This window comes from Podarcis vaucheri, assembly GCF_965113315.1.
Source record: "Podarcis vaucheri genome assembly, chromosome: 8".
Taxonomy (NCBI): domain Eukaryota; kingdom Metazoa; phylum Chordata; class Lepidosauria; order Squamata; family Lacertidae; genus Podarcis; species Podarcis vaucheri.
In genome coordinates, this window is record NC_138766.1 from 58,137,517 (window position 1) to 58,281,695 (window position 144,179).

Genomic DNA, 144,179 nt, shown 5'->3' on the forward strand with positions numbered 1-144,179 from the left:
CAGTCTATACATTTTAAAAGTACTGAATCGCTGTCTTTGTCCATCCATCCCTTACAACAGACATAAGCCTATATTATGATTCACTAGCATTGCCAATAGATGGGTTCACAACCATTTGCAGTGTTTATCAGCACCTTCTAAGGTTCTCTATGCCTAGAATTTTATGCATGGTGCTACTGCCCATCTTTATGTTCTCTCCAGCAACAGCCAATTTAAGCTCAGTCAAATTTCATCGTTACCTTTTTGCGCAGCTTCTCTGCAGCATCAAGTTCAGCTTTAATCTGTTTATCAAATTTATTGAGCAATTTTGGTTTCTTTTTCTTCACTAGAAAAAAAAGAGATTAAAAAGAACTGCAGAATTCTTCCCAGAATTCAGAATTGACTATTTGTGAACTTCTTTAACACCTTAATGCATGCTGAAGGATATCTAACAATATGGAGCAAAACTAGTGTTTTTGTATTTACACAGTTACAATAATACTATGACCAGTACAAACTGGTGTGTGTGTGTGTGTAATTGAATTTCCAAAAATAAAGGCGGGGGGGGGGGAGAGAGAAAAGAATGAAAAGAAGAAAAGAACACAAGAGAAAGATAAACTTACATCAAAAAATCTTACAATTCCACATATTGAGATTACCCTCTTGACTTCCCCCCCATCCCAACCATGAGTCCTCTTAATTCTATTTTAACTGCATATTGACATTTCTCCAATTATTCCATCTTCCTAAGTTATCCATACTCTCTATTTCATTTAGTGTATTTAGAATCCTGCTAATGTTTTGATCTGTTTGCATTACTTTTGTATATACATTATAAACATTTCCTTTTCTTTTTAAAATTTCTTGTCTTCCAGTCCAAATTGTTAAGAATGCAAGAACATAGAGTCTACTGACTCAGGACAATGGTCCATGTAGTCGGCATTCTGCTTTCTTAGTGGCCAACCAGATGCTGGTGGGAAACCAGCAAACAAGATCTGGGCACCAGAGCCATCTCCCCTCCTGTGGTTTTTGGTAACTGGTATTACTGCCTCCAACTGTGGAAGCAGAATATAGCCAACATGGCTAGTAGTCATTGATAGCCTTCTCCTCCATGAATTTGCCTAAAGTCATCTAAGATGGTGGCTATCCCTGCTTCCTGCAGGTTGCAGTAGCATCTGGCCAGCACCCGAAAAGGCAACGGTGCCCTCATCGCAGCCCAGAGTAGTTACAAACTATCTGAAAGATCACAACTCTCTCTGAAGCCATTGCTAGTCACTGAGCTATTCAAAGTCATTCAGCCACTGGGTTTGCCAGCAACTCCATTTCCCTGTATCGGAGGGAGGGGTAACAGGATAGTACGATTAAGGATCAAATAACAAAGAACCTCTATGCCTGATTTTAAAGCAGGAATTGGGAACCTTGGGAACCCACCCTCACAGATGCTGTTAGATTCCAACTCTCACCACCTTCATCCAGCATGGCCAATGGTCAGGAATGACAGGAGTTGCAGTTCAACAACATCTGGAGCACAATAGGTTCCTTATCCCTGTTTTAAAGGATTTGGCTAAATATATGAACATCATAGTCTTATGGTTATTACCACAATATGACAAATGATCAGCATAAGGAACAAATGTGCAGAACAGGCCATTAGAATCATTTGATCTTATTTTCCAAGACCTGGAAGGCATGCTTTCATGGACTCTTTCCAAGAACACCCATATGCTTCAGGACACTGCGTCGGCAATCCACCATATGGTATCATGTTCCTGAACTATCCAAGTAAATGAAAGGCCCCTGCTTCTGCTAGTGCTGTATAATAGGGACACAAAATGTAGCAAGGTGTATAATGTGAGTGGTCATTATGATGTTGGAAGGTGTTCAGTAGGGCCAGTTCTGGCATGACTTCTAATACTTGTTTAGTTATTTTGCATATCTCTTGTAGGACTGCTGTCCAGAAGGTTGGATTTTAAGGCATTCCCACCACATGTGGAGGCATGTGCCTGTGGAGGTGCAACCTCTCCAACATCTTGGTGAGGTTCCTGGGCGGATCAGCACCAGTTTCCATGGTGTTAAGTACCACCTGGAGGTGAGTTTCAGAGTGAAACTTTCTTTGGGCTGATATGGACTTAAAGGGAGGTTTAGACCACATTCTAGTCCAATGTGTGGGGTTAATTTTATAGCCTATGTCATCCTCCCATTGTTCTTTGATTGCATCAAGGGGATTTGTGGGATTTTGGAGCAGTATTTTGTATATTGCGGATTCCATCTCTTTGCTGTGTCCCTCACCTGTCAGGAGAAGGTTTTTGAAGGTGGTCAAGGGCCTAGTGGCTGCTGATTTGAATTAAACTCAATGCTTTGGGTCCTAACTTAAGGAAAATGGTGAATATGTCACTTGCTACTCAAAGGTCTCCAAGCAAACAGTCTCCAAAAGGAACTTCCAAAACTTGTGCAACAGAATAATTGAACATTTTCTCTGTTCCATGCACCAAGGCAAAAACTAAACATTCACATTATCTTACCTTTTTCTTTTTGCTGAGTTTCTTTTTCACTTTGTCCTGGAATATGTAAAAAAAAGAAAAAAAGTTTTGTATCATCACCGCAGTACTATTTTTAAAATGCATACAACTGGAATAATACCCACAAAATAATGGGTATATCTTCATTTTGCAACATTGTCAGGTTTTTAAATCTATCAATGTCCAAATACAATACAATAATAATATAATATAATATAATATAATATAATATAATATAATATAATATAATATAATATAATATAATATAATATAATATAATATAATATAATATAATATAATATAATATGCAGAGAGTTAAGAATAATTGTTTCGGTTGTGGTGGGAAAGGTAAGGACTAAAGATCGTATCTATTCATTCTCAATCCACTTCATTCAAATGAATGGAAGTTTTTGCCCTGTCTAATGGAAGTTAGACTCTTAACTTAATAAACCAATTATATTTTTCATCTTCCTGCATTTCAGATTAACATAACTAGTTCTCTCTTGAATATACTGGTAATTTATGTATAGAACTTTCAGACTTCTATATATAGACAACAGTGTGGTGGTGGTTTAATTCAGTTTACCCAACATTTCAGCTCCCTTTACACTATGCCTTACACCTGGTTTATGCCATGCCAACCTTCTCTAGCCTTATACCTTCCCAGGTGTCTTGAACTACAATTAACCAGTATGGCCAATGGTCCAAGATGGAAGTGGTACTACCAACATGGAAGGCGGACATCAGGTTGGGGAAGACTAATAGGTGCCAGTCCCCTCCACCCCAGTGTGATTGCTTCTGGTAGAATGTTGGGCAATTGATGTGCGCAATACTTGGTCAAGTTCATGTGCAGTCTCCAACTGTATGAACTGCCATGATCTGAGCTATCATATGTGATTTGAGCACCAGTGGGAACGCCCTTCCTGATGCTAATAATAGCTTCTATGGAGTGATTTTCTTCAGGATCATAGTGAGGATTAAACTCCAGCACCGTATCCATTGCAGTTCAAATCCTGTGCAAGTGGTCCAAAAAGTTGTTATTTAGAGTTTTTTAAATATATATGCAAAATTAAGGTCAGGTGTAACTTAGAGTATTCCAACCCTGTTAGGACTCAATAACCTTTTTATGTTCAAGACAAATATGTAATGTGTTATTTCCCAACTACCTTTAGCCTATTAATTAATTTGCATTATATGGCATGTGTGACAAAAGAATCTTAGTCCCACCCCCCACCCCCATACATTTTGGGACTTTGCCTCTTTTTTGCTTTGAGTTTTGGTGCTAACCGCTTTTCAGTTCCATTGTAACATCTAGCATCCTGTGAAGCAAATTCAGCAGGTTAGTCACATTCATTTGCTACAATAAAAACAGGGAGCCTTGTGGTACCTTAAAAACTAACATATTTACTATGTCATAATATAGATTTTAGTCTTTAAGATGCCAAAAGACTCTGTTTTGCTCATGTGAAGTAAATTCCTCTGGTTATGTTAAATTATCTGTTTCAGTTCTATCCATAGTATAACAGAGGGATGTGGTGGAAGTAATATAACCAGCACCATGGTGCCTTAAAAGATTTCATGATGGCTCATGAATCAGATCTAGTTTTCCTCTTCTCCTGGCTCACTACAGTGGTACCTCGGGTTAAGTACTTAATTCGTTCCGGAGGGCCGTTCTTAACCTGAAACTGTTCTTAACCTGAAGCATCACTTTAGCTAATGGGGCCTCCTGCTGCTGCCATGCTGCCGGAGCGCAATTTCTGTTCTCATCCTGAAGCAAAGTTCTTAACCTGAGGTACTATTTCTGGGTTAGCAGAGTCTGCAACCTGAAACGTATGTAACCTGAAGCGCATGTAACCCGAGGTACCACTTTATAAACCTCCCAATCACTAAAGCATTTAGGAACATCTAGGAACAGTTATTGGTACAAGCTGCTGTATTGAAACAAAATCCACCATCAGCTCCAGATATTGCCTTAGCACATACATTGTGAACCTACAGACTAAGGAGGATACTAGCCCGCTTCTGTTTCATAGTGAAAGGGTAAGAAGTTATGATAAAACTGGTGAACACTTCAGAATAAAAAAAGATTGCAAGCATATAAACTGTAGAAGTTTATATGCAGATATAGGACGTACATGAATTCACATTAAGCTGGTTTTAACCACCAGTTCTGCATAATAAAATAACTAGTGATTTCAAATGGTATAAAGAAGACACAAAAGTGTTATTGAAGAGAGATGTTTTGTCAGCGTTTTGGAAAATAATGACTGCACCAGTGAAAAGGTTCTTTTGTACTTTATTGCAACCAATCATTACACAGAAGAAAAAGTTCATCTTTTAAAAGTCCCCATTACCTTGCCCCCATGGCACACTTGTGTAAACATGAAAATTATGTAATTATAAGCATTTTAAGAACTTGATCACAGCATAATAATTTTCTCACTCCAGCAGTCTAAAAATATATTGTCGCTATTGTACAAAAACACAATCCTATTTTTCTTGTCCTTAAAAATATGGCTTTATAAAAAATTATTGCTCTTCCACTTAGAAATATGCAATTTTTCATTCAATGAAGAATAACACTTTCATTTTATTTATTACTTAAATTTATATACCACCCTTCCTCCCCAAGGAGTCCAGGGTGGCAAACACATCAATGATAAAACAATACTTTGCCTCAATCGGTATTAACAGAACTAGAGGACTATTGCTTCCTGAAAAGTATGAATGGCATGATCCTTCCTGTACAGTCTCCCATTCCCTGCATTGGCCTGGTGTAATGCCTGTGGGTGCAGCGCTTGTGGTGGTGAGAACAAGGCTCTGTTATATTTTATGGGAATCATTCATGCACAGATGCAGTACCCATGTGGGAAGGGAATATGCTCACAGAAATCTAGGATATATGCTACATACAAACTATGTAGACCTCTCAATATATTGGATTCCAACCCAAGAAAAATGCATCACATTTCTCCTTACTCATGTTTCTACATTAAAAAAAAATAAATCTAATTATTTCCAAGTGCTGGCTACAGTTCACAAGTCAAAGATTCCACAATAATCCTAGTGAATTCCTATTGACTTCAATGCTACTTAGTGTTTCCTACTGATATCTCAGATTAAACTGAGATTATCTTTCTCAGAGCATTAAAATGAGAACTATTCCTGAGCCAAAAAAGGATAAAATAATTAAAGTAATGTGGATCTATTGTAATGCAACAGCACCATGCAATAGTTATCTATAGCCCTAACTTTTTAAAAAAAGTTTACCTTCATTTGTGAGCAAAATAAGGATTTTATTAATAAATACTGATTTATATTTATAATAAGTAATTTTTGGTAAAGAATATTTGTTGAAATCAATCATATTCTGACTCATTAGATAGACTCATCAGATAACTACAACCCTTGCCTCACAATAATCCCATTTATTTCAGAGGGGCTACTGTTGATTAAGCAGTTGTGGGAATACAGTTTAGGTACTTATGCCAATATAACTGCTGACAAACAGTGCATTACAATGGCAGGTCTAAGGGCAAATGAAAAAAAAAAAAATACAATAAAGCCCAAGTGGATTTTCAATGTAAGCTCTGCAAACTTTCAGACTGCTATGGAATTCTTCAGTGTTCATCAGAAGTGGTGGTTACAACAAGAATGTTTGTGTGTAGTGTAATTATTTAAGTAATTCTGTAGATATGTCCATCATTAAGGTGTTTGCTACAGCTGAACATAGATTAAAGTGAGCTGAGCTCAGCTAGAATAATTACTAACCAACAAGTATACGTCCAAGCCAAAATTTCACAGCTCTATTTTAGTAGTGTTTGCCATAAAAGAATGTAAATATATCACAATGCTATTTGATCACATTTTAAAACTTTGCTAACTAAGATTGCTTCCAAATTTTAATGTATCCACAGATATATATATATTAAAATCTTAAATCATTTGTTGCTACATTATAAATAGCATATTACAATTATGTGAACGACACATGTAAAATTCAGATACTACAACCTCTTGGTCACTAATACGGGAGAAAATAAAAACATGTATATTAAAAGCTACAAAATGTTAAAAATGTATATTGGGGTTCTAAATATATGCTAAAGCTATACTAAAATGTGAACTGAGTGCTACACATTTTCAGAGAGTCTCACAAGTGATGCGTAAATAGGTGTGTTTTTTTGCATCTACAAATTGAATGAAAAGTCTGCATTGACCAGAATATATATTCAGTTTAAAAATAGTGTTCTATTTCTGGCTAATACCATATTAACAACATCTACATGAGATGCAACTCAAATGGGAAAGTCTCCTAGCATCACTTGTGAGACACCTTTAGTGTTTCTCCCTCCACCACAAGTTTCTCAACTGCTTAGTTAATTATCGCATAAAGTCTATAACAAACATCTGTTCCCATTGTGTAGAGAATGGTTTAGGCTGGTCCTCCTGCTGTAGGGACAGTCTTTTTGAAGCTTTAAGTATCTGAAAAAATAAGGGGAGATCTAAATTAGAGGACCAACCATGATACAAATTATTTTTAAAAATATTCTTTATTACTAATATGCAACTTTGTAGCAAATGAATTTGGTTGTACCTTTTATTAAAACTGTATTAGTTTTAGACACAAAGTTGCTATCTATTAAAGAGGGCAAGCAACAGCAGACCTTGAAGGACAGCCTTTTTGAGCAAGAAAACAAAAATATCTTCCCCCACTACACACATACGCACACATGCACACCATATACGAGGATGTACCTAGGGGACGGCCAGATTGGCCCCTGCCAAAGGTGCAGGTCCAAGGAAGCGCATAAATCATACCTCTCCACTCTGGCTCAGAGTGGTTAGGAGTCTGCCCACTCTCCTTGCCAAGGGCACAAGGAGCCTAGGTACGCCTCTGACCATACATGCATATTCTGAGAAAAATGCATTACTATAATGAAAACATACTTGTAGAGTAAGAACTCTCTACAATGAGGGTTCGGCCATTCAGTGTTAAGGATGGAAGGGCAGATTTGCTCCCCCACACACACTCTACAATTGCAGTATTTTACTTCTCTGCCTTGCAAGAAGGGTAACTGGCAACCATTCACTTATATGGGAAAAAGCGAAGACATAACATGGAGATAACCCCAGGGTGGAGGCTAAACCAAGCGTTATCTGTCTGCATACCTCTTCATCTACATGGTTCCATCATGGGTTGTTATATGTATGTATTTGGAACAGGGCAGAGGAAAATTTATGCTGATGCATCTGATATAACATCCTGTGCAATTCTGTGGGATCAATTGTAGTTATTGCACATTGGGTGGGCCAAACACACACACAGTTGTGGCCTGTTTCACTGATTAGACGCAACAGTATGGATAAAGAAAAGGCACTGAATTTGAAGGCAGCGGTAGCCACTTACAACAAAATGGGAGCTACAGTGTGCTTTACTACTATGCCGCTCGCATACGAGCAGGTGCTGCTTGCCCCAATTAATTGGTCATCTGACTTGCTGTGCCTATAGAACTGCTACTTCACATGCTGCAGGAGAGTGCCATGACCACCACACCCAATATAAATTTAACTGGATGAATCTCTATTCTGTTAATGTTGCCCTTATCTTCGCCATCACAATCTTAGCCTTATGTTTGACTCCATCAAGTATCCACAGTTGCCAAAGTCTTTTTATTTTCAAGATGCATTCTCTGCTGCTTACACATTCATAACTTTGCTGCAATCACAATTTTTTGTACTCTCTCACTTTCTGTTAGATATTTCAAACTTGTCCTCTTCATATGTGTTTCCTGCTTGGCAGGGGGTTGGACTCGATGGCCCTTGTGGTCTCTTCCAACTCTATGATTCTATGATTCTATGATTCTATATTCTCCTTCCATTTCTACCTTCCTACCAGAAACAACCTTTCCTTCTCTACTGCTTCTCTCTCCTTTTCAACTCTCTTCTCAACAGCCAAGCCTTGATTTCCAATCCATTCTTGATTCACTTTAAGCTCATCCACGGGCATACAAAGGATCCCCCCCCCCCAGAGGCAGCAGCAAAGCAAATACTCCAAACAAATGTAACTAGTATGAGAGAACAGGTCTACAATTTCTAGAAGACCTAGGCCTGCATCTGATGAACTTATATTCCATATATTCCATCTGTTGCTTCTGATGGGTAGACCTGGCATCCCAAACACCTTTTGATGACCACTCAAACCAACAATTATTTCCCTGGCTCAACTAACCCCCATCAAGCCTTAATTCTCTCTCTCTCTCTCTCTCTCTCTCTCTCTCTCTCTCACACACACACACACACACACACACACACACAAACACCAGCACGTCAGAGTAACAACAAAGGTCTATATTTCAGGGTTGTTATAAAGTACTATAACTCCCCATACTTTTCAGCATATTGATATAAACACTGGATTACATTGTGCATACACTCAGCCATAGTGTTCTGCGTCCCCTCCCCCGGCTTGCAGTAAGGATAAAATAACGATAGGTTTTAGCTGCATTAAGATTTCTTTTTTAATGCTGACAAATGGGGAGGGGCACTTTTTTGGTATTAAATAAAACCTGAGTTAGAAAGATCACGAACTCCTCTTTGTTGCTATCTTTTCTTTTTTGAGTTGACTCCCCAAACTCAGCTACACTAAAATCCTGGATACATGAATGGCTCTCTATGAAGCAGCAATCATTTTTTACATCATAAAGGTAAAGGTAAAGGTACCCCTGCCCGAACGGGCCAGTCTTGACAGACTCTGGGGTTTATGCGCCCATCTCACATCTATTGGCCGGGGGCCAGCGCTGTCCGGAGACACTTCCGGGTCACGTGGCCAGCGTGACAACGCTGCTCTGGCGAGCCAGAGCCGCACACGGAACGCCGTTTACCTTCCCGCTGGTAAGCGGTACCTATTTATCTACTTGCCCCCGGGGGTGCTTTCGAACTGCTAGGTTGGCAGGCGCTGGGACCGAGCAGCGGGAGCACACCCCACCGCGGGGATTCGAACCGCCGACCTTTCGATCGGCAAGCCCTAGGCGCTGAGGCTTTAGCCCACAGCGCCACCCGCGTCCCTTTTTTACATCATAGGAGACCAGCATAAAAGCCTTAAAAACCAACCAACAAGTTTCTTCACTAGACTCTAGCCCAGGAGTAGTCAACGTAGTATCCTCCAGATGTTGCTGGACAGTAACTACCATCATTCTCAACTATTTGGCATGCTGGCTGCAGCTGATAGGAATTGTAGTCAAACAACATATGGGGATACCATGCTGGCTCCCCCTCCTCTAGCCATATCTTTGTGTAATTGGCTAGATCTGTTTTCTTAATGCCACTCATTGCTATGATTTCATTCACTGGCAATCATGCTAGTTTACAAAACAAGGAAAACAGTGCTTACATATTTTGACTCATATTTCTGGTTCAACAGCGGTAGCCTTCTTTTTTAGTCAATGAAAACTGGAACTCTGATGATTATGGCACTTCTGTAGACTTTCCTACTTCCCTTGCAGTCATCCATGAGTTCACCATATCTGCAAATCTAATGTTACCTGATCATCTCAACTCTATTTTGCAGCAGCAACATTTATTTCTAGAGTATTTACCACATGCTACTCATTAATCCACCACTGACATTTCTTTAGAAATGCCAGATGGATCAAGCTCATGTAGCCAAGCATTCTTTTGTTGCAGTAACCAACCAGATGCCTATGGGATGCCCAAAAGCATGAACTGCACACAAAGGCACTCTCACCACTGTGATTCCCCAAAACTGGGACTCAGAGGTATTTTTTCCATAATGCTCTTTTAAAATTTAACCTGAGCCCTGCAGGCAAAGACTTTTATTATCTCAACAGTGCCTTGGAATAGTTTTTAGAATATTCCATTTCCCAAAAAACGCTGAAATAAAAACAAAAAATAAACAGAGAGCAATGTGCTTTACAGAAGCCCAAAGCTATGAATATTTCCATCTACCACTTAAGAATCTGGAAATTTGCAGCTGAGATCAAATCCCTTTGTATTTACTCATTCTGACTCACTAAAAACATACTGAGAATGGAAATGAAAATGTTAGCACATGTAATAATGCTTTGGTGCTAATCTAATGCCATCATTTTATGGGATGCAAAGTATCAGTTTAGTGTGTGAGAGGCATGAAATACAAAATCAAATTTCTCCCACATTTGGTGTTGATAAGCAGTCACTGCAGCTGTGTTGTTGGCATTCTTTTCACATCAAAAGATCATGTCCCTCTTTGCCAGGAAGTTTAGACTTGTGCCTTTGTGTCAACTCCATTTGACTGAAGATGTACCTGGAAAGCTGACTGTTTATTCCAAGTTGCAGGCTATAGGTCTCTATTGCCTGCAACGTGTTCCTGAATCCAGATCCTGCCAAGTCATGATACCACATTCTGGGAGTAAGGCAATACTAGATAAAGCAAGGTGAAGGCAAAGCAGACGCAACACATGGTGGGTCTGTGATATGAGCAAGATACAGCAGTGGTTGCAAAGTCCCTTTTTTGCCCTAAACAGAAAAGAAGCCCGACTCAGAAGCTTTCGTAAGGTCAAATGTCAACATATGACCTTTTCTGTCGTGTTGCTGTTAAAGGAGCCTTACCCATGTGAGCCAGAGACTTCCAGAAACAGTAGCAGCCACCACATGCATCTCCTTGGTGGTTATAAACAAACTCTGCGACAGAGATATGTATAGCTGAAGCTTTCTTCTCACAATGCCAGAGACAGGGCTTGAGAAGACATTCATTGTGGATGTGAGTCACTCACTGTTGTTTTCTACACCTTTATTGGATCTTATTGGAAGCTCCTGCAGCCAATCGGAAGCCACAGAAGCTGCATTGGACGTTTGGGTTCCAAAGAATGCTTGCAAACCAGAACACTCACTTCTGAGTTTGCGGTGTTCAGGACCCAAAACATTCGAGTCACAAGGCAACCAAGGTACAACTATCTATATCTATCTATATATTTATCTATATACACATATGTATGAGAAATGATAACTACACCCTTAGTAAATTGCTGCTTATTCACTTTCTTTAACTATTATGGTTTTCCTTGGAAAAGTTAGTTGGGTTTGCTCAAATGGTAACTTCAAAAGGGATAGTCTGACCACTCCGCTAGACTAGGCTATAGAAATGGGTATCCGTTAACACTGTACTGTATCAAGCTATTTTGTACACTGCCCTGATATCTAAGGGGATATCCTAAACCAAGGACTAGTTGAAGGTGCCACATCCACTGGCTCTGCTGGAGTAAGAGCTCCATTATCACAGAAGTCACCACTGTGCCTGTTGTAGGCACAGCTGGAAAGCTACCAAGAGTACCCACCACTGATAACCCATGCATGGCCTCAAAACTGGGCAGAGTAGGGATTAAAAAAAAAGGCTCGGCCAAGGATTTGCTAGAACCTAAGCCAGCCCACTGTCAGGTGAGGAGCCAGCTTGAGCTGGCACAGCAAAGCAAAAAAACCAACCCCAAACTCCAGAGCTTTTTGCCCTTTGCTCTGGATGGGTGGTACTAGTAGAACTTTGAATGTAGCAAGGGCTCTGGCACTATAATCATACCAGGAGCCAGGTGACCCCAAGTTAGGGCTGGCTTTTAAAAGCATTTTTAAAAGCTTTTAATTTATGATAAAATAAATAAGTAGATAAATGAATATAGGCTAATGAACTATGATGTGCATTTCAGTTTCTAAGAAACTGAATTAATAAAATAGTTCTGCTCACAACATATTGTTATATAATGGAACAGAAGTAATCAGAAAAAGTATGTGCCCTGGTGAACAATGCTGGGCACACTCATATATAAGCACCATTACATAAACAGGTTTTAGCATAGTATGACAAAATAATGTACAAACCTGTCTCATGGGGTTGAGCAGTCACATGATCTTCTGTATGTTCTCTGTCATCTATGGTTAACAAATTGGAAAAACTTATGTTATCTTATACTGTGTGTGCCTGTGCTATTATTATTATTATTATTACTAATAATAATTTCTACTAAACAAATTGATACATTTTATATAAACCAAAATATATTCAGGCTGATTTTGTAGTTATACAGACATAATTAAAGAAATAAGATAAATACAAGCTTAAATTCTTTTTTAAAAATCAGCAATGATTGTATGAACTTTAAGGATGATACAGAGCACATAGGTTGTCAAATTGTACATTACAGCATAAGTGTGTGACACAGATATAAAATACAGCATTCTCTTCCCTCTTGTTTTCCCCAAGCATTTTACTTTTAACACATACATCATAAAATACTCTTATTTTTTAAGCCAAATATCTAAATATTTATGAGCTTTGAGCTATCATAGCTGGATATTTCAGCTACAGTATTTCCTTTAAAATAATTTTGACTTTCGAAATGAGCAAACCAAAGAAAATGAGTGGTTTAATGGAGACATATACAAACACTTGAGTCCTTAAAAACAAACATATGTTTGTTGCAAAGGCAGGGCAGATTCAACATAACAGCTATGGTTTGGCAGTGTACTCCATTCTTAAAGATGTATACCCTCTTCCAGTGATATCCATGCATGTCTCCTTAAAGTAACTTTGAAATAGTGAGCTTCCATAAGACAAGAAAAGGCTGTACTAAAGCATGTTCAAGTGCAGAGGATGTCAAAACAAATTTGCTAAGCTGGCTGGTAGAGTGGACTCTGTGATTTCCCCTAACTATGGAGTATATCAAATGCAACAGAGGATTGCCCAGCAGACATCCAGGAACCAAAAAGCTTAAGAAAGCTAGGTAGCTGACCAATTAGTTCACAGAATCCTCAACTTCAGCTGGCACTTCACATTTAGGAGTAACCTGGGTCTCCACAAAATAGCTGCAAAGCAGCAGGGGTGGGTAGGTGTTATTTGAAACAGTAAAATGGTGTGTACAATGAAATGATTAACTTTCTTCCCACTTGCTGCTTTTCCCCAGTGACATACAAGCACATCTAGAAACATGGCTGGGTAAAAAATGGGTGAGAGGAGTGTGTTACAGGGTAAAAAGAGAGGTGGCAAAGAGTCCTTTTCCTACTTTTAATTGCACCCTCCATAGCCACTATGTAGGTGGTCATTCTTGAATTCCAGTATGAATCCCTGCTATTAGCATAATTCAGAGTCTAGATGGCTATGTTATATGGTAAGAGAAGGCAAAAGGAAATCAGGTTCACAAATATCCTAGTAACCTTCCTTGCCACACTTGAGACAGGTAGCTTTAAAAATGGGGGACAGGTTTGATCTCTTCTATCTCCTCCTGACAGAGAAACTTAATACTCACTTTTCCCAGGACAGCAAAGAGGTACTAGCAAAAATAGCCTTAATACATTTCTCAGTACTTCTCACAGGACACCGTATGAGTCCACACTGATTTGTGATTATTTGAATTCACAGAAGCAAATGTCAAAGTGACATGCAAATATGTAGTATGTAAATACATTCAGAGCCTTTAAGATCCAGATGTCTAAATTTTTATCAATACATTCAGTGGTTAAAAACCATCATCTTGTACAATGAAGTTTCTCAGCAGTTCTCTGTCCAGTATTCCTTTTATTCCACACATAAACAGCAGGTAAAAAGTGCTTTCATTCATTAGAGAAAAATAACTTTAATAAAAGTTATACTCAAATTAATTTCTCCCACCTTGGTTAATTCATGCAAACGTACCTGACTGAATTTGTTCAGTAGCAGAATGTGGAACATCTGCTTCATCTATGGGCACATAAAAATGAATTAGATAACATGCTGTTAGAGTAGCAACCAACTTAAACTAACAAAAACAACACCTCACAAAGAAAGAGCACACACAATTATTCCCTTGTATGACAGCTGCAGGACGAATAATGTTTGCACAGAAATGGAGGGCCTAAGTAGCAGCCGTTACTAATGAGTGGATAGGTAAGGTATGGGAATTTGCTTTAATTATTAAACTGACATACTTTTGAGAAAAGAAGAAACAGGTCAAAGACAAAATGACATTATAACAAATTGGATCCTGGCAACTGAGTACTGCTGAAAGAGCTTTTAGCTCTAAAAGATACCTTGTGGATTCGCAACATCCTAAAATGGGACTATTGTGCTTGAATCATGCTTGTGGGTTTCCCAAAGGCATCTGACTGGCCACTGTGAGAAGAGGATAATAGATTGCTCACCTCTTCTTCCCTTTGGCAAATGACTGTACTGTTGAAATGGCGATGAGATCGCACTGGCCTATTTATTCTGAATGTTTGTATGTGATGTCGATAAAGGTTTGATGATGATGATGATGATGATGATGAGACAAGGATGCTGGACTAGATGGGCCATTGGCCTGATCCAGTAGAAGCAGGCTCTTCTTATGTTCTTTAATAATTATAATGGTGGTAATGATTATGATTATCATTAACAGCAGAAGCTGCTAATTTATAAAGGTAATTATACACAAATATGGGGAATTTATAGAAATCATGAAATCATAAACTTTGGATTTAAAAAGGATTCTTAGGACTGATTCGTAATAAGATGGAATGAACCATTTTTTATACTCACTTTCATGTGTTTGATCAGTGCTCTCAATTGGCTCTGTTAGATATATAATAAATATAATAAATATATCACAGCCTTTATAAGACCAAAGCTAACAATATAAAGAGTAATGTGTACAAGAATTGTAATTTAAGACAGAGCTAGGGCCTTTATAAGCAGGAGAAAGAAACCTTTAGTTCTCAGACTCCAAAATACCTATTCAGACAACACAACTGAAAATCCCTTCAAATGTGACAAAATGCTTATGTGGAAAGTATTGCTATTTAGGAAACAATAAAGTTAGATGTGGTTTGGTCATCACATGCACACTTCTTTATTTCTCTTTGTGTATGAATACAGAAACCATAACTGACTGTGCCTCCATACAATGCAGATACTGTACACAATGTACAGCAAATAATAAAAATACAATAACCACCTTTTTCATCTCATTATATATCACTTCCCAGAAGTTTTTCACTTTCTTACATTCCCACCACATGTGATAAAAAGTTCCTTCTTTTTCTTTACATTTCCAACATTTATTACTTATTTTATACATTTTAGCTAATTTCACAGGAGTAATATACCACCTATACATCATTTTTATCACAGTTTCTTTCAAACATTTCCTACTTGGCTGTGCTTTTTCTACAACATTGTTTTCATATTTCAAGCAGACGTGAGATGCCAATATTGCAGCTGCTGCTAAGATGGGCATGTTTATTTAATCCAGCAATAAGCATTAGTTTTGCAGCATAATTCTTCTCATCACCACCACCACCACCCCTAGTTAATAAATGAATATATTCATTTATAGATAAATGATGATAAAATGAATATATGCTTACCTTGCATGTTTTCATAATAATGTTCGGATAACAGTTCTCCATCTGAAAAAAGAACAATGTTGTAATATAGTTCACAAGAAAATGTATATATATTTTTTGGCAACTGCTGAAAACATTCTTAGATAAACCTAACCAGATGTTTAGAAAGTTAGTATGAGTTTTTATTTGTTTTAGTCTATTTTATTATAGTTTTAACTTTCTGTGTGTTTTAAATTATGGTTGTAAAAAGTGATAATTTTATGGTTTTGTCTTTTTTAAAAACCACTTCGAGGTGAGTTTTTTCTACAATAAAATGGTAAATAAATTTTATGAAACAAACAAAATATTGTTGCAGGTCTCTCTGCTTAAGAAAAAAAAAGAATCCAGGTCCATGCTATGTAAATTAAAGAGAATGACTCCAGATTTTCACAAAAATGTGGTTGGAACTCAGGGGTCTGGGGACAGAATAGGTTGATAGAGTAGAGAAGCCACCCAAGGCTGCATTTTGTCAACAACAACAAAAGGGGGGGAAAGATACAAAACCTGTCACTAGGGTTCTTTTCTACATGTTTATACATAATGTGTAGCTAGACCCTTAGAGAGTATCTATTATAGGAGTTGCATCAAAGGAATCAATGTCTATCACTAACCAGACTCGTGTTGACAGCATTCAGTTTTTCCTGAAATTGCAGATTCTTTCAGCTTCTAGGACAGGCCTGGGGAACCCTACAATTCTATGATTCTATATAGCCTGCAGGCCTAATTATGCTTGCCAAGCCTCTGCATTAGGCTGCCAGAGCTCCCCATTTGGCCCAGCCATATCCATCTACCCTATACTTGATATTATATATAAGGAATGCAGCAGGTAAAAGCCTGGGCTCAGCTTTGCAAGGGGCTCTGCAAGACCATGTGGGCAAAAATGTCACCCAATGTCACTGTTGCAACTTTGTCCACAACAACTAAGGTAGAGCACTGTTTAGATCCATTTCCCCATGACTGTTTGAGAAGAGAACTTTCCTTGCTGTCAGTTCAGTTACAGAGCAAAGATAATTTGCTATTATTTATATGTTCAAAAGTGCAGAATAACTCATTAGATATGTTCGCCTATACGTAACTCATGCAGGACATGACTTGCTCAGTGTGAGCGCTAAAACAGCAAAGAAACAGCTAAGGAAAACCATTACTGCCAAGTCATTATTTTTCATAGTCACAGTCAATTTACCTGTATTCTGTGCTTCAATAAATTCTTCATTTTCCAATTCTAAAATAAAATAAAATACATAATTAAAATTTTAAAATTGAAATGCTACAATGGTTATGAGTTAATAAAGAAAAAAGTAACAAAATCACAATTTCCTTTGTCAGATTAATTAGCATATATGCCAGAAAAAGACTTGAATACATAAGTTTTTAAAGGACTGTGATATGCAAAGCAGTTTGTCTTAATCATCTAAGTTTTAGTGAAGTGGACTAGCTGCCTGGATAAGAGTAGGGATCTCAAATGAAGTTGGAAGCACACTGAGAGGGGGAGAGATGCACTCACAAATTTATGGTGACTGGAATGCCCCCTTCTCTGGTGTGAAACAGCACTGGACAATCTAGAAACTATGGCCTCGTGTTTTCAAACACTGGGACATCATCAAATAGTTCCCGGTGCTTGAATCAAGAAGATCTCAATGGGCTGGCAAAGCTTGTAGAGGGCCCCTTCAGATAGGTGGATCAGATGGAGGAAAGGGAAAGAAACTAAGATTGCAATCCTAAACACACTTACTAGAGATAAAGCTACTGAAGGCACCAGGCCTTGCTGCTGAGCAAACAAGGAATGATTTGCATTTCGTTGTCAGTTTTTCAAAACTTTAAAATACAGCTAGAAAAACTGATTCAGCTATGGCCCTTTCACACAAGCCAAGCTGTCTGCTGCTTCTTTGAGGTGACATTCTATGTGCATTGTATTTATTAACTTACTTACTTACTTACTTACTTACTTATTTACCCATTCATATATAATTTAATCATAAAATATCCAAGAGGTGAGAAATAGAAAATAATCGTAAAAATGATATAATATAAATATAAAACTGTTCAGCCACTATACACAGTAAAATATGGCTGAGTCACACATAAATACCACACATGTGGGTAGGGAAGCAGAAAGCTTTCCCCACAACCCAATCCAGAAATGCAGGCATTAATCAGCTGAGAAAGACATGAGATAAACTCCAACCCATAATTGCAATATTTATACACACAGTACAGCCATACTGTTACAGCAACATGTTATAAATGTGAGGACTTTCAAACGATATTACAACTAAAGTATAAAAACAAATGTCCTGCTCTTAATCACAGTTACTATAAAGTCACACAACATACCATGTTCATCCACATAGTCCTGCTTTTCTGTGTCATGTGAATAAGGTTCTGCAAGTAAAGAGATGGTTAATGCGTGAAATAAATTTACTGTCACATATTATTCCTAAGAATTCACATCTTACCGCATTTAATCAGCATTTAACTGAGAAGCCGATATAGCAAGCAACATGGAAGGCAAGGGCAAACTGAGTAGCCCACAATGTCCCAGAGGGCTTGGATATGTGTCTTTGTGTAGGTCAAGGTGCATGTGTACAGGCAATGGTGGAGGTATTAATAGAACGGGTAGGGAAAGGGGACCAGTGTGGGAGGAAGAAAATTGAATAGCCAGATAGGAGAGCAGTGTGCCACATTCGTTAGAAAAGAAAGAGAAGAATAATCCATTAAAATCACCACCACCACTTCTGGTTCCCCTCCCCTATCAGCCATCAAATCAGAGATCACATCTTTTCTATCGACTGAACTGGAAAAGACATGGATCTAGGGCTGTCCAGCATTGCCAGGGATCTGAGACACTGATACTTATGGATCCTCATAATTTATACCAGGGATTACCTCAAAAGTACCCATCATATCACAAGTTGCCTCTCTATACATAGATGTGTTATGTGATTTGTTGGCGGTATTACTGTAAGCATTAATTTGATTGTGGTTTTTCAGGGACCCTTGGTAAAATCATACAAATTCAAGAGGATCTGTTTTAATTCTACTGGATCTGATTTTTTTTACTCACACGTAAAAGAAAAGTATGTTTGGCTGTGTGTATGCATGTGCTTTCTTTCAATTTGTCTGTTGGGGGCAGGTCTGACCCAGGAAGAGGGGTGAAAAAGCAACCAGAAGGGACAGTACCTACAGCACTCTTTCCAGATGTGCCACAGGCCCAAAAATGTCGGCAACCCCTGCTCTGTTGGGTAACATAACCTGACTTTTAAATTAAGTAGAATCCAACTGTAAAATGCAGGTATTTAGACTTCTGTGTAATACCTGTGTTATGATCCAGAGCATCCTCTAGATTTAGTTCTGTGTCATCTGTGGAAGTCAGACAAAAATATGTTTTAATTTGTGCAAATCAAAGTACATGTTTCTATACAGCTGGTTGACTGATTGGATGAAAGAGGAAGGAATCAGGAGTGCACTAGGTCTCCTACAGTCAATTTAACATATTGATCATATTTGCAAAGAGGCCTGCACTTCTAAATTCATGTTTTGAGGATTATGTGTTTGAGTCTACGTGTTAGCCTCATACGGCAGAATTCAATGGAAGAGTTCCATTCTAAGTTTCTACTTATAACTACTTAGTTGGATATGGCCCTCTGCATATAGGCATTATAGGATACAAATGTGATATATAAACCAACTACTACTACTTATTATTATTATTATTATTAATATATTGATGCATATACCATTTTAGCATCATAGTGTATAATTTGTATTATGCCCCCATACATCACCATTTTCTTAGCATACTAAATCAGTATTTTTATTGTACAAATTGTTCCAAAGCAAAACAGAAATGAGTATTAAAGAACAGGCTTCATGCATCACACATCACTTACGACAAGCACATGCCCTGACCATCTGACAGTCAGAAGCCATTTCCTCTTTTCATTAGTTTCAATTAAAAACCTTTCTTAAAACAGATATTAATCATCCTTCTTCCCCTTGTTTCTTATTACAGCAATTAGGCTGCCAGTTATTATTTTAAGGATATTATTTATAGTTGGAGTCAGTCTTTCAATCAAAGTCCTTAGTCATTGATGGGAATAAAGAAGAAGAAGAAGAAGAGTTTGGATTTGATATCCCACCTTTCACTCCCTTTAAGGAGTCTCAAAGGCTAACATTCTCCTTTCCCTTCCTCCCCCACAACAAACACTCTGTGAGGTGAGTGGGGCTGAGAGACTTCAGAGAAGTGTGACTGGCCCAAGGTCACCCAGCAGCTGCATGTGGAGGAGCGGAGACGCAAACCCGGTTCCCCAGATTACGAGACTACCGCTCTTAACCACTACACCACACTGGCTCTCTAAAAAACATTTTTGCCTGTGATCTCACCAAAGATACAGTAGTAATACTATTTGGTTTCCTTAAACATAGTATACTAGGGGAAGATACATAAATGTCTACTCATTTTCTAACAGACAGAATTACAATATGTCAGAACTGGAAAAGCACAAAAAAATATTCTTGGGTAGTCAAAGTCTGGGATATCGAATGCATGATAGAAGTTCACAAATCTGATTTGAAGTGAAAGAGTCAAGAAGAAAATGTTTTTATGGAAGAAACTGAATTTGTTTATTTCTTATTGGAACAAAGTAAAAATATAAGACTCAGTGAATGCATATTGTTTGCTGAGGAAAAGTTAATGGTATGAAGTATAGGTGAAATAGTTAATAAGCAACATAAGATTCTAACTTTTCTTTTTCTTTAGCATTTATAAAAATATTTAACAGTTTGAGAATGTGAGTATATAAAAATATTAAAAATGTATTATAGTATTTCATTAATCTTTTGGTATTAACTGTAACTGCTGCACTGCAATGTATTTCACAAATAAATATATACACAAATTAAAATAATAATTTATAGGAGCACAAGGAGCTTTCACTGCTATATTACAATAAGCATTATTTTTAACCCTCTTCTGGGATGCTTTTTTGTTTCACAGATGGGGCATTTTAAATGCACATTGTGCATTTATTTTAAAGATAACAGGAATGCAAGATCAACAGCCTACCAAGACAAAAGACAAGCTTTCCTTGATCTAAACTATGTGCACATTTGCAGTTCCATTGCTCACAAGGTTGGTTAAGCATAGAGAAACAGACACATTCTATATAACCTATTACTTCTATGTGAATAATAACCAGACAAACCTTGGCCTTCTGGTTCATATGTAGCTTCTTCCGTATGTGCATGATATTCATATGTATCTGAAAATTACATTAAATCACAAATAGCTATTAATACTGTTGTCAAGGCTGGAGGGTTTAAATGAGTTAGACTAACTAGTTGCTTGGTCCCTGCTCCTGCCAACCTAGCAGTTCACAAGCACGCAGTGCAAGTAGATAAATAGGTACCGCTCCGGCGGGAAGGTAAACAGCGTTTCCGTGCACTGCTCTGGTTTGCCAGAAGTGGCTTAGTCATGTTGGCCACATGACCCGGAAGCTGTACGCTGGCTCCCTCGGCCAGTAAAGTGAGATGAGCACCACAACCCCAGAGTCAGGGGTCAGGGGTCCCTTTACCTTTAACTCAAGATTGATGGGAAAGAAAGTCACACAACTATAATTGGGAAGGCCCAGCTTTTATCAAAACTAGCCATGAAAAGTTTGGAGTAGAAAATTTTCCCCCAGGAACAGACTGTCAAATAAAGTAATAATAGATATTACCTCAAAACATTTAATAACTAGTTAACAGAAGGATTCTGTGCATGTCAATTCAGAAGCAAGTCCCTTTGCATTTAATGGGACTTGAACTCCAGTGCAGTTTGTGTATAGAATTTAAGCATATATGAACTAATGAATGCACATAGATTTCAACAAGTATTATGAAATACAATATATTTTGATCAGAACAGCTATCTTCAAATATTTTGATCTGGCATTTCATTAAACCCCTCTAAAATGGGACCCACTTATATATTTTCTCTCTGATTCTCTATCTTTCTTTTCCTTTCTCCCCTTTGCTCTATTGATCTTTATTCTCTATGTATGGGCATTTCATCCCCACTTGTGGGTCTTCCTTTTACTGGATTGCCTCTACCCAAACTACAGACAGGCGCAATAATCATGTTCCTCTGCGCAGAGCTTCACATAACTGCTGCCTCAAATGTTAGCACTGAAACAGAAATTTATCTGTCACTTATCTGTCATTTATCTCCCAAAAGGACCTTACAAAGACCTCAACCCTGATGGAATCTTATCTTCAGATTTGCCAAATCCAAAAAAGGCAGTTTGCCATAGCCACTTTAACATTGGTCTTTCTAGTTAAGACTTATTAGGATTATAGACTGTGAAAGTACATGAACCATGCTTCCCTCAAATGTCGAGTGAGTCTCCTATGTATGGCATCTTTGCCCTGACTAATATTTCTCCACACATAAGTTATCATCACCTGGCTTAGAAGATGCATTATTTAAATAACATAAAATGTGAAATGGCATTGAATCATGGCAATCTGTCTTAGGTAAAGTTCCAGGTAGGTAGAAGTGTTGGTCTGACGCAGTTTAAATAAATAAAAAATTGTCCAGTAGCACCTTAGAGACCAGCTAAGTTTGTTCTGGATATAAGTTTTCGTGTGCATCCACACTTCTTCAGATACAATAGGTAGAGTTGTGATCCACTTAGGTGAGGCTGAAAACCAACACTTTAGAAAATTCCATCATATAAACCATCTCTCCCATTAAATTTGCAAATATTTAGGATCAGTTCACAGTTCACATGTTCATCACCTGATGTATCACTTCACAACATCTCAAAGCTATTATGAAAAGCAGACATACCATGACCGTCATCTGTGTCTGACTCTCCTGGTTGATAGTCACTTGCAGGTTCTGAAATGAAAAATAAGGGAAATATTTGGTTTTTGAAGGTACATAAAAGATTGTATTCAGTGTAGTACTGGGAAGAACATTTCATCAGTGCACTTCTTCTCCCCCTCTATGTCTCCAAAAGCTGTTCGGGGATTTCCCCCAACCTTCCAGAGCACATTTGGGGACAGGGCAGGGCTTGTGGGAGGTGGGGGAGGGAATAGAGCAAGTAAATCCCATTATGCTATTGCAAATACTTTGTTGAATACCACCTACTGCTATGTGAAAATACTGTCAATTTTCAGAAAAGTGCCCAATTAATCTAACAGTTTTTAGACACATATGCTTGGAGTAGACATAATCCTGGAAATAGAATGTAAGGACTGGAGTAGACCACAGAACCATTTGTGCTGTCTTCCAACACTTCTTTTATTGCAAGTGAATTTCCTCATGCCTCCTTGCATCTTGGTTTGAGCATCATCAATTCAGGTTAAAATGAATCCAAGCATACTTCTAAATATTTTGAACATCCTGATAAAACCACAATTTTCAGAATCTTAGGCTTCAGGTTAGATGTATGCCTAAATACAAGAACATGGGAGGAATTCATGCATGAGAGGGGGAAGGCAGAAGGAAGGGCACACATGGTGCTGCAGTCTTCTTCCATTCACTAAACTCTCCTTCCAATTACGTCCAAACTGGGTCACAATACAGTATACAAGTCATTTAAAACAGACTTGATGACATACCATGTTTGACTGAACTGAATGAACTCAAAGACATATATTTATTCCATAAAAGTCTAAGTAAAATATCTCACCACCTTCTTAATCTCTTTCAAAAAAAGAAAAAGAAAAGAAAAACATGCTGAATACTCTTAATATTTCAGGTACCTTCATAGAAAGATTCTGGTGTTTCTAATACTTCTGGCACTTTATCTTCAAGGTCTCCATCATAGACATCCTGTTCTGTGGGAACTTCAGGTATTTCACTATTCTCCTCCTGAAAATCTGTTTCTTCATCCGCTTCATTTATTTTTTCTTAAAATGTTAGAAAAGCAGCATATCAACAGAACAGTCTCAATTGCATTCTGTAATCACCGCCCTTCTAAACAGATCATTGGTACAATCCAAACACACTTAAGGCCCACTGGGTTGAATCCAGATGGAATTTTGCTAACTGGATGCTTCCACTGGAGGAAGGGGACACCATTTTTGGAGACCCCCCCTTCCTCAGACAGCTCTCTGTGCACCTTGAAAATCTGTCCCAGAGTATTAGGAGACCCTGAAGAACAGTATGGGAAGTTGCACAGGGGACTCCTGGGTCATTTTTTTTTAATTATTATTATTATTATTATTATTATTATTATTATTATTATTATTATTACATTTATTTCCTTCAAGGAACTCAAGAAAGCTACACAGTTCTCCCCCTCTTCATGCTATCCTCACAACAACCCTGTGTAGTAGGCTATGCTGAGAGACAGTGACTGGTCCGAGATCCTCCAGTGAGCTTCATAGCATAGTGGGGATTTGAACCCTGATCCTCTAGGTCCTGCCAAAAATCGTCTTCTTCCCCTTTTACCAGCAGGAGCATCCAGTAAAGTGGGATGAAAGCCTCTGCTGGACTGGAGCCCTTCTGTTTGTGGAGGGAAATGTGCACATCCAACCCACAAGTTTAAAATTACTCCTTTCACAGAAATCAGTGGATCTTAAGAGTGCTTAGCTCTGATATTGCGCTCAAGCATTTACTGTTATTATGGGATAATTCTATAAACTGGTATCATTGGCCAAACACATGAGAGGCAGTCATTAGCCACTACAGTCATTATTGCGTTTTGGAAAGCAAACAGTTATTTCCAACAAGCAGCAAGAATGTTTTGAAAGATCGGTAACTAGCTACATACAATTTTTAACTGATCAAAATAATTGGTTACTTCTAAAATTTCTTTTTAGAAGTTCATGGACAAAGTATTCATTCATACCAAACTCTGATTCAAGAACTTGACGTAGCAAAGTGTCCATTTCATCTTCCTCTTCTGGTTCTGCTTCAGCACTCTTGTGTTCTACATTATTTTAGAGAATACATCAAAGGTCAGCAGAAAGAAGAGACTGAGCTCAAAAACCAGAAAACAAATACTTTTAGGGAAAGTGAGCATGTTTCCCTATAGACTTGGTAAACATGATATATGGCATTTTTATTCAGGCTTTTTTCATATACAGGTGACTCCCCACTTACACAGGGGAGCCTGTGCTGGCCCTCTGCACACATAAGTGAAATGCCCCTAAGTGAGAAGCACCCCACTGCACCTCTGACTCACCAGGAGACCCTCCCAGAGCTCAAAGAGGACATCCTTTTTGGGCTCTGGGGAAGGTCTCCCTGCAAGCTGGAAGCACAGCAGGGCTTTGTTGAGGCCCTTCAGGTCTCTTCCCCTACTTCTGGGTTCCTGATACAATGCATATGTGCAGTCACACATGACGTGAACATGCATAAGTGGGGTGGTGCCTGTACATTTCACAAACATGTACCCACAGAAGCTGGTGGACTCTCCTTCATTGAAGGTTTTTAAACAGAGATTGGATGGCTATCTGTCAGGGATTTTTTGAGCTGTGATTCCTGCATTGCAGAGCATTGGACTAGATAACTATTGGTTATCTATGATTCTGTGATTCCATAAATTAACAGTATGAGACTATAGTTAAGCACAAGGCTATAGTACAGAACTTTGAGGGGGGTTGTTGCTGTTTTACAGTCAAACAGTGTATACGTTTTGTAAAATAAAATAAATCTAGTAGAGATGAACGAAGCATTCCGCATCACATCACTGTCCATGAGTGAATGTGGGTTGGAATCCAACATCTGAAGGACACAGGTTAGTCACCTCTAAGTTTAAATAATTTGAAACTATCCATCATGATTAACAGTGCATCTTCCATGAGCTGGGAGTATGGGGTAGAATCTGCTATGCTGAACTATCTAGACTCCTGAGGATCTTAGCTTTCCTTTTTACACAAAGCACTTTTGCAGCCCTCATGACAATGAAAATGTTTGAATATAAGCAAGCACAGCCTGCAAGGTTTTATCATACGTACAAAGGCAGACTTTAGGCTTGTGGAATCTACATTGTTTTTATTGGAACTCAAGGTCCACAACCTGGAATTAGAGCAACAATGGGAGCTTATGAAGCAGAACCAATTACTTACTGTACCACAAGAGCAATATATTGGTAAAACCAACACAGAGAAATACAAATCTACAGCCAAGTTAATATGGATCTGGGATTTTTGATATTTATGTTGCTTACTATGTACTGCATTGTATTGTTTTGTTGCACATTGCCCTGTGGCCATTTTTTATACTGGGCAGTATAGAAATCTCTCAAATATATAAATAAATAACATGTTTAAAGTTTCCATAATTCTAAAAAAAGGAACACAGATTCATATAATGTGATTTTGAATAGTGACCAAGTGAAAACAGCTAATTACAAGTCCTGAACGTTTGTAAAGCTAACCGTGTAAAGTGATTGACTATTTTCCGCACAGATGTATGCCAATGTAATGATGAAATTTTACATTGCACATAATGAATGTAGCACTAATCAGTGGCATGTACATATTGCAAGAAGACTTCCAAGTACTAGGAAACTTGCATATTGTTTTAAGTGTCTTTAAAATATTTAACCTAGACCCACCCCATTATAGAAACTACTCATTTATTTTTACAATACTCAGTGCCTGAAACAAAGAAAAATATTTGTCATGCTAAGAGTGGCAAAAAACAAAAACAAAATAAATGATTGCACTGGCATATGTATACAGTGTAACAGATAGCTGTTTAGGGTGTTTCTACAGTTCAATCCCTGATATAAAGAACTCTAGTAAAGAAACTACTTTTATTATTTAAGCTAATTAATATTTTATTTGAAAAGATTTAAAGGTTATATGGAGAATCTATCAAATGAATATACATCCAAAGATGATTTCAATAGCTATTTCATTTTGGGGTGCAGTCCAACAGTGTTCATTTGCCAGGGGGAACCTAAACTGCTGGTGGAACATATACACCCTTCCTCCTATACCCCCCCAAATCTGTTCTGGAGGGCTGCAGAGAAGTTGGGGTATGGGCATGGTGCTTCAGGGAAGAAGCAAGGAAGGAGAAGTCCACTCACATGACATTGGATGCCACCCCCTGTTTTTATCTTTTCTGATTTGGGGAATATTTTCATATAATGTTTACTTCCCTGAGAGATGAGTTCAGAATGATTTTGTGTAAATGTGCTGGTGAAGTACACACAACAATTCATGAACCAGAAATGAAACTAGGTTTGTCCTGCTGACTAATCTTTCATGAAATATCTAAATAGAAAGAAATTCAATGTGACATTATGCATATCGCTACCTCAATGGAACCATTCTGAAAGCACTCCCATAGTGTTAACATTATGGAAGAGGAATTTCAATACAACAAGATCTGCAAACCTCTCATTGAGGACAAGTTGCTGTAGAGCAGATGGTGTAAAGCTTCTACCATACAAAAAGATAGGCAAGACTGGAGTTTATTTTTCTATGACTTAGTTTGCATGAGAACCTACCTGCTCTCCCATGTGGCTCCTCTGTAGGTTGGATAACCTCTTCAGCATCTCTTGGCTTTTGCTGTTCTGGGACAGATCTTTCTTTAAGTCCTGCATTGTTTAGTTATAAAGTTAACTTTAGCCTTTCTGATTCAACATTTTGGCTTTCTTAGGTATCACTGAGATAATGACAAGGGGTTGAATCCAAACTTAGAAAGACTGTAACGGCTCCTTCCATTTACGCTTTTGATCCAGTGGAGGGATCATGCTGAGGGAAGAGGGAAGAGGAAACGTCCACTCATCCCTGATTTCCCTGTAACCCCACACAATAATATTTTTTCAGAGGGCTTTAAGGAAAGAGGAATTGCCACCTTCCCCTTCTGTCTGTGAAGGAGTCCCCTGATCAGAACTCTACTCAAAGGAGTCTCCCACCACAGAGAGCAAAGTCTGGATCCAAGCCCACAAATCTAAAGACTACCAAAAAGGAGAGTACACACTACACACAGCCTACAGAAGTACCACATTGTATTTCAAAGTCCAACATTTTTTAAAACCAGTTTTTGGAGCCTGTTGCAGCATCTTCTTAAAGGTAAACTTCTCTGTATGAACTGGTTTCATTTCCAGCTGCCTTTAAATCAGTTTCCTTTTACCAAAACCCAAAGTTGCTCTGTAAATATGGGGTTATGGGCTGCTTCAAGGAAATCTCTCCAAATGCTGCTGTGAACTTATATGTGTCTCTGGATGGCACTCTTAAATTTTAATTACTTAGAGCATCAAAAGATAGTACATCAGGGCCACTTCTTCTAAAATATATACGGTATTTAGTTGTTAAGCAGAAGCCAAAGGTGGATTTGGGATAGTAGCTGTTTCCAAATGAAGGTTGAAGCTCTTCTCTGTTCCTAACCCTTCACCCTTGCTTCATTCCTTATTTAAACCCCCACCCCCCACACACCAACACCTCCCCTATCCAGTATAAAGATCATTACCATTGATGAAACAAGAAGAACTGGCTTGGGGTAAAGGGAAGAAGAATGAAGTAAAGCAATGTATGTCTAATGAAAATACTGCCTCCCACTCAAAGCCAGCTCATGGGTAGAGAAGGAGGAAGGTATCTTTCCAAGGTTAAGATTCTAGACTGAGGGGCTCAGGGGGAAGAGTGAAAACAATGTCTCAACCTCTCTTTCCCCTAAACTGTTTCTGAGGACCTTCTCCATGGCACACTTTTGATAGGAAGAGCTAATCTATACATTATACAGAATAAGGCAGCATACAAATAGAATTCTGGATTGTACTACTTCAGATTACAGGCAGAAAAAAGGAGGCAATATATTTTGAATGCTTCCACATGTAAAATGCTCCTGACATACAATTAATAGATTTTGCACCACTAAAAACAAACATGTTTTTCTAGCTAGAAGTGGTATAAATTAGTGGCATTTCCATCAAATGACTAAACCAGTGATAAGAGAACCTGTGGCTCTCCAAATGTTGCATTGTAGTTCCTTTAAGTTCTAATCAATATGGCTAATAGTTGTGGGGGGACCACAGTTTCCTTTCCCTGATCTAAATAATGGATGTAAACATTTTTCAAATGGGAGACAGGTTACAAATCGAGCCACTTGACCTGTCAAATCCAAATACCATGCTACAATCTTATCATTTAGCATCTTTGGTCAAGACAATTCCTCAAAATTCATATTCGGCATGAACTTGACCACATTGGCAATATTCCATCAATACTGCACAACAAAGCAAAGAAAATCATGAGTGGGCTCAGTAGGAAAGGCCTGCACATCTACAGTGATCATTGTCCACTTCAAGAAAATGGAATTTGATGGACTCATTTTTATCCATTGCAATTTTAAAGTAAACGGAAGCATTTCTGAGCAGTGTTTTTAACATATCTTCTGTAGCATTTATAAGTTTACAAACTGCTAGTATAGTCCACCAAAATCTTTGGTGCAACCCTTACTGCAGTAAACAGAAGCGGTATAAAAGAACATCCATAATGTTCTGGTGGATTATGTCATAGAGAACAGGGCACTCTGTGATTTTACTAAATGGACACTAAGGTTGCAATCCTACTCACACCCATGTTAGAGTAATTCCCTTTGAGCATAAAGAGCTTTACTTCTGAGTAAATGTATATAGAATTGCACTGTCAGTTTCTTCATTCTTCTTTCAGAACAAACTGGTACATTAAACTTTATTGGAAAGGGAATATTACTGTAAACTCATTTCATACAAGAATGTGCATGGTTTTGATGATTTTCTGTATGTAGAATTGCAAAATAGTTTCTCAAAAAATTCAACCTGTATATTTCAATCCAAAATAAGGTAAAATATGAACTACCCTAAAAGTTGCCATGAACTAGATGTAGCATCTAAATGGTACACACTCAGTCTTCATGTTGCTGAATCTTCATTTGTTAGAGGTAAAGATCAAATTATTATTATTATTTATTAAATTGGTATACCACCTTTCATCCAAAGATCACAGGGCAGTTCACAACACGCACAAATCAAAACAAAAACCAAATAACAAAACAAAACCCCTCCCACAAACACATTTAAAAGGCCATGGAATGCTGATCAGCCAGAGGCCTGGTTGTAGAGAAATGTTTTCACCTTGCACCTAAAGATATGTAATGAAGGTGCCAGATGAGCCTTCCTCAAAGAGCATTCCACAAACAGGAAGACTGCAAGGAAAAGGCCTGTTCTCATGTTGTCACTCTTCTGACCTTTTGTGGAGAAGGCACATAAAGAAGGGCCTTAGATGATTATTACAGGGTCCAGGTCAGTTCATATGGGGGAGAGGCAGCCCATAATGTCTGTAACCATAAATTCTGTACATCCACACCATTCAGATGCAGTACCAAATGTACAGATGTTGAGGTAAGCAGGAAGGTCTCACGCCACATGGAGTTTTTCATTCTCAGAAACATATAAATAAGCCAGAAGTTCCATGTCCACCCTGGTCCTCAGGCCCTATAATACTGCTTTGCAGGAACCTGTCTTTGTGGACAAATTGTTTGTAACACTAATCAATGCGTTTATGTACTACCTATGTGTGCTATAGGCACAAATCCCCTTTGCTATACGGAAAAGTGACAGTCTGACCTTTGCTGACGGAATATCAATCTCAGCTGAATGAGAAATGGTTAGACCCACTCATATCAGTTTGGAGAGAAACTTGCCTTGATTGTGAATGGGCTGAGTCCACCTACACTTTTCTGGATTTTCTTTTTTTAAAAACTCAGGCTTCTAATAAACATCATTCAAAGCTTGGAAACATCTAAAAGCTCCCCAATCACCAGCTCATTTGCCAGTCTCTTCTCTTTCCTAAAAGCTTTCCCAAAATGTAAGCTGGAGGTGGAAGGGAAAACAGCAGCACCTGAAATTTGCAAAACCCAAGGGCTCTACCTAAATTTGATTACTCATGCAGAGCATTATAAGCTAAGGGGTGAGAAGCGACAGAATAGGGTTGGGTTGGCTCAAAACGAAAGGATAGAAGCCATTTACATTGGGAGATTAATTTCCAACTTCCACCACCCTTAAAAAAAATATCTAGCTATAAACTGATCAACCCAAATATATAACCCCTGGTATTAGGGAAGTGCTGGTATTTTATTATTGTATCCTACGCTTTGTTCCCCACTCATCTCTCTGCCATTCAAGTATGTTACTATAGCGTGTATCCACTATTTCATGCAATAGTTCACACAAAAGTGAAAATTTGACAATGGGATGCAAATACATAATCCAATGTACATTTCAGAAAACATGGAAGAGATGGTCCCAGAAAGACCCACACAGATGTCTAAAATTTAAATTTCATAGGTTTTTTCACGTGATCAAGTAAAGCATTATATCTCATGAGAATTCTAAATGTGTTGTATTACTGAAAAACAAGGCTAAAATATGTTGCTTTTATTTTTGTGTCAAAATTGTACTTTGTCACCCATATATGAGTACTTCTTGTGGTAAGACCAGAGACACAAAGAGCTACACAACCATATATTTTCAAACCTTGCACTGATCATAGCACATATACCAATGTCTGTTCAGCCCTAGATTTCCTAGATTTCCCCCTCGCCCCAAATGCTTTTTGACACAGTATTCTCCATGTCAAGATTAAAACAGCAAATGGACTTATTCCAAATATCATTTTGGAAAAGATTATATTCAAGGTTTATTTAAAACATATATAATAGTATGTTCTACTTTCTACCCAACAGGAAACAAAACCAGTGCCGTCTGTAAAATGCAAACAGGGGGGGGTAGCAATGAAGGTATAATTTGTAGGAAATGTTCTTACTTATTTTACACCTGTTCTTCACTTTTTTTCATTGCTCCATTTGAGCTTTCATTCTTCCATGTATTTATTTTCTGAATAGTTGAAAAAGATGTGTTTTGTTGCACTTTCTAGAGTGATATGCATATTGATAAGATTTTCCATCGTTCCAAGTGTATAAATTGGATCATGTTCATTGAACACACAAAAAATTGAAAACTAGTCTACCTTATTTCCCCCTAATACTTCTGCTTCCCGGTGTAAAACAACACTTACAAATATTTCAGTGTTTTATTTTTGTATTAGCCTTATGTGTGACATACTGAGTACCAAAAACATTCCATTATATAAATGATCTCAGTACAATAAGAATGTACAAGACATTATCAGACATACTATGTACAAATTGGAATTTCATAGCAGTCTATCTTATTTCATGCTTACAATTTCATACATATTCTAAGGCTGTTTGTGCAAATGATTCTGTCATCTTGTTTACTCTAACAAGCTAAAGACAAATTGCCTTAGTGGTGCTATATTACATTCTTGTGCTATCAGTTCTAACTGAAGCAACATTCAGATATGAAAATAGTATCATTTTACTTTTTTCCTCTTCTCTTCATCCTTTGCTGAGCTATCAGATGCTTTAGAAAGGGCTTTAACTATTTTTTTAATTTCTTTCTCTTTGCCACTAGCTGATTCTTTTATCTCTTTATTTTTAAGATTCTTATCTAACCCTGATCTCTCCTTTTCACCTCTCCTGTCTCGCTTAACCTTTTCAGATTCTTTTTTGGATTTATCATCAGCAACTTTCTTATCCTTTCTCTCCAAGTCATCAACTTTCTTCTTGGTTTTCTTCCTCTCTTCATCTTTGGTTTCCTTCTTTCCTTCTTGCTTCTCTTTCAATTTCTTGGCTGGTTCTTTGATCTCTTTTATTTTTTCTATTTTCCCATTTAAAAAAGGGGAAATGTTCATTAAGGAACACACATCAAGACACTGGATATTAGTAAACCAAACTCACATTCCAACTTCACATCACAAATTCATAGTTGCAATTCAAAAGAACTTGATCACACAGTATTAGTACTGTCAAAAGAATTGCAGGTAGCAATCCTTACTTGGGATGTGCCAAGGGAAATAACTTTCTATTTTATAGGGCTTCCCCAAACTTATTCTTCAGCATCAGATGAAAACTGTTCTATTTCCCCAACTTTAACAGTATCTAAACTAGTTCTCCTATTTCAAGGGGTTTATGTATTGTAAGTGGCCTTAGAGAAACTGACGTATACATTTCTTAATTAAATATGTTAAAAGAATTTTCAATTGCCTGAAAAATGATTCGGCTGCCAGCTTTTTAAAAAACATCATGCTACCTGATGAGCTACTAAATAAAATTAGAAAAGAGACACACTGTTAAATAGAAATCAATGACTATAAAATGTATTCGCCTATTTTACAAGAGGTCTATAACTGGCATAACCTCCTTATAATGTATCTAAAATTTGCATATCCAACACTGCCATCTTGCTCATGCTACAGACTTTGGCTTGTACAGTGAAACTTCCCCTTCCTCTCCTGTAGCTCCCTCAAAATCTGTTTGAGAGGATTGGGGGACCCTCCAAAGCACATTTTGGGGGTGCACAGGGAAAGGAGAGGCAAGTAAAAGTCCCACTGTGCAAGCAGAACTGTGTTCACTCAGCTTTTATACAATCCATGGATTTTGAGGGGTTGGGGATATCATAAAAGAGAGGAAGCAGTTCAAACATACACTGAATTAAATTTGCATACTTTAAAGTCAGGGGTGGGGAAGCTGTGGCTGGAATGATGGAAGCTGTAGTTCAACAATTTCTGGAGGGCCACAGATTCCCCATCCCTACTTCAATCATTCTGCTACTGTACTTTTTACATCTGCTTGGTCTTTTCTCTTAAGATCTCCTTGACCTCTGCCCTTATGCAAAGGGCAGTGCTATCTGCTATCCTGTACTCATAGGGCTGGATCATTGAACTAACAGAAAACATGACTAATCTCAATTCACAAATGCTAAAACCAGTGCTTTTTTTCCTTTAAAAAATGTTTAGGGGTATTCTCATTTTCCTACTCATATTGAAATACTGCCCCTCAATGAGGCCAAACTTAGATTCACAAAATGTTTAGGGGTATGCATACCCCTGCGTCCCCCCAGAAAAAAAAACACTGGCTAAAACTATGCATGATGTTACATATATTTGAAAAAGATAAGTGAAAAACAAAGTTAGGCACCCCTAGGCGAGTACTGCAACTCATTTGAAGTTAAATGGCTGTGACCCCATAAAACAGGAATGAGGAATTTGTGCATGCCCACAACTCCCATCATCCCTGACCCTTGGGGCATGCTGGTTGGAGGTGATTGGAACTAAAATCCATCAACATTTGGAGGATGACAGCTTCCTCCACCCGTTTTATAGGCTAATTTTAGAAATGTTAAACTGACTCCAGAGGTCATGATTTGTAAAGAAGACACTGCATGGAGTATTTCCATTGTGCTGTAAACACAAGATAAAAATAAGATCCTACTGAAAACACCTGATTTTAATGATGACCATCATGTAGACGATTTTTTATTAGAGGCCGAAAATACTATATCGTTATAAAATGGTTTTAAAATAGAAAGTTATATATGCAGAGACTTATGAAAATGATTGAGTCACACAATTGTGCATACAATTTGCAATTAAAACTGACAATATTATTTCAATAGATTAATACTGAAATAGATCTGAAGTATTGTAGCTGCCTTTAATTAAAAAAAATATGCTGATACCATAATTAGTGTTTTAATTACATGACAAAAATGCCACTTCAGGTAAAACTCAAATCCAATCAAGTACTAGCTAATATGGAAAAGAAAACCACCAACACACATGCAGGCATTTCTGAATTAAATATTCAGGAAATTATGGGGAAACATGGGGGAGGGAGGATCTGCAGACTGGGGCAAGAATTAAGAACCTGCCAAAAATTTCCCCATTAGGTAATTACATCTCCTCTTGCAGCCAAACTCTAATGTCAGAAGTAATTTCGGGGAAAGGGAGGATTCAGGAGGTTCAGGTGGGGTAAAAGCACCCTTCTAGCTGGCCTTTCCTTCCAATATGTTCTCCAGCTCACATTCTCCAGCAATTGTGAGATAGAGAACAAACATGTGCTAAACGTTATTTAGTCCACTCTTCCCAACAAGGCCTTTTCTTCTACACCTGTTTTTTTTAAAAAAAATTGCAAAAGGTGATTACAATAAAATATCGAGTGATCTGCAATCCCTCTACCGTGAATGGAAATAGGAGCAATGCATTTGGAATAAAAATCTTTTAAGATTAGCATTACTAACTTGTTGGGTTCAGAGCATGGTTAATGCTTCATTGCATGAGGAAATGGTTTCTCCTGCCTTGAAAGAGGCAGTGGTACAACCGCTTCTAAAGAAACTGGCTCTGGGTCCCTTAGACTGGAACAACTACTGACCAGTTGCAAATACCTCCTTTTTGAAGGAAGGTGGTGGAGAGGACTGTGGTGGATGTTTTTAGTTTATTGCTGATTTTGCTTTTTAAAAAAGTTCTTCTTAATAGTTGTTGTTAACTGGTTTAACCAATAATTTTATTCTTTTATTCTTTTTGTACACTGCTTTAAGATATTTCACAGTGTATAAAATTTAGAAATAAATAAATAAAGCCCTGAGAATAAAAAGACTATGATATTACAATGAAACATAAAAAGGAGCATTTCTCCTTCAACAGGAAGACACGAACTCTAATTAAGAAAGGCCCAGCATATTTTGAGCAGAATGCTTGGGGTAACAATATGTAAACTATATAGTATTTCATATGCCATGCACATTGTAGAAGCCTAATCTATCCAAATGATTGAATTCTTTGCCCAAAGGCCTTGATCCAAAGGCGTGCACTCAGTGATCAGAAATTCTCATGCATCACTGGGAAAATTCAGCTAGAATTCTGCTAGTTAGATATTTGATAAGAAAGACTGAATGTAGCATCCTATTTTTCCTTCCCAGACAGTTGACTAGTAGGAATCCAATCTTTATATTTGCCCCTGGTTGCACATGCCTTGTACCAAATCCTACAGAATCACATGCACTGCATCAATTTGCACACAGGATTCCTCATCCAGCAGGAGAAATATGCAGATCCACACACACACACAGCCTGCAGCTGGATTAGAAATTAAAATTTTAAAGTACTGTAGATCTAATTATGTAGGATGCTGAAGAGCACCCAAAACTAATGCTTTTTTTTTTTTGTTCAGTACATTTTGAATGTGAAATCACACTGGTACGAACTGCATCCAGAATTAGTAGACACATTTAACAAGATGGTAAAACACATGCAATTCAGGCATTCATAATCAGTGTGCACAAGAGGTCACTAATGCTCCAGTAGCAAAGTACCTTTGACTTTAGCCTTTCTCTTGGCAACCCCTCCTGGTGGCTCCCCTGATTATCATAAGATGAAAACAAGTTACAAACATTATTTTAAGTCTTTAAGGTGCTATACACATGGGGGGGGAGAGAGAGATGACCCAGTATAAAACAGCACCAAAATTACATCAGACCTTAAAAAATACTTATACCTGACTGTTCTGTTTTCTGGAAGTGTTCCATTAAACAAAGCTTTCAAAATAAGCCATACACAGGTATAATAGGCCCAGTCTCTCTCATTTCATCAAATATGAAAGCTATAATTGGTAAGGTCACAGGAAAGGACATTTTCTATAGCAATACCCCAGTAACGAAATTCCATTCTGATGAGAGGGTGGTAAATACATTTTATTCCATTAGACTTTTAGTGTATTGCAATCTTGTTATCTATGGTCTTATTTTATTTGCTTTTATTCTGGCTTTTAAAGCTCTCCAGTTTGGGGAGCTCTATTAGTCATCACCATCTCAATTGATCCGAGAACAGCATCTCTCTCTCTCTCTCTCTCTCTCTCTCTCTCTCTCTGTGTGTGTGTCTAATGGAAAAAAATCAGTAATACTGTTGTATGGGTTTTCTAACTGGTGGTTCTTAAAGAGAAAGTGAAAGATGTATCGCAAAAACAAAGAGAATTCCAAATAGGATTTTTTCATTGGTAATTGGCTCATAAGCTAAACTATCAATTATGAAAAAGTGCTGTTTGGATTATGTAACACCAAGTATGGGAAAGCATAAACTAAAAGGATGCTATCTTATGCTTTAATATTTTATCTGTTTCCAAACATATGGATTCATGTGAAAGAATCTTCCGTACCTAAGAATGGCATACATTAGTTTAGTGGAACATTTTGTGGCCATGTTACTATAAGACTTAAATTAAGGAACACTTGAGTCACAAAACTTTTTAAATGACTTCACTTTGCAGATAAAGAAACATGATGTTTAAAAAATTGATACATCACAAAAATGAAAGCTTGTTTTCCCCCAGTATGAATATCCTTTACTCTTACTTATTTTATGAATGATATTTGTATTCCACATATATTACTTGACAAACGACCACAATTGATGCATTTGGAATATCATACCTCAGTTTAATAATCCAAAATTGAACAAGGTTCACACACTTGCACAGAGCCACTTCACTCTTTCCTTTGTGCAAGTGGGGAAGCAAGCTAGGAAGATTTCTATTATGTCCAAACTAAGAAACAATGGTTAACCTCATATTGAGCAAACCTTAAAACATGTATTTAAACCTTAAAACATGTATTTATATCCTGGCTTGGTAGGAAACTAAAGCTAGTTAAAACTTTCTAAACTCAGATGCAACAGAAAGCCATGTGTAACTGCTGCTGAGGTAGACAAAAGTTCAAAATGCTATAGTGAAGTGGGTCATGAACAAATGCAGGTACTGACCATATAAAAGGAGATTTGGGACTGGTTTTCCAAATGAACAAGAACTATTACTTCTGAATACTAACGTCTACTCCTAAACATGCCACCTGGCTGTCTTAGTTGCTAAAGTGAGGCAGCTTGGCTCCCTGCCTTAGCTGACTGGGAACTACCATTCGGCTCCTTCCTTCCCCAAAGTGCCTACTGCAATGACCATTCTACCTTGTCACCGCATAACTTCATTATTCAACCAGTTCTCAAATTACAGAGCGCAAGAGTGTGAATGGGTTGATATTTGAGTTTGCCTGTTTTCTTCTTCCTTCCTTTTGAAACATGCACCTGAGACTGAAGACATTATTTTAAACTGAAAACCATCTTGAGTGCTTTGGTAGGAAGGTGGAGCATAAAGATAAAATAAAATAATAAGCATGGTGATTGAAAGAAGATTTCAAAATACTGTACTAGATATAAACTGTAGATCTAAACTGAAAAGATCCAGTGATATACTATTAAGTTACTGGTTTCTTTTGAATATCATGCTCTCAAAGACCTTAGCAAGCTGTGAAGATAAGCCCATAAAAGTTAATAGCCTACAAAAATAATTACTAAGTCTGTTTTTTATTCATAGGAGTAGCACTCTGGTCCCACCTCTTCTAGTCCTTTTTTATGAATAAGAAGCGGGCAAGCAATAAATGTAGGCTAGTAATATAGCAGGCTAACATAGCCTCCTCTGCCCACCTGCTTATTTTTATGCTGGGTGCAAAGGAAAAATAGCCTCACAGAAGATGCCTCCTCCCAATTTTCAGTAATCCCCCTCTTCCCACTTAATCTGGCGTGTCACAGCCTACTCCATTCAGCAATGTACACCTCAGGAAAAACTTTTGTAGGGACAAAGAGAGAGAGAAGTCACCTTTCACCCATCCTCTTTCACCAGCATTGCTCTGGATTCAAACCTATATGATTTCCCTTTATTTCCTTTTTATACAAAAAGCAAAAAACAAATGAACTTTAGATCAGATCATAAACAAGGTTACCTCAAACATGATTGAAGTTTTACCATTTCATCACCAAAGGAATGTGGAAGTGGTATTAAAGGTCCAGAAGTTTTAAAAACATTGGGCAATAAAAAAACAAACTTGTTAACAAAACATTCAGACAAGCAAATCTTACGAATACATTTTTTAAAAAGACAATCACTAATCTAGTCCCTGAAATAAACTCCACAGCTGAACCATTATTGCTGTTATTACATAATAGAATACAAATTTTGTCTAACATTTATTTATATGGTCCTGCTCAGATGTTTATAACTGTGAAACCCGTTTCCAATAAGAATTAAATTTTAGCCACCAATAATAAAGGGTGTGAAATCTGTTATATTATAGCCTTGGGTCAGCTATAGCAGTCTATTATTTTAGAAGAGCCTGAAGTTTAGCAAAATAAATAAAACCAATGAAATCTCCACTTCCTCACCTTTGCTTTAAAACCTCAGACAATTGTTCAAATTACGTACCCCACCCCACCGCAAAGAACAGAAAAGGCAACTGAAAAGAAAATGAAATTTCTTGCTGAACATCTGGTGACAAAAGGACAAAGGCTATGTTTTGCCCCACAAAGCCCCAAATTATTGGTTGCCATTTTATGAGTAACTGCCCTTTTCATCAGTCTCAACTAAATAACTTCTAACTCATACTCTCAGGTATACAAAACTATTTTTAGATAACTCCAAACAAACGAAGGTACATTCCTTGCAAGCTCTTCAAGATTTTCAAGTTCTTTTCCTACAATACTGTGGTATCCAAAAGTTATCATTAATTTATTCCACTGTGGCTAAACATACAAAGTATATATCATTTATCAATTAAAAAAACCACTGTTTTAATATATTTCTACAACAGTTATGCCCAACCATTTTACAAGATATGGACTTGCTTTGCATCAGATACAGTTGAGGATGGTCACAGAAATCCAGGGTTCAGCTCAGGTATTTTTATTTGGAACAAATAAAATGCAAAGTACATCTTCTGCAAATTATTTACACATTGCTGCCATAGCAAAGAAAGCAGAAGTTTGTGCAAAATGTAAAGTAGCTTTTTCACATTATGTGCTCAATATTATGTCAGGCAAGCTTTGAAAATGCATAGAATTCTTCCTCAGGCTGTAGACTTTACTTGAACACTTTACTTAAACACTCACATTTATGAGTCATGAAAGTTTCTATCAAATGTGCTAATTCTGAGACAAACAGTGCAATTCTATACATATTTATTCAGATGTAAGCTCCATTGAGTTCAATGGTTTCTACTTATAGAAAAGTGTGTAAAGGACTGCAGTCTAAGGTTTGATCAGCAATATCAGATCAAACAAGCCTAAGTATTATTCAGCAGTGTGCATGAAATACAGGCACTAGATTTTACCATACACACACACACACACACACACACACCACAAAATTTTGCACACATATCTGTTCCAGAAGGTTAATTTGCTCCATACAAAGCTGGGCATGGAAACTTGCTGAACTCAGGCATTTGTATAATCAGTCCCTTCACTATGAGATGGGGGGAGGGTGCGGCGGAGCAGAAAAATCAAAAAGCAAATCTGAGTCAGCCATTCAGTTTAGCAAGACATAAAAGACAGTTTGCATTTATCAGCTTTAATTAGTTGAATATTACAGGAGAAATACATATTTACAGGTTCTCGCTTTCAAAAAATGTCCACTAAATTTTTACAAACAAATCTGCCTTTAAGAGATAAAATAGTATATAAAGAAAATAAGAATGAAAGCTTCATTTCAAAATATACAACAATTGCATGCTATTTCTTTCATATAGTAAATGGATTTACTAACATAACAAATTTGAGTAACCTCAGTATTCTGCTGTATAAGTCTGTAAAAGCATGTAATAAATTATAAAATTAAGGAATACTCATCGGTAGCAAATTCAAATAATTTCAGTAATAGTTTTCTTATTTAATGCAATAGTAGGCAGAATCTTAAAATATAAAATATAAATATATACATAATTTGTCAATCATGCCAGAATAGTCTATAGTAATTTAACACTTTATTAGAAAGGTGAATCATTTAAGGGTTAATAGTGTAGGTTACTACCATAGAGCTTGTGCGGGTTAGTGCTAAGAATACACAGCACAAGTTAGTGTAAGAAAGCACAAACTGACACAAAGCCATACAGAAACCAATCATACTACTGAAGACACTTTTGTCTTACCCCAGTCTCTCTCTCAAAAAGGCTTTTTGACAAGTGAATTACATCACATGGCTGATATGTCCATTGAGGGTAAGGGGTTACATCAGGTTTTACCCCAGTAGCCTGTTGCATTTTGATAATTGAACTTGATCCCTGAACTAAAGTCATTGGTTCTGTAAATCCACAATAACACATGTCTTTTTTCCCTGAACCCCTTCATTCTGTGACGTACCATCAACATCATCTGCAGCATCGCTCTCTTCTTCTTCTATGATTTCAAAAGGAGTCATTACATCATAGAGAAATGAGAGGAAACCATAAAACCAATCAGAACTTTCCTCTGCTAAAATATTAAGGACTTCCTCAAGAGAATCAATATTTTCATTATTGCCATCTTTGGTCAAGCCTACACAAGAATAAAAGGAAAGAGAGAGAGAGAGAGAAGGTAGCAGTTAGGTGGAAAAAAAGAAACTGAAGTAGAAGGATTTAAGAGAGCCTGTTTCATGATCAGCAATCTAAAACAGTATGGTTAAGAAAATTAGTAAAAAAGAAATCTGAAAGTTTTAATAAGCACCCAAGAAACAAACCATTTGAAGAAATTTAAAAAATACTGACAAAGACATATTCCTACTACTGACCTTGCCAAGATGGTTGATTATTAGAGGCCACTAATGGGGTGAGGATTAAACACATGCTTATGCAAAAAGCAACAAAAGCTGTAACCTTTCCTCACAGAAAAGGTGCCTCAACAACTTGTATCATTTTGGTTCTAACCCTTTCCTCACCTTTTCAAGCATTATATTATATTGATACTGAGTATCTAGAACTGTACATAGTAGTTCATAAATTGCCACAGAATTATATAAAGAGATTGTGATTTCTTGATATAGCAGCTCGCGGGTGGCGCTGTGGGCTAAAGCCTCAGCGCCTAGGGCTTGCCGATCGAAAGGTCGGCGGTTCGAATCCCCGCGGCGGGGTGCGCTCCCGCTGCTCGGTCCCAGCGCCTGCCCACCTAGCAGTTCGAAAGCACCCCCGGGGGCAAGTAGATAAATAGGTACCGCTTACCAGCGGGAAGGTAAACGGCGTTCCGTGTGCGGCTCTGGCTCGCCAGAGCAGCGTTGTCACGCTGGCCACGTGACCCGGAAGTGTCTTCGGACAGCGCTGGCCCCCGGCCAATAGATGTGAGATGGGCGCACAAACCCCAGAGTCTGTCAAGACTGGCCCGTTCGGGCAGGGGTACCTTTACCTTTACCTTTAAGGTAAGTTTTATCCCAAACTGGATGCGCTCCAGCCTGACCAATTTCCCTAAGAAATTTGGGGAAATTCTACAATCTTTATGAGCACCACTTCAAACACTAGCAGCCTGGTTTCAACGTAATTCAACTATAGCCCCTCTCTTTTGCATGCATGGCTTCTCCGAAAGTTTTCCCCAATGTTTAATAAATCTAAATAATTCTTCCTGACATTACCGTGTCATTCAAACCCCTCCCATCTTTCCATGTTGCTGGCCTTCTGCATGAAACAGGTAGCATTTCTGAAAATGCCATGTTCCTGCACTTCAACATTCTACCTAGCAAGCTAGGTTTTATTAGAGCATCTCATAACCACTTTTAACAGTTTGTTATTGGTGTAGAAAACTGCCATCTTCTAGCCATTATTTATATGGCAAACCATTCATATCAGGCAGGTGCAAACCCATCACAAACTCCTCTCCCCATACCCTTAATTTGCAAGTCTAGCACTGCCAAAGATCCCCCATTTCTGGAAACATATCCTAAGCGCAAAAGCATATTGGTTCAGTAACCAAGAAATGAGTCCTTTCTAAAGGGTGGTTTTGTTGTTGTTTTTTTCCTTGCAGAATTATATAAAGCAGTGATTGAGAATTAGAAAAACCTTGATCCCCATTATAGCTGCTTATTCCCTTTACTGGGAAAACACTGCTGTCAGATTGCATATCTTGGAACTACAGACTGAAGAAGAAAGAAAAGAAGAAAGCAAATGGGTGTCTGTAACCCAAAGCTTTATGTTTTATTATGTTTCGATATATGCTGTAAGCCACCCAGAGTGGCTGGGGAAACCGAGCCAGATGGACGGGGTATAAATAATAAAATTATTATTATTACTACTACAAAAATGAGCAATTAATAAAGTAAGGGTAACACCCCTAAAATCACACCAGCAAGGCTGTTTTAGGAGATGAAGAGATAGACGTACCTTGTGAGGGAGGCAAAGCTTTCGTTATCCTGCTCATATGAACCAGTCATGGTCATGGACTGGGGAGTATCTGATTTCTAATTACATGTACATCTATGAAACAGTAGCATGATCTTGTCTTTTTTATGTCAGTTTCAAAATAATGTTACCACTAAAGACTAGGCTCCTGAACCAGTAAATTACTGACACCTGCCCAAACAAATCAATATGCATTCTCTCTCCTTCTCTCTCTCTCTCTCTCTCTCTCTCTCTCTCTCTCACACACACACACACACACAGCTCATCTTATTGTCCAATGGTCTGCTACTCAAAGTTTATGTATTTTTTTTTTTAACATAAAGCCAAAGTTTGGCATGTAAAGGTATTGGGTAAGCATCTTGGTGAACGACTAAATCAGTATTGTTCATATTATTCATATTTAATAGACAAAGTTCTGCAATGTAAACCTTGAAACTGGGGAAAGAATTAATCACAAATAACAATGATAGCACCTGCCTATTATCACTCCATCACCCCTCAAGGGTTTTTTTGGGGGGTGGAGCTGTTTATGCTGTATAGGTAATTAGTCGACTCATGAATGGAGGAGATTCGGGGTGTGCCTGAATATATACCGTATTTTTCGCTCTATAAGACACACCAGACCACAAGACGCACCTAGTTTTTGGAGGAGAAAAACAAGGGAAAAAAATATTCTGAATCTCAGAAGCCAGAACAGCAAGAGGGATCGCTGTGCAGTGAAAGCAAAGCAGCAATCCCTCTTGCTGCTCTGGTTTCTGGGATAGCTGCGCAGCCTGCATTCGCTCCATAAGATGCACATACATTTCCCCTTACTTTTTAGGAGGGAAAAAAATGAGTCTTATAGAGCAAAAAATACAGTAGATTTCTACATTGTTAAATCACAAGTAGTCAGAATACATAAAAGCAATTTGGGTTAAAGGTTGTACATGATCAAATGAATTAGGTATCTGAAGACACAGGAATATATTTGACCAGTGCAGCGACACAAACTAAATTTATTAAGTTTCCCAGACAAGCTGAAGATCTTAAAGAACATCTGAATGTTAAATCAATATCCCTGTATGTAAGGAAGCAACACAGAGCCTTTAAACAGCATGTCAATATAGCATAAAAATGCCAAGATATAGATAATTATTTTTATTTGAGAAAGGTCCCAGGACTTGTTCTCTTCTTCTTTTAGTCTTTTCTCCACTTCTAGACTTAACATCCCATTCCACTTCCAACCTATGCAATTCCTCTTACTAATCTAGTATTATACTATTCACCTTTACAACCTAGCTATTCAAATCAGGTGCACTGTCCTAAGTGCCCTTTTCCCTCACGTCTCACTCTGTAGACTTTGCAAAGTCCTCATCCTTTTCTGTCTTGTCAATCTTCTGGCTTTTTAGATACGTCTTGCTACTTTTTCCTCTTGATTTGCCTTATATAGGTCTTCTTTCCAGTTTTACTTCAATTGTATCTTAGGTTATGTGCTTCAGTATGTTTGACAATCAAACCACACTTTACATCAGTTCTCATCCCTCTTAAATCTTATGCTTTTCTCTTCTGTTTTCATTTTCATTGTATAATATGACTGTTTCTCTATATAAAATGGTTCCAGTGCTCTTTTACACCTTTTTCCCTGGTGGAACTCAAGGCGGCTTAATAGGCTTAAGGACTTTAGGATTTCTGACCAATGTTTCTCAGGAATCTTTTATACAGGTACCTTAAAAAGTTTAAAATATATTATCACTTTAAACATTTATCGTATTAAATGTTTCATACTGTATAAGAAAACAACAGGACTACAGGAATACACTGTGCTGTGCAATGTAATTTCACCAATATTAAGCAATTACTGTGATTATTTTAACACTTTGGGTTACTTTTTGTTTAAATATATATAATAAATAATGATATTGTGAAGTTTTGGAAACCAGATTCATTATTTTAATGCTGCAACAGAAGGTAACGTTTAAGACAGTTTTAGAAGTGTCTACTTGCCTAGCAAAGCCTTGGCATCTTCCACATCAAAATCTCCATCTCCATCAGCATCATAGATCCCAAGTTTTCCTGGAGCAGGGAGAGAAAGAAACTAATTTAGTAATCTATTTCTATATTAATCTGTTGAATGTGTGATGGAATGTAGCAAGAAATCATGAGCCTCAACATTTTATAAAAGATGTCATTCCAAAACACAAATGCAAGCTTACTAACTGTTTTGAGATGATATACATTTTTTCCAAATAAACAAACCAAACTCCTTAAAAGATAGCGTACCTTTCTGCAAATCTGAAATCCTTTTGGATTGCTAAATCAGCACTTCATTACTTGTTAGTGTTTAAGGAACTGTAACAATTTTGTATCTGAAATGACTATGCAAGTCAAGTGACACAATGGCTGTAATCCTGCTCCATTCACATTAATGGAAGTTATGGTATTGGCTTTTAATAGGAAAAGAATTGCACCTACCAGTTCACTAAATAGTATTTATCTAGATTACTGGAATAGTATTTTTAGAAAAAGAAAGAAAGAACTCAAAAATCTACTGCTAAGTGCTACATGATGATTGCATATTAATAAAATTGCCTATCTAATGTCAAAGGTACAATACTTCATAAGCAGCATATCAAACACAAAGTTAAATGCATCTGTTTCAGACAGTAAATTGGTGTACTCAGGAATAATGCAGATGCATGCAACATAGAAATATTCCTGCTGCTATGGAAATTTGCAATTGCTGCATTTGAGATACTGGCAGAGCCATAGCCCTAAACACTCAAAAGAAATTTAGGCAGAAGCAATTTCAATCAGAGAAATGCATGCCAAGCTGGCTGATACAGCAGATTAATTGCTAGAAAATCCTAAAAACTGGAGAGCATAGTTTGAGCTCATTTTTTGCCACGGCTTATTGAACAAGGCAGAAGCAACAGTCATGCAGAGAAGAAGCTAAAACAGAGTCCTGCCAAGGTGGTTGCTCAAAGGGCATATTTGTTTTATCCCAAACAACAAAAATCAAAATATCCCAGAATGAAACTGAAAATTCTAGCAACACATTCAATTGTTATACTGAAAACAATATAATAAACCAGCACTATAAGAAAGGAAATCTAGCTATGGTTTGGCTTGATGTCTGAGTTGACAAGCCATAATTAAGGAGATTGTTCTGCTTCCAAAGCCCAATATAGCCAGAGACAAGAAAGCAGAGCAGACAGGTGACAAAAGCAGGCAAACAGCTCTAAACCAGTTTGATTGATTCTTTGAGTGCAGCTATGCTATGCTCTCAGCTATGCAAACCATAAGATTTGGAATCTTGCCTAAACAGAACAGATAGTGATTGTGGGTTGCAGCTAGTGTTAATCCTACTCAGCATAGACCCACTGTAATTACTGGACCTATCTAACTTGGGCCCATAAATTTCAAAGAGTATACTGAAAGTATAACTTGGTTAAACACAACCCTGCATAATTTATTTTAATGAATTTATTATGGAATCTTTATAATTATTTAACCTTCCCAGATACTAATATTTTCATGGCTACATTTCAGTTGGAAACAATTACTCATTTCCACATGATGTCAAAACACTGTAATAAATCTGCTAAAATCTGCAATTCTGAGCTTTGAAAAGTCACATTTTCTTCTTAAGGCTCACCGCTTTAAAAATATTTGTAGTCTGGATATTGGATGGATTACACTTTTACACATAGCCAAATCCTCTACCTTCCATTTCACAACTACATGTGGACTTTAACCAAATTAATGGTAGTTGTGGGAAAGGCAGGCAATTGAAATGTCTTCTCACTCACCTGCATCCCTCCGACTTCAATCCTATAGATAATTTTGGCATGAAGTGAAAATGGTTACACCATTTCTATTTGCTCTGAGCTCCAACAGTCTCTAGAATCAAATCAAATGAAGCAAAATGCCCCAAAGCAGCTTCATATAGAGATAAGCAGAGAACAGACTGCATGCCAGGTGATACCTATATCAGCTTTCCACTCCCATAGGAAAATGGGAAAGTCAACTTAGCCCATACACTTCCCCCAAAGAACATGGAGTTCAGGCGATCCAACTCCTACTCCTGAGCTTTTTATTATTTGTACACTTGGAGAATTTGTTTATCTATCAAGTGGTTCATAAATTTGCTTAATAAAGAAGTACCAACACTCAACCCTAAAAGAAAGAGTAGCAGCTGAATAAGGTTAAAAATCTGAAAACCACTTAAAGAAAGCAAAGATTGAAGGGTGTAGCAGAAGATAAAATAATGAAGCATATTTTTTTTTACTCCAGCAGTATGCCAACAGTCAGGTATTTCAATCCCAAGAAGTATAAGCATAGTTTATTTCTCTATAATCCTACCTTGGAGTACCTCTGACAAGTTATAACGGAAGTCCTTTGCTTTGGCTGCATGCGTGGTAAAAATATAGAAACCATTATTCACATTGTCAAAACCTGAACAGATGAACTACATGATTTACTCTTTAAATCAACACTTTCATGAATATCTGGTGCTTGATAGTGAACAATGAATAAGCACCCGTAATTGTTGAAAGGTTAAATCCAATGTTGCACTAGTGAGGTTTCACTTAGGAAATGAGACTTGGGTTTCCTCTCCTCCCCCTGTGCCCCCTTAAAATTTGCTCTTGAGGGTCCCTCAACTCTTTGCAGCTGATTTTGTGAAGGGGGAGCTAGAGGAGACAGGAGAGGTAGAGGAAGTTCAAGTGTATTACAAAAGTCCCTTGTGCCAGTGGAGCCACAGAGCTGGATATGATCCAAGGTTCTTAATCAAAATCCTGAAGTTGCAAAAGAATGACATTTGGAAATGTGAAATATTAAAATTACTTCATTTCAAATGCTGTTGGAATGCTTACCTAGCACTTCCTCGTAATCAACAAGTTCAAACCAAACCACAGCTACTGATGTCCACACTCCCAGCAGTGCAATTACCATAAACCAAGTAAAAAATGAACTTCCAGAAATTCCTTCTTTCTTCCCATTCTTGTTCCCTCCATGTCTTGTTTCTGTAAAATAAAGCAAGTGAAATTACTACTAGAAGGCAAGGCTTACAATTATACATTCCTGCAAATATATTATTTGATTACATAAAATTCAGAATGAAGGGTTTCATGCAATTATTTAAAAGGCTGTCTACTGATTCAAGCCTGGTGGGTTAATTTAAATCAAAGTCATTTAAAATTATCAAACATAAAAAGATAAAACTTATCCTTTATTTAAATCCTGTTTCCCATTTTGTAATTCATTATTTGAACTGTTTTCCATTATGCTCATGCCTCTTCCATCCCTCTGCAGCTCTGTGTCACCCCTAAATCTTCTTTTTTTTAAGGTATTGGGCAAAAGACTACCATATTAACTTGAATGTAATACACACCTTTTGGGGACCCAACCCAAGCCAGAATAGTAAATACTATATTATTATTTTGTTTAGAACAGATCTCATAATTCTTTATTATGTGCAAGATTATTGATTTTCATGGTGTTTAAACTGGAAATTATAAGTATGATCACAGAGATGTCAAGATACTCAACTAAGAACGTTAGTAAATTTATGGACCATGGGGGGGATGTTTAAAAATGAAGAACTGGTGACCCCTAGGTTTGGCTACTTAGCAAAGAAATGTAATCATTACTTTATCAGCTCCCATTTTTCATAGGTCCATTAGTTTCAGAAGAGAGTTAGTTATTAACTCACTTGTGGAAATAAAGCTAAAATTTCGGTACAGTTATTTGCTGCCCTGGGCTCCTTTGTGAGGAATGGTGAGATATAAATCAAATGAATAAACAAACAAATAAATAATCAGACTCATTAACACATTGAGACTTACTTCTGTGTAAACATGTATAGCAGAAGTAGCCAAGCCTTCAAGCTATTTGTGGATGCCAACTTCAGCCCCAGCCAGTCTGGCCAATGGCCAGGGATGACTGAGGTTGAGGTCCAACATCTGGAGAGCCACGGGTTGGCTGTCACTAATGTATAGGATTGCACTCTACTCTAGAGTCTTGGGTCCAGAAGAAAAACTACAAAAAAAAAAAATCCTCAGTCTTTAAAGCACACTAAGAAATTTAGCACTGAATCAAGGAAGTAGCTTCTCCACATTCAGCCTGGCCTTAAACAGTCATTAGGGGCAGCATCAAGTATTATATACAGTAGTTGCTCATGTTACAGATGAATATATTTAAATATTTCCGTAGCACAAGTCATGGGAATATAATATAGCACACTACTGGATCCAGCAGCTTCGTGGATAGTGAAGCCACTTACAATGTGGAGTCCAAAGCAGAGATAAATATAGTATTTAGCAACTGATATTTCATAGTCTATATAAGTAAAAATGATCTCAGCAGCAGATAGTTCCCCCTGAGATTTAGCAAAAACTTAAAGTCAGTTTCATGGAAAATGCCACATTATAAACATTTATTTTTGAAATTGTGAAGCAAGCACATACCACTCAAGAACACATACCACTCAAGAACCAATGTGAAACAATTTATGATGTGAATATTTTACTGCAAGCAGCAGCTAGACTCCTCTGAGCTATGCTAATCAGAACCTTATCTTTTTTTCCTTTAAGTTTTATCATATGACATTTTATAATTAAGAGCCAATTGAGAGCTAAAAGCATATTTTATATACCAATTTAAACTCATTCCAGAAAACGAAATCAAGGATGCAGCCCTGCACGCAAAAACTGCCAGCCATGTAGAAAGTAGGTCAATTTCCAAATCTGGTAAGCCTTTACTTTCACCTACCATATGTCTATACAGATCCCATAGTCATGTAAAATACAGTGCTGCACTTTCAAAGCTCATAAAATAATGTGAAGAACTAGGTCTTCGTGAATATTCATTCACCTCAGGTTTAATATGCCCCATTTTCTATAAAGGGATCTCTGTTCATTTTCTAGATTCAAGTAGAAAAAATGGCACCCACTGTCAAAATCTGAAGACAAAATGTAATCCATTTATTACATGAGATTAAGCCCTACTGAACAAAATTGAGATATGCTTCTAATTAGACATGAAGTCATAAATACTGTATATATCTAGTCAAAAATAAATCTCATTGTTTGCATTGTATCTATTTCATAAAGTTATACAGCTAGGAAGAGGAAATCCCAAATATTAATAATTTTTAAACTATTTAATGTTCAGATTAAAGTTATACCACAATACATTTACAGTTTTGCTGCTCACCCCCAGAGTCACAAATACAGTAGGTATTCCAAGCTGCTAGAAGTATACCTGAATCTTCAGCCATGGCATCAGTGTCCTTTATCCATGAATTAAATAAATCTTAATATAAAAAACAAGTGTCCAGATAGAATCAGCAAAAAATGTCCCTCATGTAAGCCTTCCTACAGCCACAAAGAAAGTTTCTTACAGCCAACTCAGCTAAGGCACGAAATCGGACCCTGCTGCAAACTGCTCAAAAGCTATTTTTAGTGCAATCATCTGCAAGCCAAATGCTTTTAAGTACCCATATGGAAACCCAGTGCTGACGACAATCAAATTTGCCCCCTCCTACTAACAAAGCATCCTGGATCTTTTCTGTCTCATTTAATCTCTAAACACCAACATACCAGAGACGCAAAACAGAACAGATTTTAAAAAATGATTGCAGGAAAGCATGCCTCACTGACTAAATTCTAAGAGCATTAAACCTTCTGTACAAACTCAAACAAAAGTCAGGACACAAAGCTTGTCTGTGCAATTTGGGCAACAGCCACACACATTTACATGATGCTGACAGTCAGCCATCGGATGACTTTTGGGTGCATTTCTAGCTATAAACTTGACACAATTGTAGTCCACAATTACAGAATGGCACTAACACACGTATTATGTACTACTAAGGATTGTGTGTCACTGGCAAGAAAAAAAGGCACATGCAGCTAGGCTGCCTTCTGATTCAACATATGCAAACCAAGCTTTGAACTGGAAGGTAATGGCGTTTGGTGAAAGACTAATATTTATAAACATGCTTTAGTTTGTAGCTCTCCTCAAGCAGGAAATATTGTCAATAGCCCCTTTTCAATTTTTTGAAAACTTCCTTCTGATAGCTTTTTAGAAAGCATTGTGTAAACATTAGATTACACACACACACACACACACACACACACACACTACCCCCCCCCCAGCTAACTTGTTGAATTCTAGCCCAAATAATAAAGACTGTTGGCATTTTTGGAAGATTTGCAGGCTTGAATTCCGACGTGCTTTAGGAGAAGAGTGTTTCACAACTAAGGAGTGAATAATTTGCCTACATGCTAATGGTAAAGAGCAGCCAAAGAATGCCTATAAAAAACCCTTTCATTCTCAAAGAAACTACATTCCAGTACACAGCTGAGTAGTTCAAAAGTGACAGCACCATGGGACCAACCCAGCTTCCTGTAGGGCAGGGTGCAATAGCTCTGAGGCAAAACCTGCCTGCTAATGCCTCAACAATTCTCTCCTCAGGAAGCTATGGCATTTGTTTTCTAACAGCCAAATCTAAATATGTTAGAAAAAAAGGTACAAAAATCCCATTTAGCAAATCTACCTCAACAATAAAACTATAATCCATACATGCATATATTTATTGACTGTAGATAAATTGGACCCGTCATCAATGTGAAGTTCAGAACAATTTTATAGGGAAGAACAGCAAGAAAATCAGTTGAAGCAACTGCACTATACGGCTGCAGCATGTTTTTTTGGTACAAACTGAGTAAAACGTTAGACCTTAACTAGTGTGATTTGGCTATGCATACACAAGGAAACAGGCAATAAATCAATTTATTATGAATAAATTAATAAATGGCTCAGTTAATTTAATTGAATCATTAAGTACAATAGAGTAGTTAACGATAATATAGGTCACAGGGTGAGCCAAATAACTTCATTTATTAAATGCTACTCCTTGTAAAGAAAAAAATATTGAGATAGCTAGCTGGCAACTATACAGTTTTCACAAGGTCCTTTATAACAGGTTAGTTCTGCTCCCAATGCAGAACCAAGCAGCAAACATCCAAGGATATCAGGGACTCCAGCTTTCCATGGTTCGTTCCTAAACTCAGGCCTAGGGATGGATGAGTCTGTCAATTTTTAAATCTTAAGTTCAGCTCACCACATTTCAGTAACAGTTTGCAATTTTTTATGTTAAAGTCATGAAAATGCAAATCAACATTTTAATGTGCATTTCTCCTAAAATGCACTTTGCTAAGCAATTTCCCTATTATTATTATGCACATGTTCCCAAAATATATACATTTTTACACACTTTTCTTTTTTGCTGCAGAATCCAGAGAAGTGTAAATTTCAAAAGAAAGCTGCGTTTAGGTTCACGTATTGTTTCAGAGAGTGGAAATTAGGTAGAGTCACATTAAATGTGAACGAAACTGAATTTCTCTCCCATACCTTATTCAGGCCTCAAAGCCCTCTTCAGGCAGAGAAGGAAAAATTCAAGACCAACACTGGCCCCTGAAACTCAAAGACAGCATAAACTCTCTTGACTGGTCAACACCTTTGTTTTGCATTTGGGGAACCAGCTTCCAACTTGCCTGACTTTAGCTCCAGCTGATGGCTTTTGATTCCCCTCCCCCCAGCAGAAGGGCACAACCTGCAAGTCTAGAATCAGGTATGGCCTAGTCTAGTCATTACACAGGAGAATATCCAGACAAACTACTGCTTTAAAAATATCATGTGAATCTCACTGGTTTCTGTACATGAAGCTGGTGTAAGTTTTATAACCACCCTGTGTAAGCTGCAGGAAACTTTCAACATGGTGCTGTTCTACATGATATCCAAAACATCTGAAAACTCTTTACCACATCTGTCAGCTCACATTGTGCAGCACTTCATCACTTAGGAATGTGCAATGCTAATAGAAAAATGCCTCATACAACTGGGCAACCACAATTAGTACCGTATTTTCAAAAATTACACCTGCTACACAGAGAACAACCATAAAGGTTTTCCATGGCTCTAACACTTTCTACAAAAACTTAACTAGGGGCATGCAACTACAGTGGTACCTTGGGTTACAGACGCTTCAGGTTACAGACTCTGCTAACCCAGAAATAGTACCTTGGGTTAAGAACTTTGCTTCAGGATGAGAACAGAAATCGGGCTCCAGCGGCGCGGCAGCAGTGGGAGGCCCCATTAGCTAAAGTGGTGCTTCAGGTTAAGAACAGTTTCAGGTTAAGTACGGACCTCCAGAATGAATTAAGTACTTAACCTGAGGTACCACTGTATATTTTACGGGTTCTACCTTTACAATTCATAATCAATATAGAATTACATTTTGACCTTGGGAGTTATCTTGGGGATAGTTCAAGTACAGTGGTACCCCTCATTTGAAGCACCTGTAACTTCTACTGCAACATTGAGGATCCTAAATGCTGGCTTTCTACAGGAATGAAACATTTAAGCTGAGGATGGTTACAAAGACATGATCTCTATATATTCTCTGAGATGCCACAATTTAAAGCAAGCAAATACTAGAGGCAGCTCTGAACCTTTAGCCACCCCTCATATATGGGAAGAGAGGATCCTATAGACATGGCACGTAAAAGTCAAACAGCCATTCCCCCATAGATGTCTCAAAGCAAGTAAAATTATCAAGTTTTCCTATGAGAAACTGTGACTCCTAGAGTTCCTGAATAGGCAGGAGTTTCTGAATAGCTTTCATTTTAGAATATTGTCAAGATAACCCAACTCACACAATAAAAAACTGGCCAGAATGCGTTCCTATGGAACCTTTTTTGTTAGGGGAAAAAGCAGATCTAAGGGAGAATTATTCATACAGTGGTGCCTCGCAAGACGAACACCTCGCAAAACGAAAAACTTGCAAGACGAAAGAGTTTTCCGTTTTTGAGTCGTTCTGCAAGATGAATTTCCCTATGGGCTTGCTTCGCAAGAAGAAAGCCCATAGGGAAATCTCCGGGGACCTCTTTTAAAATGCTGGCGGTCGGGAGCAAAGACTTTCGCCCACCGCCAGCCTTCAGAAGAGGTCCTGGACCTCTTCTGAAGGCCGGCGGGGGGGCAAAAGTCTTTGCTCCCCCCCCCCGCCTGCCTTCCCGGGACAGCGGAGACTTCTCCGCAGTCCCGGGCGATCTTAAAATGCTGGCGGGCGGCAGTGAAGCCTTCACCGCCGACCCCCAGCATTTTAAAATCGCCCTGGGACAGCGGAGGCTTCGCTGCCGCCCGCCAGCATTTTTAAATCGCCCTGGGACAGCGGAGGCTTCGCTGCCGCCCGCCAGCATTTTAAAATTGCCCCGGGACAGCGGAGGCTTCGCTGCCGCCCGCCAGCATTTTAAAATTGCCCCGGGACTGCGGGGGCTTTTAAAATGCTGGCGGTCGGCAGCAAAGCGCTCCTGTCCCCGGAGCCTGCGGGGTGGGAGGTGGGGAGAAGGGCTTTTCTTCCCACTGCCAGCCTTCAGAACAGCCTTCTGAAGGCTGGCAGTGGGAAGAAAAGCCCTTGTCCCCCCCCCCAGCCTTCAGAAGAGGTCGGGGGACAGACTGTCCCCGGACCTGGTCTGAAGGCAGTTTCCATAGGAACGCATTCATTGATTTTCAATGCATTCCTATGGGAAACCGTGCTTCGCAAGACGAAAAACTCGCAAGAAGAAAAAACTTGCGGAACGAATTAATTTCATCTTGCGAGGCACCACTGTATAATAGTATAGAATGGAGAAAGACTGACAAAGAACTCAAGGTCACCCAATGAAATGAAATTTCATGACATTTTCCAGAACAGGTTTGTATCCAAAGAATGCATTGCATTAGTGAAATGACTCTTCCTCATGCAATTAAACTTCCCATCCTCCACTGAAATCTGTCCATCAAAGAATAAAAGCAGGGGACCTCCTACAGAAATTTTCAGATTCTTTTTATTGGTATGTTTAGGGAGGGGTCCTTGGCAGTAACAAAAACTCTTGGGGGCAGGGTACGGTCCACAGATTATCCACCCTCGTTGCGTCATCTTAAAAAGTACTTTAAAAGTGGTTATAGATGTTATCATAAAGACTACTTGCATTTCATGGGACAAAGCATCACTGTCAATGGAACATAGTGATTACAAATTAGTTGTATAAAAGCAGCTCTTTGAAGAGAATAAATGACACAATAACCCCTAATCACATAACTGCTCACCTCTTGTGGTATTTGTTCATCAATTAATCCAGAGAAGTAATTCAGGCAAAAGGCTGGAAAATTAATTAGTAACAACACTCTAAAAATCATTTTATCTCAATTTTATCACTCGTTCCAGTTCATAAAATACATACACTTGTTTGAAAAGTTGTACTTAGTCAATAGATTACAAGGGAGAAAAATCAGATGAGAGCCAATGTGGCGTTTGTAGTATTCAGAGTACTGGAACTGGGCCAGGGAATCCAGGGTTCAAATTACCACTCAAACATAAGGCTCACTACATTACCTTGAGCCAATTGCTGTCTCTTAATCTAATACACCTTGCAGGACTGTTGTAAGAGTAAAATGGGGAGCTCTTTGGAGGAAAGCTATGATATAAATATAATAACACATTTCATTTCATTTTTTTAAGGAGATGGTATAGTGATAATTTAAACAAGTCTCAAGCAGGATAGAAGTACTACTGTTACTACCAAACATTGATTCAAGGCCAAGTATAATCTGTACCAACCAGTCACACAATTCATTTTAAGAAAATTAACAGAGTAAACTATATGGATGGAATACAGGTGATTACAGATGCAAGACTATGTTTGTAGATGTGAGATAGTGGGTATTGAAGAATAGATTGAGGGTGCAACAGGTGCTATATTCAAGTAGTTTTTCTGCTCCTGCTGCTATTTCCATTCTTATGAAGCCATGTTTCCTATTCTATCTATAAATGGAACTGAAACAGCTACACAAACTCCACATACTCTACAAAGATGCCAGGACAAAACTGGCACCACAGACCAGTGGCGTAGCGTGGGGGGTGCAGGGGGGTCCAACCGCACCGGGCGCAACATCTGGGGGTTAGGGTTAGGGGGCACAAATCCACGGGTTAGGGGGCGCAAATTACTTGCCTTGCCCCGGGTGCTGACAACCCACGCTACGCCACTGCCACAGACTATGAAGAAGCTGAAGAATAATTTGCACTTAACACTGAAACCCAAGTACTCCTAGTACTGTATAGCGTGCTTTAAAAGTGGAGAGCAATGTAGGCCTCAAAAAATACCCCAGCACATGGCTTTACAGAATTCTTGTTTTAGTTAAAATCTCTAGGTAGTAACTAGATGAGTTTTATTGAGACATCAGATCTCAGTCGTCCAGTTTTAGTACATATTCATGTTAGTAGAGCAGTTTAGCTTCACAATGGGCCTCATCCTCCAATTGAATGCAAAAGCACATATATTACAGATGAAGTGGTATATAAATATTTTCTTTAAAGGTAGACAGAATATAAGAGCAGTTCACCAAAATACAAAATATAATAAAACAACACTTTAAAACAATAAACTACTGTAAACTTTCACTCACTGTAGCCAGCAATATATATTATTCCAAGCTAGGAATTAATCACATGCAAAGGCCTGAGTAAATAGGAAGGTCTGGAACAGATACTGGAAGCTCCTTTCAGATGAGATGGAGCTCTATAGAGTAAGCACCAGCACATAAAATGCCTTCCCTCTGCATGTTGCATACTGTGCCTCAACTAATGGCAACACCACCAAGGAAGAATACATAAGATATTTTTGTAGCCAATATTTCAAGAACGTCCAACTCCCAAGAGACTATAACATACTCCCAGTATTAAAAAACTGGCAGTGATCTACCCATTGTCACTGGAGGGAGGAGGAGTGTGCATGGGGTGAGTGAATTGCCACAATCTACCAGGATCAGCCAGGAATCTACGAGTAGATCGCGATCTAATGGTTGGACATCCCTGCAATATTTCATTCCACTGTACAGTGGGTGTGGGTGTGATATATTCATCATTATCACACTATGAATACCAAGAAAGCCTGTTCAGGCAGCCTGCTTAAAAGAAGGCCAAGCGGGAAAGACAGGGACACACATAAAACTTAAAAGGGCATTTTAACACTACCATTATTTTCTTTCTATGCTCTTTTGCATTCACTATCTGTTTCCCATTGTTGCAACATGAGTAAAAGCTGCAATCCTAAATAGCTCTATGAGATAAGAGTCCTGTCTGATCATATAATTAAATAATATTTCCAAATCCTTGCTTAAGGGAGAAAAGGGGTAAATTGCATAAACAGCCTATAGGTTTGACTTTTGTCAGACATAAAAGTTTGCTCAATCCGGTCAAAGCTTTTAATGCCTTATTTCTAACATATCACCATGATTGCGTGGCATGCAAGGAGACTGTAGATATGTTCAAACCTATTCATTTCACAAGAACAAAATGTGTGCACTCTGCAATTTTCAGTTGCGAAGGTGTGCTTATACAACCTGAAACAGGAGCTTTGAACTCCTGCTCAAGCAAGAGCATGGGAGGAGTTTCAGGAGTGGGGGGGGAGAGAGACCTGCCTCTTTTCAACCCCCTCCCCCAGGCCTTCCTTGCTATGATAAAAGGATCAGGTAGCAGGTGATAGGAATGGGGATGAGACTCTGGCAAGCCAAAGCCATGGCCTATCAGAGTAGACAATTATGGGTGAGATGAACGAATTGTCTGACCTAGTAAAATGCAGTCTATGCTGCATTTCAGTGATTATCTCCAGTTACTTGGGACTGCAGAGCAGACAGGAAGCACTCTGACCTTTGTCACTGGTCAGGGAGCCAAGGGCCACTAGGAGGCAGTACACCCTCCCAGCCCTACCAGTAGAATACCATGGCTAGAAGACACAGTTTGAGCCCAAGTGTCAACTAGAGGAGGAGCAGCTGCAGTAGTGAGTTTGCTTCCCCACTCTACCACAAAAGAACACTCTGCTTCAACAGCTAGTTGTACTGAGATTGCAGAACGTAAGACAGCTATGTGCTGGGCGGTGTGTATATTTGTGACTTTTTGGTGATGGTGATTGTTTATTGTAATAAGTGCCTTGAAAATCATTTGATTAAAAGGCAGAGTATAAATCTTCAAAATAAGTTAAAAGTAGAATTCTATTGTTGGTTATTTTCTTGTTCATTCCGAAACCACACCACTCATTAGTAGTTTTCTTTCAATGCAAGCATTTAACAATTTAACAAATATTTAACACTGCAAGTAATATTTTCAGGAAAACTAATACAACTACTTCAACATAGGTTTAAAAAGAATTATAAAATGATGCTTTTCTTTTCTCCAGGGCTGGAAAATCAGATAAAGCAATCATCATGTGCCTAAAGTTGTTTGAAAAAATGTGTTGGTGATTAGAAATTTGAATCTTTTTCATGGCTAGAGCCTCTGGAGGTAGCATTTATGAATTTGAATGATTTCCCAGCCCTAGATCTCTCATTTCACAGCATTTTAAAGCACACAAACAAAAACTTCTCATGCAGCAAATCAATCCATGAGTGTGGTTACAAAATAAACAGTGTTATCAGTCACAGCAATCGTCACACTTTACCAGTATATGATGTTCATCGGGGAACAATCACCTTGGTGCAAGGAAAACATTGCACAAATGGCCTATAATGAAGAATCCAATAAACCATTAGCATGAGATATACTTCATTGTTCAGAAATAATAAATAATAATAATGTATATTCTATAGTATTTCTTCAGAAGTAAAAAATCAGAGAAATATCAAAGTGTACATTGTTTCAGAAGGGGTGTAAGAAATTGCCAAGAAAAGATACAATGTTTTGTCTAAACTCCAAGCGGCCCTTCCTCCTTGCATAGCATGTTTGTTCTAAAGGTAAAGGCAAAACTGAGCACAATAAAGCTGTATGCCACCATTATATTTAATGAATGTTGGTCTTAGTCTTGCTTTAACAAAGTAAACTGTGAGAATGCCACATTATATTGCAGAGAAACTTGATATACTTTACTAGCTAACTACATGGTGGGACCGGATGAGGAGAAGCCTTGCAAGGAGTTAAGTGGTGGGTGGGTGTGGAGACCAGAGAGAGTAGAGGAGAATAGAAAGCGCAAAGAATTAAGAAGTGCAGGCATTTCTGCTTCTTATGTCCCTCCATTGTACAAACTGTCAATTTACCCCTACTCTGTGCATAAAGACCTGTCCTCTTATCCCATGACTGCTAAACTTACTCAGGCTACCTAGGTGTTTGAAACTCTAAATACAGATTGTATCTAAGTTCTACTCAGAGGACTCATTAAAATTAACATACAGTATTGAAGTTTCCTTTATCATACACTTCAATGGGTCTACTCTGGATAGGGTTTACTCTGAGTAGGACTAACACTGAATAAAACCCAATGTCTACTTAGTCATCCTTATTCATGTTGACTTGTTGACATACTCAAAAAAACACTAAAAGGTTAGTGGGACAGGACATATCTTTGTGGAAGCCATGGCCGTTTTTCAGTTAGACCTGTAAGCTCACAGAGATTGTGAACAGTTGTGTGTGTGTGTGTGTCTATATAACAGAATGATAATATGACATAAAGCAGTTTACTCAATTATATTCTAAAATCTTCAATATAGCTTGTTACCAACACATACAGGCACACAAAAGTATCATCAATGTGGGAAAACTGAGGAAGGCAGGTATAGGATGGATGGGTGGAATATGCCTGAATGCCCTGAATGCCACCAAATTTTGGCCATGTTATGCTAACTATACATTAATGCTACAGGTTGGATTTATTTCTAAGTAAATATATGTACAATTGATCTAAAGCAGGCTTCTTCAACCTCGGCCCTCCAGATGTTTTGAGACTACAATTCCCATCATCCCTGACCACTGGTCCTGCTAGCTAAGGATCATGGGAGTTGTAGGCCAAAACATCTGGAGAGCCGAGGTTGAGGAAGCCTGATCTAAACAGAACAAACTCTGAAACATGCATATGAGGTAGCCACCATTCTAACTACACTTACTTGCATGGAAGTGCCACTGAACCCTTTAGGACCTGCTTCTGAAGGAACACATTTAGGGTTGGGCTTTAGGTAAGGATATTCTCCCTTGTCACAGAAGGAAAGAGATAATAACCTTATGAATTCTGAGCTACTTAACAAAAATCTGTGGAGGAAAGCACACTTTCCATGTTGAGAAAATGAAATGAAATCAATGAAAATGAAAGAAAAGAAAAACCTGCCAGCTAACACTCCACTTTACTAGCTAAGTAAAAAAATGAAAAAAAAAATCCTAATTTTCACAAAATCTGTATACCAATCTAGAGTATATTTAGTTGGAAGAAAGTAATATTTTGAGAACTGATATTTTCTACTTGGAACATTTAAAAAGCAGGGTATTTTAAGCTTGGCAAAAAAAGAAAAATAAACCCTAAAGACATTCATACCAACACCAGCCACACATTCATCTGACCTCTTATCACTAACTAGGTTTTATTATATGAAGTTTTCCATTCACTTATGCATGTGTTCTTCTGCAAGTTAAGACATTTCTCTGTCACTAAAAATGCCAGTAGAGAAGGAAAAGGAGGGGACATTGATTTAAATACAGTACAAGAGCAAATGTAAACCATCTGGTCATACCTCACCCTTTTTTAATGGGCAGTTGACACGTAAACACTTTGGAAGAGATGAGGGAGTAACCAAACAGAAGGAGTGAAAATACCTTACTGGCAAGGGATACAAGTCTTGCCACACAATCAAGAGAAAGCATTTTATACTCACACATGAAACTTGATGCCAGATTACAGGCAACAAACTACAATGGTGATTTAATGAGATAGATTGTGGGTTAGGCTGCCATGTGTCAAGTCCTAGAAAATGCACTTAGCCAGCTAATTTAATGATGTAGAAAAATCTATGTTTCCCACCATTGCAGCCTCACAAAGCTGTACTAAACTTAATTACACAGAGTTTTGGACAAATCACAGCAAAATTCATCTGTGTAATTCAGTTTAGTGTCCAGCAGAACAGAGGTGTTGAACAAACAAAAAAACCTCTGACCAACAACCAGATTATCCACTACAGATTCCCAAAGATAACTGTGCTAGAAAAGTGCCTCAGCACTTTGTATAAAACCAGCCCTTTTATTTGCATGTAAGTCTAACTAAAATCAACGGGACTTTCAGATAAATATCTTAAGGATTCCATTCTGATACAATAGTTTTGCTTTATTGTGGGTTTATGCAACACCACCAGTTAACAACAAGGTTAACAACATCCACTTCAAGAGAAAGGTGTGCCACCATACCACTTTGAAATAGATTCAATACAGAATGGAACAGAATTTTATTCTGCTTACACACAGTAACTCGCACTTTATGGACAATGCAGATACCCTTGCAGGATGATAATCCCCCAAGAAAAGGCCACATTAGCTAGCCTCTCCTCATGTGTCCTGAAGATGGTCCCCAAATGGGCTGTGAATGGAACAAAATTCTGGCATTACAGAAAGCAATGGCAATTGAACAACAAAAAGCTGGCGTGGGAAAAGGAAAGGGATAGAAAGAATTCAGAGTTAGGGATATTTCACAGGGGCCTGCACATCAACCTAGTCAGTCAACACTTGATCTGTGCCAGTTTGTGCATGAAGTAGCTATTTCAGCCCCAAGTGTTTATCATCAAGAATTGGTGCATGTTTACTCAGAAGCAAGCCTCATTGAATGCCATGGCATTTCACTCCAGAATACATTGGTTTGCAACCCTGCAGCACAATCCTATGTCTCTCTATATGGAATTGAGGCCCACTGTCTTCCACAAGAGTCGGCCTGGATCACTTAGTTGGTTAGAACTTGATGCTGATAATGCCAAGGTTGCAGGTTCAATCCCCATATGGGACAGTTGCATATGCCTGCCTTGCAAGGGGGGTTAATCCTCGGGGGTTCCTTCCAACTCTACAATTCTATATTCCCATGCCTTCAAAAACCACACATTTTCAAAAGAGCAAGAAAGACCACCAGCTCCGAAGGTGCGCGCAGGATGGCAGCCTCTTTAAATCGGATCTACCCAGCTGAGAGGTGTGACCTGTGTACACAAGTGGAAGGGGAAATAAACGAAGCCAGGCTCCTCGCCTCCTTGTCTCGGAGTCTGTGTGCTCAAGGAGGAGCTCAGAAGCGAAGGGATTTCGAGAGCACTTTCACAACCTGCAGCCGAGCAGCGCAAGGAGAGCCCGGGGCCGGATCGGGACCAACGGCCCACTGAGTCCCGCCTCTTGCTCTCGCGGACACAAGAGCCCTCTCGCCTCCCGCGGTTTAGCCAGCGACTGGTACAGTGGTACCTCGGGTTAAGTACTTAATTCGTTCCGGAGGTCCGTTCTTAACCTGAAACTGTTCTTAACCTGAAGCACCACTTTAGCTAATGGGGCCTCCTGCTGCTGCCGTGCCGCCGGAGAATGATTTCTGTTCTCATCCTGAAGCAAAGTTCTTAACCCGAGGCAGTGGCGTAGCGTGGGGGGTGCGGGGGGGGCCGGCCGCACCGGGCGCAACATCTGGGGGTTAGGGTTAGGGGGCGCAAATCCACGGGTTAGGGGGCGCAAATTACTTGCCTTGCCCCGGGTGCTGACAACCCACGCTACGCCACTGACCCGAGGTAATATTTCTGGGTTAGCAGAGTCTGTAACCTGAGGCGAATGTAACCCGAGGTACCACTGTATTCAGAAGGAGGGCCGCCTGAGGAAATCCCGGGCTCCATTTTATTCCCCTCGCCGCCCCTGGTCCCAGCAGCACCGTCCAGGCCCCTCATTCCCTTCCCCAACGGGAGGGAGCCTCCTCCTCCTCAGAAACCAGGGCAGGCATTCCTGAGGGGCCGCCTCGGGACCGGCAGCGAGGCGGCTGCAAGAGGACTTCAGGGCGCCAGTTTCGAAAAGCGCGGCGCTGACAGGAGAGGAGAGGCCCCGCTCCCACCCCCACCCTCCCCGCCCGGCAACACCGCCTCCGGAGGACCGCCGGGAACGGAGACCCAGGAAGGCACCTCTTCGCCCGCGCGCCCTCCATAACAGGGCGGCCACTACTGACCTCTCCTGGCTCCGGGGCCGGGGCTGCCGCTCTTGGGGCTCTTGCGCGGGGCCATGTCGCCTCCTGTCAGGTAACGCCACCGAGGAGAGTGAGAGAGGCGGGAGCGCGCGACGGGGGGGGGAGCTCGTTCGCGATGGGGGGCGGGGCTAGGCGGACGCCCGCGGCTCCTCTCTTCGCTCCGAACGCCGAGCTGACCCTTGGGCGGGAGCCCCTATTGCCCGACTGGCAGCTGCTCCTAGCAAATCGCGAGGGGGAGGGGGAGGAGCCGCTCGAACGTGATTGGCAGGTACGGGCCGCGGGGAACGCCTCCCCGACGTTCTCGCGCGCGCGCGCGCCCGTTGCGTCGGCGGCGGGGACCGTGCTTGGGAACGCATCGATTGGAACGTGGCAACGCAGGAGGAGAGGGAAGGGAGAGCGAGGGGGCACGTGGAGGGCGGGAGAGAGTCTGCCTGGGAGCGACTGCTTCTGGTTCTGTGTCTCGTCAGTGCAGCCCCGGAACCATTTGTTCAGCTTGCAGGAGCTCCCATTGCCCTGCGCACATTCCAGATGGAATTAATTCCCACCCTATTCCATTCAGCGGGATTTGCTGCCGAGGTTTCCCCCCCCCCCCCACCGCTGGGTCAATTTATCAGTTGCACGGTGGAGATTCAGGTCAGATTGCATCCGTTCGCCTCCCATACTGTGGTTCCCATCAGAATCACTCCCCGCCCCACAGGTGTCTTTGTTTTAGTGAGCAGAAACTCAAATCACATGCCTAGCATCTCATTTACTTAGGCCTGTAGAACTACATTTCTGTTCAGTGAGCTTAACTGTAGGGCAAAGTGCACCGTAATGCATCCTGGGTCCCTTTGCAATCATTGCTGAAGTGCATTGCATAGCATATTACAGTATATCTGCTCCTCTGAAATATCTTTGGTGTGATGCAGTCAAGTCTGATCCTGCAAGTTTCATGTTACAAAATAGCACTGTAATCCTAATGATACTTTGATACCATCAAAGTCTTATTTGTTTCATTTGATTTGTACACATGTATATTTTGTATTGACTATGACATACATGCTTATGTACCTTCAGCTAAAAATCAGTCAGCTTTTCTTGAGAAATGCAGAGAAGACTGCATATTATCCCCAATCAGTTCATTGCTGATTTTAAAAAGATGTAGCTGGGTTAAAAGTTTCTAACTATTACTGTATATAATCCAGAGACATTCATTGAATATGTTTTAATGAATGACCAAGGTCATTGCAAACCTGGGAACCTTTAGGAGGATACTGTATAAATTTAATAAATAAACAAATAAAAACTCAGTAATGTTGCATAAATGTTTCAAAGTTATTGAAATCAGGCAGGAAATATCTTTGCAACATTTCTTTCCACCAGGATACAGTAAACGCTTTGAAAATCTAAGAGGAATAAATGTATTTTTTGCACACTCATTTGAGAATTTCTCTCCCTTAACAAGAAGGTTTGATAAGTAACAGGGTAGAGTTTTTTCTCAACAAAAAAAAAATAGTAATGTTAATAATTTACTAAGAAGAAAACTTGGGTGTGCATTCTTGTACAAAAATTTTGTGCAAGTGTCTAGCTCATACACTCGTCAATGGCTTCTTCGGCTTCTTAACTTTCAGTAGCTGAACAGCAAATATTTCAGTTAAATCCTGAATATTTTGAATTTTTTAAAGTTTAAAATGTTCTGAGAAACTGTTCAATATTGGTTTAAATGAGAACGTGAATTTTCTGGAAACTTGAAGTATGCTGATCTTGTTCTTGGAGATTAAATCAGTTTGTGAGAGTGTATATTGTGGGACTTCTCAAAATAAATTGTGACTTTTAGAATTCTGGAATGTTTACAGCATATAAAGCTGGGAAATTTACCACTATCTAGAATACTGAGGGGAAAACAGTAAAAATGAAATAATTTTGAATGGGGGTGGGGTTATGGCTGACCCACATTAATAGAAACCCCATTGAAAGCAGTCAAATTAGTCATGACTTAATTTATTCCATTAGTGTTAGTTGGTCTACTCTGAGTCACCCAAAAGAAAGAGGTAGGAGACAGCTGTGGCTATAGGCCATTAGACATATTAGTGGTTTTCAATTAAGTTTTACTCAGAGTAAACCCATTTAAATTAATGGACCAACTTAGCTGTGTTCATTAAATTCAGTGAGTCTACTCTGAGTAGAACTTAGTTGTACACCAGCCTTTGAAAGCTGTTTTGCTTGTAACTGCAGTACAGTAAAGCAGTATGTAGGTTTACAAGACTTTATCTCAGTCTTTCCCAGCCTTGAACTGATGGGAGTTGTCAAAACATCTGGAGAGCCCAAGTAGGGGGAGGCTGTTGTTTAGCATTCCAGTACACTCACTGAAGACCACTGCAACTCAATCAACTTATTTAATACTGGTTGCATTTTAGCATCATGAGAAGCCACAAAGTACAGTTTGTTTCACCCTTAATATGCCTGAGCTACATGCTAGTGCGCACATCTCTAGTGCTTCCGCTTTGCTCCTGCCTTAGCCCAGTATGGAAACAAACCATGGAGCAGCTGGCTTAGAGTTAATGTCCAAACGAGCAAATCAGCTACCTTGATTCTGAAGTCCCATTGTTTCTGTTTATTTTTGTTCAGCCTGTTTTGCAAAGTTGGCTTCCTACCATTAGAAGACAATAGTTTTCTTTCATTTTGATAATGACATTCCTCAGTTATCAGTGAGCTTAATAGGCTCTTCACTGCTGTAAAATGTTCTACAGTGTACAAGAAAAACAATGTCCTTAAGTTAATTTTCTGAGGATAAACTGTCGTATAGGTTGGAAACAATGCATATAAATCACTGTTAACCTTGATAAATTGACACATATACATCACTATTAACTTTGATGAATGGGAATAATGTATTTTGTTCTCCAATGACACCCTTCTTATTAATATTTAAAATGTAAAGCATAATGAGGAATTATAGCAAACTCAATAAGAAGCCTCATCTGTCTTCAGTGTGAAGGAATAGATTTGCCTCACCCACACTTAATTATAAAGTGTTGTGACCTTCTAGCGCAAGCTACTGAAACTGTTGCTGATAACTAAACAAAAGGTTGATCTCAAAACCCCTGTAAGAATGAATTATCTAGTGATATGTGAAGATTGCTGGAAAGTACAGTTGGAATTCAATCAAGTACCCTTTGTGGAACTTTTAAGTTTTATCTTCAGCATTATTGACTGAATATTTGAATTTTAACCAGTGCAACTGCATTGACAGCAGAAGTGAATTTTAATCAGTGCTTCTTTTCAGCCACAGCATGCTGGAGGACAGGTCCAGCACCTCTAAAGTGGGTGTCATTGCAGCCTGGCACTCTTTGCATGTATGTACTTCTGAAAAGCCCAAAACGAACATTTCAAGTCAAAGCGAAAGCTGGCCAGCGTGTGTGTGCCTACACACACACACACACATATATGTATGATTGTACCTAGCCACTCCTAGCTGCAACTGGTCAATCTCCAGGGCCAGGCCTCTACAGTTGCATGTTTTCACAAAGGCCCTTCCAAGCTACCCTAGACATCTTCCTGAATCTAAGAGAATTAAGGAAAGTGAGGGTATATTTATTTGACCTGCACCAGAACCAGTGGCGACCCCCAAACCAACTAGGAAAACAGCTTGTCAGAGTTTTTAGCACCTCTGCAAGTGGTGAATGCAGCTGTTGTTAAACCAGCATCCATTTAGAGCTGTCCCAAGTTGCCCAGTGACTTACTGGACCAACTTCATGGTGAGTTTCAGCAGCAATTTTTTTTGGAAAAAAAGCACAGATTTTAGTGAGAGTAACATAAATCATAACCCACCATTTTAACAGCTGGAGTTGGTGGGTCAAGTTGATGATGTGTAAAAAGATCTTCTAAAAGCATGACATCTGGTATACTGAGATTGGATGATTATGGGGAAAACATTTTGGAATACAAACATGGGTCATAGTTCCTTGAAATCCAGCATCTTGGGTGCAGAAATATCCAGTAGTTCCTAAATTAAGCTTTGTAGCACAAGCCAGCAAAGCCATTATAGTCAGAATAATTTGCTCCTGGAAAAATGCTGTGAGGATTTTGCTCTTAAGAGTTATTGAAACCAAAAAGAAAACTATAATGTATTCCGACATCTCTGTAACTTTAAGGAAATTTCCATCCTGATCTCAGTAGGTAATCAGCTTCTGCCCTCGAGCTTATAATCTTATGCAAGTTAGCTGTTCTCATGTTCAAACCTTGCTTTGCTGTAGGTGCATTTAAATAATCACAAAATCTTTCAGCCCTTTAAAAGATAGATCAATCATTTATTTGAATTTCATGGAAGTGTATAGTTGAACAGTTTTTACTGTTAACTACTATGGTACATGAGACCCCCCCCCCCCCAAATTATGTGAGCAAGTATTAAATTTTGCAGGAACCAGTTTAATTTACATTTGGGTCATAAGGAGAGATATGGTAAAAAAAAAACCTGCTTTGTTACTAAAGTATTCAAAGTCAGAAATCCTCTTTACTGGTTAAGTAACAGCAATATTTTATAAGATTCTTTCATTTTTGGCAACCTTCGTAACTTGTCAACATGTTTGCTTAACTCTGCTTAAACAGGATGGGCAATAGCACTTACCTTGCCCCAAGCTTCATTTGACAGCATCATGCTGCAATACTTTGACTTATCAGGCACTGACATTTGATCTGAACAGTCCAGATTTGGGTTGTTTGGCCAGTTGTAAAGTCTAACTCAGTATATCATAACCACCTGTCAAAGGTTACATCAAACTATCAGTTAGGCCTAGTCTCACTCTCAGAAGGAAGAGATTATATCTTATGCAAATATTTTGTTAGAACCTTTACAGTACCTTGAATAGGTAGTGATATGGATTACTTTGCTTCCTACTTTGTGACGTAAAAACTTTTCCTTTTTGGTGAAGAGGATTTTGTGCAAAGCAAACATTTGCCACCATCAGAAGTACTGTAGATGCCACAAGAATATTATTGTACATGTCTGGAAGAGTTTACAGTCCTGTTAATCCTAGCAAATAACTGTTTATATTAAACAACACATATGGGAAAGTATGATGGGTAAAAAGTTTTTCATCGACCAAAGAGGTATAAACTGTAACTCATGAATTTCATTTGCAAATTTTATTGATTTTCATTATTTTAAGTGAATATTTTAATAGACGCTTTCAGATTGATAGTCAAATATGGAAACTAAACACACAATGTTGACCGATCTACATGTGATGCTGAATGGGTTGCAGTTTTCCTCTCAGAACTGTAGGGGGGCTTTCAGTTTGCAAACAAGCCACTGATACTGAAGTGAAAGATCCACTTAGAGTGGGGAGCTTCTTAACCTTTTTTGTCCCAGTCATTTTTTAAAAATTAATTGTTCCCCACCAAGCTGTTTTTTCATCATCCATGGTGGAAAACATATGGGTAGTACTCTGCCTAGCTCTCCTGTTCAGGTCTTGCAAACTCTGCAACTGTATTTACAAAAAACCCAACACAAAAGTATGGATTACACATTCAGACAGGTAGGGCAGGGAGGCCAATAGTAGGTAGAACCAGAGCCAATGATAGGCAGAGTTAACTCTTTCTGGTGTTGAACCCTTCTTCCCCCTTGCTTATTTTCACAAGGAGGAAGCTGATGGCCTGTGCTACCTGCTGGACTAGCTGTAAGAAAGGCAGACAGATGGGGACTGGCTGAGGGCAGGGTTTAGTATCACAGGTAGTTTGGCCCATAGATGTGCAGGTTTGTTACTTCCACACTGAACTTGTATTAATAATAATTTATTATTTATACCCCACCCAGCCACTCTGGGCGGCTTCCAGCAGAAAATAATAATAAATAAATAAAATGATAAAATGTCAAACATTAAATCTTCCCTAAACAGGGCTGCCTTCAGATGTCTTCTAAAAGTCAGATAGTTGTTTATTTCCTTGACATCTGATGGGAGGGTGTTCCACAGGGCGGGCGCCACCACCAAGAAGGCCCTCTGCCTGGTTCCTTGTAGCTTCACTTCTCGCAGCCTCAACCAAATTAAAGCATCTGTTGTGGTGGTCTATTAATCTGGGAAATATCAAATATGAAGCTGGTGAGCTTTGTCCTGAAGTGGGGGGTAATGACATTTTTTCCCCATCACAATAATATAGCAGCAATTTTCTGTGAAATATATGGTCTGCTGGAGGTTAGCCAGCACAAGCAGAATACAACTTTATAGGCAGGTGGCGGTGAAGAATACTTGATGTGTGGAAGTCTGCCTTTATATGGAAATGTTGCATATGGGAAGTGGTCTGGAGTCCAGAATTATGCTGCCTTTATCAACATTTTGATTGCTACTGATACCAGCTCCCTGTGTATAGCTTCTCATTTACTGGGAATCTGATGCTCACTGAATTGAAATTTTTGTAAGAGTTTGTCATTGTAATCCTGCTGTGATTTTCCATTTTGGAAAGGTTGGATTGCAGTTGGAATCTGCAGAATATTGAAGCTGCTCACCAGAGGTCAGTGTTGCAGCAGAAAACTAGCTTTCATACTGTATTTAGGAAGCGAGAGAGAACAAAGTACCCTGAATCCAACATGGGTTGTCTCTAAGTAAACATACATAGGATTTCAATTTAGAGACTGAAGTAACACAGTCTCGAGTCTTCTGTTGCCATCAGTCATCTTTAGTTGAAGCTGTTTACAGTCACCCTCTCTGAGATGACCATTCTTTATCAAACCCCACTTTTAGAACTTGTATTTTAGCTTGGAGTTGATGTTCACAGTTGATGTTAATTGCTTATCAGTTTCACTGCAGAAGACACAGGGCAAGTACAAAACCAAGTGACAAGCTCATGAGATCATACCAAATATTACTCTGTTAGCAAGAGTCTCTCCATAAATTTCTGACTGGGAAAATTAATTCAAGACATGCGTAGGATTGCACACAGGGCCACCTGATAAGTATTATCTATGAAAATAACTATATGCAATTCCTGTAAAGCATACAAAATAAAAGTAATTGGGGCAGTAGTGATTATAATTTCTGCATTATAAAATTATTCTTTAAGACAAGGTATGCTTGTAGTTCTACTCGAGATATTATTTTTGATTGACATAAATTTTAGACCACTGCTGTCCGTTTCTGTATCAATGCCACTTTTGAATGACCCATCTGCTGATGGGTCCTGCTGCTCTGGCTCCTGTGCACTGGCCCCCATCCCCTCCTCGTCCTCTGTCACCCTGTGAGTACCTCCTACACCAACCCCTCCTTCCCCATCCCCAGCTTGCCCCAGTGTATCCCAGTCCTGGCTGCACCCTTCTCTGGGATTCTCTTACTCCTCTCTGTTGTCCTGCCAGGTAATGACAGGCTATGCATAGAACGAGCACCTCTTCCTGCTTGCATGGCATGGAAAGTAAGCAGTGGTGCTTTTTTGACACATAAGAAAATCTATAAGCACCTTAACTCTTCCCTTAAAACCAAGTCTTTTTTTTTTTTTTGATCCCTGGATATTTACAATATGAATGCCAATATGGCTAATCAGTTCTTGATTTTAAACATTCTACTTCTGCTGTAATAATTCTCACTAGTACTACTGCTTTGAAAATGTCTCTGAGAACAGACACATCCCACCCAGTCCTATGCATCATTTGGGTTCTCGGAGCCCTCTGACCTGCCAAATCTCCTGGGTTAAAAATATCTTCAGGGTTTGGTAATTTTTTCCAGTCTTCTGGCTGAAAGTGTGCTGCAGTGGTACCTCGGGTTGAGAACTTAATTTGTTCCGGAGGTCCGTTCTTAACCTGAAACTGTTCTTAACCTGAAGCACCACTTTAGCTAATGGGGCCTCCCACTGCCGCCGCGCCGCTGTCGTGCGATTTCTGTTCTCATCCTGGAGCAAAGTTCTTAACCCGAGGTACTATTTCTGGGTTAGCGGAGTCTGTAACTTGAAGCGTCTGTAACCTGAAGCATCTGTAACCTGAGGTATCACAGCATATTGTACATTACATGATAGTCACCCAAGGGCCTAAAGGACTTGTTTGTGCACCTGATTTGTGAGCACACAGCTGGGACCCAACTAACTGCACAACTAGTACTATGCAACTAAGGAGGCTTTGGAGTTCTTGTTCACAAAAGCAGCCTATTGAATGGTTTTTTTAAAAAGGACTTTCAAAGGCCAGTTGTGACATGGCATGAAGGTCTGTCGTTCCAAGAAATAAAGTCACCAATAGCTTCCTGGATCCCAACCTACTGTATATTATTTCATCAATAAATTATTTGCAGAGCATTCTTGTGGGCAAATATTGTAACTTGGAAACCAAATCATTTCTCTTACTTAAAGATCTTACAGTTTTAGGTGACCTGTTTAAAGGCTTGCACTGGTATAAATAAAAAAAAATGTCCACATTGTTACAGAGCGTAACAATGTCAGCTTTCACTTTTGAGAAATTGTAATTTTCTTTTCTTTTTTAAATGAATGCTTCAGGGACTGCCTTGTGCCCAAAAAGCTACTGTGCAGATCCCCAAACATCTTTCTTTTCAGATCAAGCTCATTTTTCTGAAGACTTTGCGTGTCAGGTTGATAAACTTGACCTTACAGTTTGATGCCAATGCCCCAAGCTCTTACAGAGTTGTGTGGGTGTTTTATTCATAACCTCAGTGGCAGATTCTGCTGATCATTAATTCTTAAGCAAAAGAGACTTCTTGATGTTTTACTCTGTATTTCCTCACAGAAATAGCTCTATACAAGAATAACTCCCAACAATGATGGTGGGAGAGAATAATCTCTCCTATGTTCTCATACAAAGATGAAATAGATCTGGTAACTCAAAGCAATCAAATTGTTGAACTGTTATATTAATTGTATGTTTACAGCCACCTTGTTGCTACATAGCCGATGTTCATAGTACTGTCACTGAATTTAGGTGGTCCTTGTGATTTAGAAAGCAGTGAACCAAATATATGGTACCTATTTCTGCCTTTATAAGAAGACCACCCTAAAAAATATTTAATACCTTTCCCCAAAAACCCCTAAGCTACATAGATTAAAATGGGATCCCGTTCCCACTTAACTAGGACCAAGCATTGCTGAACATAGATTTACTTCTGAGGGCTTAGCCACACCTCCATTTGCTCTGCCTCTTTTCCCTGGAAAAACCCACAATTTAGAGCTCACAATTTAGCGCTGCCTCTGAGAGAGAAGCAGTTCAGCTCCGCTCTCCACAGCCAGGGAGCGAGGCACCCTTTTCATGGGGGCCCTCCTAGTGGAAAAGGGTGCCTCGCTGGCTGCAGAGAGGAGGAGGAAGAGGAGCTGCTGCCACTGCCAGCCATTGCAATGGAGACGTGTGGTGTCAATTTGTATGCTTGCATGTGGTTAGTGGCACTGTGGGTTAAACCACAGAGCCTAGGACTTGCCAATCAGAAGGTTGGCGGTTCGAATCCCCATGACGGGGTGAGCTCCCATTGCTTGGTCCCTGCTCCTGCCCACCTAACAGTTCAAAAGCACGTCAAAGTGCATGTAGATAAATAGGTACCGCTCCAGCAGGAAGGTAAACGGCGTTTCCATGCGCTGCTCTGGTTCTCCAGTCATGCTGGCCACATGACCCGGAAGCTGTACGCCGGCTCCCTCAACCAATAAAGCGAGATGAGCGCTGCAACCCCAGAGTTGGTCATGATGGACCTAATGGTCAGGGGTCCCTTTAACTTTACCTATGTGGTTAGTGCTTAATTGGAACAAACAACAACTGAGTTTTCCAAAGATTGCTGTTTGTTCCAAGTTGGCACTAAAGTTCAGGTTTTCTGTGAGGGCGTCGGGGAGTGGCGAAGCAAAGGCAAAACCACTCAGAATTGTGCCCACAAAGCATGGGACAAGCAGAAAAGTGCTCAGACCTGTATTTTCTGGGAATGAGACAAGCAGGAGTGCGGATGAGTCCTAAGTAAATGTGCACAGGATTAAGATGTATTGCTTTAAGATTGTGATCCTAAGCAAAAAAAAAAAAAATAGTGTATGTCCCACTTGAATGCAAGGGGAATGGCTTCCAAGCAATGTCCAACCACTGGTCTATCTAGTACAATACTGTCTGCACTTACTGGCAGCCGCTTTCCAGCATTTCAGTTGTGACTGGGATGTGTGTCTGTAACATATTCTTTATTCATTTTCTTCTTTATACTGTTTAACATGGTTGCATTGAAATATATCTTGGTTTATATGAGAGCATGTGACATGCAGCACTCACATGAAAATGAAAAGAAAACAACAACGAAAGCTCAAATGTTTTTGAATATATTAACAAAGCTGTGTCAAAGTGTATATTCCAAAATAATTACAATCATCACATTTATGAAATGATGCATTATAGTGTGTGTTGCTTAGATTGGTGACCATAAATGAAAGGCATTTTGTATCAATAACAATTAGAATTTATTGGGGGGGGGAGGGAAAAATTTAAATATATTACTATATTACTATAACTGGCACTATGGTTTCTTAAAAAAACCTTCTGCGTGCAAGGTAGATGATCTACCACTGAGTTGTGGCCCATCCCTGGGAGTAGACCAGGCATAGGCAAACTCTGTGTTTTGGGACTACAATTCCCATCATCCCTGACCACTGGTCCTGTTAGCTAGGGATAATGGGAGTTGTAGTCCCAAAACATCTGGAGGGCCGAGTTTGCCTATGCCTGGAGTAGACATTATAGGGTGCTCCTGGGGTAACTGCTATCCAGTACCTCTAGAATACAAGCACATTTATAATGGCTGTGTGTAAGGAATTGGCAGGGCTCAGAAGAATGTGTGGTGGAGGCAGGGGCCAGGACAGTGACCCAGGAGAATGGGTCAGTGGTTTATTTTATGGGGTTTGATGCTGCCTGCAAGGCATGAGCCGGAGGAGGAAGAGGAAGAGGAAGAGGGGGCAGGACAGTCTGAGATGGAAGGAGGCGTGCAGGATGTGTCAGATGAGAAAGAGACTGTTCAGGCAAGGGATGAACCAGTAGACTCCCTGCCACTCCCTACTCCACCGTCTCCTAGAAATAGGAGGGGCTTGAAGAGGAAAAAGCAGTGACAGTTTCCATGTAGGAGGAGCCTCAGGTTACACACAAACCCCTCCATCAGTTGAGGGTACTTAAGCTGGTGGGGGGCATGGTCCTCCAGTTGCTGCAACTGCTCCACAGAGCTGAGCCCAAATCTGAGGACAGCTGCCTAGAATCTAGAATGTGTGTGTGTGTGTGTGTGTGTGTGTATGTGTGTGTCCAGAGCACCATGGGAATTGCTGTAAGTGCTTCTTTGTCAGTGAAGACTTAACTATCAGACATTTGCCTCCCCTGTTGAGCAGGGAGCGGGGGGCTCAGAACACTGAAATATCCGCAAGGCCAACTTAGCTCAAATATTTGTCATTTATACAAATATCACTTTCTAAAACACCAGGAAGCACCTGACGGACTAATGCCAAGCTGAAGCAGCTGGAGCCTTTTGAACAAATAATTCATCAGAGGGGGCCCATTGCCATTAGTCACACTAATGACCAATTGCACCATTAACTTAAGCAAACCTCATGAGCAACATATGCTCTATTTTCCTTTCATCAGTGATTATTGCAGCCAAGGGTATTTGGGAAATGAGAGAATGAAATGGTGGTTATCCTTGTTTGAGAAGAACAGATTGACAGGTTGGGTGTGCTTTGGGTGCCAGTGTTTTCCTCCTAGGACTGCTTCACTTATCCCGGGGACAATGTAATCTTCCTACAAAAGTCCTTCCCCAAAAATTTAGGTTTGCCATTAAATATAAATGCCCTGGCCAACGTTAAATGTTATTGGAACTGTGAAATTTGCAATTAAAAGAAGAAGAAGCTTGATGGGGGGGTCTTGTAGCCATGATACTTATAAATGTACTTTTATTCTACTTACCATTCAAATCAGATCTGTGTAGAGACCTACACAGGGCAAGGATCACACTACCAAAACTGTGAAATGAAATTGTTTACCTGCATGTCACCAGATGTCCTGCTTTATATTGTTATTGTTATTATATACTTCTTCCCTGTGGATTGATGGTAGAACTGAATGGAGCAATGGCATGTGGCCAGTTATATCACACAACTATTGAACTGCATCTTTAGACGGAACAAGTTTTGAAGTCCACATTAATTTCTCTTTCATCATCTGCCCACAAAAGATCTGGGCAAAATAATACACAAATCCATTTTCAGACTTGCTTCTCTGTTCAGTGGTTTCATTGCCAACAATAAACAGTTTCACATTTTGAAAGGCAAAGGCTGACTTATCACTCAATGATGCTACAAAATAAATCTGCCTCGGCCATAATTAAAAGCGAGCTGCTTCCATGCAGCCACTGTAATGAGCACTGAATACAGGAAACAAACAAATCATTGATTTCTTACTGACCTCTAATGTGCAGTGCCTCCTCCAGGATTCTCGAGGTCTTGGGCAGGATGCCTTCACAAGGCTCCTTTAAGCATGAAAAGGTGGGACATGCAAACAGAACTGGCTCATACTGGCTCAGAGAATGGAACTACATGCTACATGTGATTCGAGAGGTCTATGCCAGGGATGGAAATCCACATCACATTCCAGGTGACGTAGGACAACAACTTCCACCACCTCTGACCATTGCCCATGTTAGCTGGAGCTTATGGGAGTTGGAGCCCAACAGCATCCAGAGGGCCACAGGTTCACCAGCTTTGGTGTATTGTTGGATATTCTCTCTGTGTGAGAGAGAATCATTTGTTCCAGAAACAGAGAAGATGTTTCAAGCAGCAGCAGCAGCAGGCTGAGATTGTTTTGTCTATGCAATGAAATTTTCTGTGGGAACTGTTCTTTGGACATGTGCGGTGTGACAGGAAGTACTGATAACAGTTCTGTGTAACTTGTTGTAACTTGTTGTGAGTCTCTTGCTCGTGTGTTGCAGTGGGAGAAGCAGAGAGAGAGTGTGTGTCTTGGGCTCTTATTGGACTCTAAGCATGCCTTGGCCATGGCAGGCTGAATGTCTGTATATATTTGCTACCAATATGCTTGTATGCCTGTCAAGTAAACTTCCACACTTGACTGAATCTTTATGGTGTCCATGAGTGTTTATTGCCTACTGTGTTACCCTGAATACACTTCCAAGGAAGGAGCTGTGATGAAATGTAACTCTGCTAGATATGGATACTGGCACACACACAGAGCAAGAGTGATGCTGGACCCAATCCTTCTCAATCATCCATCAGAGGTTAATGGATTGATCCAACATATATACCCATAGGGTTCCTTTTTATCAGGTAAAACAACTCCATATGACATCACACTGAGGACAGGACCAATGTAGGGAGATGGAGAGCCTGTTCAGCCCTATCCTTATCAGCCATTTCTCTACTCAAATTTAAACCCAGTTGCTTTTTTTCCTAATGGAAAAAGATACTTCAATTCTTAGGGAGACAAGCAGCTTGTGGGGGATGCAATAGGGAATTCAAGAACCTAGGAATCTCTCTTATGCAAAGTCATACCAATGGTCCATCTAGCTTAGTATTGTCTATAGCAGGCATGTCCAACAGGTAGATCATGATCTACTGGTAGATCACTGGATGTCTGTGTTGGATCACTGGTAGATCACTGGCTCCCCCCAAAGAAGCTCAACAAGTTTGGCTCCCCTAAAAAAAGCTCAACAACTTTGACCTGAATCCCCCAGAAAGGGAGTAGATCACTGCCAGTTTTTAACTCTGTGAGTAAATCGCAGTCTCTTGGGAGTTGGCCACCTCTGATCTATAGGCTGTGCCTCTTTAGGGTTTCAGGCAGGTTTCTCTCCCAGCCCTACCGGAAGATATCAAGGATTGAACTTGGGACCTTTTGTATGCAAAGTAGATGCTCTTCCTGTGATTTTGAGCAAATATATACCTAGAAGGAAATATTCATCCTACATCAGCTCCTTCAGAGCGGAGTTTCTTGCAGATATATTTTACAACGTGCCATTGATGCAATACTAGTACATTAGTGGTGGATTTATACTGGGCCGTCCACATTCTGCTTTATTAGTTGTTCTGAGACATTTCCCCAATGTTATTGCATTACTGCCATCTTAAGGGGGACACTTGTGTTAACAAGAGGAGGGTGAAAAACAGCAAGAGCAGAATGCTTGTGGCATTCTGTGTCAGGGTTTCAGCAATAAAAATGAAGTCTGGAGGATGTCCATGTCAGAGAAGAGAGCTTGAACAGGATGTGATTCAAAAAACAAAACAAAACACCACCACTCTGATCTCTTATGTACATCCCAGAAGCATTACAGTCAGAGGCATATACCACATGAATGCTTGTACAGGCATATACCACATGAATGCTTGTACATTTGAATTAGCTCTTCAGCTTGGAAGGTTGTTGAATCTGCCTCTTCTCCTAGCACTTTGCCTTATAAGACTTGCAGCAGGCAGACACAAACTGACCGTTCTTTCGCTTTTCCCCACGACCCTCTGATTCTGATTCCTTTTGCTTCTTGTCTGCAAGCAGACTCCCTCGTGCTGAAGCTCCTACAAAACCTGAACGTACATATGGGAGAAGCAGTGAAGTCAAAAAGACATGCTCCCTCGGAAAAGTTTTACCATTGGCAACCCTGTCAGGAAGGCTGCTTTGAGAAAGGCTCTTTTATATTTAAGATGAGGCATCACAGAAGTGAATGGGGGGATGTTAAGGTCTGAGCTGGCAGCACTGATGGTGTAAGCATAAACTGTAGAAAATGTGAGGCCTCAAGTAAGTAGCATCGATTAGGCAGCCCTCTGAAATAGTTGATCACAAACAGATTGGTTTTTAAAACTGTGAAACAGGATAAATGGTTCAGAGAAGCTCCCCCCCAATCCTCAAGTTGCTTTGGGAAGGCAAGTGTTTACAAAAGCCTTTGCAGCATCAGTTGTTTTCCCCTCATCTTTGAACTCCTACTTCTGATATTCCAGTTTAGATGAGCTAACTAGTTCCATTCACAAAGAGCCAGTGTGGTGTAGTGGTTAAGAGCAGCAGACACATAATCTGGTGAACTGGGTTTGATTCCCTGCTCCTCCACATGCAGCTGCTGGGTGACCTTGGGCCAGTCACACTTCTCTGAAGTCTCTCAGCCCCACTCACCTCACAGAGTGTTTGTTGTGGGGGAGGAAGGGGAAGGAGAATGTTAGCTGCTTTGAGACTCCTTCGGGTAGTGATAAAGCAGGATATCAAATCCAGACACTTCTTCTGAACAAAGCTTTGGCCATACAAAAGTAGAACAGAAAATGGTCACGGAATCATAGAGTTGGAAGGGACCACAAGAGTCACCCTGTCTACCTCCCTGCAATGCAGGAATCTGTGGCCGTATTGGGGCTCAAACTCACAATCCTGAGATTAAGAGTCTTGTGCTCTTAGCAACTGAGCTATCCAAAGGGCTGGTCATGTAGTAATCACTTACTTATTAACTAAGGGTAATTGTTCATATCCTGAGCAGAAGATTTATATCAGCATAAGCAAAAGTACTGAACCCTCAGGGCAAAACTAAGGAACACAAATAATATAGAGATTGTTGTGGAAAAACAGAAAATAATGTTAAATCACACAACAAAATTGTGTTCCCCCACCAGTATGCCCATGACATACTGTCCTCCTCACCACTTTGGTTCTCCTCCTCTTGGGTAAGTGACAGCAACAACGCTGCCAGGAAGCTACCATTGTAACCACCTCACCAGACAAGCAGCTTCTAGCATTACCCACATAATGTAAGCAGAAAGACCTAGGGCAGTTTTAACTGAGGGTGGAGACAACAGAGGAGATGGAGGGGATGAAGGACAGAGGCAAATATAACAAAGGAACTGTCAGCATCGCCCTAGAGCCAGTGCACCAACTGGACTCTTGCACCTCAACCCCGACTGGCCTAGGTGAGCTGGGTAGCACCGCCAGAGACCTCCTTTCTCACAGGAACAGGTCACAGTGCTGTGGACTCACAGCTTAGAGCTGAGAGCACTGGATTCACTGTCTCAATAATTCAGTCGTTGCGCAGCAGAGTTTTGCAGAGTCTTGCAGAGTATAAACCACTCGGAGAGCAGCTCTGTAGAATATCTTCCTTTTATTCTGTAACTACAACTATGGTACAAAACTATATACAGAGCTGAACATTCTAAGCATAGATCAATGCTACACTGAGAGTCTGCAGCTGCTCTTAGCAGCAATCTTATCTCTAGGATCTCTAACACTCTCACTCTCTCCGATACACTGACTGACTGACTCTCTCTCTCACACACAGATATGTTGCTGGGCAGAATAAGTAAATAGGCAGGACACGCCTCCTCTTCTCTCTGGAGAGTCAGCAGAGACCATCAGGAGATGGTCAGGAGATTCTTGGGTATGGGAGGGGTGAAATCTCCTCAGGAACACCACAGAGAAAGCTATAGTTCAGTGGTAGAGCATCTGTATTGCATGTATTGCATTCTGTGAACTGCCCTGAGACCTCGGGGTTGTATATAAATTCAATAACTAAATAAAAATGTAGAAGGTCTCAGGTTTAATCCCTGCAGGTAGGGCTGGAAACACTTCTCTGTCTGAAATCCTGGAGAGCTGCTGTCAGTCAGTGTTACTAATCTGTAACACTGAATTAACTGAAGGAAAGGGGGGCCCTGAAAACTAAAAATTTGATCTGAATTTTGTGTTGTGTATCTGAGCTAAATGGAATGTACGGTAGATGGATGATTAGGCAAAACATGCACTTCTCAATCTTTCTCCGTTACAAGGTGTTGTGTTTGTATGCCTATATGTAAGTACAGAATTACATGGGGGGGCTGACTCTCAGTTTTAAGAAGTTTGGGAAGCTTTTCAGTAAAGATAAAAACTGCAACATTTTCTGTTTCTGTTTGATGACTTAGGAGAGAGGTTTAAACCCAAGCCACTTGTAATTCACCAGCAATATACAATAGACTCTAGTTGAAGGCACTATAAAACTTGTTTATGAGCACTCAGAGGGTAAAAAAATTGAGTTTTATTTTAAATTGTGCGGAAGAAGTGGCAGCTTATAAGCTCAAGGTCTGGTGTTGTGTTGCCTTGCAGCCTGTGTCTCACTGAAATATACAAAGAGTCTCTGGAACAACAATGTGTTTTCACCCAATTTGAGTGGATGCATATCAGTTTCTCAGGTGAAAGGCCATGCATGCAAGTACATCATAGTCTTTTCCCCACTGACTGCCCGGTCCTACGGGCCAAACTAAAGTGATGATTTCCGCAATAAATTGCCAGCACAGAGATCCAACCCTGATCAAGACCTTACTGTGTAGTCTTGGTAGGCTTTAACCTTTGCCCACCATGAACTGTTGTCCAATACAATGGAACTGGATGGAAATGTTTGTCCCATGCAAATTGCAGGCATGGGAGCTCTGATACTGAATGGGAATATAGTAATCCATTCCCCAGCATGCCTGACCATTGACCATGTGGGCTACCATTGATGGGAATTGTAATCTAGAAACATCTGGATTACACCATGTTGGCTACCCCTGGTTGTAGGCTGTTTTAACTTGTCAGGCCACTTTGTCTTAATCAAAAGTAAAACTATTGAACTTTTTGGATGTTCAAGTCTGTTGTGGGCCAAGTATTTTCCTTTAATGCAAGGGTGACTGACTTCTTACCCTCCAGATGTTGTTGGACTCCAGATCCCATAATCCCTGACCATTGGTTATGTTGACTGAGGCTGATGGGATTTGGAGTCCAACAACAACAACTGGAATGTCCAGGTTGTTCATCCCTACTTCAGTGTGTGCAATTAATCTATTGGACGACTGAGGGGTTACTTTCTAATGTAACTCTACCAATTTATTCTGTATTAGGCTTCATTCTACACTTGTCATTAGGTAACTGCATTATCAGAACACATGGAACTGTTAGAATTTTTAAATAATTGGATATGATCCTCTTCTGCATCTTACTCTAATGTTCATGTCCAATAACAAAACAATAACCAAATCGGTAGTTTCCCCTTCTGCTAATTTCCCCTTTCTAGAGCAGCAAAAGATTATGTGAAAGGCAGGGAATCTAATTTTAAGAAGCTAGCATTCAGGAGCAGGAGCCCAAGACAGAACTGCTAAAAGCAGTCAAACAGTGCTCATGATTGATCTGTCTTTTTTTTCTCTTTTAGAGAGTGCTCTCTTTCCTAGGAGAGAAGTAATACAATTAAAGGCAATCACAGCAGTAATGTCCTGTAATATTTCTGAGCACTCAGAAACAACATTCTCCTAAACAGTGATGTGGGGTGAATTCAGGGAGTGGAGCTGAGTTTTGACCACTTGGGGGTTCTTCTCTGACCAAAACTGGGGTTCTAGCTTCTTTTTGAAATCTACAAGCTCTGTGCCAGTGTGACTTCTTTGGCTGGCATTAGCAACAGCTGCCATTTCTGAATGTTCAGCACTAGCTTTCCTTTGCAGTTCTCAGCCTCTAAATAGCACTGCAGAGCCATTAGGAAGACTCATGAATCAGACCATCACCACAGAATCCTAAAGGGGAATGCAGACAGTTTGTGGCACATTATTCAGCTCATGGGGAAAGCCTTGCTAAATTCATTATTCTTTCCTGTTTTCAAAGCACATCCTTTGGAGCTTTTAAGTAATCCCATTTCTTGATATTTACCGTATTTTTCGCTCTATAACACGCAGATTTTTTTCTCCTAAAAAGGAAGGGGAAATGTCTGTGCGTGTTATGCAGCGAATGTGTGGTCCCTGGAGCCGAAAAATCAGGCAAAACTCAAACCGCGCTTCAGTGAGAAGGGAAACCTGAAAAGAGGAAGTGGTGGCTTTCCTGCATTCTGCCTCAGGGTCTTACTGCCCACCCTCTCTGTTTCGTTACTGTGTTTGCTCAAACGGAACAAAGAGCAGGGAAAGCCCCTCCCCTCCAGGCAAGAAGAGGGGGGGAAAGCAGAGCGTCCTTCGTTCTATCCTCTCCCTGCTCCGGAGGGAACAATGTTTGTGAAGGGAAGAGAGATTACAGGTTCGGCTTAAAATTCTGATTTGACTTCCTGCTTTTTGTTTTTGGAGACACACAGCATTCAAATATGCTTTCTTCCATTTAAAAGGATGAAATCCTTAAACAGTGTTTTGCCTGTAAATTCATGCGATCTGGAAGATTACAGTGTCTGTACCTCTTAAGGGATGGCAAAGCTTAGGTTTCGCTGCTAAATAGTTCTTAATGCAGTTAAAATGCTTTCTTCTGTCAAGGCAGTTAAAAAAAAATACGTATATATCAGGCAGCCGGAAAACATGCAGCTGGGAGGGAGAGGGAGAGGGAGAGGGAGAGAGAGGGAGAGAGAGAGAGAGAGAGAGAGAGAGAGCACGCTGGCTGGCTTGTGTGGGGGGAAACTTTTGCTTTCCTTTCCTCACGTTATAGCCCTCTCCTGCATTCTTAGCCTTCTGTGTTTTTCCCTCCCCACTTAAAATGTGGTTACAAAGCATGGATCCACATGGATCCTCAGGATCTTTGCATTGGGTCACCCCAAATTCACCATCAGAGCACACAGCATGTCCATGGCTACAGCCTGCCCCCCCAAAAAAATCACACACCCACTGTTGCCTGGGGCTGCAATGGTGCAAAAATGTGGTTACAAAGCATGGATCCACAGGGATTCTCAGGATTTTTGCATTGGGTCACCCCAAATTCACCATCAGAGCACACAGCATGTCCATGGCTACAGCCTGCCCCCCCAAAAAAATCACGCACCCACTGTTGCCTGGGGCTGCAATGGTGCAAAAACGTGGTTTAAAAGTATGGGTCCACATGGATCCTCAGGATCTTTGCATTGGGTCAGCCAAAATTCACCATCAGAGCACATAGCATGTCCATGGCTACAGCCTGCCCCCCAAAAATCACGCACCCACTGTTGCCTGGGGCTGCAATGGTGCAAAAACGTGGTTACAAAGCATGGATCCACAGGGATTCTCAGGATTTTTGCATTGGGTCACCCCAAATTCACCATCAGATCACATGTCTGTGGCCACAGCATGAAGCACAAAAATGATACTTCCACTGTTTCATTCAGAATATTTTTTCCCTTGTTTTCCTCCTCTAAAAATGATGTGCGTGTTATGGTCAGGTGCGTGTTATAGAGCGAAAAATACGGTACTTGATGAGATGAATGGGTCATGCCTATAAATCTTATCATATGCTATTTTGATTCTTCAGTTTAAATGGTGCTGTGATTTTCTAAGATCTCAGGCATAGGTGTTTGTTTGGTTATCTGCTGCCAAGAATGTACACACCATTAAGTACTATCATGCTTCAGTTATATCAATGTTTAATTGTCTTTTAATGATATTTTTTTTAGTTCTTATATTTATCTGTAAATTGCCTTGAGTCCTGCCAGGGAAAAAGATGGGTTGTTGTTGTTGTTTGTGAAGAAGAAGAACAAGAAGAAGCATTTGAGTGTGTACATGGGACCATATTATCTCAATGACAAGTTATGGTGCTAGTCATAAAGCAAGACCAGCCAAGCCAGACGGGCCCATTAGTCCCACTGAGGCAGTCAGTTTAGGGAGCAGGCTGGGGACACAATGGAGGTGGGGCAGATCTAAGGAGCCTCAACAGCTGCCTGCCCGCCCAGACTCTCTTCCTCCTCCTCTGCTTCTCTGTGCAGCTCTGAAACCCCCTGAGGATCATGCCACTCACTGCCTCCTCTGAAAAGCAGTGCCTGCTACTCTCCAGCCTCTGTTTCCCACCCCTGCTACCTTCAGTGCACCATGGCTTCCGTGGGTCACTGCCATTTGCCTTAGGAGGTGGTGGTGTGGGGGCATTTTCTGTTTTGCCTCAAGCAGCAAAATGTCTTTGGCTGACCCTGGACCCACACTTGAACTAAAGGCCAGACTAGATATAGACAAAAGACAGAATTGCCTCAGAGAGGAAATGGGTGTGGAAGTATGCATAAGAGAGGAATGCAGAACTCTTCCTTGCCAGTTCATAGCTTACCTTGCTATAGTTTATTGGAGAAATTCAACATAGTGCTAAGCAGATTGCTCCATCAGCATAAGCTTGCCTGATGGGATGATCTGTGCCCTCCTCCCCTTGTTTGCTGTCCCAGGGGTTCCCTTGACCACCCCCAAGCCAATTGAGGGGGCAAGGGTCACACAGTGTGGGGGAGCAAGCTGGAGAACTGCATCACAAAATTCAGAGAAGTGTGGGTTTCAAAAGAAGCCAAGCTTCAGTTCGCCTATTGTTTCAGAAAGAGCAACTTGGGGGGTTAAAATGTGCCCCAAATCAAGATGTTTTATTTAATATATGTATATGCCATCATTCCTACGTTTCTCTCTCCTGCTCTTCATCCATAAGTACAAAAAGTAGGGGGGGGTCATTAGACTGAAATGAAGTGGGGACATGAACCTGCTGCCACCATACAGGAAGCTGCCTTACACTGAGTCAGACCAATGGTCCTCCTGGCTCAGAACTGTCTACAGTGACTGGCAGAGGCTCTCCAGGGTTTCCAACAGGGGCCATTCTCAGCCCTACCTGGAGATGCTAGGGATTGAACCCGGGACCTTGTGCATGCTAGGCAGACACTCTCCCACTGAGCTATGGCTCTTCCCCATATCTAGCTTAGCTTCAAATGCATGTCTTGTCATTTGGGTAATATGCTTCTGTTTGTTTTCATCCCAAAGGACGATTTAAAGGATATTCCCATGCTTTCATTTTGAAATGTAGTCAACACTACAAAACTGGGAAAGGGGAAAAAATGTTGGGTTGGATCCAGGGCTTTTTTTCAGCCAGAACTCAGTTCTGGCAATGGGCGCCATTGTCATTATAAGAGAGCAAAGGAGGCACTCATGGTGAGTTCCAGCACCTCTTTTTCTAGAAAAATAGCACTGGTTGGATCCAGACATCTCCCTCCATGAGCAGAAGGACTCTTTCTATTCATGGATGGAGCTCCAATCCAGCAATGGCTTTAAATCCGTCAACTGGATGCTTCCTATGGGAAGGGGCAGAAATAGGTTATTGTCTATCTCTCCTTTCCCCTGCAGTTCTCCGTGTCACTTCCCACAGTGGCCCCAGAGGGACTCTGAACTCTCTGAGCAGATTTTGTGTGAAGGGGAAGGAAGAATACCTGAAAATTTTCTCTACTCCTTTCTGTCCAGTTAGTAGAGTTTTGCTAAAGACAAATTAAAATAAGATCCTGTCCTGAACTTTAGTTCTCCTGTACCAATCAGTTAGGATAGTATGTGTCCATCTTGCCATTTAAAGAATTCAGCAACAGTTTACTGCTTTTGCCATTAACTTCTCCCTTTAATGAGCTTTAGGAATCCCATATGAGACCAGAACCTTTGTGCTGGTCTGGGAGGGGTGAAGTTACCGTGGGGCGAGGTCCAGGACCTGAGTCGAGGGTCGGCAGACAGTCCTCCACGGGCAAAGCGGGGTCCACAGCGAGGAGCCGGGCAAGGACAGGAACTCTGGGGGAACCGGACTGGGTGCTGGCCGAAACAGCTCTTCAATGACGTTGCTCCCGCAACCTGGGACCAGGCTGACTGGCCTTTATCTTCTCTGAGGCCAGGGGCGGTCCCGGCCCCCAGGAGACCCGCCTCTCCTGGCCTTAAGGCGAGCACTCTTCCTGGAAGAAACCAGTTCCCTTCACCTCTCTGCCCTGAGCCTCTGCAGTTCAGCTGAAGGGTTACTGGACCCAGGGGGAGACTCACCTGTAGGCACTGAGTCCTCAACCACCTCCGGAGCCAGAGTGGATTCACCTGGTGCCTGCTCTTGAGGATCCAGCACAGGTGCAGGGGCCTCAGAGTCAAGGCCCTGCCCCAGCTCAGCCGGCCCTGGAGGCGGGGACTCCTGTGCAGGCTGGAGTTCCTCCGGTTCGGCCTCTGAATTGGATTCCCAGGCCATCACAACCTTGGAATATGGTAGCACATTGCACCATATTGCGCAGTCCTATGAGAGTATCTCACAGAAGCCATTAGTAGCCACAATTATCTCTTCCCCCTCAGGCATGCTTACAATATGCGCTCCCTGTTTGGTGGGCTCCATGATCCTTTTTAATTAGGCAGCTAAGTGCCCATAAAATTTGAAAACCCTACAGAATACCAAAACCTAATCACAGAACAAGACATTTATATATCCTGCCTAGTACATGGCAAGCAGCCACTGCCCTTCTTCAGTGTCACCTCTGCTGCTGGGCCCTTTCTTTGTAACACTACATTGCCTGAATTCATTGTGAATTACTCCACACCATCCATCGGCCATTGCTCCTTCGGTGTGCTCCTTTGAGCAAGGACTGGCATCCATCTCCAGGTAGGACTGGGAGAGCCCACTTTCTGAAATCCTAGAGCACCACTATCCATTAGCATAGGCAATACTGAGCTAGACCAACTTGGTATAAAACAACTTCTCACATTCCAAACTGGTGCTCACTGCTACACATTCTAGTCAGCATCTGAATTGTCACATCAGTGTTTGGTTCCTTTGGCTGATTGGTTGGCATAATGCTGCTCACTTTCTGCACTAACAATGCAGAAACTCTGTGGCTTTTCTGTATCTCTGACCTTGAAGCTCAGATGCTCACTTATGCTGCCTCCCTCTGTGATAAATAGACAACTTGGGCTTTCTCGAAACTGTTTCCATTTCCATTCTGCAAAGGCATCATTTATGAAAATGGACTCCTCTGCCCAGCTCTGGAAACCACATAGGATTGTCCATAAAAGCCATGATTCTTTAAGTCTGAAGCTGCACACAGGTTTTGTGTGAAAAGTAATAAAAATCTCCCCAATCTGGAACTTTTATTTGAAAGCCAATACTTGGAATATATTGCTGCTTTGTATTGCACTGAAGTAGGCATCATAAACAACCATTTCCATTCAACATTCAGTTTGAAAGCTGTGCCTGATCCCCCAAGGTTTGCTATTGTTCTGAGTGCAGCAGTCTGATCCTAAAAATGCATAATTAAAATGTAAATTCCAGGGAGATAAAAAGGTGTTTAGGATTGCTGAGACTGGATCATTGTAATCTGCCATATTTACTTGAATGTAATGCACATCTTTTTTTCCAAATTAGGGTGCACATTCAATTTGATGGTGCATTACATTCAAGTATATACACAGTAATCTCTGTTGTTTTCTTCCCTAGTTCACTTCATCAGCATCCCACAAGTACTGGGGAGTGGCGCTGTGCTCCTGCCCCTGGAATCAGACACACTGCCTGACCCAATGTCAGGTGCAGGCAGGAGTTGAGAGGGTGAACAGAAGAGGCAGGACGATGATCCAGGGAAGGGGCCAGAGATTTGTGGGGTTCTGTGCCACCTGTTATGTGGGGGAAGAGGAAGAGGCTGGGCAGTCAGAGATGGGAGAAGGGGAGGCAGGGAAAAAGCCGCAGAGAGGTGCAGAGGTGAAAGAGAAGCTCCCAGAGAGTTGGCCTGTTAGGATCTCCTCTGTCCCATCCCCCATTGTATCCAAGGATGAAAAGGGGCTTAAAGTACAGGAGCAGCTAGAGATGCCTTGCAGGAGAAGCTGTCAGTTGCTTGCAAAACTAGCCATTTAGCAGCAATGATGCACGCAATTCTTTCCCCTTAGGAGATGACACAATTGAGTGCTTTGCCAATAAAAAAACTAGACTTCCAATTGTGTGTCCTCATTGGGGGGCTGGGAGTGCTCAGGACACCCTGCCTCCACATGCCCATGTGCTAGTGTGGTCATCTGCAAAGAAAAAGCCTGCATGACTATGCAGTCCACAGTTAAACTATGGTGCTCACTCCCACAGGAGGCAGTGATAGTCACCCACCTAGATGACTTTCAAAGAGGATTAGACAAATTCATGGAAGAGAGGGCTATCGATGGCTATGCTCTGACTACACAGTTGGAGGCTGCAATGCAAATATCATTTGCTGGAAACCACAGGAAGAGAGAGGGCATTTGTGCTTGGGTCCTGCTTGCCCGTTTCCCACAATCACCTGGTTGGCCACTGTGAGAACAGGATGCTGGAATGAATGGGCCACTGCCCAATCTAGCAAGCTCTTATGTTCTTATGCATGCACAGCTGGCCACACAGCACCCCAACATCAGAGGTAGGCTGGGGACTGTGGCCCTTTCCCCCAGGGTACTAGGAATTGTAGATCTGGAGGGGGAATGTAGTTCCTAGGATTTGAGGGGGGTGGAGTTCATGTTTTTAACTGTATGAGGTGGACCAGTCCTTAGTTGAGCTCTTTTCTATCATCAATGTGAAAGTAAGATCCAGTTGGCCTCAACCTATGAAATAACAGAGGGAGGTGCCATTGTATCCTTCACCTCAGGCAGCAAAATGTCTTGGGCTGACCCTGAATGAATCTGCCAATATTCATTTAGAATTCCACTGGAAGAATCATAGAGCTGATCCCAGAAAAGGGTGGTGACTTCTTCAGCCGTAGACTTTAGTAAAAAAACACCGTATTTAGACAATTTCACCAGACTGTATTCTATCCATGTACTGTCAATTAGCTTTCTTCACATTGCTTCTGCTGCGTTTGTTCAAAATGTTTGGGGAATTTCAATGGAAAGCTAAAGGTTTTGGATAACTGGTGAAATTTCTTAGATATATGGAAGGAAGCTTCTTGCATGCTTAAATTTTGTGTCAGCATGTATTATTATATATTTATTGTTCTGATTTTGCTATTTCTTTGTATTATTGTTTGTATTTTATGGTTTTGTTAAGCTGTTTGATTTTGTTTGTCTATAGAGTGACTCATGCACACAATAAATAAATATAATCCTTTCTTTCCCTCACACTGAATTGTGGGATTTGCTTGCCTTGGGTGGTGACTGAATAAGGCAGGGGCTCAGGAACACATTTGGAAATCTAGTAAACTGCTGTGGGCACTACAAAATATCAATTTCACAGAAGAAAATCTGGGAATGCTCAGAAACCCACCTCCCTCCAACCCCCAAACAATCTACCTAAATACACAAATCAGAGTGGCTGGGGTATAAATGATTTTTTTAAAAATCATCAAAAATAACACAGAGAAAAAGGAGACAACATCCCCTCCAAGAAAAAGGCAGTCACCCTCCCCACCAACCAGAACAGGAAGCTGTCTTACACTGAGTTGGGTCAGTGGTCCGTTTAGGCTAGATATGTTGACAGTGATTGTCAGCAGCTCTCTCAGATTTCAAGAAGGGGTCTTTCCCAGCCTACCCAGAGAGGCAGAAGCAGATAATGGAACAGTGGAGGATTATTTGGTTGGGCAAATAAGGGACTGCCATTCCAACCTCAGTCTGCCCTCTGCCCAACCCTGCCTGCCTGCCTTTTTATTCACAAGCCTTCTAGGAGGTGGAGCTGTCTGACAGCTTCCTCCTCCCCCTCCCCTTCTACAATTCAGCAGGGAGAAGGACTGAGACAAAACTAGAAGGAGTTGGCTGTGCCTATCATTGGCCCTGACCAATGATGCAGTTGGTCCCTATGCCTTCCACCATACCAGTCCCTATGAGCACCAGATGCCACTGGAGTCCCCAAAGATGTAAGGAGCTGAGTTCCAGCTGCCATTTCTCCTTCCCACACACTGGTTTTGCTGCTGTTGCCAAAGACTCAGGTTTCCAAATATAGATCATCAAACAGGCAGCAGCAGAGGTGATAGTAATATAAATATAAACACAATGAAAAATGATGCTGTCATTTGTCTGAAAAAACTATTGTCTGTCTCTAGCCAATAGAGGGTTTAGTCCTGTGAGTCTCTTTCACTAGCGCCAAAACACTGGAGCTATTTTGCAAATGCAACAGGGTATCTTTTCCAACAGGGTATCTGTATTCTGTCCCCCCAGTTCTGTCTTCTAATATTCTGCAGATGGGTTCCTATATAAAATACAAGCAAAATAACTTTAGGGCTATAGTTTTCTGGACGAATCTCAGAAGTATTTCAGACTTTATGATTAGGGAAGAGAAGGGGAAATGGGGGTGACCTTGATTTGAATTTGTTGTTCCTTAGCATAGTTCTCTTACAGCTTCACACTAACAGCACAATATTTGCGTTTGCATTTTTGTATCAATCCATGATGATATCATAAACATGGAACTATAAATAGATTGCAGCATATGGTAGCATAAGGAAACTGGCTGTTAAGAAGACAACGCTTATTCATACCAGCATAAATCATTGTTCAGCCAATGGACTCACATATATATATATATCATCTTTTGATAACTTCCAGCAGTCCTTTTATTCAGAGTTTGTCTCAGGAGGAATATCTCCTTCAGCGCTTCCTAAAGTCCAAGCTACACCTTATGAAGACACACACTGGCACTTTATCCTCACCTCCATCTCCCCAGTAACATGGAATTAGAAGGACATTTTCAGCTACATAGTGCCAGGGGTCATGTAGGCACAGATGCAGGTCAGCAGCACTCACGCCTCTCCCTATAACATGTAATTTGGGACCTGGTTTTCATAAGCATATTTTCAAAGAGGAGCATTACTGTTCAATAGGTGTGTGGGAAGAGTGCCATGGTGATGCCAGTTAACACAGAGTGCAATAGAAGAGTAGAATGAAGGGTAATTATATTGAATACAAGTGAAAGGTGAGAACACAGCCTTTATTTCCATGCTCGGGATGGCACCTGTGTGTTCCGCACAGCAATCTTTTTAGCACCTTTGCTGAGAAAAGGAAAGGAGCAGCATTAAATCATATGCCTTTAGAGTTGCACTGCTTTTTCTCTATTACTGCCCCCTTTGCTTTGCTTTATTTAGTTGCCAGGGAAATACCAAGCAAAACTTTTTCTAGCATTGAGCTAAATAGTGCAAAAGAGATGCAATCCAATTTTCCTCATATTACTTTTATAGTCTTCCATTATTGGAAAAACACGGTAAGGAGTCCTTTCTTGGGGAAGGGCTGTAGCTCTGGTAGAACTCATGTTTTGGATCTCCAAGGAAGACTCAGAAGGACTCCTGAGAGCTGCTGTCAGTCAATGTAGACAATGTAGAGGTAGATGGACCAATGGCTTGATGCCATAAAAGGCAGTTTCCTATGTTTCATAGGGGACTAGCAAGGCTGTCAGCATTTCTAGAGTTTTGCAACCAGAGGAGCCACACTGCCACAGATCAACTGATTAATCCCTTCTTTGTCTGTTTCTCACTCATGGCCCATATCTATGCCACCATTTACTCTACCCTTCCCCAGATTTGGATCCTCAGATGTTGAAGGATCACATAGCCCATCACCTCTGGCAGACCCTCCAAGTGTCCCTATTTTCCAAGGACATCCCTGATTTAGAGAAGCCATCCCAGTTTCTTATTTGATCCTGGAAGGTCCCAATTTTCCTTAGGATGTCCCAATTTTCATTGGAGAAATGTTGGAGGGTATGGAATTATCCAAACCCCAAGCTGCCTGAAGGCAATCCTGTATAGAGAAGTTTTTTAAAAAAATGTTTAATGTTTTATTATGTTTTTATATATTTTGGAAACTTCCCAGAGTGGCTGGGGCAACCCAGTAAGATGTGTGGGGTATAAATAATAAAATTATAATTATGGAATGGGACATCCCTATTTCCATCGGAGAAGTGTTGGAGGGTATACTATGGCTATCCTTACTGGGAAAGATGGGAGTTGGAGTTCAACAGCAGTTGGTAACCCAAGACTGGGGGAAACTGATTTAATTAATCATCATATAATAAACTACTCAGTGAACTTTCTGTGAAGGAACAGCCTGAAAATGCCACTAATCCAAACAATAAACAAACAAATAAACAAAGCCATGGCCACCCTTGAGGACGGCTTTTTAGATATCATTTGTACAGCAATAAAATGTCAAAAAAACCCTGAATTGTGTGACTTTCATCACCAGAAAAATTAAGCCCATTGAAATCCTGTGCATATGCTACTCCTTTTTTCATCCAGCAGAAGTGTATAATAATCTCATTTCCTGATGTGCCAGGCAGAGCAGAATTCTTATTGATGGTCTGCTCTATTATTTAAGTAGCAGCCTATTTCTATCAAACCCATTTTTCCCCTAAATGGAAGAATTTTCAGCTTTCATATTAGTTCCAAATCATCATGTACTGTGTGTGACTGTCTCATCAGCCATGGGGGGGGGGGATAACCTTCTTCCCATTGTTCTTCAGGTTTCTTCAGATTGTCATTGACTGCAGAAGGATTTTGCTTCCCGGCAAGGAGTAAAGGTTGGATAGAATTCAAGTCTAGAGGAAATTGGAGGGAATTGGAAGTGAATGAGTGAATGAATTAATGAATTAAAGGGGGTGTCTTTAAGTGCAAACCAGAAAAGGGGGATTGTTTTATTTTAGGGTGTGTCAAGGAAAGAATCCTTGCTTCGCTTTCTATTAATTGTATATGGAGAATAAAGTTTCACATAAAAGCAGTATTTTGGAATCATCTAGAAAAGACTTCAGTGTAATTGAAGCTGATCATGTTAGAAATTCAAGGTGCCTTCCAGCAACCATTGTTGCTGCACAGTCTTGCATTCATTTCAGTGGGGTTTGCAGGAGATTCCTACACAATCCTTAAAATGAATGGTGGCTTTGAAGCAACTATCTCAGGTGGCTTTGTGTCCTTTAAATATATAGCTCTGGGATTTGTTTAATCATCTGGTTTGACAGTGTCAGTTAACAAAAGCACTAAGTGGTTCAGTGATTTCCCCCTCCCCCTGCTGTCAGGGCTGTGTTTATTTGGGAGATTCTGTGTAAATGTGAAGGTAAAGCCACATCTGAATTTGATACTGGCTACAAAATCAAGAAACTGGAGAATCTCAGAGCTAAACTGCATGTAGGTTGGGCTTTCAGACTTCATTTTTGTTAAGGGTTCTAATAGGATTACCATATTCTGAAGAGCAAAAGGGGGAACACATTTGCTGACTTCCATGGAAGCCACTTTCTATGACTAACAAAAAGAGAATTAATCATGCAAAATCAGCAACTAAATGTGCACTTGCTACTGGGATAGGCCAGTCTGACACATTTGGTTTCTCATTTTTACATTCTTCAGTTCTCCTCATTTCCATGTCAGTTTGTATTTTTTTTTAAGTCCTCATGAAAATTCACCAGCATCTATCCTAAAGTTCACATTTTGATTTCCATTTTGCCTGATTTGCACATTTTTGGAAATCATATATCACCAAAGAGTTGTTTTCACTAACATATCCATTACCCTGGAATATGCATTTCTGTACACATTACTTGGCTGAAGAACTGCGTTGCAAAATTCAGAGAAATGTAAATATCAAAGGATATTGGTAAGGATATTGTTTTGGAAAGTACAAATTTCCCCTGTATCCCTAGTTACTAAAGTTTCATAGTACACACAGGCCACAGAATTTGGCCAGGGTGACCAGTGATAAAAGATTGTGGAAAATATAGTCCAACAATATCTGTTAGGTCACAGGATCACCATCCCTACTCTAGGAAAAAGTTGATCACATTTCATTGTGCCATATTAAGCCATGAAGGCAAATTTACTGTCTTGAAAAGTTTCCACCTTAATACCATTGTAGACCCATGTATAGTGTACAGTGTGGTCTCTGTTTCCACAAGGCTGTGCCAACAAAAGGGGACTTCTGTTGCAGATTTGTGTTCTGTGTAATAGCTGTTTGGTGATCTGTCAAATAAATCACGAGCATACCAGGTTTATGTTAAGTTTTATGTTGCTCTGTTGGCATCTGTACCATACAAGAAATACAGCTACATCTGAAAAAGTATTTGGCTTGATAAGAAGATCCTTTGGGCTGCTGATCTTCATCCTGAATCATTAAGCATCCAGCTCTGAATTTATAGCCGTGACCCAAGAGCAAATAACTAGCATCACCAAGGGCCTGCAGCGTGCCAGTGGTGGGAGGGGCCAGAGGCAAAATGGGTGCCACAACAGGTGTGACTCTTGCCAGGCAAAAGGCAAAGGTTTCTACACGCCTTCCTCCGCAAAGATCACTCCATCCAATCAGGACATTATTACACTTCAAGGACACATTCTAGCCTGGCAAAAGAACGAACTATGACTGACTGCCAATGAAAATGCTGTTAGTACAATATTTCCAGCAGTATTCAAAGGCAGGTATGAATAAATCTAGATATGATCTCAAAGGGAAAGAAGTGGAGTAAGGGGTGTGTGCTGGGTCTGCTCTCTACTCCATCTGTTATACTTTGCCTCAATAAAGTTGCGTAAATATAATAATAAGTGGTCAAGATCCTGTAAATTTTTGTGATGTGTAGGAAATGAACCTTTTCCTCTTCTGTAAGCTGGAAATACTCCCCCCTCCCCCACTGCCTGACTTGATTTGGTGTTAGAATGGAATGTTGTTCCCATTCCCATTCCTGGTGGGCATTTATTTGGTTCATTTTTTGCTGTTAAAAGGAGATGGGGCAGGAAGGTCTGGCACAACATTTGACAGATGGGCTAACCTGGACATGGAGAAAGCCCCCAGCTTGAGGAGTTAAGAATCCCGCCCCTTTCCTTCCTGTGTGTCCACTGCACATCAGAAATAGGTGGGGTGGGTGTGCGTCAGGAGAAGCCCCAGAACAGTATGTGGGTGAAGTAGAGGGGGAATCATTCCATCTTGCAAGTGGAATTGCTTGCACATATGGAACATCTGTAATCGTGCAACATGGAATTCCACCCTCTATTGTCCTCTTCAGAGAATTAAAGGAGATATGACAGAGCTTTCATTGCCAGTGGTTCTATAACAGTATGGCCTGTTATCAAACAGGTTTTGCAGGTTTTTATATCCTATTTTTTAAAAACCCATCTTAGTGAGAGACGATAATGGGTCAGAAAAATAACAATGTATCATCTGAATAGCCAGGGATAGAAATGTGTTGTAAAGAAGTAGAAAGAAGATGACCATTTCCCTCCTTAATGTTAGGCAAAAAGCTTGTGTTATTTCCAATTTCAGTGACTGGCTTTTGCTCCAATGTGCTGAGTTGGACCCCACCTAACATATGACTTCCTGTATGGGGAATCTGAGTCATGATCCATATGGGGAAACTCAATGTGGGCCCAATAGCTGTGCAGGAAAGCACTCATATACTTGAACCACTATATTAGTGAACCCAGTTTAAATGGAGTCCTCTGCCACTAGAATGGTTAAGCCAGTCCATTCTAAGACAGAACAAGGATATGGACACAATTATTAATCATAGTTAAAGCTGTGGGAATAGAAACGGGTTGAGAAATATATGCCAGACATCTGATGCATGGCCCAAAGGGAAAGAATGACTTGTTAATAGTGTTCTTGGTCCTAGTGGAGGTATATTTCATTTCTAAATAGAAGATTGGAAAATGTCGGTAATATTACCCTAGTGCTTTTACTGTTGTCACTGAAATATAACAATAATTTAGAGGCCCATATTTTAGGAGCAATTATACTGAAATTTGTTGACATAGGAAGCAAGTGATAGATCCACATATGTCATGGATGCATCTACTTATGCAACTTCCTTTTATGATGTTCAGAATACTCATATAACTAAAGAAAGACATATTTTAACACATGATGTGAACCCATTTGTCAGAAATCCCACAGTGGGCAATCGTTTGTTATAGCAAATACGTACACACAGAGGAGTCTTGTGACACCTTTAAAGTGGAACAGATTGATTGTGATGACATAAGCTTTCATGGATTAAAGCTCACTTCATCAGATGCACATGCAGATCAATCCATTCTTTAATACTGGAAATGTGGCTCCCTTCCTTTGACAGGACAAAGCATTCTACTCAGGCAAGAAAGAGAGGGAGAACACCTTTTGTTACATTTAACTACTATGACTACCTCCCTTGCTACATGGAATACAGTGTTTCACAGCAGGGAGCAGTATCCCCAACACAGACAAAGGAACTTGTGCCCATACAAAGGGAAGCTCAGTTTTTGGCAGACACAACACACTTCTGATTCTGTGAACCATATGGTAGTAAAGGAATTGTTCTTTGCTAGCTCAGGTGATTCATCTTTCTATCAATTTATTTATTAGTTTTCTTACCTGCATTTCACCATAAGGTCCCAGGGTGGGTTATAACAATGGAATATACAATTTCAAAAACAAACAAACCCAATTGAAATTAAGAAATGGACCAGAACAATGTACTGTACTTTTCCATGTATAAGACGACCTTTTTTCCGGGGGGGGGGGGGTAGTGATAAATTGGGGGTCGTCTTATACATGGTTTAATACAGTAAGTAAGCGAGGGCTGGAGCCAAAGCAGTAGCAGGGAACGTCAGTGAGGAAGCCGCTTGCTCGCTGTTCTCGACTTAGGAAGAGTATGTGGTGAATGCCAGTACGAGGTGAATTATGGCACCAGTTCCATCAGCCAGAGTGGGGGTCGTCGAAAAATAGCTCAGTGAACTTACAAAAGAAGCTCAACAACTGTTTTTGCAAGTTCCCCCCAAAAAACCTCAACAACTTTCTTAATTTTTAAATTTCTTCATTTTGAGCTCCCCAAAATAGGGTTCATCTAATATATGGGGCCATGTTGTATACAGAAAAATATGGCATGTTCTGCAAAAGAGGTGCATCCCACAAAACAAAACACACCATCAGTGCAAAGAGGTGTGTCCTCAGCAGGAGGCAACAGTTATGCAATGAAGATGCTAGATGCACCCTCTGTGAGCAGGGAGATCTGCAGGTAGTGGCGCATCACTTGCAAGCATGCTATAGTTGTACACTAGTGCATCTTTATAGGGAGAGCATTCAAGGGTTCCTAAAATTCTTGACGTTTTGATGCTGTACAGAGACATGCGCCTCCCACACGGGCTTTGAAGTAAAACATTTTTGACAAGAGGGAAACATTCAAACTGAATAAATGATTTCCTTTTCTTTGAAAAATCCAAGTGTCGTAGAGTTGTGATTATACAGCTTTTCATTTTGCTATGCTGTTTATGTGCCCCGCCTTCATGATAAAGCTTCCCAAAGACAATAGATCACTGATTATAACTTGTTTTCATTGTGTCACAGCCAGATATTTTAAAGGGGGCTTAAGCGCAAGTTGTTTAGCCATTTCCATCCACTCCGCCGGGGCCCAGATAGAGCACTTATGTTTCCTTTGCGGTGATGCTTGTGCAAATAAGCACTGAGATCTCAACAAGCAGCACTTTTCTAAGGCATGTTCAAAGAAGTAGAAAAGCATGAGTGGCCATTCTGTTCATATATCTATCCTGAGTGTAGTAGTTCGACACTTCTGCCTCATTAGGAAACACTCAGGTTCTTCTTCCTGAAGCAATTGGCTCAATTCCAAGATGAACTAGCTCCAAGAATGTATCTGTGAGAGCTTCTGCCCTCCTACTATGGATCCCAAGGGCGTTCAGAGCCCCAGGGGTTCTTGTGCCTTCAGAAAGCATCCAGGGAGCTCTCTTCTCAGATGAGCTTAGAGCCATTCTCATCCCCAGAATCCTTCTTACATCTGATTATTTAAGCTATCTTGCTTCTCCATTCATTCCCATATTACCAGGTATATAAGCAGCCTCTTCCTACCTTTGCTTTTCCCCTTTCCTCCTTGACTCACCATTGGGGCAGCTAGCCCCAGAATTGCTGCCTTTCCTTTCCTCACACTGTGACCTAAGTTGCTATGGCAAGATGGGCCCATTGCCTAGTCCTTTCCACTCCCACCCTCCTGCTGCTCCTTCTCCATCCTTGCTCCTTCAAGTACCTCCTAAATGTGCCACCCACCACTTTGTCCTCTGGATGGTCTAACACCTCTCCTCCTCTCGTGGGGGGCTGCCCAGTCCAGCCTGTTTGTTTGTTTGCCTCACCACCCACCCACCCACACCTCCCACCTTGGCTGGCATGAGCTGGAAGAGCTTTGGAAATGGTGGTGTAGCTGGCACTTCATAGCCACCTGGCACCCTACCCTTTATTATCAGGCATTACAACAATTGGGTAACTCATCCTCAAGAGTCAAATGCAGCCCTCCAGACATTTTCAAGGCTGCATGCCCTCTGCAGCCACATTCCTCACAGGCCCTGCTTGGCACCCTTCTGGAGGGTTTTGGCTTGGTTGGAAAGTGCCTCTTGTTTCCTTGGATGGGGGATAGAGTGGGGTATGTTTGTATAGGAACTAGCCTATGGTACGGAGGGGAAAAAATAAAGCAATTCTTACCTCTGGTCCCACCCATCACTGACATGTGACCCCAGGAAGGTTGTCCAGAAGAGAATGTGACCTTTGAACTGAAAAAGAATTCATATTATTATCATGCACTATCTTTTCCTCCAATGCTTTTCAGTAAATTTTAGCCGCTTTATTAGTTATGACATAGTTTTTAGAGTTTTAAAGTCGACATCTTTAACATCTTGCCAGCAGTTTTTAAATGTTCGAAGGGTAGTTACATTGGATGGGGAAACTTCTTTCAAATAGCATTTTTACATAATGGAGCAGAGGATTATGGATGAGTGGGGTGGGTTATTGGCATTCCACTGAGGGCAGCATCCTTTCTTATAATTTAGCTAAATTGGTGTGCTTCCTTGATTGGATTCAAGAAGATAAGAATAAATTAATACATAAAATTATTATTATTATTGAATAGGATTTTTTTTTATTTTTTAAGTACCCTGTAGTAAGAGCCCACAGCTAATGGAAATAGAGAATCATTTATGAAAAAATATAACTATATTGATAGTACTTTATGGTTCTTCTGGGACAAGTAAACAGGAATAAACTAGCACTTGCTATTTCCTGCTGGCTTTTGTATTTAAAGGGAGAACAGCATTTAGGTAGCTTTGATACATGGGGAAAGCATGACCTGTATCAACATAAAAATATCTTGCCTAATGATGCATAATTTGAATTGTTTTATAAGCCCACAGAAACAGAAAAACTCATGACTGCATCATTAGGGCGAATATTATTAGTTGTTGAGAGAACATGGCTTAAATAATGCACAGACAAGTGCAAAAAGGGAATATAATATCCCTCAGGTTGGCCTCTATGTTTAGAATGTCTCAATTTAGAATTGGACTGAAATTAAGGGGGAGCTGTTTTTAAATTGACTAAGCAGTCACATTTCACACCTTGGAAAATAGGGAAAATATATAAATTTGAGTACAGGGTTGTCATTATGATAAGAAACTTTATTGAAATGGAGTGCTTTATACATAAGCTAAAACATTTTAGGAAATGTTTACTAAGGCCAAATAAGGAGCTCACCCTTCTGCTTGACCCCATTGTGGGGCTCCTATTATTAATATATACTGTTTTTTCTTCTTTCAGAGATCTTAACATGTGGGACACAACTTGCCCACCCAGAAATATACTTTGATCCTCCTGTGCCTCTTTCGTATGGTGCCACCTCTGAATGCCAGAGATACAACTGCCAGTAGACCCATTGATATGTTTGTCAAACTTTGTAGTTCATCCAACAGAAATTCATCTATTGACTTCAGTGGTATTGTTTGTGCAGCTCTTAGAATGCATAGTTAATTCTTTAGATTTAATTAGTTTTGAGACAGTACTAGAGAGGGAATGCCTCCAACAAACAGACAAAGAAGTGATACAGGTAAACCAATATGGGGCCGGAGGGTGGTTTATTACTTCTGATAGTGGTGCGGCAATCTTGGTGTGTCAATAGGCACCTCTGGAATCAAAAGTATATTATGTTGTCAGACTTTGTTGAGTGTACCTGATTCAACCACCCAGACAATTAACAAAAGACCACATACTTTGAGACAGGGAAATGTTGAGACTTCATTGTCAGGTCCTACAGGTGGGAAAAAAATTCTCCCATTGCCATTGTGCTGCAATGCGAAATCAAGAAACCAGGAGGTAGCAGCCAGAATGAAGATTGGCTGGGAGAGCAGTGGCAAGGGCAGGGGCCTCAGATTTATACTGTCCTGCTCCTCACAAATCAGCATGCGAGGTCAAGGACAGCAGGTGGCAACTTTTTTGCTGTTCTAGCTGAAGCTCAAAGTGGTAGCACTGTGCAGCCAGCTAGACAGAGGTGACTGGAGTTGAACCTCCTCAGCCCAATCCTGACTAAGTCTTCTGCAAGCTGAAAACCTCCCATTTCTTACAATAAATTGCTGTCTTCACTGAGCATAGAGTCTCTCTCTCCCCACACCTCTCCATCCTTATAGATCCCTGTTAACAGTCAAGTCATGTCCCTTGACCTTCAGAGCACAAAAGATGCTCGTTCCAGTTCTGTGCATCATATGTCAGTTGGAAGGAGCAGCACTAAACAAGATCAAAGCAACAGGGATGGGAAGAGGATGTCTTGTCTTCTTATACCTTAGGATCTATTTCCAATATTCCTTAGGAAAGGAGGACAGGCAGAGTCTAATAAGACTTGTAAAATATACCTTACTGAAATTGTGAAGCAACCTTCTTCCTCTGCTCCTTTCATGATTACAAATAAACAGAATTGGCCCACTGCATTTTTTATAAATTTTCCTTTCTTACGAAGTCGAAAGGAACCAAATCTCATAGCACACTGGCCAACACAAAATGTGAAACATGCCCAGGGCATTCTGGCATTGACTTTTGATTGGTCCCTGTGTGTAGCTACTTGGGCCAGACCATAGTCTCCCTTCCTTGGGCTAATAAAGTTCTCCACTTGCAAGAAGAACAAGCAGCTTGTGGGTCAATCTCATATCCAGAGTCTTATTGTGGTTTCATTATGATATTTCAAACCTCTTTTGTTGTTGTTGTTTTTTTTGGAAAAGTGACATTTCCTATTAAATACTGACATTTAGAAGTACAAAATGGAACATTTATTTTGAAAAATGTGTTAGTTTAGTAAACAAATGACATCATGCCTTTTCCCTTTGTTGCATTTATTTCTGAGAAAATGTTCCAGCCAGCAATATGTGCTAGCGGTGTATCCTTTCCCCTTGTTCTGTGAAGAAATAATGAAAACTTGGCTGTGACTTAATTAAAGCCAGTGATAATGGGCACAACTGACTGAACAGTGTTGCTTTACCCAGCATCATATAAATAAATAAATAAATAAATAAATAAATAAATAAATAAAGTCTGTGCTTGAACATCACAAAGACTGACACTCTTCACCACAAGGTGAGAAATCCCTGTAATTTCTTCACATAATCACCTGTCCTTATAAACACATTGCTACACACTGAAACAACTAAACCCACATTGAGCCTTTTCACTGAAAACCAACCATACAGTGGACGCTCGGGTTGTGAATGTGATCCGTGCAGGAAGCACGTTCACAACCCGCAGTGTTTGCAACCCGCAGCGGTGCATCTGCGCATGCGCGGGTCACGATTTGCTGCTTCTGCACATGCGCAAGTGCCGAAACCCACAAGTAACCCATTCTGGTACTACTGGGTTTGGCGCGGTGCCCAACCTGAATGGCGCAACCCGAAGAGTCTGTAACCCAAGGTATGACTGTATTTTTTAATGTGGTTGCAGTCTGTATCAGAGAGGGAGTAAAATTGTTTAGGGGGAATATGCAGAGACACAAGAAGCTAATTTATACCAAGTCTTGTATACCTGAAGGAGTGTCTTTGCCCCCATTGTTCAGCCCAGACACTGAGATCCAGCTCCAAGGGCCTTCTGGTGGTTCCCTCTCTGCAAGAAGTGAAGCTACAGGAAACCAGGCAGAGGGCCTTCTCGGTGGTCGCGCCCACCCTGTGGAACACCCTCCCATCAGATGTCAAGAAAAAACAACAACTATCTAACTTTTCTAAAAGTCAAATGAAGGCAGCCCTGTATAGGGAAGCTTTTAATGGTTGGTTTTTACTATGCTTAATGAGTTTAACTTGTTGGAAGCCACCCAGAGCGGCTGGGGCAACCCAGTCAGATGGGCACCATATAAATTACCACCACCATCATTTTAGTATTGTTGACATTACTGGCAGTGGCTCTCCATAATTTCAGACTTGGGATGTTCCTCACCCTCCCTGGAGACACTGGGGATTGAACTTGGGACTGCTGGTGTACAAAGCAAGTGCTCTTCCAGTGAGCTACAGCCCTTACAGGTAACACCTGTAGTTGGCCATATGTAACAACTCTGGACAGAATTCACCGGTTAGCAGAAGCCCTGTGCAAGGTTGAGGAGAAGACTGAGGTCAGCTGCCAGAGAAGCATTGGCTGAGCTATATTTACTAGATGCTGTGGTGCTCTTGAGGAAGACCACTTGCAGACCATTATGGGACTATCTTAATGCCCAGGGAGAGGTGACATCTAACTGTAACACATAATCCCTATTAAATTTATTTCTAGTTTGCAGTCAGCTTCTACACATCCCTGGCTTATTTTCCTTATAGGGGAAGCCCAGACTCATCATTAGACTGAACAAACTATGTACATGAAAACAAATTTGCTTGACAAATGGCCGCATTTCCGAGAAATATGCTGACATCAAAATGCTTGCATTTTGCATGGAGAATTTTATGTAAATGTATGCTTTCTCATTAAATGCCTAATTCTGGTGTGCTTCTTTCTGGCTGCATGGCTGTGGACCTTAGAGAAATTCCAAGCTGTATGCACTTTATATAATATGCCTTCCAATGAATTAATATAATTAGTGTAAATACTACTGAAATAAACATAATTTTTCTTCTCTAAGTTCTTGCTGGAGAACAAAAAAGGCATACATCTGAATCAATATAGTGATGCTGCATTATTTGAATTGTGACTTCACACTGGCAGTTGCAAGACCCTGTTTGGGTGCATAGGAATCGACTAAGCTTCTGACTGCAGGATCGATTCTTGATATCCCTGAGACCTCTCTCAAGTTCTGCCATATTGGGTCAGACTGTCTGAATCTTTTAAGTGCTAACTTCTGCTCACTGCTACTTTGTTTTGCTGAGGTTTCTTGTGAAGTTTTTCTCTCCATATAAATATAAAACAGGCCTGTAGGGAAAAAAATTAAAGAAACACACACAAAAGAGATACATTTGTTTTTGTTGTGCTCAGTTACAGAAATTGAATGCTGAAAATATATTTATTTCAGAGTGACATATAATTATGTACTTCAAGTTTACTCTGTCTGTTTTAAATTACTTTATGCAAAACTCATTTCAGAGATTGGATAGAGAGTAAAAGTGAAATTATCTTATGTATACATCATTATACTCTACCTTCCACTCCTAATGATAATTTGTAGATGCTTTAGAAAACATTTATTCTAGGGAAAGCGGGGGCGGGGGGAGAGAGAAGTGTATAGCTGGCTATTTCTCATGTTGCAATCACCCTTGAAGGAAAGAAAAGTAGCAAAATATAAAAATACAATCAAAATAGATACAAAGAGGCAGTTGAATTGTACCTGACTTTTGTTTGTAGCTGGATAATGAGGAAAGGCACAAAATCTTCTCTGTGCATGCATGGTTGTAGAAGAGCTAATGGATTTTGAGGTTCTGGAGATGAGGGATTTACAGGTGATTGCTTCTTATGAAGTTGGGAAAGTTTGTAGTTTTCAAATTAAGTAATTAGTGCAGCAAACACAGATGATTTCCTGAGCTGGAAAGTTCCTGATACCTTTTGCATGTCTGCTTATTATGGCTGTCAAACTTTAGATCGGTATCTAAAGGACAGTATTGGATTTTGAAAGCCTATGGAAAGAACCTATCATAGAATATCTGTATAAGTTGCAGTTTTATATGGCTTTTCTTCATGTCACTTTTATGGGGTAGGCTTCTGTGTCCACATGAAAAGAGTGTGGAAAACAGTGTTATTTAGTCTATTTTATCCTGTGAACCTCCCCGAGACCTGCGGGTATAGGGCAGTATACAAATTTAATAAACAAAACAAAATATAAAATAAAATATTTGCACAGGGCAGGTGGACAGAGAACCATATTTATCAGCTCATTTGACCATTCAGGTTGTAGAAAGGGTCTTCTGTACCTGATCTTCCCCTTCAAAAAAGCAGCCTTTCACCATCGCTATCACAGTGTGGCAGCTTAGCAACATTTAATTTTCCTCCTCCCTTCCATTTTTTATCTTCTCCATCATTCCCTATTCATCATACCATTTGTCCCTGGTGATGGCCTTAAATGCAATGCATAACATAAGTCAGTGCTTCTCAAACTCTCTGATGCGATGGACTGGCAATTCCTCCCCCTGCCCCAATGTGCAATGTGCAATCCACCTGGATTGGGTGGAGTCAGCAGAGACCAACAGCTGATGGCTTGGTGGTCTGTGGATCACCACTTTGTTTTAACGGTGGTGTAAATGAAGGCCAGTGTGCTGGAGGCTCATAATCTTGCAATCAAACTCTCACCCCCAGCATAAAAAAGCCCTGCTGGATCAGGCCAAAGATGCTCATCTAGCATCCTATGCCCACAGCGGTCAACCAGAGGCCTATGGGAAGCCCACAAGCAGGACATAAGCACAACAGTATTCTCTCAGCTTGTGGTTCCTAGGAAGTGAGATTCAGAGGCACACAGTCCCCAACTGCAGAGGTAGATCATAGCTATTTCAGTTAGTAGCCACTGATAGCCTTGTCTTCCATCAATTTGTCTAATCCTCTTTGAAAGCCATCCAAGTTGGTGGTCATCATTGCCTCTTGTGGGAGCCAATTTTAGAGTTTAAATATGTGCTGTGTGAAGTAGTTCCTTCTGTCCTTTTGCCTGAATCTTTACTGGATGGCCCTGAGCTCAAGTATTATGATCAGTGGTGTAGGAATGGGGGTGCAGTGGGTGCAGGCTGCCCTTGGTGTCATCACTGAGGGGGTGACAAAATGGTGAAAATATATGTTTTTAAAACAAATTTAAAAATTGGGCTCACAACACTTTAATAAACAACAACTCCCACACACACCCCTTTCGTACGCCACTGGAGCTAGGTGAGGCGGGGGGCACTCCAGCGTGCCTGAGCCATGCGTCTCTCCTGAGGGGGAGGTGGCGGGTGGACTGCCTGCAAGCTCTGTGCTGCTTTTTCGAGCTGTGCGGGGCTTGTGTCTGCCCACCGGCTCAGCCACTCTACAGCTGAGGGGGGACTGCAGAGAGGCTCCACGCAGCATGCCCTGCCTTGGCTCACCCTCAACCCCTGGCTGCACACCCTGGCTCGCCTCACCCCCTGGCTACAGGACACATGTGCCACACCGGGCACCCGAGCGGCTAGCTACACCACTGATTATGGGAGACAGATAAAAATGTCTCCCTATCCACTTTCTTCACACCATGCAGAAGTCCTACATTGTGTTCAGTGGCGTAGCGTGGGGGTGCAGGGGGGGCCGGCCGCACCGGGCGCAACATCTGGGGGTTAGGGTTAGGGGGCGCAAATTCACGGGTTAGGGGGCGCAAATCCACGGGTTAGGGGGCGCAAATTACTTGCCTTGCCCCGGGTGCTGACAACCCACGCTACGCCACTGATTGTGTTCTAAAGCTACTAGAATATGGTGGAAAAGCTCCTCCTCACTTGAATGGATTGAGGTTCAGGCCCTCAGGACTGTGACTCAGGCAGGAGAGGTTGTCACCCCTCATCTTTTTATGCAGGCATTCGATTTGGCAGCAGTCCAATTCATTTTACCCTTGCCAAATTAAATTATTCATTGGGCTAAGCCCTTCTCCCCGGGGGTCTTTTCAAAACTGAACACGGGAACCTGTGATCGCCTTAATCCGTCTGGTGGTGACGGCACAAAGGCGTTGCCATGGAAAAATTCCCAACTTCCCATCTCACTCTCCTCCTCCCACTAAATGGCTAAAGAGAAGGAGTTACGAATCGGAGCACCAGCCCAGAGCATCCAGACGGGACCGACAACAGAATAATTAGTTCAGAGGAATGAAAGGACAGCAAAGGCAATTACTGAGAGAGAGGATTTTGCAGCACATATTTTATGCAATAGGAAACTCTAAAATTGATAGGGTTGCCAAGGGACCATAGCCCAACTAGACCCTACCCAAGGTGAGACCATCCAAGCATTGATCTGCAGGCACACAGCGTATCAGTCTCTGTATACATTTAGCCACCTTATCTGGTTTACAGCATATCACACATAAAAACATGAGCAAACAGTTCCCAGAGGCATCTGCCCCAGAAGTTTATTTGAGTTTGGTGTATTAAATTAGTTGATTGCTTCTCTCAACCAGCTGAAGTCCCAAAGCGATTTACAGGACAAGAAATAAAATTAAGGAAGGAAAATATATAACCAAGCATTTCTTAAAGTAGTAAGAATGCAATAGGCATATAGGGACAGCATTGTTGTTGTTTTAATCATCTAAAAAGATAAAAGTATCCACCAAAACCCAACACAAGAATGAACACCAAACAGCCACCATGTCATAGGATTGATTAGGAGGGGTGGGACTTACTTGGACCACCCCAATATTTTATTCAAGTTGGCACCCCTGCTGGGCTGACTTCCTAAAATCAACCTCCAGTTTTCTACTATAAAGATTGCCACACTTTCCCTGCGTTTGGGGGTTCATGTTAGAATGGATATTAGAAGTTGATCTAATGTTCCCTGGCTGAAGATGAATTCCTAGACACACTTTCCTGGGAGAAAGCGCCATGGAAGTCAACGACCCTTACTTCTGAGTAGGCGGGCATAGGATTGCACTGCTGAGTGACGAAATTTATCTATTTCTGAAACAAAACCACGCCGTCCTACAAAGTATAGGCTGGGCCGAGAGAATGATGAGAGCTACTTTTCACTTTTTCTTGCTCATTCACACTTTTTAAAATGATGCTATTGCGTTCCGAAGGCGTCGCTTTCCCGGAGCCCTCCGAATACTGTCCAAGACACCTTCCTTCATTCCTTTCTTTTCTCCTCGAGGGTAAAGGGAGGGAGCGCCCCGCCCCTCACTCTCCCTCCGAGCCAATCCGGCTCTCTTCTTCGCCACGCCGTTCAACTTTCCCGGGGAGAGCCGCGGTGGGCGCGAGCGCTGGCTCGGAGCCTGGGAGGAGCAGCGCGCCAATCACGCCGCTTCCCCGCGCACCTCGGTGTCCGCTTTAGCTCCTCGCGCCGCCTGCGAGGCGCGCGAGTCCCGGCTGCGGCTCCTGCCTTTTCCCCTCGGAGACCCTAAACTGGAGAAGCCCCGCCTCGCTCGACAAGAGCCCCCCTCGAGGAGGCGAGCGCCCCTCGCCGTTTGCCAGCTGCCCGCCCTCGGCTCCCCTCACTCCCTGGGCACCTGCTGCCAGCCCTTCCCGCTTCTTCACTCGCGGAAGCATTGGCAATTCCCACTCCCACCCCCGCCGCGGGCGCCTCAGTTCCGAAGTCCCATTCATAGGCTGGCTTTCCAGAGGCGCGCGCGCGTCGCCGGCCCCGGCAGCAGCCCCACGCCCACCGCCCCGCAGCTTTCGCCAGCGCCGGATGCTTCGCTCGGCGGCGGCGGCCAGGCTGCCCTCCTGAACGCCTTCGCCGGGGCTGAGACGGAGGGGACGACCGCCGCCTCTTCCTCGCGTTCCTCCTCCTCCTCCTGAGGCGCGAACAAAGGGATTTGGCCGGCGCACGAGGCGAGGGCGGCGAGGGGCTCCGTCCGGATGCGCTGAGCGCGAGGGGCCGCTGGAACGAGGCGGGAGCGGCGCTGCCGGCCGGCCGGCGTCTCGCCCCCTTGCCTTCCACCATGGGCTGCTGCTCGGGGCGCTGCACGCTGATCTTCCTCTGCACGCTGCAGCTGGTGAGTAGCTGCCCTTTGGCGAAGGATCGCGGGGGGCGGGCGGGACCCTCTCGCTCTCGGTGTCTCGCCTCCCTATTCTATCTTCCCACCCACCCAGGTCTGGTATCGATTTCCCCTTAAATCCCGCCCGCCCTGCAGCCCAGATGAGACGGATCCTCCTGCAAGCTGCAGCTGGAGAGCTGATCTGCCTCGCGCTCCGCCAGCAGCCTCAACTCTCCTGCAACTGACCCCGGGAGGCTGGCGAGTCCAGCCTCGCAGCCGCTGTCCCAGGTGTGTGGGGGGCAGCTCCCTTCCCAGCCCCTCCTCCTGCTGGCCTCGCTCTGGCCGGGGAGCTGGGAAGTCCGTCCGGCAGCGCGAACCCTCTCCCAGAAGGTCAATTACCGCTGCCCGCGCTTGGCAGAGTCGCTTGATTCGCCCGTGCATGTCGGAGTTGCCTCGCAGGATCGCCCCCTGGAGCCACACGGCTCTTTAGCAGCTGCCACGGCCTCCCTCCGCCCTCGGCAAGCGATGTGAGGACCGAGGGCCTTTTCATGCCGCGTGGCTCGTAAAGCTTTTCCATCGCCTAGGGAATAACGATTTCTAGAAAAGCCACTGCGTGTTGCCCATAAGATCAAAAGCAATGACAGTTCTGGTGCTCATTGCGCTTAGAGTTAGACAGCGTGTATATATTTGCAAGTAGTCAATTGTGTTCGCTACGAAGTATGCTAGGTCCCCCCTCCCCGTTTTTATGTTCATTGGATGATAGTGCTTTCCCATTGTAAAGGAGGACTCCAGGTAATGCTGTCTAATTCCCCACCCATCCCTTTCTTTTTTTTTTTTTGTCTCTTGTGTACCGTTTTTTTATTTCTGCACATCCTGCACTTTGAAGGTGGATTTTCATTCTGGCTTCATTTCAAGGCAGTTTGAAGTGTCTGTCTGGCGGGAGGAAGAGATTTCCTCTCTCCCCTGCAGAGTGCTTAAATCAGATATTTAAATGTTGCACAGTTCTATGGAAACCTTGTTTGTTCCCATTGTATCAACTTGACAACTGGCTATTAAAACCACTTCATGATCAATGTGAGGTCAAGGTGTTCCGGAAGCACCTGATGGGGGGTACTGCATGCCTTTTGATGGCTTTGTGGCTCAAATATGAAATCTTACCTCTGCTCACAGCTGAGACATGTTCCTCCCCCTACTGAAGTTGCAATTTGTAACATCATTTAAAGGCTGTTGTCAAAGGGCTGCTTTTGTTTGGGTTTGACACTTGGTGTTCATGTTATCAAGAGTCACTGCTTTGTTTCTTTCAAACGAGATAAAATGAAGAGAGCTTTCTGTGTATTCGGTTGATAGCACCACTGAGATGAATATTTTGCTCTAGGTCCACTGTGGCTGCATGGCAAAGGACCTGGTTCATGCTGTATGGTGCATACAGTCTCACCCTTGGTTTGCCCTGACTGTGTGTGTGCACGCCTCTGTGGCATATAGCTTCATTTCTACTTGTTGGGTTTCCATTCCTTGTTGAAGCTGATATAACTATTCCAGTGCAAACAGTGGGGTAGCGTGGGGGGTGCAGGGGGGCCTGGCCGCACCGGGCGCAGCATCTGGGGCTTACGGGTTAGGGGGCGCAAATCCACGGGTTAGGGGGCGCAAATTACTTGCCTTGCCCCGGGTGCTGACAACCCACGCTACGCCACTGAGTGCAAATATCTGTCGAAAGATTTGACTCTGAACTCAGACTCATTGAGATGGAAAGGGACTACAGCTCATTGGTAGAGCATCTGCTCTGCATGCAGGAGGTCCCAAGCTCCATTCCTTGAGTGGATAGAGGTGGGAGAGAACCTTGCTTAAAACCCTGAAGACAGTGTCAATGCAGACAGTGCAAAGCTCAATGGACCCAATGCTCTGGCTCCATGTAAGGCAGCTTCCTATGTCCCTAATGGGGCTTACTCCTATGTCAGTTGATAGAATTGCAGCCTAAAAGAGCATGGCTCCTTCCACAGTTTATTGGTCTTTAGCTGCTGTGGAACAATTGTGGATATCTTGTGGTTCAACCTATGACTGGCTGGACTGGATGGGAGTTGGAGTCCAGCAACATCTGGAGGGCTACAGGTTCCCCATCCCTGTTGTAGAACATTGTTTCAGTTCTATTAACTTGATAGCTTGTGCACACAGTACGGTTTTCCTCTTGATAATAGGCAGGGGCTAACAAGGTTCAAGTGCTTGCTCTGGAATAAATAGGCAGGGTTAAGGAAACAAAAGCAGAGTATTTCATGAGTTTTTGTTGTGGCACAGCATAATGTCCTTGTGGAATAATCACATGGTATGTTTTGATCTAATTTTTAAGAAGTTCTATTGAATATTGTTTTGTATTGATTCTGTTTAACTGCTTGTATATATGTATTATCATATTAAACAGTATAAAAATATACAGATAAAATTGATTGGTGATAACTGTGCTTTCCCTAAATGGCTCCTGTTGGTTGTACTTGTACTAGGTGGTGTATTTATCTCTGATTAGTATTAATTTTCCAATGGCGGCTGGAGCTGTTTCAAGAGAGGCAGTAGGAGAGTATGGCATAACTGTAGCTGACATCTGAAGTGCCCTGGATGTTGTCATAAAATGGAATGAATTATACAGCAGTGTTAGAAACCCAGATGCACAAGCTAGGGGACAAATGGCACCTTAAGCCTTGGTTACAGTTGCTATAACAGAATGCCTGTTCGCCAGGGGTTGGACTAGATGACCCTTGGAATCCCTTCCAATGCAACAAAATCATCAACAATGTAGATGAAGAAGATTCTATATAAAAAGTCCACAGTTTTATGTGACTATTAGAAACAAAAATATGTAGACATCACCTGAGCATTCAGGCAGTTTGCCATTCTTTGTAAACACGGAATTGCCAATTGTGTATTGGGCAAGTGTGCCATATGGCTGTGTGCAACTCACAGCTCCATGGGTAATGTCTATTTCAAAAATGATATACACATGTATAGACTTTTCTATTGTCTGGAATGGAAATCCCTTCAAACCAGTTTTAAGTAGTACAATTGCTCTCCTATTGAGAACTCTGTACTTAGACTGAATCATACTAAGCTACAGATATGTATTCAGTGTTCAATGTAAGGACAAGAAGAATATAATTTCTAATGTGATAACCAACTTTATTTCAGCATGATTCTGTTGCTCCAGTTCTACATCTCCCTCCTTTTGATTTTAACAAGCCCCAACTCTATAATTTTCCTTTTAAGTTATGCTGAGAATGGGAAAACAATGTCTCCATTCACATGTAGTAGTAAAATTTCCTTGCTGCTTTCATATCTATTATCTTCACATTATAGGCATATGTGGGTGGAAAGTGTATCCAAGCTGTTGGAAGTGAATGCAAATGGAGTGGTAAATTCTCTAAACTAGAGCTCCTCAAATTATGGTCCACAGAGACTACAGAGGTACCTCTGGTTACATACTTAATTCACTCCGGAGGTCCGTTCTTAACATGAAACTGTTCTTGACCTGAAGCACCACTTTAGCTAATGGGGCCTCCCGCTGCCGCCACGCCGCTGGAGCACGATTTCTGTTCTCACCCTGAAGCAAAGTTCTTAACCTGAGGTACTATTTCTGGGTTAGCGGAGTCTGTAACCTGAAGCATATGTAACCCAAGGTACCACTGTACTGGTCTGCAGGAAAGTTGCAGAGCTGTTAATAATATGTGTACTTGGCCCTGTATTACTTTAATATTTAGTGACAATGGAGATCAAGGCTCTTTTGACAGGACTGGATTTATCAAACAGGCTAACAAGAACTTGAACTAGGGCCTGTGACTTTCATAATACAATGCTGGCGCAGTCTAATATTTTTCTCATTAAAAATTACCATTTGCATTTCTCAGTAGTCTGGGATAGGACTGACGGTTTTCATAATATTGCACTTTTTAAATGTAAGTGTTGGTGCTGAATAAAAAGAAGTTTATTAAGTGGTCTGTCAAGACCCCCAACAATTTTCAAGTAGGGATGGGAATTGAGATCAGCTGCTCTAAACCTTCATTTCTCCAACTGTGTAGTGGTTTTTGAGACTGTGTATAGGTATAGGTACAAATGAGAACTGTTACAGTCTTTTAGGGCATAATTTTAAAAGTCACTTTGCTACTTCAAAGACAATATTGATCTAGATGTTTGTGTTTGGTAACAGAATGTAAAAAACCAACCACAACAGTTGTTTTCATATCAGCCCAAATGTCAACATACATTTGTGTAATTTGGAAGAGGGCAGATCAGAAATCAAGAATTGGAGGTGAAGTGGCAAATCTCAGTCACGACTAAGGAGCACAGTATTACTGCCTTGCAGTGGCGTAGCGTGGGTTGTCAGCACCCAGGGCAAGGCAAGTAATTTGCGTCCCCTAACCCGTGGATTTGCGCCCCGTAACCTGTGGATTTGCGCCCCCTAACCCTAACCCCCAGATGTTGCGCCCGGTGCGGCCGGCCCCCCCTGCACCCCCCACGCTATGCCACTGCTGCCTTGGTCCATTTGTAAGCTATATAATATAATGTATAGTTAATACTAGAATTCCTAGCACATGTCAGCTTCGTGTGTCCCACAGAGGCTGTATCCGCAGATTGCCCAATTTCACCTTGCCACCTGCTCCCCAACCCCAGTCTGCCAAAGCATCTGTTTCCTGGGCTGAAGGCAGTGTGGCTCCCATGGGAAGTGAGGCACACAAGGGTGACACACACTCTCTCCTTGTTGTGTCTTCTCATCACAGTTTCGCTCCCTTTAGCCCACCATGCAGCTGCTTGGTAGGCTGTGGAGATCTTGATTGTCAGTGCCAGTCATCTGGGAGGGGGGGGGGGTGTGCGCGAAGGGATTGCCCTCTATTGTGTGCAAGCACATGAGCCCACTACAGGCCTTGAGCCAGAATGGTTGTCTGCCTCTGACCTAGCACCTTCTTTTGCTCTCAGCTAATTATTTGGTACATACAACAGCTGGGTATGATTTCCCCTGCATTTGCTCAGTGCAGGGTTGATGTATCTTTTTGCTCTTCCTCTCTCTTCTATCTGAAAAGTCCAGTTCAATACATGCAAATGCACTGAAAAAGAAAAAATGTTGATGACAACCTATAAAAAGTAGGCACTTGTGAATTAAGCATATTTCCTTGTCAAATAAAGCTCAGTTCAAATAACTCTTGAAGGCAACATTTCTCTTAACATAATTACAAAGTGTTATTTGGATAAATGTTTTAACACCAAGGTTCCTTTACTTCTGTAGGGTAGAAAGCAAAAGCAAATCTGCCGGAGTACCTATCCTTTGCTAAGATTCGGCTAGTAGCCATCCTCTTTCTTTTCAAGCTGGAGTTAATATTCTCCCTCATCTGTCCCATCTCCCCGCCCCCCCCCCGGCATATGGTTTAGACACATAGCAGACCTATGCACACAATGGGACTACTTCTAAGTAGACATGCATAGTTATGCTTTCAGTTAAAATTGGGCCCACTTGAGGTAAACTGACTGTTCCAGGAATGTGGCAAATGTAACCTCTGAACAGACACATCCATATATATGACAGGAATTTCTTCAATTGCAATAGCTTAAAATTGATGGAAATCGCTGCTTTGTCACTCTAGCTGTATCAGTGGATGAGTTAATTTAGACTTTACATTCCCTTCATGATTTCAGGCTTGTATATGCCCAAAGATGGTTCCTAGTGTGTTGTGCAGAGTAAATTGCTATAGTCAACTTTCTGTGTTGCAAATTGCTGTTGGAATCATCCCTTTGGACCAGGGTGTCTTCAAGTGCAAATGGGTGTCTGGTGGAGGTTATCTGGAGAACTGATTCAAATTTCAGGCTTGTACTTCCAGCAGAGAAGGAGGCCAACCTGTATTCCAGTTGAGAAGCTTTAGACTGCAGGTGGGAATTTGTGTGACTTAAATGTTCTCTACGCTAAAGAAATAGATATACAGAGTCCTCTACATTGAAAGCAAGATGCCAGGGAGAAGAGCTTTCTTCTTGACTTCTAGATTCTAAGACTTATTGTATGGAGGAGCTTTTACACATGAGATCCACCTACCAAAGGTGCTGGCTCCAGGGGGTTGAAGGCGCTGTAGACCCCCTCAGTGTTGTTGTTTTTTGAGGGGGGCAGGCTCCCCCATTGCTGGAGCCAGGCATGGTTGGGTCCCCTCAATGTGCTTCAGAAGATGGCACCTTTGTCAGCCTAAAAAAGCTCAGATGAGAAATAGGAATTACTCCTGTGTTGTATGTAAGAACTAGATCATATTCTTGTTAATTTACATCTGAGTTGCAGAAAAGTGTATATATTGTAGTGCTGCATTTACAAAAAGTAACCTCTCTTTGCTTCTTTTTCAAATAATTTTTGCCACTGAATAATTCACTCCATTGAGGTAATCTTTCTTTACAGTGTACATTAAATGTTTTATTTATATTCATAAATTCAGACACAGCTGTGAATATCTAGGAGATATGGCTGTACTCCCCTGTAACCAAAATTTAAATAATTACATTTTTTTTTAAATGCAAAGGGCTTCAAGGAAATGTAAGGAGAGTTAATTGAAGATGTTTGACTTCACTGTCTTGGGAACCTAGAAACAAAATCTGGGTTTAAAACTTTTTATTTTGCCTCCATTCATATATATTATAATGTCTGATTAGAAAACAATAAATATCATCTGACTAAACCATGTGATGTTGGAAGTTCTAGGTCAGTTGATGGTAGATTGTCCATTCCCTGACTCCCTCCTGTGAAGGGGGTGAAATGTCATGTCTTTGTGTTGCCAGGGTAAGCTGTTGTTCATGACAGAAGGGCAGAGGGTAGCTTAGAGCTGCTGTTTTCAGCATCAGCTCCATATTTCTTAGAATATGCAATTCTACCCTAAGACAAGTCAAAGCATTTCTGTCCAAAATATGGAAAGTGATTACTCTTGAGATATTTATTCTTTATTCCATTAAATGGGCATGCAAGCAAGCCCTTCGATGAAATTGTGAATCTGATTACATCAAAATAATTTAAAGTAAGGTTACCAGTTACCAGACGTCCCCGTTTTCTGGGTGGAGGTTATCTGGAGAACTGATTCAAATTTCAGGCTTGTACTTCCAGCAGAGAAGGAGGCCAGCCTGTATTCCAATTGAGAAGCTTTAGACTGTAGGTGGGAATTTACAATCCCCGGATTTACAAATCAGGCCCCATACAAAATCAATTGAAGTTGAAAAGTGTCCCTGGATTCATGGAAAAAAATCTGGTAACCTTAATTTAAAGCTTTCTTTTCTCAAGGAGGTATAAGAGAATTTAGAATTATATTCTGTTTCTCTGACCACGAATTGCAATTCCCTATGCCAGAGCAATGCTAGAGGCAATATCACAGTTTTTAGTGTGATCTTTTATTTGCTTTCTTGGCTGCTTGCACTCAGTTATATCCTTATGATCTTGCTAGGAATCTGTGCCTTTTGGCAGTTTCTGTGAAACTATCCTCTACCCCCCTCCCCCACTCCCGCAAGGGACCTTCAACATATTGAGTATAGTATATACTTTGGGTGCAGCTCTTCCTCTGTGATTACGTTGCTCATTCTCATTTTAAAGATAGAATTGCTAACATTGTCACTCATATTATGCCTTACTATTTTCTCAGATATGGAACTATAGTTAAGATTTATTGCACATATCTCAGTTCTGCTGTTTATCAACAGAGAATGCATAGAAAATAGCCATTTGCTGAATGCAGTGACCCCAGTTAGGGATAATAAAACAAGCCAAATAATAAATTAGATGCTGGAGTTAACATCTGAGAAATTTACAGCATTGCCCAATCCAAACATTCAACATATCCAGAACAAAAATGCTACTGGAAGGAATTTTTTATTTTGACTATGGCAGACCAACACGGCTACCTATCTGTAACCATATCCAGAACAGTCATGGAGGAGGAGACTATTAGTTCATATTGCTAAAGTCATGCTGCATCATGTACGATACAGTGAATGTGAAAAAGCTTCCTTTTTAATTTTTTTGCTTGGAATTAAATAGTTACCAACATGCATGGATTATTTTAACTGTGCCAAACATGTGATTTCCACCAACTAGCTGATTTTAAGGACTATTTTTCCACAGAAACACAGAATTGTAGAGTTGGAAGAGACTACGAGAATCATCTATTCCAACCCCCCTAAACTGCAGGAATCTGTTACCCAGTGTGGAGCTTGGACCCATGACTCTGAGATGAAAAGTCTCATGCTCTACCAACCAAGCTAATGCACTATAAATCAAGGCAGTCCCCTTTATTTGCAGAACTCAATTTGGACTTACTGAAATCAATACATATGGGGCAACATGCCAATCAGAACTAGTGTGTGATACATTTCCCTTATCCTAGAAACAGGGAATCTATGGCCCTCCAGATGTGGGATTCCAGCAGCCCCAGCAGGAATGGCCAGTGGTCAAGGTAGGTGGCAACTGTAGTTCAGCAACATCTTGGAAAGTCAGTTCCCCAGCCCTGCTTATATCCATTCACCTTGGATAAAGCCCCATTGAAAGTAGGACTTGCTTCTGAGTAGACACATTTAGGAGTGTTCTGTGAGCTGGACCCTACTTTTTTGGCAGTATCTGGTTAGTTGTGATGATATCTCTTCATGTGCCTTTTGTGGCATTTTCGCCCACAGTGTTGTTTCTTGCCTTCTTTTGGTTTTCAAAAAATGAATGTATTAGGAGGACTCATTTTTTGTTCGCTTATTTATTAAATTCATATACAGTGGTACCTCTGGCTACATACTTAATTCGTTCCGGAGGTCCGTTCTTAACCTGAAACTGTTCTTAACCTGAAGCACCACTTTAGCTAATGGGGCCTCCCGCTGCTGCCATGCCGCCAAAGCACGATTTCTGTTCTCATCCTGAAGCAAAGTTCTTAACCCAAGGTACTATTTCTGGGTTTGTGGAGTCTGTAACCTGAAGCGTATGTAACCTGAGGTACCACTGTACCACCCTTCATCTGATGACCGCAGGGCAGTTTACAGGGAACTAGGCAGAGGGCCTTCTCGGTAGTGGCGCCCGCCCTGTGGAACACCCTCCCACCAGATGTCAAGGAAATAAGCAACTATCTGATGTTTAGAAGAGATCTGAAGGCAGCCCTGTTTAGGGCTGATGTTTTATTGTATATTTAATATTTTGTTGGAAGCCGCCCAGAGTGACTGGGGAAACACAGCCAGATGGGCAAGGTATAAATATTATTATTATTATTATTATTATTATTATTATTATTATTATTATTACAATAATAGTGCTTTTTGAAGCAGTGAACTGAACCCCAGGAATGCAGATAGACCTGGAGCAGCCCGTTTACAAGTGCAATTCTGTTTCTTTCATAAATAGCTACACATTATTTCCAGTGTCTAAGGCGTCCCCCGCCCCACAAAATAATATCCCATAGTTACGGTATATAAAGGGCCTGGAACAGAGAGGCTTATAGCCTAATTCTTCAGAGAACTTCCATTTGCAGCTCTTCACTTGAAACAATGGAAAATGGCAATGTTTAGTACTTTTCAGAAGGCACTTAACTACTGTAACCATGCCACTGAATAGGTTGTGTAAGTGCAGGCACTATTAGGTAGGACCATTAGATGAAGTCATTGAACCATCAGGAGGCTGGGTGTGGGGGAGGAACTGTGTTTTTTTCTAATCTAAAAATGTTGAGGTTGAGCATACACACTGGGATCATCCTCTGGGGAAGATTTCTTTCAAACATACCAAGCCTGCCAGCACTACTATCTAGCATTTCACTACTATGAGGGTTTCACTTTGTAATGTTTCACAGATATTGACACCATGCTGCGTATCTTGGGTCATCTATTATTAACATACGAGCAATTTTGCCTGGCTAAAAGTATGTTCTCATTATTCATACTTCTTTTAACCCCCTCTGCTGTTGGAAGACTCCTGCTGCCTACTGCTGCTATTTATTTTTATGCCCGGGATACAAAATCATCTTGAATGTACACAAAGCAAGCTCACTATTGATTTTCCTAGAAGTGTCCCAGATTTTGATCCTATCCGGCCTTGTAATCAGAAAAGGCTTATACCGTAACTGCTGTAAACTTGCCTTTGCAAAAAAAAGAGATAATTTCTGTGTTCACCTGTCAGATTTGTTGCACTCTGCACGCCTAATGGTAAAACAAATATTGAGTGAGGTTTCCCCTGCTATCACTGCAAGCAAGTAAGAACCATTAATCGGTAGTAAGCCCATGCTTTTTAACATCTACAATGAACCTGCTGGGAGAAGTCATTCAGAGGTTTGGGGCTGAAATGCCATCAACGTGCAGATAGCACCTTACTTTTTCATCTGCCTGTCCCAAGAATTTCATGGAACCTTAAAGACTAATGCATTTATTATGTTAATAGTAGGCTTCATTTCAGTAACAGCAAACTGCTCATCATGTTGTGATTGTGCCAACTACAATTTCAACATTCTTTTTTTACATGCATTTCTGCCAAGCTAGGTATCCCCCATGCTATACCTGTGCATTTGATTCCCCATTCTACTGCTAAATGATGAAGTCTGCATTTGTCTCTATTGAATTTATTTAAAACTCTAATACAGCAGTATTATTTTTTTTGAGGGGGCAGCCTATCTATGGACCTGGGTCATAGCAGGTGCCAAAGAAAAGGCATTCTCTCATGCACATGACAAAAGGGGAAATGTTATTTTAAGAGAATTCCTTCCACTTGCAGCTTTAAAAATACCTGTATTAAAAAGGATTCTCAGTTGATTGGTCACAACAAAATACGTTTTGATCAATTAGTCTAGTCAAATAAATTTAGCCATTAGGCAGGAGGGAATATTCATGGAAAACGACAATAAAAATCTACTAGTGTTCAGTATCCAAAACAATGTGTCCCTAGTTACCAGTTGGTGAGGATCACAACTGAGGAGAGTGAGATTGTGCTCATCTTCTGCTTGTGGGCTTTGCATAGCATTTGGTGAGAACAGAATGCTAATACAAGTGGGCCTTTTGGGTTGACCCACTAGGGCCCTCCTTACTTTCTCATCTTTAAATGGCCAGCATTTCCGCAAAATGTCTAAGAAGTCAAAAAGAGAAACCTTTGATTGCTTTTAATAATATGTGCCAGTCTTTTAGTGTTAGAACGTTATCTGTCACTGACAACTTTGTGGTGAGGGAGCTGGACTTATGAATTGTCTTCTTGCTGTTGCTATGCCATCCAGACTAGCCTGCAATTATTTTAGAAGCTTTTAGTAGGGCATCTAAAAATCTTTAGGGCTTGGTCATCTTTCAGAAAATTAACAGAGCTGAAATGGCAATAGCTGTTTCGGCTCAGCTTCAGATCTGTTGAAAACAAAAACAAAAACTGGGCATGTCTGTGACAGAGCTCTTCAGGCTCCCAGATCTTCCTATTGCTCATATTATGCTGATTTTACTGTTCTCCTTTGGTCTTGTCTCATAGACTACTAAAGTAGATGAAATATATACATTGGAAGTAGGTGTAGGCAGCTAACGCTGTAGTTTTGTTAGGGAGCTTCATTATAAAGAAACTGTGAGAAGCACAGTTTAGTGTTCTCTGATCCAATCAGAATCTCAGACTTTATAGTTAACATTCTTTTTCAGAAAATCAGAACCTACATTTGTCCAGAATCATTATTCAATGATTCTTGCAAGAGCACCAGGTGCTGTTTTAGTGACACACTTAACTTTTCAGCAGGAAGTATGAATATTCCTAAGGAAATCTGCCTTTCACAGCCAGGAGCTATAGCAGCTTTATCACAGCTCTGTAAAGCTGGTATCACTTCTAGCTGTTAATGGCAGATTTGCTTGGGAATGTTCTTGTCTCCTGCTCCTTCACTGATGGCACTGTACAAAGAATAATTGAGATACCATCACACATAGGCACACAGCTTTCAGCGGTTGCCACTCACCTGTATTAAACTGGGATAGTGTGGGGACTGAAAATGCCTGGCAGTCTATGGTTGTTTGAGAGCAGAGCTTTCCAAACTATGTGTCGTGCGAATGCTCCCCACGCTCCTTCCGGGGCTGGAAAGTGGTTAGTTTAGCCTCTGTTTTGCTGGTAAAATTGAATTACTGTGTCGCAAAATGATGTGGAACTGAAGTACTACTGTGTTGAGAAATGATGCATGTCTAAAAAGTGTGTCACCAACATGAAAAGTTTGGAAAGCTTTTAAATATTTTAAGTACAGTGGTACCTCGGGTTAAGAACTTAATTCGTTCTGGAGGTCCGTTCTTAACCTGAAACTGTTCTTAACCTGAGGTACCACTTTAGCTAATGGGGCCTTCTGCTGCTGCTGCGCAGCCACCACACAATTTCTGTTCTCATCCTGAAGCAAAGTTCTTAACCCGAGGTACTATTTCTGGGTTAGCGGAGTCTGTAACCTGAAGCGTATGTAACCCAAGGTATCACTGTACTGTAAAATAAAATAGATAAGATCAGGAAATGGTTGGGAGAGAAAGAAAACAGATTAGAAGCAAAAGTTGTGTAACTTTGTTGACTTTCTATGTCATCAAATAAGTGAGTTATATCAAAATTACCATAGATGAGTTTCTAATTGTATTAAAAATAATGTTTTAATTACATATAAGATAAAGGTAAATTCCATGTGTCTTGGCAGAGAGAGGTCGTGTTTACTAGAACATCTGATCTCCCCTCCAACCCCTACTTGCCCAAGTTTATAACTTGCAGCTGCCCACCCCCTCCACACTTGTCAGTGTCTTTCCACTTAAGTGGCATATGTTATCCTTCACATACCAGCATGGTTCGTTTTAAAACATAACACATGAAATATTAGTACATATTGACAGATAACAATCTAATTAAATGCAGGCAGGAAATAAATGCAAACCATGCAATTGCTATGTCTCAGAAATACTTCAATTACAGATTTTAATGGCTAGATCATGGTTGCCATTTGTTACAGCACATTGGGAAGTAATTATCAATGCTTGAATGGAAACAGAAATTGTAGAGGCCGGATTTGAGGTGGGTGGAAGGGGGGGAAAGAGAAAACAATAGCAGAAATGAAACAATAATGTTGAGAAAGGAAAAGGAAGCAGCTTTCCAATGCAAATACGATTCTGCATCTCTTATTTATGTCGCCTAAGGAAACTACCCAACAGAAGTCCTCTTGTACTGTATATGTGAGGGCGTTCTAGTGGCTTGTGCCTTAAATTTTTTCAAGGTGCAGTAGGGAGAATTGCCTGGTAATGCTGAGACTTGGATGAAGCTCATGCATGCTGCTCCTATTTCCCACTACATACAGGTTTTATATTAGCTTCCTGAAGGTAGAAAGATAATGTTAGTGCTAATTGTTGCCACTCTTAATTTTTACTATGTTTATCTTGTCTGTATTTGAGCTTTGCATGGTAATGTCATGGACTGTGCCTCTTGCGTTTCAAAGTGTTTGGCCTGACTGTTTACAGTCTCTCTATATAATATATATCTGCCAGCTGAGTATAACACTTCATGCATCTGATCAAGTGGATTCTAGTCCATGAAAGTTTATGATGCAATAACTCTTTTAGTCTTTAAGGTACTGCAAGACTCTTTTTTTGTTTTTGTTTGTAGCAAACTGACACCGCTACCTCCTCCTGAATGAATGGAGGTTGTGCTTGATGGATTGCATTGTTAACTCTCTTGCTTAACAAGACTTAAGAGTGAACGTCCTGTAGAAAATTGCACTAAGTCTCCATTTGCATGCAGATGATTGATAATGAAGGGACCATGGGCTGCTCAGCTTCCTCATATAGCACATTTGTATTAAGATAATTGAAAAGGCCATCCACTTAAGATATCTGTTTGTTATGGTTTGTGTTTATGTAGCTTATACTTCGCTGCATTATAAATATTAATGAATTAATCCTCCCATCTCTCTACCAGGCTAGTAAGCATCATAACTATGCTCCTTTTATAGATGAGAGAAGTGATTTTCTTAAAGCCATGTTTGGTGCTGATGTCAGAGCGGGAGCCTAGGATTTATTAATGGCTGACATTTCTTCCTCATATAACTGGGATGTACCCATCAATGTCTATTAAGCTGACTAGGCTAACAATTATGACCTGGTGTGAATGAGCCTACCTCCTTAAAAAATCTTCACTCAGTTTGCACTGTCTCTAGTGATCTACTCAGATTAGTTTTACTTTGCCTTTTAGTTTGACTTGTTGTTGTTCCACAGAAATAATATTGGTGCTGCATATTCAATGATGGAGCTGCTGAATAGCAAGTTGTCAGGAAAATTCTGATAACCGCATGGGTATGTTCTGGTTTGAATGTATATATCTCAGTGTTTTCAGCTGTAACTTGCAAAACCCATGTGATTGCACAATCTGTATTTGTAATGCCCATTCTCTTCTCAGTATTCCAGGATTCAGTTTTTCTTGGGTTAATTGACCATAGTTTCCCATTACATCTGATCCAGGAAACTATGGTAACCAAGACCTGAACAACTTCAAACCATGGTTTATCATGCTAGTTTGTTCTACTCCTGGTAACCACACTTTCCTGTATTTAATGTAAAGTGTTGAATTAAGGAGGGAAGAGGAAACATGAGGATGATGACAATTATTATTTATTAATTTATACCCCACCCATCTGGCTGGGTTGCCCCAGCCACGCTGGGTGGCTTCCAACACATAAAAACATAATAAAACATCAAACATTAATAGTAACAATCTGATGGAGCATAGAGAGGCACTCGGCTCAGGGCAGGGTCCTGCTTTGAAGAGGGTGCTTGGCAAGGTGCTATTCATGGCTTCCTGTGAGGCTTGTCTCTTCTTCTTGCAGTCTTATTAGGTAGAAGCTGGTGCTGGGAAGCTGTTTTTGCTTGTGGTACTGTGGGCATTGACAGAAGATGAGTATCACATCATATTCTTCTAGCAACTTTAATTCCCCACCCCCAACAAAATTTAAATGGAATGCCCAGAGCACTGTAGGTGGTGGTGCTCCTTTGATGCTGACTAGTGACCACTTCTCCTGTAGCTGTTGGCCTAAAAGTAAGCGGTTAGAGGTTATGGCAAGCTATCCCCTTCATTACTTCAGTAATCGCCACCCACCCAAAAGAAGAGAGGTCCTTTTCTTTAGTTTTTGGTCAGGCTTCTGCTTTGATGAGGTGTTTCCAGCATCATCGTGCCTCACCTTTGAGATACATGTCAGGGTTGCTCAGGGGCAATAGGGAGGGTGGTGGTGACCATGGCTGCTACAGTTGTCTTATCCAGCACTTTTTCAGCGCTCTGCGTGTGCAATTAATTTTTTTAAAAAAATGCTTTTGGAGTCAGTTGACTGGAGACTCAGGTTGCATGATACTATAGACTTGAGTATCAAAGCTCAAAGCTAAGCCTCCCAGGTCTGTTTTCAAAACCAATTTAATGGTCCAGAATATAAGGCACTGGAGGCTGACTCCTGGGACTCCTGGTTCAAGAACCTTCCCAGTACAGTGGTACCTCGGGTTAAGTACTTAATTCGTTCCGGAGGTCCGTTCTTAACCTGAAACTGTTCTTAACCTGAAGCGCCACTTTAGCTAATGGGGCCTCCTGCTGCTGCCACGCCGCCGGAGCACGATTTCTGTTCTCATCCTGAAGCAAAGTTCTTAGCCCGAGGTACTATTTCTGGGTTAGCGGAGTCTGTAACCTGAAGCGTCTGTAACCCGAGGTACCACTGTACCTTGCTTTCTAGAGCAAGGCTAGATGGCTATCTGGAACATATTAGGTTGTTCTAAAATGGAAAATCAGCATGTGTGCATGCATACAGTATGCATATGTAATTGCTCTGCATGTATGCATTTGCAATTACTTTGCATGTGTGTTTAGGCCTATGGATTCTGGCTTATATTTTAAAGCTGTTTAAATATAGCACTAGAACTGGATGTGGGTCATTCAGTTAGTCTGCAATTTGTCATACAATGTATTCCTTGGTCACTTAGCAGAAAAGGAATTGCAGCTGTGCTCTCTGAGACATAAGAGAGTATATCTCAGATTCCACAAATCTGTATAATAAAGGAGCAAATGTATTTGCACATGTGCTTCAGAACAGTCATCTGGCTTATGCCAATTATTTTTAATAGGAGCTGGTGTGGTTTTCATAGCTTATTTTTTATTTAATGTGACATGTGATAGGCTTGTGCATAAAGAAAAGGCTTTGCTTTGGTTCCTTGCTTCTGCATTTCAGTTCTTTTGCAAACATCAGTTCCCCTCCAACATCAAACCCTTATTTGTATGGCATTTTTCTAAGAATTTCATCCCCAGCACATAAAATTTCTGCAAAATGAAGTGTGGCCATTTGTGAACTACTGAAGAGACTTGGCAGTGCTTGCTAGAGAAATCTTTTGCCTTAATAAACTGCCTTTCTCATATTTTGGAAAGACACCACTTCCAGTTACCTAAAGATGAGAGCATTTATTCTCATTTTTTGCTGCTGTTAAGTATTGATTGGTGTAAATCAAAGAACTTGAAAGCAAAAAAGAACCCAAAGTGTTTCCTTAACTATTATTTTACCCACTGCTCTAGCAAACATAATGAAAGTTATTGAGCTTTCATAAAAAGAAGGTTGATCTGTTTTGAGTGGACAGTAATTACGGGTGATCAGGGATAGGCTTACCCTGAAAATGAACTTCACTTTCCAAGTGCTCCAACCGAACACTTGAAAAACCTGATAATCACCACCTTTCCAGCTACCTTTTAATCCTTCCACTTCCTAAGAAGGTGGGAAAATTACCTTACTAAAGGAGGAGGGGTTAACAGATGATTAACAGATGATTAGCTAGATATTCTTGGGGTTTGAAAATTTAGCCAAGATAATTAAGTAAAATACCACAATAAATGGAATACAAACACCAGAAGGCAATACAGTGGTACCTCAGGTTACATACGCTTCAGGTTACATACGCTTCAGGTTACCGACTCCGCTAACCCAGAAATTGTGCTTCATGTTAAGAACTTTGCTTCAGGATGAGAACAGAAATTGTGCTCCGGCGGCGCGGCGGCAGCAGGAGGCCCCATTAGCTGAAGCGGTGCTTCAGGTTAAGAACAGTTTCAGGTTAAGAACGGACCTCCGGAACGAATTAAGTACCGTATTTTTTGCACCATAACACTCACTTTTTTCCTCCTAGAAAGAAAGGGGAAATGTCTGTGCGTGTTATGGAGGAAATGCCTACGGGTGGCATGCCTACGGATTTTCCTCCTCTAAAAACTACGTGCGTGTTATGGTCGGGTGCGTGTTATAGAGCGAAAAATACAGTACTTAACCCGAGGTACCACTGTACATCAAAATAAGTTGGACACATTTCTATTAATAATCTTTTCTAATAATAATTTTTCTACTTCAGACATTGGTTTGAGATTTTTTTGACCCTTTCCTGCTGGATCTTGATGTGCCCTGTGCCATACCTTGTTCTCCTTAGTTCAAGATTTCTGCAATCTGCATCCCTCATCTCTGCCAGAAGAACACACTCATTGAAATCATTGGACTTCTGAGTATGACTTAGTTGGCTATCGAGCAATAATTTTAACATAATTGAACATAAAATACCTGCCAGTAACAAGTATCTTCCAGTTTGTTTTCTGCCTGTATTTCTGTTTTGCCTTCATTTTGTCAAAAGAAATTGTTTATGCTTGGAAGAGCAATAGCCTGACAGCATCTTATGGATTCATTGTGATGTTCATAGTTCCCCTTCTGCCCTAATGTATATTTTATTTAAAAAAATGTGTAAACAATCAAAGGTTTGCAAGTGTTACTTTTAACAGTGAGGAAACCATGCTGTCTTTCTAAGATACAGGATGGAAAGTGCTTGAATTCAAACAAGGGGAGAGTTGGGAGTGCACTTAGAGTTCCATTCACCTATTAAAATCCCTTGAGTAGGGTTCACAAGGGACAATGTTGGCCCTATGCTTTGCAAACCTCCCTGCATGACTCATACCTACCTGCTCCTACTACCCATCAGCTGGTGCACTGTTGGCCCAGCAAAGGAACATGGGTCAGAGGTTCCCCACCCCAGCTTTTAGTGCTCACAAACATGCAAATCAGCTTATTGATAGGCTGAACCTGAGAAGCCTTTATACAGTTTCAAAGTACAGTCACCATTAAAAAAGTATTCTTCTGTCTTCTCGGTGTGTCAAATTTACCCAGTCTTTCATATTTACAATGCAGATTTATCAGTTTATTGTGAGTTTCTTTCTAGTTCCTTAAATACATCATCCTTTCAAGTTGTCAAGGCATAAACTTGTCCAAGGATTCAAAACGATGGCAAAATCAGTGTAGATAACCTTTGCAAGTGTAATAGCTTGTTTTGAGAACAGTAAGCAGTGTCCTGGAAAATAAATATGTCCTAGAAAAAGAATATTTGTAGAATTAAATGATAGCTGTTGAGCAGATGTGTTCCAGGATTAGGTATCCTCAGTTGAAATGTTTTAGCTGTTCAGTAAACATATTCAAACAATCAAAACTCTAGTTGAGTAAATGTTTCTTCTGAAAGCCGCTGTAGTCAGTTATCAGAGTAATTCTGTGACAATTAAGATGAAATGTGAGAAACTGCCAAATTATCGCTGTAGAAGCACAGTAAAATTGTTGACAATTTCTAGTGGGAAACAGATCTTTTCCTTTTAATTTGCAGAAGTTATCATAACACCCATGAAATATAGCCTTTCACCCTGCAGATCTAATTTCTAGCTTGCTTAGCCCAGAGTTCATGCATTTTTAATCTGAACCAAATAAAAAAATTAAATTAGTTTTTTAGCAGAGCCTAACTATATTTTACAATGTCCTGGTGAGCTTCCACAGCAGGGATCGTTCTATTTTATTGTGAAGAAGATTGCCTTAAAACTGTGGCTGTTTTTCAGGATTTGTAGGTTAATGAGTCAAGGAACCCCAAAGTAGTAATTTTATAGAACCATACACATAACCTTGCATTTTACACATGATTGTTTATTCATTGCTAAGTTTAGGTTCTTATGGAGATCAAAGTGAAAGGTTGCCAATTGCAAATCCATGTGAAGGCAATCAACTACATCTTGCTGCCTTGCACATTTGAGTGTGTGTGTGGGGGGGGGGACAATGAAATGGGTGATGCGGCATTTATGGTGGGTTGATTCATTCTCTCCCAATAAAAGTTGATTGACACTCTGATCACGACACCCAAAATAAAATATTTCATCACAAGACACTTAATTCACTTATGAAATTCACTGTCATGTTTGTTGTGAATAGCCACTACCTTAAATAGCTTTCAGAATGGGGTGGGCATGTTCACAGAGGATAAATCTATACCCATAGATCCACATAATGTGTGGATCCTTATACAGCCATAATGGCACCATACACACAGGGAGGTATTGCAAGGCTCAGGGAAACCTTAAGATTTGCAGAAGTGCAAAACTTCTTTAGGAATAAAATGTGTTAATGGTGGTGGTGGGAAAAACCACCTTGAGCGCATCAAGGACTAAGCATGCTCAGTGGCCACAGAATGCTAAACACCTGTTTTTCAAGGATAAATAGCGTGTGGGGCAACATGGAGCACATAGAAAGGGTTGGGCTACAGGAGCAGACTCCTCAGAAAAGCTCATCTCTACATGGCAATTACGCTTGAAAAAAGCCCAAAATTGCTGCCAAGGGTTATTGCTGTGTGGGGTATGTGATCAGGAGGGAGCCTGTGGGTTTCATGGGGAAGCCCTATTTAGCACATGTAACCTAAGGAATAGGGACGCAGGTGGTGATGTTGTCTAAACCACTGAGCCTAGGGCTTGCCGATCGGAAGGTCGACGGTTTGAATCCCTGTGACAGGGTGAGCTCCTGTTGCTTGATCCCTGCTCCTGCCAACCGCCAACCTAGCAGTTCGAAAGCACGTCAAAGTCATTCATTTTTCTTCTTCAAAATATAGTCCAGCCCCCACAAAGTCTGAGGGACAGTGGACCGGCCCCCTGCTGAAGAAGTTTGCTGACCCCTGGACCATAGGAACAAAGGAAGCTGCCTTGTACAGAGTGAATATTGTGATCTGCCTAACTCAGTGCATACTATCTACACTTGCTGGCAATGGCTCTCCAATACTTCCTCAGATTGGCTCCTTGTTGTTTACTTTGTTGGACTTTTAACATAAGGTAGTTGCTCAAAGGTTAACATTATTAACAGATGGGTGGAGGAGGGAGAGAAGAAAGGGCCAGAGAAGAAAGGGCCAGACTCTCAGTTGAAATCAGTGAAGAATATTTTCTGGTTCAGAAGGCAACACAGCAAAAACATTTTGTGTCTATTAATTCTTATTTTGCTGTGTACGTCTGCTTGAAATCTTGGACTGAGATTTCTGCAAACAGAAAAAGATACAATTTATTTCACATGGCTTATATCATGCACTGTATTGGAAAATGATATACAATGAATACATTTGTAAGCAACAGGGAATGAAGCTTTCCAGGAAAGATTTAAAGGGAGAAAGTGGCTCAGTTGCACAGGGAAAGGAGCACTGAATTTCAAATGAGCTTAAAAGAGTGGTTCCTTGAACTGTGAGAACTCATTGAAGGAACAGATACTGTATATGAAGGTGAACAGGAGGTTTATGGAAAAGGAAGGAGAAAGTTAAAACAAAGAAAGGAGAACTCCTGCTTCAGTAAAGAAAGCTGAATGAGCTCTGTATATAACAGTGTAAAAAAAAAGAAAGGAACTGTTGTTTGTTTTTTGCTGTTGTATTTGTACCCTGCCCATCTGGCTGACTTGCCCCATATAATGTGGATAGACTTGCTTGCACCATTCCCTGTTAAAAGTACCACAGGCAATATGTGCCTTTTTCTGCTAACTTCCCGCGACCAAACCAGATGGAGGTATAGGATCTCAGTCAAGACGCTTGTCTACATTTGAGCATAATTCAGTTGACAATCCATTCCCCTGCATTCAAATGAGACCTGATTGGTCCACACCCACCCATATTTGAATTTGTATATGAAAAGCAAATTCAATCTTTCCTGCTCATGCCAACAGGCGTTCCCTGCTGTGTTTATCCCCACCTTCTAATTTGTTGGTTCTATTATGCCAGTTAAGTACTGGCATGCAATGTGTGCTGATAGCTGTACACACACTTTATTTGTTTAAAAAAATCACCTTGTTCAGGAATTGCTGAAAAACACAGTTGGGCAATTGTAAATGCTCAGCATACACTTTTGCAGTTTTCTGGTTTTGTCCAAATCTGAGGGTTCAAAAGAAACACACACACACACACACACATAAACACACACACAAATATTTTCCATTCAAGGGCATACCACAGCATGGGTGGGAGGAAATTGAAAAGCACACACTATTTTATTATTGCAATATCTGTTGTAAAAACTTTTAATGTGGTTTTCTTGTGCAGCTTTCTGGTTTTGTACAAATATGAGGGATTGAACCCACCCCAAATAGCAAAATAAATAGTCTGTTATCTCTAGTGCAGAGGTTTGGAGCCCATTTCCCCCAGTTCATTAGATTATTGCTGTATTCGGGTAAATCTGAATTTGCAGGGAGAAGGCATCAAGACTGATAATGTGAGTGTAACGCCATGGGTACTATGCAGATGAAATGGGAATGTAAACAGCTGCAAACATACAGTAAACTCCAATGTGGACAAGTATCACTGGGCAGTCTGAAACACTGTGCATAAATTAAGGGTTGCCATATGTCTGGAATTTCCCGGACATAGCTGGAATACTGCAGTCGGAAGCAGTGTTAGGCAACCCTAACACAGAAGTGAGAAGTTTTGAAAATTGTGATAAGTGATAGTACCCCATAAGAATTTTGCAGAGAGCCTGCTATCTTGCAGATAATTCAACAGGCAAACAGAATTCCTCTGTCTGTTTCAGTCTGGTGGATGTTGGGACTCTGTACTTAATTTACTTAGATACCACTTAACTGGAATGCTGCAGCTTAGCCAAAGCTGTAGGAAGTAAATTAAACCATGCCCTTAAAAAACACCTTCCACTTGGAAATGTTTAGTTGAAAGCAGCTGAGTTGTGAAAACATCAATCCCTCTGAAAACTCACCCTTCCGTAACCAAAAGTTATGATTCTTTAGGGAGCCTCTTAATGCACTCATGTCTTTCACACTAACTTGCAAAAACACTGGAAACATTGAGCTTTCCTTTTAAAACACAGTGCTAACAGCTTTGTTTATGAGTTCAGATCTGTCACTGGAGCACATTCATTTTGGTTTAGTTGCAAGAGCTCTTTTCCCATTTGCAAACTGAGCTCTGGTAATCGTTCTCTTGAAATTTTAACTGTACACTGTATGTAATAAATTAACTATTAATTCCAAAGATCATTTTTTACTAAAATATAATTCAAAAACAATTAAGTTAATAATGTTTTTCATATTAGTTCTGTCCCTGACACATTAACTGCTCATTATGTCCTTGCATTGTGTATTGATCCACCTTATTACGCTTTCCTCTTCCATTCTTAAACAGGGAGAAAATGCTTATCAATTGCACCCATGAGCCTGAATTTATTGGAACAGTTAAATGACATTTAATGCACTGTATCTGGGAATACAGTGCCAGCAGACAAACCTATTATTATACTAATGGAGTTTTTGTATTGCACTCCGCTAAGCTCAGCATTATCTTCTAAAGGATTTTCAAACCCATCGACAGTGAAATATCTCCTGAATTGTGTGCATTTCTGATTTGTTTGCTTAATAGGCGTACAGATTCAGACATTGTTTCTCTTTATTTCCAACTCTGCTTAAATGCTTTAAGATAGTCATAAACAAACCAATCATGCAGTAAATGTAGCATGAGAATCTGGGGAGAGCATCCATCTTTTGCCAAAATATGTGTGTGCGTGTGCACAAACACAGTATTACAGTTGCTATCTATCAAAGAATGAAGGAAGCTGGAAATAATTCTGGAAAAGAATGAAAGCTGATAGCTTGGTACATCTTAAAAATAGGAGTAACAGTGTAGGACTATTTGCCTTTGAATCTATCACAAATAAATTGAAAGCTGAGGAGCCAGACCATGAACATATCTCAGTCTAAAATATTCACTTGAAGCTTGGTGTGCTAGATGCAATAATTGGGAAGGAAGCCCCTTTGAACTCTATACACTTCTTGGATCTTGTGCATTAAACCGTTCTGCTCCTGTCTTTGCCACCACAAAGGAAGTAATAATGCACTAACTAGCAGCTAGTTTGAGTTGTAAACAATTTAGGGCAGAACCTAGGAATGGAGAGCTACTCCTCTCTCTTTGTACCAGAGACTCAAAAACCCAAGAGTCAGAATCTCAAAATTAATCGGTGCATGTAAATTTCTAAAATTAGAAAACAGTTTTTCAGAGCAAGAAGATGCCTTGCAGTTGGCCTGACTCCAGACTCCTGACTTAGAACCAAAATAGAATGTATGCAATTGTGGGAGCTACTCAGCTAATACGTTGTCTTAGGCAACAGAAGTAAACATTCTCATTTACATTAAGAGAAATAGCCAGCAATTGCCCAACACTGTTGGTGGCATTATTACTTTTGCCCCACTTAGCTGACTGGGTTGCCCCAGCCACTTTACACTTACTGCTGTTTCCTGCAGCAAAGCCATAAAATATGGCTGAGATGTGTTCCTGTAAACACAGATACATGTGAGAACTTGGGGGAAGGCACACAATTTGTGTTTAAAGGTGCTGTGTGTGTCTTGTAGGAAACATTGCTGTACATGTAGCAATTGTTTATTCTGAAAAAGTTATCTGCTGGTTTCTGTTCATTTCACACCGAGCAGCCTGAAAAAGTGTAACATGCACACATGTGCACACATGAACATACAGATACAATAAATGATCATAGCAGAACCCACAGAAACAGAGACATTGCCTGTAAACCATCACGAAAGATAAGGTAAAACTAAATCATCCAAAAGCCCTCTAGTAAAGATTGTTCATTTCCATCACAATGCCATTAAAAAAATAATCTGAAAGACTTCCAAAGCTTGGATTGACAGAGGAGGCCTTGCCTTTCAGTGTTAAAAAGGAACTTGCCTAATCGCTGAAGATTATTTGGGAGGAGGATAGATGCAGAGCGGGGCCTGCTAAAGGATAAGAGCAAGCAGATTCCTATTGAAAAGAGAGAGGTTATCAGCTTCAGTTTGCCATCCAAGATAAAAAATGTGCAAAGTGCGTCCATGTCCAGAGCTTGCATATCTATCTTCGACTAGAACTCACATGTGCTTCCTCTAGTTCAGAACATTTGAAGCCAGGGTTTGTTTGATGACATTCACAAGTGCCCTTCTCTCCAAGTGTTCTTATGTTCACCCTTGCATTAGGTGTGAGATAAGAAAAATTTGGGGTTGGCTTTTAAAGCCAAACTCCTCAACAAGGGACCCAGTATCTCCTAAGTCCATTATTGGTCAGCGAAGAATGAGTGGAGGCAGGAACCAGTCAAAGCAAGGCAGATCTTGAGGACCCAGAGCAAAGGTGTGCATGGATGTAGCAAACTGAGGGCCTGCTCCCCTCCCCAACAAAAGGGCCTGCCCAAAGAAATACTGGCTACGCCCATGAAGGTGTGTAACAATTTTTAAAGACTTTAGAAGTGGCCCAACCCCTTAGTCAAAGACCACCCAAAAGCACCATAGAAGCTGTGCTCTACAACAGAAAGTGCCCCGCATAACTGGAAGTCCTGAATGCACGGAGCCCCTCACACAACCAGGAGCTTGCGCATTGGGGCTTTATGCAGAGAACCATGCAGTTTGTGGTTGCTGCAGAAAGAAGTTGCTATTTTTTGGAGTGGTGAGTCTAAAAGTGCATCCCTGCTCCACAGTCCACGTGGAAATACCTTGCACTGTGTGAAAACTGCTTTTATTCACGAGAGGGTGTTAATGCAGCTATGATGGAGATTTTTTTAAAAAAAAACTTACTTTTGCAAAGCCAACTAGAACTGGTAAAACCAATCTCTGACCTGTTAAGTTATATACAACCAGCAGGAGCAAAGGCCTTTCTTTCTCTTCTGCCATTTTTTAATCTCTCACAGCTAGAACTAACAGTAGCAAATACATTTTAAATAAGGGCTAACATATTTTGCAGAAGCCACTGGCGGCCAGGTTTGTGAAACATGTAGTTGAAACTAATTAATGTGTTTCTAGTTCTTAATACCCTGAAGGCCTGAAGGTAGTAGTTTGATAATTACTGTTCTTCATATTTAGAGAGAAAGTGGAGATGATTAGAAAATGCTGCAGCACCATGCGGGTCAATTGTGCATCGTTATTAGTGCCATTTAATGCATTTTAATGGTAGCAGATAAGGTGCAAAGTGCTATGTAAGCCAAAAGTAGATGTTTTATTCCATTATGCATTAAATGTGTAGGCACAAATGGGTCCCACATTTGCATTTTTTATCATTTGAATTCCAGTACTGAAGCTTGTTCTCACATGAACCTAGACAATGTAATTGTTTGGGATACTATTACTTCTGCTGATGCCAGCAACCCTTAATGTTTAGGTGACTTAAGTTTTCCACAAGATCATTTGACACACTGTGCTCATGCTATGATGTCAACGGGGGAAAGTGCTTTTTACACTTTCTCCATAAATAAAGCTGCTACAGCAATTAAAGATGGTTGGGGGGGGTGTTGTTGATGTTGTTTAATTCAGTTTATATTTACCTTGATGCACAGCTTCTGTTGCTAAACCTTTTAATCAGAGAGTACTGTCACCATCTCTGGCTGCCACCCATTTTACACAGAAAAGAAGGCACACTAAAGCTTACGATATCTTAATACAAAGGAAATGGCACACTGCAAAAGGAAAATGTTTTGTGTCCTGTTCTCTGAATGGTTTCTGATGCCATTGGGGGTGCTGTTAGATTTCCCCACAATGGTACCAGCCCTGGACAAGCGGGCCATCTGAAACCGTTACAAGCTATGTAAACAAACCATGTTACTAATGTTAAAATATGGAAATAGCACCTTGGGGGAGTAAGTTCCATAATTTAACTATGTGCTGTGCATAGCTGTCAACTTACAGATTTGAAAATAAGGGACCAGCAGCCTTGGAAAATAAGGGGCCAGCAGCCAAAATAAGGGACCTGCAGCCTCACCTGTTCCAGGCACTCCAGTCTGTCCTCCTGCAGTCTGGTCAAACTCATGCTGGTAGCTTCAAGAACACTGTCCAACCAACTTTGTAACCAGAGGTTCAACTGAATAGAATCTGAATCACATGCACCACAAGGCCTATGCAGCCTCAACTTAAGATGGCTCCCCGGCCTGGCTTTGCACTGCAGAGTTTGCAGCAGCACATGCAACAAAATGGCGTCCAGCATTCAAACCCCCCCTCAGCTTGCATTAACTAGCCACACACAAGACATGCAAGCTCCACCCCGCAGTCGTTCTTAGACTTCTTATTGGGTGAGTAACACAGCCAAGCAACACAGTTGGAGCCTCCCTCCTCCCTGGCCGGCAGGGAGGGAGGGAGAGGAGCTGCTTCCTTTGAAATGTAAGGGACATCATTTAAGGGACATTTAAGGGACATCCATCAATAAGGGACAGCAGCGGGACATGGCGCTGGAATAAGGGACTGTCCCTTCAAATAAGGGACACTTGACAGCTATGGTGCTGTGTGAAGTTATTTCTTTTCCAAAGTATTTTTTGCTTCCCATTTGAATGATTCTCATACATCAGAAGCAGGATTGTTTAAATTCCAATTCTCAACTTTGCTGCAGGGCTCAGCTCAGATAAACTTACAAAGGAAGTAAAAGTTTCTTCTGATTCTCAGCCCTCCAGTTGGTAAGCTATTCTGTTTTAAAATTGACATAACAGGCTGTTATGTGTACTCCTATGGTATCTTCTGTTGGGAAGAAATTTAAAAGTCACTTGGCACAAAGATAAATACTTGGAATTACCCCAAAGCATACAATAACAGTAATTCCATTTAATGTTGTTCAGGTTCATACAGATACATTTCAGGTCTTAGTCCAGAGATAAATGAGCACAACACCAAATTTTGCTGCAAATTTTGCTGTTCATAACATTATGTGTGACCTCATGCCATATGGGAACAAACAGTCCCACTTGTATCAGAAGTCAGATGGAAAGGTCATAGGGACACCTCATGCATTGTATGTGCATCAACAACTCTGTACCCCATGTACATAGCTCATTTGTTGGATGCTGCACTCACAATTCCTGATCCAGTGTGCTCAGACTTATGCGCTCCGCCTGCTGTTTAGCTGACATGTGAAAGCCTGATTCTGTGTGGTGATATGCAAATCTGGGTTGTTGTTTAAGGATGAGATTCACAATTATTGCAACTCCCTGGGTTTACAAAAGGAAATGTGTTGAAAGATAAGATGCAAAAGATGGAAATGGGTTATTGGTCAAGAGTGCACACATGGTAGCTTACTATTTTGATTTTGGGAGTACCTGCTAGATATACAGATACAGTGTCTTGGGGCCACTGGAAACCAGATCCATGAAAATGCTCAGCTTCCTTCATGTTTCTGATTGTCACCAGGCTGTGCACAGAGTTCTGTGCTGTAGCATGGCTGTTCCATTTTATAGCTCTCTCCAAGTGCCAATGTAATAGTAGGCACAACCTAAAGATGATTGCTATGTATAAATTCAAACCATAATTACTCCTCCCAGGCATCCAATGTATTTCCTCTAATGTCTAATTAAGGTGCTAACTTTCCCTGTACCCTGGAGTAAAAGAACCCAAAGAATCCAGCAGTAGAGAACTGTCCAAGAAGTATAATGCAACTTTTTCGTGTTTTCCCTACTGTTACTTCTGTCCCACAGCCATGGGCACTCCTCACTGCTGTTTAACACCTTTCGTGTACAGAAGGTTTGTTGCTTATACAAATGTGTCTGTACGTTCCTATGTGTGCCACATTTTTTTCACACTAAGTGCGAGCATTAAAGCCAATTAGTGCATTACTTAATGTGATGTAACATGATTAGCATATGGAAAGTCAATTAACAAGATAAAATTTGCTGTAGTGCCTTAAAGGGGAATTACAACAGTTTTTAAAAAGAACTCAGAAAATCAAATGTGCCAGCTTCCCAGTATTCAAAGCAATGGATTTGGATCAGCATTAAAGTGACACCTGTATTATAGCATTAGGCTGAATTGATGGATTGGATAGTGTGGTTTTGGAGGGAGAAAGGATACAGCTATTATTCACCTTATTGTTATCCATATCCATATCCTGTTCCCTCTCTTGCTTCAGTCTCTTCCTCTCTCTCCAACATCTTTCCATTCAAAGTCATGTGGCTTTTGTAGGGGGAGGAGAGTGATACAGTACTCTGTCCTTTATTTCTTTGACACCTTCTGAGAAATCAGTTCTTTACTATAGAAATGTTGAATGGGAAGCATTATTGTATCATATCTGAAGCTAGAGAAGCAGTTCTCATCCATTCAAAGCTAGGGTGCAATGTCAGTCATAACTTTTTAAGGCTGACATTTAACAGATTGTAAACTGCAAAATGCTGATCGTAAAATTATGCTCCTTCTTATGTGATCTGGCTATATTATTTGATAGTGTTAGCTCTTGTCCTGCAGTACGATGATGTAGTGTAGGCAATGCCTTCACTGGAAAAGACAACTTATTCTTTGCCTGTTCCTTAAGATATAGAGGTAATGCCAATATGACTTTTTTTTGTTTTTCTGCTTCTTCACTTGAGTACCTATTGAGATCCATAAAGAATGCCTACTATTACCTCTCAGATTGGAATGAAAAGCCTTGCTTTGTGTTAGTTCTTACTGAATGTGGCACAAAGAGAGGACCCTTTCCATGACTGCATCTATCTCTGGACTCTCTGCCTAGGGAGAACTTCCCTTTTCCTCACTCCAGACGAAAACTTTATTATATGCAAGAATTCATTGGCTATGAAATTATAGTTGACCAAATTATAATTGCTCAAATTATCCATGATCATCCATCTGAATTATTGCAATTTTAGTCGCATTCATTAATTGTATTCTATACAATATAGCATTTTTCATAGTGTTTACATGATTTCCAGGTTGTATGTTACTTTGTTAATGTTTATTGAAATAATCAACTTGCTGCAAACATGAGTTCTAGAAGTTTGCACACAGCAGGCAGGGGGAAGAGGAACAATTAATATACTGTATATTATTATAATGGTTGAATGACCAGAAATGTAACAATAAAGATCTGATTTTATTGACCAGAAATGTATGCATAGGTGTGAGGGCTGAGCCATGGGTGGCTTTCTGAGGTTAGCCAGGAACATTGGGAACAAAGAATAAGGTTACAATCCTAACCCTATTTTCCTGGAAGAACATCTCTTTGCAGCCAATAGGACAAACTTTTGAGTAGACATGGTTAGGATTACACTGTAAGTCAGGACAAACCAGGAGATCAGTTTGAGGTGCAAGATAGAGCCAATGATATTGAAAAACCAATGATACAAGAACACTTCATGGCTCAGAAAGACTGTGTTGCTCCAGCATGCTGAAATGGAACAAGAAGCTTTCTATTTATACTCTTGTTGCCTGGACTAATCCAATGGTCAGTCTGGGTAGGCAGTAAGTTCAGAGGCAGGAAGTGCTTAAATGAGAAGCTCCAGCATGTGGCTCAATGGTGCTCCACGCAGAGGAGCTGCACATAGACAGGTGGCTTAGAGCAATATTATTTAATGATACATTTTGCATAATTAACATCCCATTTCTGTTAAGGACAGGCTGAGCAAAAAAGAGCAGCTGTAACCAAACAGAACCACGGTATTTGTGTTATGTAGTTCATGTTTCCTGAAGTCAGTGGCTGAAGCTTGCAGCAAGCAGAAGGTACCATAAAAAGATGGAATACAGGAATGTTCAGCTGTAAAAAGTTTTTCCACCAATTTTTCATTTCACTTTAGGAATCCGCTTTGAATTTGTTTTTCATTCAATGTCTCATTTGTTTCATTTCCCTGCTGTTATCATTTGATTCATTTAATTTCATTTCTACATTGATTACAGTGGCTAGTATGTTGTTTCACATTCAGATTTTTTCAGATGGTATTTTACTCCCCAAAGGCATTGGGGAGGAAAATTCCTCATTTCCAGACAGATTAGACAAATCAATTAAAAAAGAGGTAATATTCTCTAAGCTTCCCATTGATTTGTGTTTAAATTGGGTAGTTTTCATACAGTGGTACCTCAGGTTAAGTACTTAATTCATTCCAGAGGTCTGTTCTTAACCTGAAACTGTTCTTAACCTGAAGCACCGCTTTAGCTAATGGGGCCTCCCGCTTCTGCTGTGCTGCTGGAGCATGATTTCTGTTCTCATCCTGAAGCAAAGTTCTTAACCCGAGGTACTATTTCTGGGTTAGCAGAGTCTGTAACCTGAAGCGTATGTAACCTGAAGTGTATGTAACCCGAGGTACCACTGTATCTTGTTTTTTTCAGAGACCTTCAAGACTCCTGCTACAAAATATTCCCTGAATGTATCAGTTTGGCTGTGCAGTGCAATGCCTCAGATCTTTAGCAGAAGTTGAACAAATATTTCTATTGGATTGTTTTGTTGTTGTTACTGTTGTTGTTGTGTCACTTTTGAAGGGTTCCAGAATCCTTGTTCTGACAGAATAGTATATACCTCAATTTAGGAATGTCTCAGCGGCTCTGCCTCATGTGTGAGGAAGACAGGATACCTTTTAGTTTTTGTGCCATCTCTGTTTAAAAGCAAGGGCATTGCTCTAATTCTTTGCTGCTTCGCCCTGTGTCCCTCTTTGTAAACAACTATGAATTTTGGTCATATTCACTGATGAGGGAGTTGTTTTGTCTCTTTATTTTAAAAAGTTAAGGTAAGGGAATGAGTGTACAAAATATACTGCATAACAACATGTGGATTTTCCAGGAAAAAGTGTGGGGTTTTATTTAACTGGTTGACATTTTGTCTTTTACAGACTCTTCTGTGAAACATGCTTCCTGGTCATAAAAGCTTTTCTATGTGGTTTGGTAGGGTTTTTTCTGTTGACAATCCATTAGAATTTGTCTTGTTTAAGGATCATCCACACTTCCTTTTACCTGTTGTTTCTACGCACAGGTCCAGACTGTCCAGGTCTGAGCATCCCCACTACCCCATCCCAAAGATTTCCCTAGGAAAACCCATGTTTTACTGCTGAATCAGAGCAAATTGCAATCATGTTTTCAGCGGGTTGCTATTTGCTCTGGTTCAGAAGTAAAACACTAGTTTTCCAGGGAAATGCACTGGGACAACAATTGCTACAAAAACACTCGGATACAGACCTGGAATGCTGGGTGTGTGCCTAGAAAGTGTGGAACAAAGTTAAGTGTTGATAAGCCCTTAGGAACAGGGCTGAAACTGAATGCTGGAGGATTCAGGACAGACTAAAGGACGTACGTCTCACAACACTGAGTGAAATTATTGACTTTGCTACCATAATATCTAGTAATGACCACCAATCTGGATAGCTTTAAATTCATGGCTGCTAGCAATGCTACTTGATGGCTATGTACTACTTCCAGGATCAAAGACAACATGCCTCCAAACTTCAGTTGCTGGAAGTGTTGAGTAGGAAAGTGCTATTGTGCTCATGTCCTGTTTGTGAGCATCCCATGGCCATCTGGTTGGTTCCTGTGGGGATAGAAGTTTGGACAGAATGGGTCTTTTAAAGTTCATTGGAAGCTAGTTAAAAGGGAAAAGAGGTAAAGTTACTTCAGTTAAACCATCCCGTTGTGCCTCATCGCTTCATGCTTAGAATGGAGCTGTAAAAGTAATATTTGGTGAATACATTTGGAGAGTATGACCTGATATATTGTTCTTTGAGGTACCACTTCTGATTGAATGGGTCAGTGCAAATGAAAGCTTCCCAAGTCATTTTGTCATAGTGATATTCCTGTAAAATGCATAAAAACTGTGCCAAGAGTCATCATGTTTTAGCAGTCCATCTGATAAATCATATTGATTTCCATTCCATTATTCACCTAAAATGCAAAGGAAGAATCCACTATAGTACTGCTAAGTAGATTATTTTTTTTGGAAGAAAAAAGTACAAGTGTGATAAATATAGGATATAATTCAAGAGCTATCTTTTAAGTTGAATGATAGTCCCTAGAAAGGTGACTATTCTAGTTGATTTATGTGGTAGATGTAACATTTCCTGTTTCCATGATTTGACAGGCAGTTAAGATGTGCTTTGTGTTTTCTGATTGGATACTGCTCTCCAAGAAGCTCTTTCTGGCTCTTGGGCTATTCCCCAGGCCACATCCCTAAGTGGCCCTGCTCTGCAGCATCCCTGAGTGCTTTTGCCTGGCTAGAATGTGTGCTGGAACTGCGAGAATGCCTCCTTTGCCACAATGGAGGAGAGAGAGAGAGAAAGTCAATCTCTGAGTTTTGCATGGTAAGAATTCAACTTACTATATAAAGGTAAAATGTGCTTTAGTTGCTCTGTCCAATTTTCCTCTGGCCCCACCAACCACTGGCATGTGTCCCCCATAAAGTTGTACATGAAAGAATATGGCCCTTAAGCTGAAAAAAGGTATCCCATGCCTGTTGTAAAGAAGCAGAGCATCTGGCCATTGCCATTCCTGACAGGTCAACAGAGAATACTGCATTTCTGAGAGCACACAGATACACAAATTTTATTTCATGAAGTGCAGGCATCATACCAGCCCAGACATGGAAAAAGACATTTATAAATTTACTGTGAGGCGAACTGTTGTTGCTGTTCTTTGTATGATCCCTAGAACAGTGTAACTGCTATGGCTTTCTTCCTAGTTATTCCAGTTAATGCCTTGCCAAACTGCTCTTTTAAATTTGAGAATAGGCTTATGGGAAGCATGGTAGGAAAGAAGGAAGATTCTTAGACTGTTCACATTATCTCCTGGGCATGTGCACTCAGCTGTTGCTAGGTCATGGCACAATGTTAGAGAAATCAGAATTTTTATGACAGATAATATTTTGCCATAATGGTGCAATGAAGTTATTAAAGCCTTTCCTATAAAAACTCACAACCCTCAGTTCTGACCAAGGCCAGGGATGATACACTATTGCCTGGATGCTCCCCTGGAAGAAGTAAGTATTGCTGAATTGCTGCGGCAGTATATAGAGAGGAAAGCACAGCTCAGTGTTCGAAACTCGCATTGTTCTAGGCACATTTTGCAACAGGGAATTTCATTAGCAGAGTAGTTTCTGAGTTCTGGGGGCAGTACTGTGCCTAAGATTTCAGATTAAAACTGCAGAGTGGAAGGAAAGGAGGACCTTTTACTGCCTCCCCATTTCCAGCTACTCTCTGAAGACTGGAGAAAAGACCCTCTTAAGAATATTAGGGGGTAGGCAGGGGAAGGACTAGACCATATGAAAAATGAACATAATATTTTAGCTGTTCACTCACTTTCAGCTTTGTATTTTTCTTATAAAAAAGTGTGCCTAGATATTCCGTTGTTGCACGCATAACCTAGGTTTAAGGTGCCATTTTGCTCCTAGCTATCATATCTCAGTTTCTAACACTGACACAGCTGCTTTCTAGTTTCTCTAGGCAGTGCAGCATCTGGTGGAGATGAGAGAGGGGTGATTTCTTTTGCTGTTGGGTTTAGGTGGCAATTTTAACCTTAAAAGGGGAAATATATTGTGCATTTAACTTATTTTGGGCACCCGGTAGTTTTGCATTAAATATCTGTGTTGAAAAGTTCAGATACTTACTTTTTATCATTTAAGCTGTAAAATTGTGTGTTTAGGATTGCAACATTAGCACTCTCTTTTCACAAGTTTTGAATGACCTTTCCTTCCACCCCTATCTTTCTGTTTGACCTGTCTTCATATTATCTGCTTGATACTAACAATGATACCTGCAACATAGCTTGTTTGATTTGTGCTTTTGCTCTTAGAGGTTGTGTGTGGCTAATTCTTCCTGATGGGTGGAGTGTGTTTTCCCCACTACCTATGGACAAATGGGAGGGTGAACAGAGCAGCAATGTGCCGTTGCAGTATGTGCTATCTATAGAGCTATTTAATTTCTGTCTGCATGAGAGAGCTTTCAACTGCAGTGTCTAATCACTTCATGTTTCCTCTCAGCTAATTATTGAAGTCTCTGGCTTTTATTCCGTAAAAAGCTAAAAGAATAGTTAGAGCCATTAAATCTAATGTTGTCTGTTATCTATGAATGGTAGGAGAATAGATAAACTGGATGGACATGTGAGGTGCATTAGTAAATGTGCATCTGAATAGCGGGGATTTGATAATAACCAGACATCTCAGAGGAGAGTGGTGTTAATGGAAGCTCTAGTCATACCTGGATTGTGGATCAAATGGGACCTGGATTGTGGATCAAATGGGACAATGAACTGGTTACTAAAATGCTAATTTTGCATTCCATATGCTGTTATTGCATACACACTAGCAGCAACCACTGTAAAGTGGCCCTCCAGATCTTGTTGGAGATGCTAGCTAGGGCTGGTGGGAGTTGTAGTCCAAAAACATCTAAAAGGCCAAAGGTTCCTTCCCCTCCTATGCGTTACAGTGTTAAGGGAGCTCACAGTGCATGTACTTGTGGTTATATGCAACGGAGTGTGAAAAACTGTGGGTTTGCTTGGCTGCAGCTTCCCAGCACATATTCACTAGGTGATTTTGGACCAGTCACTACTTCTCAGCCTAATCCTAACACATAGGATTGCTGAGGGGGAGAACCATGTACATTTCTGCTTGTCCCCCTGCTTTCCACCCAGGGAAAACATGTTCTTTATTGCTGAATCAGAGCAAATGTCAATTGGGTTTACTGTGGACTGACATTTGCTCCAAAATGTTACATGGGGAAAAAAATACGAGAGAGAGACATTGCACACACTTTTGTAAATCAAGAAAATATTTATTATTATTATTATTATTATTATTATTATTATTATTATTAATAATAAAAAGTAAAGAGCAAGTTTTCCCTGGGGAAAGTGGCAGTGTAAACAGGAAACTGCTTGGACCTGTGCCTAGAAAGCATGGGACAAGAGGAAAACTTCTTGGACCCATATTTTCTAGCCATGGGGCAAGCAGAAGTGTGGATAAGTCCTACTTTACACACAAGCGTTGCCGCTTCTGCCCTACATGTGTTGCTGTTGTGAATGATACTGAAATAATGTATCCTTTCTGGGTAACTCAAGGCCCCTCAGATTTGGGCTATACAGTGGTATCTCGGGTTAAGTACTTAATTTGTTCCAGAGGTCCATTCTTAACCCGAAACTGTTCTTAACCTGAAGCACCACTTTAGCTAATGGGGCCTCCTGCTGCCGCCACGCCGCTGGAGCACGATTTCTGTTCTCATCCTGAAGCAAAGTTCTTAACCTGAGGTACTATTTCTGGGTCTGTAACCTGAAGTATATGTAACCTGAAGCGTATGTAACCCGAGGTACCACTGTATACACACGGTATTTCCCCCCCAAATCCATGGGAACTAAGTACTTGCTTTTTCTATGTAGCCCCCACACAATTGTGTGTGTGTCCACATCTGCCCAATGATGCTGTGGATGGGCCTATACCAAGATTGTAGTTATCATTTCCATCTCCATTCACTTGGGACATGTACAGAGAGGAAAAGGTACAGATAACCTAATCAAGGGGAGGATCTTAAAACATGTATCATGTAACCACACACCCACTCTTGTGGTAGGATCAGTGCTCCCCTGGGGGTACTCAGGGGCACTCAGCGCCGGCACCTGTTTTTCTAGAAGAAAAGCACTGGGCAGGATCTAGAATCAATCCAGATCGAAAGTGACTTGTAGATGAGGAGCATGAACAATTCCAGATTGGGGGAAACACAAACAACTGCTGCATTTTTTGTGCTACCAACAAGTTTGTATGTAGCCTTGGTTAAATACCAGAGCTTCAGCATCATTTTGCACTTCTCTAGGGAGAGAAACTCCCTTAAGTTCTTAGCAGCTTAATAAAGGATTTGTACGATGACTGAACAATAAGAGTAGAAATTTAAAAGCATTTTGTCATAATCGGTTTCCAAGCATATTATCAGTCAGCTAGTATTAGCTCAGTTATAGCATTGGAGTTATCTGAATTAACAATACATACCACTTCAAAACTTGAGTATATATTTCTTAGTAACTTCATAGGCAGCCCTTAAGTTATGGGCTGCAAATAAATGTAATTTAGGATTTCCCCTATTGTGCTTCCCTTGATACACCTGAATATACACATTTTGCCATCAGTGTCCAAAAGCATGTTACTCTTTTCAGGTGGTTGTTTTGACAGGTTGCACAATGCAAAGTGACAATTTTCAAAGTGTTTTTCTCTTCAGATGGAATAGAAGGAGCAAAAAAGGGAAGCTGTTTTCTATTTTAAAAAGTTTCTTGTGTGGTAATAGTAGGTTGCTTGAGGCAAGGAAGATACAAATAATCCCAAGCGCTAGAATGAAAACTAAAATTGGGTGTTTTGAGTGATTTAACTTCATGCTGCACCTTAATGCAATCTATTTCCCTCTGATGCTGTGCACACATGGTTAAAGCAAAGGATTAGATCCAGAGTAAGTTTTGCAGTATTGTTCCATTTGAAATCAGTGTCAGAAGTCAAATATCATTTATTTGAATGGGAGCTAAATTAACTCATTTTGTCTGATTCCAATCCAACTTTTTTTTTTAACAGCATAAATCAGTAGCAACTGAGCGATCTTTTCTTCTGTAACATTTGGAAAATTTTCATTGTACATTGGTACGATTTAAGAAATAGCATATTTAATTCAATGAACGATATAAATATTATTTTCCATGAGATCACATTTTATTGAGAGTTTAATTGCTAGTACTTCTAAGTCATACCTATGTATTCTGTTATGGACCCTGAATCTGGAAGCAAGTCTAGGCTGCAGGACTTCTCTGTGCAGCCCCTATGGTGCCTTGCTTTCCCTGGAACTATATTTTCACCTGTTGATCTTAAGAAGATGCTGGCACTCCTGGATGGTGCCTTCAGGAACCTGAGTAGGGTGGTGGTGGTGGTG

General features: G+C 40.6%; 2 protein-coding genes and 1 long non-coding RNA gene across 9 annotated transcripts in view; 1 reads left to right on the top strand and 2 right to left on the bottom strand.

The window, feature by feature from the left end:
- Positions 1–239: 239 nt before the first annotated feature.
- On the bottom strand, positions 240–22,766 carry LOC309538466. Of its 2 annotated transcripts, XR_014222190.1 has the most exons (11): positions 22,711–22,766; positions 21,086–21,142; positions 19,197–19,241; positions 18,216–18,263; positions 17,065–17,103; positions 15,864–15,905; positions 15,037–15,069; positions 14,176–14,220; positions 12,366–12,416; positions 2,502–2,537; positions 240–325 (listed from the first exon to the last, which is right to left on the bottom strand). It is a non-coding gene; the product is annotated as an uncharacterized lncRNA (long non-coding RNA). The 2 variants fall into 2 exon arrangements; XR_014222191.1 differs by lacking the exons at positions 240–325; positions 2,502–2,537 and adding an exon at positions 4,778–6,983.
- Positions 22,767–31,225: 8,459 nt separating this feature from the next.
- On the bottom strand, positions 31,226–63,068 carry ASPH (aspartate beta-hydroxylase). 5 transcript variants are annotated; one of them, XM_082234033.1, is made up of 6 exons: positions 62,899–63,047; positions 47,752–47,901; positions 47,240–47,284; positions 44,882–44,950; positions 36,038–36,082; positions 31,226–32,545 (listed from the first exon to the last, which is right to left on the bottom strand). In XM_082234033.1, exons 1-6 carry the CDS (start codon positions 62,951–62,953, stop codon positions 32,199–32,201), a joined length of 711 nt encoding a protein of 236 aa, XP_082090159.1. In that variant the 5' UTR covers positions 62,954–63,047; the 3' UTR covers positions 31,226–32,198. The 5 variants fall into 5 exon arrangements, with proteins under 5 accessions (XP_082090159.1, XP_082090160.1, XP_082090162.1 ...); XM_082234036.1 differs by lacking the exon at positions 31,226–32,545 and adding an exon at positions 40,899–41,072 and having other exon boundaries at positions 36,038–38,429; positions 62,899–63,049; XM_082234034.1 differs by lacking the exon at positions 47,240–47,284 and having other exon boundaries at positions 62,899–63,048.
- A 43,714-nt stretch (positions 63,069–106,782) lies between these two features.
- The window catches only part of NKAIN3 (sodium/potassium transporting ATPase interacting 3), a 196,962-nt gene continuing 159,565 nt past the window's right edge, over positions 106,783–144,179 (top strand). For both annotated transcript variants that reach the window (XM_082234055.1, XM_082234054.1), the window contains exon 1: positions 106,783–107,305. In XM_082234055.1, coding sequence (XP_082090181.1) covers positions 107,252–107,305 — 54 coding nt within the window. In that variant the 5' untranslated portion in view covers positions 106,783–107,251. The remainder of the gene's footprint in view (positions 107,306–144,179) is intronic.

Coding starts and splice junctions, on each gene's coding strand:
- ASPH (XM_082234033.1), bottom strand. CDS start 62,953: ATGGCCCCGCGCAAGAGCCCCAAGAGCGGCAGCCCCGGCCCCGGAGCC. Junction 47,285..47,751: donor TGATTACGAGGAAGTGCTAG/GTAAGCATTCCA, acceptor CCACGCATGCAG/CCAAAGCAAAGGACTTCCGT. Junction 44,951..47,239: donor CTTGTCAGAGGTACTCCAAG/GTAGGATTATAG, acceptor TCCCTGCTCCAG/GAAAACTTGGGATCTATGAT.